The sequence below is a fragment of the Rhinoderma darwinii genome, chromosome 5 (assembly GCF_050947455.1).
Source record: "Rhinoderma darwinii isolate aRhiDar2 chromosome 5, aRhiDar2.hap1, whole genome shotgun sequence".
Classification (NCBI taxonomy): domain Eukaryota; kingdom Metazoa; phylum Chordata; class Amphibia; order Anura; family Rhinodermatidae; genus Rhinoderma; species Rhinoderma darwinii.
The window spans coordinates 24,452,747-24,596,925 of NC_134691.1; positions in this window are offsets into that span (position 1 = coordinate 24,452,747).

Consider the following 144,179-nt stretch of genomic DNA (forward strand, 5'->3'; position numbering starts at 1 on the left):
CTCGGCAAAGGCAGTCCTGTCAGTCTCGTCATAAATAAGTCCGAGAGCAGAAAAGAAACAATCAACGGAGGAAAGTTCAGGGGCGTCAGGAGCCAAGGAGAAGGCCCACTCTTGGGGCCCTTCCTGGAGCCGGGACATAATTATACCCACCCGCTGGCTCTCAGAACCTGAGGAATGAGGCTTTAAACGAAAGTAAAGCCTACAACTCTCCCGAAAGGAGAGAAAAGTCCTCCGGTCCCCTGAGAACCGGTCGGGCAACTTGAGGTGGGGTTCAAGAGGTGCGGTGAGGGGAACTACCAGGGTAGCATCAGGCTGGTTGACCCTCTGAGCCAGGGCCTGGACCTGTAGGGAGAGACCCTGCATTTGCTGAGCCAGGGTCTCACGGGGATCCATAGTGGTGTCAGGGACCAGGGGTAGACTAGGTATGGGCTTGTTATTATGTAATGGCAGGGGGTAGGGAGACGGACAAGTGAGCCCTAATCTACCCGCCACTCTGTCCCTGCCTACTTGCAACGACCCGCCCTAGGCGACGGGGTACAACTGGGCGGCGGTCCCTGCGCTCAGTAAGTGCACGACAAACACGACAAGCAAGGAAAAGGGGCCGTTGCCCACGGCAACACCGTGAGCAACCAGAGTGGTGAACGAGCCGAGTCAAGCCAGGAGTGTGCGAGGTACAAAACGAAAAGCAGAAGAGTAGTCGGTAAGCCAGGGTCGGTATGGAGCAGGATCAAAAATAGCAGGAGCTGTAGCTGGGCCAGGAACCACAAGGAAAAAAACAAAAGCAATAACAAGCACCGAGGGACAGGAAGTGCAGGCTTAAATAGACCGAGGGCGGGAGCTAGCTGAGTCTGGCCAGGTTACGATAGGCTCTCCCACTCCTAAGCCTGCCAGCCTGAATGGTGGAAGCAGGAGTCAGTCTCAGGGATGTATTCTCAGGTGCTGACTGATTAGTTCTGGGAGTTAACCCCGCTGTGCCTGGCAGATCCTTTACACTTCTATTGCCAATAAAAGTGGGATCCACGTATCCTTTTTATCCCGACACAGCGCTGGATCATTTCTCCTTTTTTCTTGCAACTTCCACCGTGGGCCGTCGCGGAGATCCGTGCGAGGTGTCAGGCTGGGACGCAGGATTTGGTGAGCTGGAGGTTTCTCCCCATTTTTAGTAATATTAGTAGTATTAGCAGTATAAGCAGGGCAATGATATCATAGTATTAGTAGTAATATTAGTAGTATTAGCAGTATAAGCATGGAAATGATATCATAGTATTAGTAGTAGTATTAGCAGTATAAGCATGGAAATGATATCATAGTATTAGTAGTAGTATTAGCAGTATAAGCATGGCAATTATATAGTATTAGTAGTAATGTTAGTAGTATTAGCAGTATAAGCAGGGCAATGATATAGTATTAGTAGTAATATTAGTAGTATTAGCAGCATAAGCACGGCAATGATATCATAGTATTAGTAGTAATGTTAGTAGTATTAGCAGTATAAGCAGGGCAATGATATCATAGTATTAGTAGTAATATTAGTATTATTAGCAATATAAGCAGGGCAATGATATCATAGTATTAGTAGTAATATTAGTAGTATTAGCAGTATAAGCAGGGCAATGATATCATAGTATTATTAGTAGTATTAGCAGTATAAGCAGGGCAATGATATCATAGTATTAGCAGTATAAGCAGGGAATGATATAGTATTAGTGGTAATATTAGTAGTATTAGCAGTATAAGCAGGGCAATGATATAGTATTAGTAGTAATATTAGTACTATTAGCAGTATAAGCAGGGCAATGATATCATAGTATTAGTAGTATTAGTAGTATTAGCAGTATAAGCAGGGAATGATATAGTATTAGTAGTAATATTAGTAGTATTAGCAGTTTTAGCAGGGCAATGATATCATAGTATTACTAGTAATATTAGTAGTATTAGCAGTATAAGCAGGGAATGATATAGTATTAGTAGTATTATTAGTAGTATTAGCAGTATAAGCAGGGCAATGATATAGTATTAGTAGTAATGTTAGTAGTATTAGCAGTATAAGCAGGGCAATGATATAGTATTAGTAGTAATGGTAGTAGTATTAGCAGTATAAGCAGGGCAATGATATAGTATTAGTAGTAATATTAGTAGTATTACCAGTATAAGCAGGGAAATGATATCATCATATTAGTAGTATTAGCAGTAAAAGCAGGGCTATGATATAGTATTAGTAGTAATATTAGTAGAATTAGCAGTATAAGCTGGGCAATGATATAGTATTAGTAGTACTATTAGTAGTATTAGCAGTATAAGCAGGGAATGATATAGTATTATTAGTAATATTAGTCGTATTAGCAGTATAAGCAGGGCAATGATATAGTATTAGTAGTAATGTTAGTAGTATTAGCAGTATAAGCAGGGCAATGATATCATAGTATTAGTAGTAATATTAGTAGTACTAGCAGTATAAGCAGGGCAATGATATTATAGTATTAGTAGTAATATTAGTACTATTAGCAGTATAAACAGGGCAATGATATCATAGTATTAGTAGTATTAGCAGTAAAAGCAGGGAATGATATAGTATTAGTAGTAATATTAGTAGTATTAGCAGTATAAGCAGGGCAATGATATAGTATTAGTAGTAATATTAGTAGTATTAGCAGTATAAGCAGGGCAATAATATCATAGTATTAGTAGTAATATTAGTAGTATTAGCAGTATAAGCAGGGCAATGATATCATAGTATTAGTAGTAATATTAGTAGTATTAGCAGTATAAGCAGGGAAATGATATCATAGTATTAGTAGTAGTATTAGCAGTATAAGCATGTCAATTATATAGTATTAGTAGTAATGTTAGTAGTATTAGCAGTATAAGCAGGGCAATGATATAGTATTAGTAGTAATATTAGTAGTATTAGCAGCATAAGCAGGGCAATGATATCATAGTATTAGTAGTAATATTAGTAGTATTAGCAGTATAAGCAGGGCAATGATATCATAGTATTAGTAGTAATATTAGTAGTATTAGCAGTATAAGCAGGGCAATGATATCATAATATTAGTAGTATTAGCAGTATAAGCAGGGCAATGATATCATAGTATTAGTAGTAATATTAGTAGTATTAGCAGTATAAACAGGGCAATGATATCATAGTATTAGCAGTATAAGCAGGGAATGATATAGTATTAGTAGTAATATTAGTAGTATTAGCAGTATAAGCAGGGCAATGATATAGTATTAGTAGTAATATTAGTACTATTAGCAGTATAAGCAGGGCAATGATATCATAGTATTAGTAGTATTAGCAGTATAAGCAGGGAATGATATAGTATTAGTAGTAATATTAGTAGTATTAGCAGTATAAGCAGGGCAATGATATCATAGTATTACTAGTAATATTAGTAGTATTAGCAGTATAAGCAGGGCAATGATATAGTATTAGTAGTAATATTAGTAGTATTAGCAGTATAAGCAGGGCAATGATATAGTATTAGTAGTAATATTAGTAGTATTACCAGTATAAGCAGGGCAATGATATCATAGTATTAGAAGTAATATTAGCAGTAAAAGCAGGGCTATGATATAGTATTATTAGTAATATTAGTAGAATTAGCAGTATAAGCAGGGCAATGATATAGTATTAGTAGTAATATTAGTAGTATTATCAGTATAAGCTGGGCAATGATATAGTATTAGTAGTAATATTAGTAGTATTAGCAGTATAAGTAGGGAATGATATAGTATTATTAGTAATATTAGTAGTATCAGCAGTATAAGCAGGGCAATGATATCATAGTATTAGTAGTAATATTAGTCGTATTAGCAGTATAAGCAGGGCAATGATATAGTATTAGTAGTAATGTTAGTAGTATTAGCAGTATAAGCAGGGCAATGATATCATAGTATTAGTAGTAATATTAGTAGTACTAGCAGTATAAGCAGGGCAATGATATTATAGTATTAGTAGTAATATTAGTACTATTAGCAGTATAAACAGGGCAATGATATCATAGTATTAGTAGTATTAGCAGTATAAGCAGGGAATGATATAGTATTAGTAGTAATATTAGTAGTATTAGCAGTATAAGCAGGGCAATGATATAGTATTAGTAGTAATAATAGTAGTATTAGCAGTATAAGCAGGGCAATAATATCATAGTATTAGTAGTAATATTAGTAGTATTAGCAGTATAAGCAGGGCAATGATATCATAGTATTAGTAGTAATATTAGTAGTATTAGCAGTATAAGCAGGGAAATGATATCATAGTATTAGTAGTAGTATTAGCAGTATAAGCATGGCAATTATATAGTATTAGTAGTAATGTTAGTAGTATTAGCAGTATAAGCAGGGCAATGATATAGTATTAGTAGTAATATTAGTAGTATTAGCAGCATAAGCAGGGCAATGATATCATAGTATTAGTAGTAATATTAGTAGTATTAGCAGTATAAGCAGGGCAATGATATCATAGTATTAGTAGTAATATTAGTAGTATTAGCAGTATAAGCAGGGCAATGATATCATAATATTAGTAGTATTAGCAGTATAAGCAGGGCAATGATATCATAGTATTAGTAGTAATATTAGTAGTATTAGCAGTATAAACAGGGCAATGATATCATAGTATTAGCAGTATAAGCAGGGAATGATATAGTATTAGTAGTAATATTAGTAGTATTAGCAGTATAAGCAGGGCAATGATATAGTATTAGTAGTAATATTAGTACTATTAGCAGTATAAGCAGGGCAATGATATCATAGTATTAGTAGTATTAGCAGTATAAGCAGGGAATGATATAGTATTAGTAGTAATATTAGTCGTATTAGCAGTATAAGCAGGGCAATGATATAGTATTAGTAGTAATGTTAGTAGTATTAGCAGTATAAGCAGGGCAATGATATCATAGTATTAGTAGTATTAGCAGTATAAGCAGGGAATGATATAGTATTAGTAGTAATATTAGTAGTATTAGCAGTATAAGCAGGGCAATGATATAGTATTAGTAGTAATATTAGTAGTATTAGCAGTATAAGCAGGGCAATGATATAGTATTAGTAGTAATATTAGTAGTATTACCAGTATAAGCAGGGCAATGATATCATAGTATTAGTAGTAATATTAGCAGTAAAAGCAGGGCTATGATATAGTATTATTAGTAATATTAGTAGAATTAGCAGTATAAGCAGGGCAATGATATAGTATTAGTAGTAATATTAGTAGTATTAGCAGTATAAGCTGGGCAATGATATAGTATTAGTAGTAATATTAGTAGTATTAGCAGTATAAGCAGGGAATGATATAGTATTATTAGTAATATTAGTAGTATTAGCAGTATAAGCAGGGCAATGATATCATAGTATTCGTAGTAATATTAGTACTATTAGCAGTATAAGCAGGGCAATGATATCATAGTATTAGTAGTAACATTAGTAGTATTAGCAGTATAAGCAGGGCAATGATATAGTATTAGTAGTAATATTAGTAGTATTAGCAGTATAAGCAGGGCAATGATATCATAGTATTAGTAGTAATGTTAGTAGTATTAGCAGTATAAGCAGGGCAATGATATCATAGTATTAGTAATATTAGTAGTATTAGCAGTATAAGCAGGGCAATGATATCACAGTATTAGTAGTAATATTAGTAGTATTAGCAGTATAAGCAGGGCAATGATATCATAGTATTAGTAGTAATATTAGTAGTATTAGCAGTATAAGCAGGGAATGATATAGTATTATTAGTAATATTAGTAGTATCAGCAGTATAAGCAGGGCAATGATATCATAGTATTAGTAGTAATATTAGTAGTATCAGCAGTATAAGCAGGGCAATGATATCATAGTATTAGTAGTAATATTAGTAGTATCAGCAGTATAAGCAGGGCAATGATATCATAGTATTAGTAGTAATATTAGTAGTATTAGCAGTATAAGCAGGGCAATGATATCATAGTATTAGTAGTAATATTAGTAGTATAAGCAGTATAAGCAGAGCAATAATATCATAGTACTAGTAGTAATAGTAGTATTAGCAGTATAAGCAGGGCAATGATATCATAGTATTAGTAGTAATATTAGTAGTATAAGCAGTATAAGCTGAGCAATGATATCATAGTATTAGTAGTAATATTAGTAGTATAAGCAGTATAAGCAGAGCAATGATATCATAGTACTAGTAGTAATAGTAGTATTAGCAGTATAAGCAGGGCAATGATATCATAGTATTAGTAGTAATATTAGTATTCGCAGTATAAGCAGGGCAATGACATCATAGTATTAGTAGTAATATTAGTAGTATAAGCAGGGCAATGATATAGTATTAGTAGTAATAATAGTAGTATTAGCAGTATAAGCAGGGCAATGATATCATAGTATTAGTAGTAATATTAGTAGTATTGGCAGTATAAGCAGGGCAATGATATCATAGTATTAGTAGTAATATTAGTAGTATTAGCAGTATAAGCAGGGAAATGATATCATAGTATTAGTAATAGTAGTATTAGCAGTATAAGCAGGGCAATGATATCACAGTATTAGTAGTAATATTAGTAGTATTAGCAGTATAAGCAGGGCAATGATATCATAGTATTAGTAGTAATATTAGTAGTATTAGCAGTATAAGCAGGGAATGATATAGTATTATTAGTAATATTAGTAGTATCAGCAGTATAAGCAGGGCAATGATATCATAGTATTAGTAGTAATATTAGTAGTATCAGCAGTATAAGCAGGGCAATGATATCATAGTATTAGTAGTAATATTAGTAGTATTAGCAGTATAAGCAGGGCAATGATATCATAGTATTAGTAGTAATATTAGTAGTATAAGCAGTATAAGCAGAGCAATAATATCATAGTACTAGTAGTAATAGTAGTATTAGCAGTATAAGCAGGGCAATGATATCATAGTATTAGTAGTAATATTAGTAGTATAAGCAGTATAAGCTGAGCAATGATATCATAGTATTAGTAGTAATATTAGTAGTATAAGCAGTATAAGCAGAGCAATGATATCATAGTACTAGTAGTAATAGTAGTATTAGCAGTATAAGCAGGGCAATGATATCATAGTATTAGTAGTAATATTAGTATTCGCAGTATAAGCAGGGCAATGACATCATAGTATTAGTAGTAATATTAGTAGTATAAGCAGGGCAATGATATAGTATTAGTAGTAATAATAGTAGTATTAGCAGTATAAGCAGGGCAATGATATCATAGTATTAGTAGTAATATTAGTAGTATTGGCAGTATAAGCAGGGCAATGATATCATAGTATTAGTAGTAATATTAGTAGTATTAGCAGTATAAGCAGGGAAATGATATCATAGTATTAGTAATAGTAGTATTAGCAGTATAAGCAGGGCAATGATATAGTATTAGTAGTATTAGTAAGGGCATGACCAGACCTGGCGGAATTGCTCTGGAATTCCGCTGTGGACAGTCCGCAGCGGAATTCTGCAGCGTACATTTTTCTCCATTGCCTTCCACAGCTCTTTAGTAGGGTTCGTTTACACGTTGCGTACAATTCCGCTGCGGAGCATAGGCTGCGGCGCAGAATTTGGTGTCCGCAGCATACACTGACTGTTGCGGATTTGTAGCGGACTTGTTGCGGACTCATTACGGAATTTCTCCATTGACTTCAATGGAGAGTCAAAATTTTGCAATGAAGTCCGCAGATGTAATGTAGATGTTATGTGTGCTGCGGAGCGTATTGGTTTTACTACCATGACATTTCTTCATTCTGGCTGGACCTATGTATTTCTAGGTCTACAGCCAGACTGAGGAAGTCAATGGGGCTCCCGTAATTACGGGTGACTACGTGTGTGCACCCGTAAATACGGGAGCGTTGCTCGGCGACATCAGTAAATAGTCACTGTCCAGGGTACTGAAAGAGTTATGCGATCGGCAGTAACTGTTTCAGCACCCTGGACAGTGACTACCGATCACAATATACATCAACCTGTAAAAAAAATAGAAGTTCCTACTTACCGAGAACTCCCTGCTTCTTCCTTCAGTCCGGCCTCCCGGGATGACGTTTCAGTCCAAGTGACGGCTGCAGCCAATCACAGGCCGATCACATGCTGCAGCGGTCACTTGGACTGCCGCGTCATCCAGGGAGGTCGGGCTGGATGGCGAAAGAGGGATGCGTCACCAAGACAACGGCTGGGTAGGTATGAATTTATTTTACTTTTACTAGGGAAAGGGCTGACTCTTCTCTCTATCCTGCACTGATAGAGAGAAGGGAAGCCCTCTTCCCCTCAATACGCAACGGCTAGTCCGCATCAATTTAATGCTCATTTTAGGCAAAGCCGCAACAGAATCTGCAACGCAGATTCTGTGCGCCATTGATGCGGACAGTGGCGGAAGAACTCCGCCACGTCTGGGCATACCCTAATAGTAGTATTAGTAGTATAAGCAGGGCAATGATATAGTATTAGTAGTATTAGTAGTATTAGGATATTAGTAATATTGGCAGTATTAGGCTCTGTTCATATCTGCATTGGGGTCCCGTTCTGACGTTGCGCCGGAGGTTTCCGTCAGAACGGGACCGTAAACAGACACAAACTGATTTCAATGGTGACGGAGCCGGTGCCCCAGGTTTCCGTTTGTCTCTTTTGTGCACCGGACCAGTAGTTTTGCCGGAATCAATAGATTAGTCGACTACACTATTGCTTCAGTCAGAACGGGACCCCAACGTAGATGTGAACAGAGCCTTAGCAGTATTAGCAGTATTAGGCTAATTTCACAGTAGCGTTACTATACATTTACCTTCTTCTGTCAGAGGAAGAGAGGATCGAAAGATTAAGCGGAATGCAACGGTTCCTTTAGATTTACCATTGATTTCAATGGTAATTCTTTGGTTTCAGTTGCTTTCCATTTATCTCCGTTCGCTAAGTTTCCGTTTTTTTCTACGTAAGCAAAAGTGCAGTCTGCAGAACTTTTATTTCCGGGAAAAAAAATAGGAAACCTATCGAACGGAGACAAACGGAGAGCAACTGAAACCAAAGAATTACCATTAAAATCAATGGTAATTCTAACAGAACCGTTGCTTTCCACTTAATCTTTCGATCCTCTCTTCCTTTGACGGAAGAGAGATAAACGTATATTAACGCAAGTGTGAACTTACCTTTAGTAGTATTGCCAGATGGTCAGTGTCTGTGTTGATCAGATGGTGGATGTCGGTGTTCTCATACCAGATGTATAATGGCCCGAGCTTATGATATATTCTATACATTGTATCCACTTGAATGTTATTACACTTCCGATGCTGTTATATACAATGTCAGCGTTATTTGAACGGCTATTTTCTGTTTTTATGCGCCAGATCAGCACAACTCAAAGTTTTGTTGTACTTGTAGTAATGTCACTTCTTGGGGCACTTGATTAGTAGGTTTGCAGGTGCTTATGTTGGTAGCGCGGCCAAGCTGGTACTTCTAGTGCGCTTTGCCTCACTGTCAGTGAATGGAAAGCAGTGATGGATGGGGAAGCTGCGGACGTTTGTAAATGTGCAGCCCCGGCACCTGTGGATAAGATGCTGCAGTCCCAGCAGTTCAGTTAGATTTATTTTAAAAACATTTGGCCACATTTTGCCCCAATACTAGATTTAGCAAATGCTTCTCATAAGTAGATGGCGTCTCATTAGAATCAGTCTCAGTCCTCACGCACACTATATTAGTAATGGACGCGTTTCACAGCGTGGCATCCACTTCAAAGTCCAAAGTGTACGTGTCTAAGCAGATCTCCAGCATTGTATATTAGAAAGGTAATATGAATTATTTGGTGCTGTATATGTCAGATTTTCTGCTAGATAATTATGTACTGTATATATAATAAAAGCCTGATATTTAAAGAGGCTCTGTCACCAGATTTTGCAACCCCTATCTGCTATTGCAGCAGATAGGCGCTGCAATGTAGATTACAGTAACGTTTTTATTTTTAAAAAACGAGCATTTTTGGCCAAGTTATGACCATTTTTGTAGTTATGCAAATGAGGCTTGCAAAAGTCCAAGTGGGTGTGTTTAAAAGTACAAGTCCAAGTGGGTGTGTATTATGTGCGTACATCGGGGCGTTTTTAATACTTGTACTAGCTGGGCGCTGTGAAGAGAAGTAACATCCTCTTCTCTTCAGAACGCCCAGCTTGTGACAGTGCAGACCTGTGACGTCACTCACAGGTCCTGCATCGTGACGGCCACATCGGCACCAGAGGCTACAGCTGATTCTGCAGCAGCATCAGCGTTTGCAGGTAAGATCGACTTACCTGCAAACGCTGATGCTGCTGCAGAATCAGCTGTAGCCTCTGGTGCCGATGTGGCCGTCACGATGCAGGACCTGTGAGTGACGTCACAGGTCTGCACTGTCACAAGCTGGGCGTTCTGAAGAGAAGAGGATGTTACTTCTCATCAGAGCGCCCAGCTAGTGAAAGTATTAAAAACGCCCCGATGTACGCACATAATACACACCCACTTGGACTTGTACTTTTAAACACACCCACTTGGACTTTTGCAAGCCTCATTTGCATAACTACAAAAATGGTCATAACTTGGCCAAAAATGCTCGTTTTTTTAAAATAAAAACGTTACTGTAATCTACATTGCAGCGCCTATCTGCTGCAATAGCAGATAGGGGTTGCAAAATCTGGTGACAGAGCCTCTTTAAAGTGACCATCCGGGAAAATGCCTGATTTACTATCTATTACATTACTTTGGTTAATTGATTAACTAAGTAAGAGCTACACAAATCTATTTCCATCATATTCAATGGACCGGCAAATCGTCAAAATGACAAAACATGCCCATCGAGTCATTTATCCCTTCTAATATATATTATAAGTGAGCAATGCTGGATTAGCATCTATAGTCCATGAGGCTTTCTTGAATAGCAATTTAAAGCCTCATTTTTATGATTTATCATTACTGTCATAGAAGGCATCAGTTTACAAGGCGCCGAAAATGGAGCAAATTGCACACGGCTGAAATTGGTAGGGATGTTAGGCGCTCTTCTCTTCTTTACTTCACCTCATGACTGCTGCACATGTCTACAGTACTTTTATATTTTTCAGAAATGTGGGCATCTTACAACTTCTGCTAGCCACAACCCTTTTTTTTTAGAAAGTTTGAAAAAGTTATGGCACATTTTGCTTGGTAAATATTGCCCATTATTTACAAATATTTTAATATGTTCAATATTTGTGTTACAGAACTGGTATATTCCGGTATAATCTGGTATAATCCGGTATAATCTGGTATAATCTAGTATAATCTGGTATAATCCAGTTTTTCCGTTCTATGGAGCTATGATGTCACAGGTGGTGTTGCTTGTGATGTCATAAACACCAGTGTGGTCACTTTCTCTGCTGCCTCCACATTGGCTCATTTCACTGAGGTGAAAGCGACTGAAGATGTGGTTGAAGCTTTATATTATTGCGATACTAATCTGCCCTGTGACTGGTTCACAGATGGTAAGTGGGGCTTTTCTATTACAATGAGCGTCACATGTTGTCCGGGGGCTTATTCAATGTGAATGGTTATTACATTTTATGAAAACACAATGTTGACAGTCTAGGCCCCGGCCACCACTGTGTTACATTATGACATTTGTACTTTGTATTGTCTTACAATTTACTATCTCACTTTTTATTCTAGACTAATGCCCCAGCAGTGCCCCCTGGAGCAGAGCCGTCCAAGTTATCGGACATATACAGATGGATGACAAAGTCCATATTTGGGGTGAGTAGGGGGATGATATCATTGCCCCGCTTATACTGTATCTTATATTGTACATCAGTTGTATCCTCTTCAGATACACACATTTTACAGTGAACCGCAGGAGACCAAATGTCGCTGTTGAGTCATAATCTAATATAAAGAGTGTGGTGGGAGTACTGGCTCTTATTGAAGAGAGCAAGCAGATGTATGGAGACTTATTTACAGCCAATGCTTCATGGGAAAAAAGTATGCAAATTAGCTCATATCAGTCAAACTATAGACTTCTCCAAACGGAAAAAAAAAGACCCATGGAGGCGTCTCCAGTTTGGCTGTTATGAGATAAATTACATACTAATATAAAGAGTAATGGCATAAGTAATGCACAGAGAATAAATCTCCTCCAGCGCATACGTGAGGTCTTATGTTATTTACTCACCCCCAATTATAAGTCATTTATTGTGGTCATGTCTGCTTTTCTCTATAATTTGTTACGTTTTTATTGTAGGTTGTTCCACCACCTGCTCTGCCCCCCAAGGAAGGCTATGCCCTATTTTGGGACTGCTGTGAGCATATCGGAGAGACGGTATTTGGGGTGAGTAAGAATTTACTATCAATATTGTCCATGTATGTTATATGTTGTATGCCCATTAATCACCCAGTTCACCCAGCAGTCTTGTTTTTTGTCTTGGCTCGCTCCAACAATGAAATGATATTATAAAACCCCTTTCCCTCACAGCCCATTTTAATTTTCTTACTGTAATTTCCCTCCTTCCATGAGCCATACATTTTTATTTTTTCATCGACATAAGCGTACGTATGAGGACTTGTTTTTGTACGTTTTTTTTTTTTTTTTACAGGAACCTTTCAATGTAGCCCTGGTGAGAAGTTTATTTTGTATTGTTTACATTATTTACATAAAAAATGGGGAAAGGTCCTTTGAAAAACTTTATTTTTTCTTTTATATTCTTGAAATACATATTTTATATATATATATTTATATATATATATATATATATATATATATATATATATATAAAATATTCAGTTTTTTTAGTTCCACTAGCGGGACTTAAACGTGTGTTGATTGGCTCATACAATTCACTGCACAGGGCTTAAATGGGGGGGTATACAACAGGATATGTGATAATTGTCTGATCACTGGGGGCCCCCACCGATTGCTTGAGTGTGGGTCTCGAACCCCCTGTTTTTTTCCTCACTGCTTGACCACAATGAGGAGGACATTGAATAGAGGGGTGCTTGAGAATGCGTTCGTCTGCTCCATTCAAAGTCCATGGGAATAACGGAAACAGCTGAGTACAGCGCCCATCTGTTTCCGTCAGTCCCATAGGCATTGAATAAAGCAGCGGTAAGGAGATACAGTTCGGGAACCCTATTTTCGCTGTTGGTGGCGGTCCTAGCAGGGGTGCGTCTAGTGATCAGCCATTTATCACCTATCCAGTAGATAAGTGATAATTGTCAATTCTAAAACAACCCCTTTAATAGCATACTATCCCCTTCATTTAGCCCTCCCCGGCTGCCCTGATAAACCACTGCCCCCTGCGTCTTGTCTTACAGATTACTATAGAAAAACCCATCCCACAAAAGGAGGAACCGTCTCGGATCAAGAAGGTCATTAGGTGGGTCGAGGAGAACATCTTCGGAGTAAGTCAAACATTTTTAAGTATTTTTATAGATGTCATACTAGACTGAAATTATTACATATACAGTAGTATCCCTCCCAAAAATATGAATCTAAAAGGAACAAAGAGACTTATAGTCAATTTAGTCATCGTGTAGTGACTACAAAATAACCAAAATGTATCATTAATAAACCAGATAAAACTTACATTTTAAGTCTTGGGCTATTGTCTTTCACCACGTATGTAACATAAGTAAACACACCATGGCCCATTGGATACTTGGGTAAATCCTCTCCCTAGAGAAGCCTATCACCTTATAACTATTGGCCATAACGACCACTGTGACGGTCCCATACAGAGGATTTGCCCATGACATGACAACACCACCAGACATTGACCTTCCCCTGACCTCTATGTTCACTCTGTTTATTGCAGGTTACTCCGCTACCACCCGATCCACCCAAGGCGTCACCTTGCATGACCTTCCTAGGCCTCCTGAAGACACAGATCTCTTGGGTGAGTCTGATATTCACAGAATAGTAATTCTTCTTATTGGGGAGTGTAATTTGCTTTACATCCATAATCCTAACAAGAATCAGTCTGAGAACTTAGCAGAGGACAATGGTGGTTGTGATGTTTGGTTACGGGATGATTTTCTTTTTTCTGTTTTGTGTGCTTTTCTGTATTGTTCTTGTTGCTGAAGTTGTACTTAGATCCAGATGACATATTACTTGGATTGATAACATTTCTTTATAAGTCAGATACTTAGCAGCAGGTGTGAGATCAATCCTCCTGCCGACTTACTGAGAATTAAAATGAAAAAATAACTATATTCCTACAGGTGACTCCAACTCCAGCTCCAGCTCCACCCAAAGAGAAAGAGGTGTCCTGGCTCCAGAGAAGCCTTAACTGGATTTATCAAGTAAGTGTCATTTTTCCTCAGTGTAGTATCATTTTTATTATCATATAGTAGTATTGCTATCAGGGGCGGACACACTGTACCATATATACTGCTGTATAGGAGATCTACAGGACATACTGTACCTTATATACTGCTGTATAGGAGATCTACAGGACACACTGTACCATATATACTGCTGCATAGGGGCTCTATAGGACATACTGTACCATATATACTGCTGTATAGGAGATCTACAGGACATGCGGTACCATATATAGTGCTGCATAGGGGCTCTATAGGGAATATTGTACCAAATATACTGCTGCATAGGAGATCTATAGGCCATATTGTACCATATATGCTGCTGCATAGGAGATCTACAGGACATACTGCACTATATATGCTACCTCACAGGGACTCTATAGGACATACTGTACCATATATGCTGCTGCATAGTGGCTCTATAGGGAATACTGTACTATATATGCTGCTGCATAGGGGCTCTATAGGGAATACTGTACTATATATGCTGCTGCATAGGGGCTCTATAGGGAATACTGTACTATATATGCTGCTGCATAGGGGCTCTATGGGGCATACTGTACCATATATGCTGCATAGGGGCTCTATAGGGAATACTGTACTAGATATGTTGCTGCTTAGGGGCTCTATGGGGCATACTGTATTACATGTACAGCTGTACAGGGCGCTGTAAACAGAGGGCCCACCAGCATCTTAAATAGAAAATAACAGTGCTTCCTACTGACTACTAGATAATAAATGTTCAATTACAATCCATCAGTAAGATATATAGGAGCCGGTGATAGTTCAATCCTCCAACTGACTTACTGAGAATGATAAAATAACTACAAAGAAATGTATAAAATAACTACAAAGAAATGTATAAAATAACTATAATGAAATGCATAAAATAACTATAATGAAATGTATAAAATAACTATAATGAAATGTATAAAATAACTACAAAGAAATGTATAAAATAACTATAATGAAATGCATAAAATAACTATAATGAAATGTATAAAATAACTATAATGAAATGTATAAAATAACTATATTACTACAGGTGACTCCAACACCAGCTCCACCTGTAGAGGAAGACGTGTCTTGGCTCCAGAAACGCCTCATATGGATTCATGAAGTGAGTGCGACTTTTATCCTCTATAGTATTATTATAATTACAGTATTGTTATCAGGAGTGAATATACTGAACCATAGGAGCTCTGTGGGACCATACTATACGGGACCATATATGCTGCATAGGAGCTCTATAGGACATACTGTAACATATATGTAGCTGCACTGGGGCACTATAGGGAATACTGTACCATATAGGCAGCTGCACAATGGACCAGTAAACAGAGGGCCTGACCAATGCTTCCCACTGCCTACTTTATGGCATATAAAGGATTGATAATGATTTCCATGGTTCATAATTATTGTTGTATTACAATCCACAAAATAAATTGGCGCACCATCCAAGAACATCAGAGCCTTAACTTGAAGCTCCTGGTACATAAAGCAAAACCTCTATCAGGGCCCTGACCCTCCCATGTGCCATTCTGGTGTCTATGTATGGGCCAGAGAGCCCTTTAGGGAACCAGGTTCCATGGTCCTTGGTGCCACTGCTACCTCCGCACCCCACTATAGCTGCGCCCCTGAAGATCTTTCTAGAAAGAGGCTTTATGTCCATCACCTCACTCTCAACAAACTAGCTGTTACATAAAAGCCTTGCTGTCTCTGTCCGCCCCTGATTGTTATTAGTGGGCACAATCTCCTATGTGCCCACTCACCCCTCCCCCCACCTCTGCTGCCTGGGAAATCTGTTGTCAATCAAGCACACAGTAATATAGAGGGAAGGGCTGAAGTCTCCTCCTATAACCTTTTTTAATACTTCTGGTTTCTTTTTGTAATATAAATATAAGATTCATTCACTTGTATAAGGTCAATAACACTTTAATAACCTTTTCCTTATTTGTTGCAGAATCTGGAGTCCTATAATTTTGGGCCTCCCTATGACGGCTTATGGACCAAGCTCTTTCTATTCCTTGGATATTGGATGGCTGTCTTTCTTCTTGACGCCAGCCTTATCGATCCTCTTAGTTACATCATGGAGTGGTTTCAAGGAGAGGATGAATTCCCTAATATGGAGGGAATTGATGAGATCACGGATCCACTTTAAAACACGTGGATGATGGAAAAATGGCGCAGTAGACAACAGGCAGCGGTAATATAACGGATTATATCCTGGAGACCTAACGTTATTGAATAGATTGATATATTGGGATTTTTTTTTTAAAATCTAATATCCATGTGATTTGTTTTTTCTTGCAGCCCGGCGTGATCTTCTATGCCTGTCATTTCCAAACTCTATGGGCTAGAGGGCGAGAAAATAACACCTGAAACATGATGATGACACAACTAGGTTTCCCTCTGTTTCTTGCACACCCTTATCTCGGCAGAGGAGCTCGCTCGTTGAGTTCACTCCAAAGCGCATCTCTTGCCTATTGCCAACACTGTGTCAAGGATTTACAACATCTTTGTATTAACATGCGGCGCACAGAGGACCCAGGTGAAGACTTTATTTTACTAGTAGATACAATTTTATGGTCTCTGTTATTTATCAATGTGGGGGAGGGGAGTTTATTTTTTGATTGTCTTCATCATTTTGTGCTGTCAACGTTTCATCATCACAGCAAATAGGAGGGAGATCCATAATTTTTAGAAGTTGAATTGCAGAGTGGGAAGGGGGTATAAATGACCTGACTGTTTCTATTGCTGTTGAAAAAAGTATTTTTTAAAAGAAGTTATCTGGTTTAGAAAACTCATTTTCATGTTCTGGAATTCTGGGTCCATTGAGTGGGATCCCCCATTTTGAATCCTCATTTTTTAGCTAGAGCGGAGAACAACTACAAAGAGTATTTTCACTCTGGAGGACCGGACACGTCCTTGTGCCGGGTTATATGGACGGACCATTGATTTCAATGGGCACTGTGTAATGCCTTATTTCTCCTGTGGTGGTGCTGCAGGGTGATTAAACACCTGCTGCCAGGTTACCTTAAAGATCACAACTGATTGCTGGGGATTCTAGCAGTCGAGCTCTCTGTAAGGGTATGTGCACACGATGAGAGGCTTTTACGTCTGAAAAGACAGACTGTTTTCAGGAGAAAACAGCTGCATCGTTTCAGACGTAAAAGCTCCTCCTCGCATTATGCGAGGCGTCTTTGACGTTCGTAAATCATGAGCTGCTTTTCATTGACTTCAATGAAGAACGGCTCAAATTACGTTGCAAAGAAGTGTCCAGCACTTCTTTGCCGAGGCAGTCAATTTACGCGTCGTCGTTTGACAGCTGACAAACGACGACGCGTAAATGACAGGTCGTCGGCACAGTACGTCGGCAAACCCATTCAAATGAATGGGCAGATGTTTGCCGATGTATTGTAGCCCTATTTTCAGACGTAAAACAAGGCATAATACGCCTCATTTATGTCTGAAAATAGGTCGTATGAACCCAGCCTAATAAGCTCATCGTCGACAAACCCTTCTAATGATAAAAGGATTGTCAAAAGAAAATGTGTAAAAAAAACTATTTTGGGAATTTTTTAAAATTTCGGACTGTTGTCTATGAACATAGATAAAGTCATTACTTTATTCTGTGATATTATCTTAGAACATCATTGCTGTTGTGTGCGCCAAAGAGAGTGATGGACCATATAGTCCTTTAGAGATATTACAAGTTCTGGATTAGGGATGAGCGAATGGATTCTACATGAATCGAACTCGGTCGAAATTTGGCAAGAGTACCGGATTGACCAAAATGTTAAACTTTTGGGGTTCACAGTGCACCAATTGTGTCAAATTGGCGGCCCCCGCATAGTGACGGCCGCCATTTTACAATTTAGAAAAAGGATCCCATGACCCTAGGAATGCTTCCCCATAATAACTTGCAGACAGCCATCCGAAAATGCACTGCGGTTACCCCTCCATCTAGCACAGCCAATTATATAAAATGCCAAACCAGAAAATGCTACAGGTTTGGAAACAGCCCTAGAAGACATCAAAGAGTCAAACACGAGTTTTCAGGGCAATCAGGGCACTTGCGGTTCTCGGCAAAATTTATTTAGACGGAATCAAACGGCCCTATTTGATCGAAACGGACCCGAAAATGAATTTTGGGAAATTTCTATTCTGGATATATTTCTATCATTTCTGATCAGTGTGATCGTCTGATATCAACCTCAATCCTCAATGTCCTTTATTTCAACTATACAAAGTTATACTATATTCACACCACGCTTTTTATATATATATATGCCAGGAAATGCTGCAGACGTATATGTCAAACGTGTCCATGGCCTATCACGGGTTCAATGTATTCCTTTCGTCATATATTCGGGGACTATGTATATGTTGTCATTCCTTTTAGTACAGTAGTGGAATACGTAGTTGGTCATGGTTTTTGATACAAAGGGATACTGCAAACATTTTATTTTTCTACAATGGGGGTCAGTGGGTTATATATGTAACTGCATGCTATAGGGATCTATATTATACATTCTGCCTGTAATGGCAGGGGGTAGGGAGACGGACAAGTGAGCCCTAATCTACCCGCCACTCTGTCCCTGCCTACTTGCAACGACCCGCCCTAGGCGACGGGGTACAACTGGGCGGCGGTCCCTGCGCTCAGTAAGTGCACGACAAACACGACAAACATACAAAGGAACATAAGCAAGGAAAAGGGGCCGTTGCCCACGGCAACACCGTGAGCAACCAGAGTGGTGAACGAGCCGAGTCAAGCCAGGAGTGTGCGAGGTACAAAACGAAAAGCAGAAGAGTAGTCGGTAAGCCAGGGTCTGTATGGAGCAGGATCAAAAATAGCAGGCACTGTAGCTGGGCCAGGAAACCACAAGGAAAGAATCACAAGCACCGAGGGACAGGAAGTGCAGGCTTAAATAGACCGAGGGCGGGAGCTAGCTGAGTCTGGCCAGGTTACGATAGGCTCTGCCACTCCTAAGCCTGCCAGCCTGAATGGTGGAAGCTGGAGTCAGTCTCAGGGATGTATTCTCAGGTGCTGACTGATTAGTTCTGGGAGTTAACCCCGAAGCTGTGCCTGGCAGATCCTTTACACTGCCACTTATTTATTCATCATAAATCAGAATCAAGGCTTTAGTTTTCCAAATGATCATAAAATCTTTAATTTTCATTGTTTTGTTCAGAATGACTTATATTTTCGTTTTCTCCAACAGATATTATCATCGATACCGGCCTATCAGGCTTTTACAGCATTTGCATTATTTCTGGTACCAAAAGTCAAGTTCGGTCCTGTGCGCTCAGAAAGATTAGGGAGAAGTTTCCTTATCCAGCTGGAACCGCTGTCATCACGTTACATCTAGTTTCATTAATAAATCATCATTCCGCACAAATATTTTGCATTAGTTTGTATACAGTTGATAAGGTTGAAAAAAGTCACAGGTCCATCAAGTCCAACCTATAATCCTACCGTGTTGATCCAGAGGAAGACAAAAAAAAACCATGAGGTTGATGCCAATTGCTTCATATGGGGGAAAATTCCTCCCTGACGCTAAATATGGCAATCAGAATAAATCCCGGGATCAACGTCCCATCTCCAGAATCTAGGACTCATACATAACCTGTAATATTATATTTTTTAACCTCTTCACGCTGCGCCGCAACTGTACGTCCTGCAGAGTGCTTGCTTCCCGCACCAGGACGTACAGTTGCGGAGCGGTTCCCGGCGCACAGTGTCCGTTATTTCCTTATTTCCTATAATAAGATTTTCATTATAGGAAAAAAATGAACACGTTAAAAAAAGTACACATATTTGGTATCGCCGCGTTCGTAACGCCCCTAATACGCCTACAAACATCTGCCCATTGCTTTCAATGGGATTTACAGTGTTCTGTTGTCACGAGCCTTAACTTTACGCGTCGCTGTCAAAATACGGCGTAAAATGACGGCTCGTCAAAAGAAGTGCAGGACACTTCTTGGGACGTTTTTGGAGGCGTTTTTCATTGACTCCATTAAAAACCGTTTCAAAAACTGCCGTAAAAAACGCAGCGAAAAACGTGACTTGCTACTAAAACATTTGAAAATCGGGAGCTGTTTTCGCCTGAAAACAGCTCCGTATTTTCAGATGTTTTTGGTCACTGCATGTGAACATACCCTTAGCGTGTGTTCACACGCTTAACAAAAAACGTCTGAAAATACGAAGCGGTTTTCAAGGGAAAACAGCTCCTGATTTACAGACGTTTTTTGAGCAGCCCGCATTTTTCGCAGCGTTTTCGCGGCGTTTATTACGGCCGTTTTTGGAGCTGTTTTCAATAGACTCTATGAAAAACGGCTCCAAAAACGTCCCAAGAAGCGTCCTGCACTTCTTTTGACGAGCCGTCATTTTACACGCTGTATTTTGACAGCGACGCGTAAAATTAAGGCTCGTGGGAACAGAACACCGTAAAACCCATTGAAAGCAATGGGCAGATGTTTGTAGGCGTATTAGGGGCGTTTTTTCTAGGCGTAATTCGAGGCGTACGGGTATGTTCACACGCTTTAGCCAATTACGTCTAAAATTACGGAGCTGTTTTCAGGTGAAAACAGCTCCTGAATTTCAGACGTTTTTGCAAGTATTCGTGTTTTTCGCTGCGTCAATTACGGACGTAATTGGAGCTGTTTTTCAATGGAGTCAATAAAAAACGGCTCCAAAAACATCCCAAGAAGTGACATGCACTTCTTTGACGCGGGCGTCTTTTTACGCGCCATCTTTTCACAGTGACGCGTAAAATTACACCTCGTCTGATCAGAACATAGTAAAACCCATTGCAAGCAATGGGGAGATGTTTGCAGGCGTAATGGAGCCGTCTTTTCAGGCGTAATTCAATGCGTAAAACGCCCGAATAACGTCTGAAAATAGGCCGTGTGAACATACCCTAAGATCGACTAACCTAATGAGCAAATTAGAGAAGGAAGCGACAGGAAGCCCCCTCAGGTTTATGTCCCTTCTATTAGAAGAGGAAAAATCAAATCTTGAAAAGAAATCACGAAAATTGCCTGAACTTAGAGAGCAAGCATTAAAACTTAAAACTGATCCCCAATTTGAAAAAAAAGGAGGTGCTCCTACAAAGTACAATACAGAGATTTCAATGGGAGACGGAGGTGTTTTTTCCCACGAGCGTAAAAAAACGCTTGCGGGAAAAAGAAGCAGCATGCTGTTTCTTCGGGCGTTGCTGTCTCTGTCCTCCCATTGACATCAGTGGGAGGCAGAGAAAGCGTTTGTTTGTGGAGTTTTTTGCCTGCAGCGCTCAATAGCCGCGGGCAAAAAACATTGTGAAAAATGCAGCAAACGGCATGCAGGAATGTCAAAATCTGCTTCAAAATTCCAGATCACAAAGAATCTGATATTGACGTATCGGCATCAGAAGCAGACCTTTCAGATTCAGTTAGGTTCAATCCTATCCAGGGAAGGGGGAATAGAAGACCCTACAGAACCAGGGAAACAGGGAATAGGAGAGGACCAGTGGCGTAGCTATAGGGTCGCAGCTGTCGCAATTGTGATCGGGCCCCCGAAGTCAGGGCCCGCCACACCACATCAATAAAAAGTTACTATAGTAACTCGGGTCGCGGGCCCCTGTTACTATAGTAACTGACAGTACTTACCTTCCTGGTTATGGAGCGCAGCGGAGATCCTGACGTCACAGCGCTGTGCGCCGTGCACAACATCGTGATCCTGGATAGAGTCAGGACAGAACTTCCGCCGCGGCTGAAGAGGAGGGTAAGATTAATATCCCTGTCTGCTGAAGCTGATTGGCGGGGTGCGACTCCCGGGAACCGGCCTATCAGCTGTTTTGAAGGGGCTGCAGTACTCGTACGAGAGCTGCTTCCCCTTCATTCCGGTCTCTTCATTCTGGTCACTTGCTCACACTGTGAATCCGTGTTGGTGATTCACAGTGTGAGCGAGTAGTGAAATGAAGGGGAAGCAGCTGTCGTACGAGTGCTGCGGCCCCTTCAAAACAGCTGATTGGCCGGCTCACGGGAGTCGGATCCCGACACATCAGCTATTGATGGCCTGTCCTGAGGATAGGCCATCAGTATTTAGGGACTGGACAACCCCTTTAAGCCTACGATGTAGCAGGCTTAGAGGGCCCATGAGACAGGATCACAGATTGTGTGATACTGTCTGCTGGGCCCTGTATCTAAGCCAATCACATGGTAGGCTTAGATACATGGCGCATGTGTGATCTTGTCTGATGGGCCCTGTATTTAAGCCTACCACACGGTAGGTTTAGATACAGGGCCCCAGCACACAGTAATCTTATACTGTATTAGATTACGGTCTGCTGGACCCTGTATCTAAGCCAATCACAGGGTCCCACAGACAGTATCACACATGGGCCCTGTATCTAAGCCTAACACGTGTTACTGATCGTTTTTTTTTGTGTTTGTGTTTTCTTACAGGTTCGGTCGTTGGACTACGTCAGATTCCAGGACTACTGCTTTTTTTTATTATCAATAAAATGGTTAATGAGGGTTGTATGTGTTTTTTTTATTTTATTTCAATAAAATATTTTTTCTATGTCTTTGTGTTTTTTTAAAAACTATATTACTACCGCCTTAGTAATGGCCGCCGGCTGATTGACAGCTTCCGTTGCTAAGGCGGGGCTTAGTGTTTGCCGATGCAGAGGCGAACACTAACCCCCTTTATTAGCCCAGTACCCACCGCCACCAGGGGTGCTGGGAAGAGTTGGGTACGATCCAGTACTTGACCATCTGTAGTGATGGTCGGGCAATGGGGCGGTCGCAGGCTGGTATGATCAGGCTGGGAAAGGCCAGAAACAGCGGCCCTTCCCATCCTGGTAATGCAGCCTGCTGCTGCTTTATTGTATCTAGCTGCTTATGAAAAATAAATTGGAAAGAACGATGTGGGGTCCCCCCCCAATTTTCATAACCAGCTAGATACAACACCAGGGGCGTAGCTAGGGGCGTAGCATGTGCCCCGGGCGCAAGGGAAGGGGGGGCGCCGAAGAGCAGCTGATCGCTGCTGACAGGCGCCCCGTATGTCGGACACCTGCAGCAGCTTAGGAAGAGGCAGGAAATATAGGGCGTTCAGACTGGGGTCTGTGACAGCCATGGAGTGGACCAGTCCAGTCACCTGACCTGTCACCTGACCTCACGTCAGTGACATGAGGTCAGATGAACTCAGGTCAGGGGACAGGTCCACTCCCGTGCTGCAGCTTCCCAGCATCTGCCTCTACTCTGTGCTCCGTGCTCTGCCGAGAAGCAGAGAGGAAGCTCCGCCCACAGCCCGTCCTCACCTGTCAGCAAGGAGACATGGTGAGTGTCTGTGTGTGTGTGTGTGTGTGTGTGTGTCTGTCTGTCTGTGTGTGTGTGTGTGTGTGTGTGTGTGTGTGTGTGTGTCTCTGTCTGTCTGTGTGTCTGCATGTGTTTGTCTCTTATATCTACTACATTATCTGTACTGTGTAGCAGAGCTGAGATTGTAATTTAGCACAATGTGTTATCTGTGGTGTTACATAGGACTGCAGGGGACACAACTAAATTATCAGTACTCAGAGAGTTATCAGTGTGCTATCCAGTGGCGTAACTACCGCCGTAGCAGCCGTAGCGGCTGCTACGGTGCCCGCGGCATTAGAGGGGGCCCGTGTCGCTATGGCTGCTGCAGCGCGACGCCACTGAACAGTACGGCAGAGCAGGGAGGTATCTCCCCGCTCTGCCATTAAACAAAAGACATGAATCCCCTATCCACAGGATATCCACAGGATAGGGGATACATGTGTGATCGCTGGCAGCGATAGGGAGAACGGGGGACTGAAAGTCCCCCCAAGTTCTCCATGACTAATCTCGGACTTCCGGGGTCTGTGTCGGCAGCTCTGTAGAAATGAATGGAGCGCCGGTCGCGCTTGTGCGCATGCGTGACCAGCGCTCCTTTCATTTTTATTGAGCTGCCGACACAGACGCCGGAAGTCAGAGGTTAGTCATGGAGAACAACAGGGGACTTTCGGTCCCCCGTTCTCCCTATCGCTGCCAGCGATCACACATGTATCTCCTATCCTGTGGAGCCCCCCTGTAGATAACGCCATACAGCCCCCTCTGTAGATAACGCCATACAGCCCCCTCTGTAGATAACGCCATACAGACCCCTGTAGATAACGCCATACAGCCCCCTCTGTAGATAACGCCATACAGCCCCCCTGTAGATTTTGCCATACAGCCCCCCTGTAGATAACGCCATACAGCCCCCTCTGTAGATAACGCCATACAGCCCCCTCTGTAGATAACGCCATACAGCCCCCCCTGCAGGGAACGCCATACTGCCCCCCCCTGTAGGGAACGCAATACAGCCCCCCCCTGTAGAGAACGTCATACAGCCCCCCTGTAGAGAACGCCATACAGACTCCCCCCTGCAGGGAACGCCATACAGCCCCCCCTGTAGGGAACGCCATACAGCCCCCCTGTAGATAACTCCATACAGCCCCCCCTGTAGATAACGCCATATAGCCCCTCCTGTAAATAACGCCATACAGCCCCCTCTGTAGATAACGCCATACAGCCCCCTGTAGATAACGCCATACAGCCCCCTCTGTAGATAACGCCATACAGCCCCCTGTAGATAGCGCCATACAGCCCCCTCTGTAGATAACACCATACAGCCCCCCCGTTGATAACGCCATATAGCCCCCCCTGTAGATAACGCCATACAGCCCCCTCTGTAGATAACGCTATACAGTCCCCTCTGTAGATAACGCCATACAGCCCCCCTGTAGATAACGCCATACAGCCCCCTCTGTAGATAACGCCATACAGCCCCCTCTGTAGATAACGCCATACAGCCCCCCCTGTAGATAGCGCCATACAGCCCCCCCCCTGTAGATAACGCCATACAACCCCCTCTGTAGATAACGCCATACAGCCCCCTCTGTAGATAACACCATACAGCCCCCTCTGTTGATAACGCCATACAGCCCCCCCTGTAGATAGCGCCATACAGCCCCCCCTGTAGATAACGCCATACAGCCCCCTCTGTAGATAACGCCATATAGCCCCCCCTGTAGATAGCGCCATACAGCCCCCTCTGTAGATAACGCCATACAGCCCCCTCTGTAGATAACGCCATAGAGCCCCCTTTGTAGATATCTACAGGGGGGGCTGTAAAAAAGGCACTATCTACAAGGGTTGTGTGACACCCAGGGGAGGGGGGGCCCCAGTCAAAAGTTTGCTATGGGGCCCAGTATTTCCTAGTTACGCCCCTGGTGTTATCTGTAGTGTTACATAGGACTGCAGGTAACATCGACTACATTATCTGTACTGTGTAGCAGAGCTGAATTTGGAATTTAGCACAATGTGTTATCTGTGGTGTTACATAGGACTGCAGGCAGGGCCGCCATCAGGAATTTCAGGGCCCCCTACAGCTACATTTTCTGGGCCCCCCTACCGTGGCACCGCCTGTTAACGGTACTCCGTCCAGTACTATATCATGGTACCCAGGGCCGCCATCAGGGGGGGTATTATGGGTACTGATGTGAGAGGCCCGGCCAAACCTAATTGAAAGGGGGGCCCGGCAAACTGCCGCGACTTGCCTTTGGTAGAAAAAAAACAGGCCCCTCCAATGGGGCCCGTTTTTTTCACCAAAAGAATGTCATGAGCTGCGGGCCCCCCTTTCAATTAGGTTTGGCCGGGCCTCTCACATCAGTACCCCTAATACCCCCCTGATGGCGGCCCTGGGTAGCATGGGGGCCGTCAAACACCGCCGCCTGTGCGACCGATCACGCGCACCCGCAAACTCCCGCGCATGCGCACTGGCGACCGCCTGGAACCGCGCACCGAATTTTGAGGCAGATTTTGACCTGCCCACACTATCTTGCCGCGTTTTTTGCCCACGGCGATTGAGGACAGCAGACAGAAAACGCAGCGAAAAATGCATTTTCTGCCTCCCATTGATTTCGATGGGAGGTCAGAGGCAGAACCGCGGCAAGAAAGGACGTGCTGCTTTTTCTTTTTTCCACGACTGGCTCCCATTGATTTCAGATTAAATCAATGGGAGGCGGTTTTGGAAGTTTTTTGGTGCTGATTCTGACGCAGTGTCCGAGTCAATATCAAAGCCCAAAAACTCTGAACTGGGCCTTATTGTTAGGGCTTATTCAGACGAACGTGTAATACGTCCGTGAAACGTGTGTGATTTTCACGCGCCTTGCACGGACCTATGTTACTCTATGGTGCCGTGCAGACTGTCAGTGATTTTCACGCAGCGCGAGTCCGCTGCGTAAAACTCACGACATGTCCGATATTTGTGCATTGTTCGCGCATCACGCACCCATTGAAGTCAATGGGTGCGTGAAAATCACACCCAGCGCTTCCGCAGCCGTATAAACTATGAATGAAAACAGAAATGCACCACGAGCTACAAACATACAAACAGAGTGTCATAATGATGGCGGCTGCGCGAAAATCACACAGCCACGCATCATACGCTGCTGACACACGGAGCTGTTATGGACCTTTTGCAAGCGCAAAACGCCACGTTTTTGCGCGCGCAAAAAGCACACGCTTGTGTAAATCCGGCCTTAGGGTAGGAACACACTAGGCATGAACACTGCGGATTTTATGCAACACATTTTATTGTGTAAAATCCGCAGCGTATTACAGTCGCAGCAGAGTGGATGAGATTTGAACAAATCTCATCCACACGCTGCAAAAATAATGGACCTGCAGTGTGACTGCAGTCGCATGTCAATGTATTCTGTGGGATTGCTGCTCCTCTGTTGCAGAAATGCTGCGGTTCTGCCGCAAAAATCACAAATGAGAAAAAAAAGGCACTTTTTTAAATTTATAAAAAAGTTTAGACTTACCCCGGCCGTAGTCCTGGTGACGCGATCCTCTATTCTTAGCGCAGCCCCGCCTCCTGTCATGACGTTTCATCCCATGTGACTGCTGCAGCGGTCACATGGTCTACAGCGTCATCCCAGGAGGCGGGGCTACGTTCAGAAGAGAGAGATGCGTCACTTAAACTACGGCCGGGGTAAGTCTAAACTTTTTTTTCCCTGCAGGATTCCCGCAGCGGACACGCCTCACGAAACCTGCGCCACTATTTGGTGCGGTTTTGCTGGCGGAATTCCCTGCGGCTCCCGGGATAAGCTGTGTCGTTTTACTCAGCATATCCGCCTAGTGTGTCCCTTATGATGTCGCTCCTGGAGCTGCTGCCGCTCTCTAAATAGGCAGTTGGTTCAGTAGAATTTGGAATTATTTTTTTTTGTGAACCAGCTTAAAAAAATACAAAACTTTTGTGTTAGGGCCTGTTCACATCACCGTTCGCTACCGCTCCGGGGTTCCGTCTGAGGTTTCTGTCGGGTGAACCCCGCAACGGAAAGTGAAAGTGATAGCACAGCTTCCGTTTCCATCACCATTAGCACAGTCGACTGCGCTATTAATTCCGTCCGAAAACCAGCCGGAATGGTGACGAACGGAAACCATTAGCGATGTTTCCGTCACCATTGAGATCAATGGTGACTGAAACGGAAGCTGTGCTGTCACTTTCACTTTCCGTTGCGGGGTTCACCCGACAGAAACCTCAGACGGAACCCCGGAGCGGTGGTTCGTCACCATTCCGGCTGGTTTTCGGACGGAATTAATAGCGCAGTCGACTGCGCTAATGGTGACTGAAACGGAAGCTGTGCTGTCACTTTCCGTTGCGGGGTTCACCCGACAGAAACCTCAGACGGAACCCCGGAGCGGAAGCGAACAGTGATGTGAACAGGCCCTAACACAAAAGTTTTGTATTTTTTTAAGCTGGTTCACAAAAAAAAATAATTCCAAATTCTACTGGACCAACTGCCTATTTAGAGACCGGCAGCAGCTCCAGGAGCGACATCATAAGGGACACACTAGGCGGATATGCTGAGTAAAACTACACAGCTTATCCGCCCCGGTAGCCGCAGGGAATTCCGCCAGCAAAACCGCACCAAATAGCGGCGCAGATTTCGTGAGGCGTGTCCGCTGCGGGAATCCTGCAGGGAAAAAAAAGTTTAGACTTGCCCTGGCCGTAGTCCTGGTGACGCATCTCTCTCTTCTGAACGTAGCCCCGCCTCCTGGGATGACGCTGTAGACCATGTGACCGCTGCATCAGTCACATGGGATGAAACGTCATGACAGGAGGCCGGGCTGCGCTAAGAATAGAGGATCGCGTCACCAGGACTACGGCCGTGGCAAGTCTAAACTTTATCAATTTAAAAAAGTACCTTTTTTTTCTTCTCATTTGTGATTTTTGCGGCAGAACCGCAGCATTTCCGCAACAGAGGAGCGGCGATTCCACAGAATAAATTGACATGCGACTTAAAAAGCCAAAAGCCACACTGCAGGTCCATTATTTTTGCAGCGTGTGAATGAGATTTGTTCATGTCTCATCCCCTCTGCTGCGACTGTAATACGCTGCGGATTTTCCACAATAAAATGTGTTGCATAAAATCCGCAGTGTTCATGCCTAGTGTGTTCCTACCCTAAGGCCGGATTTACACAAGCGTGTGCTTTTTGCACGCGCAAAAAACGTGGCGTTTTGCGCATGCAAAAGTTCCATAACAGCTCCGTGTGTCAGCAGCGTATGATGCGCGGCTGCGTGATTTTCGCGCAGCCGCCATCATTATGACACTGTTTGTATGTTTGTAGCACGTGGTGCTTTTCTGTTTTCATTCAGTTTATACGGCTGCGGAAGCGCTGGGCGTGATTTTCACGCACCCATTGACTTCAATGGGTGCGTGATGCGCGAACAATGCACCAATATAGGACATGTCGTGAGTTTTTCGCAGCGGACACACGGACACACGCTGCGTGAAAATCACTGACAGTCCGCACGGCACCATAGAGTAACATAGGTCCGTGCGAGGCGCGTGAAAATCACGCGCGTTGCACGGACGTATTACACGTTCGTCTGAATAAGCCCTATCAATAAGGCCCAGTTCACAGAGTTTTTGGGCCTTGATATTGACTCGGACACTGCGTCAGAATCAGCACCAAAGAACTTCCAAAACCGCCTCCCATTGATTTAATCTGAAATCAACGGCAGCCAGTCGCGGAAAAAAGAAAAAGCAGCACGTCCTTTCTTGCCGCGGTTCCGCCTCTGACCTCCCATCTAAATCAATGGGAGGCAGAAAATGCATTTTTCGCTGCGTTTTTCGTCTGCTGTCCTCAATCGCCGCGGGCAAAAAACGCAGCAAAAAAACGCGGCAAGATAGTGTGGGCAGGGCAAAATCTGCCTCAAAATTCTTTAAGGAATTTTGAGGCAGATTTTTTTTTGCCTGCAAAATACTGTGTGAACAGGGCCATACATAAACAACACTTTGAGATAATTTACTCACTGTCAGAAGAGCTGCTCCCACTCCAGTCCTCTTCCGGCGATGTCTTCCAGGGGAGGTCTTCGGTCCAGACGTCCAGTCCTTCACCTCCAGCCAGGCTCCAGGTAAGTTTTGTCCATGTGGGTCCGCGGCTTCGTTCGTGGGTGCGCGGGCGGCCGGTCGCGGGTGCGCGCGCGGTCGATCGCGGGTGCGCGCGCGGGCGGTCTCCAGTGCGGGCGTTCGTGGATGCGCGCTCGCGATTGCGCACGCGCGGGAGTTTCATTGTGCGCGCGATCGGGTGCGCGCGCGCGGGCGGACGGTTTGACGGCCCCCCATGACGAGGGGAGGGGGCCCGCAGCAGCAGCTCACGACACTCTTTTGGTGAAAAAAACGGGCCCCATTGCAGGGGCCCGTTTTTTCCTACCAAAAGAATGTCGAGGCAGTTGCCGGGCCCCCCTTTCAATTAGGTTTGGCCGGGCCCCTCTCACCACTACCCCTAATACCCCCCTGATGGCGGCCCTGCCTGCAGGGGACACAACTACATTATCAGTACTCAGAGAGTTATCACTGTGTTATCTGTGGTGTTACATAGGACTGCAGGTAACATCTACTACATTATCTGTGCTGTGTACATATGTGCCTGTGTGGGTATATATGGGTCTGTTTGTGAATGTGTCTTTGTGCTTGTATATTTGTGCCTTTTATGTATTTGTATATGTTCCTGTCTGTGTATTTATCTGTGTGTGTGTGTGTGTGTGTGTGTGTGTGTGTGTGTGTGTGTGTGTGTGTGTGTGTGTGTGTGTATATATGTGTTTGTACGTCTATATATTTACCTGTTTGTATATATTCCTGATGTCTGTATGTATATTTGCCTGTATGTCTAAATATCTATCTTTACGTATGTACAGTATACATGTTCCAGCGTGTCCATATATGTGGTTAATTTTTGGTTTGTGTAGGGGGCGGCAATAGATAGTCCCGCACAGGGCGCCATCCAAGCGAAGGCCGGCCCTGGCTGTCACCAACCCTAGTCAGAAGGAACTCCGCCGCTGCCTGCGCCGCATGACCTCCTCGGCTTCTCCGGTAAGTCACACCAGGCAGAGCGGAGAGTGGTAGCGGTAGGCTACCGCTCACTGGTCTGTTCACAGTGTGACGCTAAGTACAAGGGGTGGGAGTGTGCCGCTATCTAATAGGGGGGAAGCGGGCTGTGTGTGGCCTCTTTAATTTATTTTCTTTTAATTTATTTTTATGTTAATTACATTATATAACTATATCGCTTGTAAAATGTAGAAATGCTTTTATACTCGCGTTACATAAAAAAAATTGTGAAAAAAAAATTACACCTCATTGATTGGTAAGGAAAGAAAACATGGCGAGGGGGAAGGAGATGTCGGGAAATAAGTTGGGGGGGGCGCCAAACTGAATCTTTGCCCCGGGTGCAGGAGAACCTAGCTACGCCTCTGACAACACAGCAGCAGCAGGCAGCATTACCAGGGTGGGAAGGGCCACTGTCTTTGGCCTTCCCCAGCCTAATACTACCAGCCTGCGGCCGCCCCGGTCCCTGACCGTCAGTACAGATGGTCGGCTACTGGCTCGTACCTGGCTCTTCCCAGTATCCCTGGTGGCGGTGGGCATGGCCGGCCTAAGATACGTTCGACCAGTGCGGTCGCACAGGGCACCAGCTGCCACACTGCAAGAGGGGCGCCAGCGGGTGTGTGTATCCCCACTGCCTTGCAACTACCAGCAGGTCAGGTGCCACTCGCTAACTGCACCCAGGGCCAGCCTTAGGCAGTCGCCTTTCCGGCTCGGGCGCTTCTTCACATAGTGGCCGTCGCTACCGCTGTAGCAGCCATAGCGGCTGCTAGCGGCGACACCAGGCATGAGGGCAGTGGCGCCGCTAGCAGTCACTGCGGCTGCTATAGCGGTAGCAGTGGCGGATTAAGAAGACAATGGGCCCTGGGCTTTTACCCAAACTTGGGCCCCCCTTCTCCACCACCACCCTCCCAAGCCGTAACTATTGCTAACACTACCTTTTTACACAAGCATTAACAAATTGGTGTTACGATTCCCCTTTAACAGGGCTGTGTCCCTACATACACAGCACACGGTCCAGCGGAGTCAACGGCAAAATTAGTAAGCGTAACGTAATGTAGGCGCAGCCGTAATGAAGGGAGCGCATGACTAGGTGTTTGGGGTTTTAGGCTACCACGTTTGAGGCTATTTGTATAGGGATTAGAGGGTTAAATGAAAGGGGCATGGGGCAAATGTATCTATATGTGGTGGGTGGAGTGTAATGTATATAAGTCCATGCGGGGAAGAGGCAGCCCTCTTTACCGCTGGACAACAGGAGAAAATAATTGTCCTGTTACTATAACTGTTTTAAAAAAAAAAAAAAAAAACAGTTTTACACTTACCTGTTATGGATGGCCAGGATCCGGGATGCGGCGATGCAGCACGGTGCTGGCTGGCTTGATCAGCTGTTTGCCGGCGCTCTTCCTCCGGTTCCAGCGGCTGGAGTGGAGAGCGTAGAGGGACGCAGCAGCGGGCGTTCCAGGCTTCCGGAGAGGCCTTCCCCAGAGGTCCCTCCAGGGACCCTCCTCCTCCTGCTGGTCCGGAGCTGCATCCTGGCGACAGTCTGTGGAGGTCTGGGAGGAATCCCATTAGGCGGGCGAGACTGGAGGTGACAGGAGGGGGGGGCGCGGCGGCCATCTTCCCCCCTCCTGTCTTCAACGACAAGACCGGAAGTGGATGCGGGACCGGATGCGCGCGCAGGACCGGATGCGCGCACAGGACCGGATGTGCGCGCTGGACCGGATGCGCGCACAGGAACGGAAGTGACGGCTTTCTCCGGCGCCGATGTTCCAGGTGCCGGAGGGGCTCTGCAAAAGGACGTACGGACACCAGGCCTGACCCGCAGGAACAGGCGGGCGGGCTCCAGATTGGGAGCGAGATCGCCTCCTGCTGGAGCAGGGAGGCGTGCGGCGGAAGCGACTGAAAGTACCCGGGCAGCTTCTGGGAGTGACGCCGGGCCCCATCCGGACGGGGGGGGGCAGCGGTCAGCTGTCCATTCAGCACCAGGAAGGAGGTTCGTTTATGACAGCCCTGCAGAAGGACTGGGACGGCAGGGCTGTCATTCTGATTATGCCACGCCAGCAGCGGATGGCAGGACCGTGGACGGGCCGCGTTCCGCTGGGCCTAGGACGTCAGCTACCGGAAGGTCGGGGAGCTACGGGGAGCGTGGGGTGCAGGAGCACCACTCCCTAGGACCGTCAAGATCGATGCCGTGCTCATCCGGAGTGGTGGACGCGTCCGCTGGGAGGTCACCTCAGGGACGGCCGGGTGAGTCTACCACGGATGTGGTGCCGGGGATATGTGAGGGGGAAGTGGGGGGAATGTTGTCTATGTCACAAATGCATTTGTTGTTTAGAGGTATGCAGGAATATTTTGCGAGAGTTTTGCCAGGTGTAGAGCAGTCGCCAGCGAGGGTATGGGGCGCTGCTAGCGAGGCGAGTGCTAATGCGGCAGGGAGTGCGCTTGCTAGCGAGGCGAGTTCTAGTGCGGCTGCGGCAGGGATTGCGGTTGCTAGTGAAGTGGCGCCGGTTGTGGGTGCCGTAGTGGCGGTGGAAAAAGCGGTTGATGCGGCGGCTAGTACGGCTAAGAAAGAGGTGGAGGACGTGTGTTTGGCTGACGCTGCTAAAGGCGAGGTTTATGTGTGTTTTGAGGGCCCGCTGGGGGCGCATTTGAAGGTTGAGATTAGGGAAAAGATCTGGAAAGATGAATATGTGGAGATTTTTTCTTTATTGCCTTTGGAGAAGTTTAATTTGTATCGGTGGAAACCGGATGAAAGTAAAAAGGAGGAGGAGGAGCGGGGGCGTTATCGCTTGATTCCTCGGACTTTCGCGAATTAGCTGCAGGCCTTCGCTATTTTTGCTAGCGTGGTGGGTGAGAAGGCACCGGAGAAGTGTTCGGCGTTGTTTTGTTATATGGATTCTGTGGGGGAGGCGTATCGTGTATACGGTGGTAATGCGTGGTTGCGGTATGACGAACAGTTTCGTCAGCGGAAGTCAGTGCGCCCGTCGTTGCGATGGGATCACAAGGATATCAGTTTGTGGATGCGTCTGATGTCTGCTCCAAAACAGGGGCAGCAGCCCTTTCGGGATGCGGCCGGCGGGCAGGGGTCAGCAGCGGGTCGGTCAGGTTCCTCAGGAAAGGGGTGTTGCTGGCAGTATAATGAGGGGCATTGCAAGTTTGGCCCAGACTGCAGGTGCAAGCACGAGTGCTCCGGTTGCGGAGGCGCCCATGGTTTGTCCAGATGCTTCAAGAAGCATAAGGGCAGGCAGGGAGATGCTGAGCAGAAGAGGGGCGACGCCGGTGAGGGTGAAAAGGATGCTCCCGTGTTGTCTTTAGGTTTTTCAGATGGTTTTCGGATTCCTTGTACGTCGGCTGGACGTGATGGGGTGGTACGTAATTTGTCGTCTGCTTTGGCGCGGCATGATGTGGTTACGGATAAGCTGCTGAAGGAGGTGGCGTTGGGCTGCATGGCTGGTCCATTTTCCTCCCCGCCTGTTCCTAGTTTGCGGGTTTTCCCGTTAGGTTTGGTTCCTAAAAAGGAGGTGAATAAATTCCGCCTTATTCATCACTTGTCTTATCCGGAAGGTGAGTCGGTAAATGACGGCATTGATCCGGCCTTGTGCGCGGTCAGTTACACTTCCTTTGATGCGGCGGTTGTTTGGGTTCGCAAGTACGGGAAGGGCTCACTGTTAGCGAAAACTGACATTGAGGCCGCTTTTCGTTTATTGCCGGTGCATCCGGATAGTTTTTGTTTACTGGGATGTTATTGGCAGGAGGAATATTTTGTAGATTGTTGCCTCCCGATGGGCTGCTCCATTTCATGCGCTTATTTTGAGATGTTTAGCACGTTTTTGGATTGGGTGGTCCGTCGGGAGGCGCAGGTGCAATCTGCCCTGCATTATCTGGATGATTTCTTGTTTATCGGGCCGCCGGGTACCTATGTGTGTGCAGGATTGCTACATACTATGGAGCGAGTGGCAAAGGATTTTGGGGTACCTCTGGCGCCTGATAAAACTGAGGGACCCACGACGGTCATCAAGTTTTTGGGGATCATGATTGATTCAGATAACATGGAGTGTCGCTTGCCTGATGATAAGTTGCTGGAGTTGAGAGAGTACGTGGCGAGTGCTCTGCGCAGGAAGAAGATCCAGTTGCGGGACTTGCAAACCTTGTTGAGTCATTTGAATTTCGCTTGTAGGATTATGCCCATGGGGAGGGTGTTTTGCAGGCGATTGGCAAGTGCTACCGCAGGGGTGCATTCTCCACATCATTTTATTAGGTTGTCGGCGGAGTTGAAAGCTGATTTGTTGGTGTGAGGGGAGTTTTTGCAGAGCTATAATGGGCGGTCGGTGCTCATGTATCAGCCGGTGTCTAGTGTGGACTTGGAGCTGTATACTGATGCATCAGGTGCATGTGGATTTGGGGCTTATTTCCAGGGGCAGTGGTGTGCAGGAGTTTGGCCAAATGCATGGCATGAAGCCGGTTTCGTCAGAAACTTGGCTCTGCTGGAACTGTTCCCGATTGTGGTGGCTGCGGAGTTGTGGGGGGATTGTCTGCGGGACCGGAGAGTTCGTTTTGTATGTGACAATCTGGGTGTGGTTCAGGCCGTTAATGCGCAGACAGCTAATTCTGCGCCAGTCGTGCGACTATTTCGACATTTAGTTTTAAGGGGTTTGATGTTGAATGCGCATTTTGTGGCAGTGCATATTCCTGGGGTGCTTAATTCTGTGGCAGATTCCCTTTCTCGTCAATAGTGGGACAGGTTTCGTCTGCTGGCGCCGGGGGCGGAGTCTCATGGCCTGCCTTGTCCAGAGCATCTGTGGAAGGTGGTGTGACAATGGCGATGTCGCTCGTGGAAAGGTCTGTTAGTGCGGTTACGTGGCAGAGGTACAGTGCGGTATGGCAGGTATGGGAGGCTTTGTTGGAAAATGCGCAGGCAGGTATTTCAGATCGGTCGGCGTGTTTGTTGTATTATATAGGAAATGCGTACAGTGAAGGGGCGTCGGCAGCAGCAGTCGCTAGGAGTTTGTCGGCCTTGGCGTTTTGGTTCAAGAAAAAAGGTGAAGAGGACGTGACTAAGTCCTTTTTGGTTCGGCAAGCAATGAAGGGTTTCAGGAGGGGTTCCGCAGTTAGGGACCATGGGAAGCCGGTGTCATTTGAGATTTTGGTAACAATTTGTGATTTATTGCGGGATGTTTGTGTTTCGGCGTTTGAAGCGCGGTTATTTACACTGGCCTTTTCTTTGGCGTTCTTTGGGGCGTTCCGGATATCGGAGATGGTGTCGGCCAGTAAGCGTGTGGCAGGGGGTTTATTGTACGCGGATGTTGAATTGGATGACTCCTGCTTATCTTGTTTGCTTCGTAGATCAAAGACAGATCAGGAGGGGAGAGTTTTTGTGGTGCGCTTGTATGAATTACCGGGGTCGCGGGTGTGCCCGGTTCACTGTTTTAGGGAGTTTGTTGCAGGGAGGCCGGAGGGGCCGGCATCCTTTTTGGTTCATTCAGATGGTTTGTCTTTGTCAAAATTCCAGTTTTCACAGGTGTTCAAAAAATGTATCCTGTTGTCTGGCAGAGGTGGAGCAGGTTTTAGCTCTCACTCTTTTAGAATTGGCGCAGCTACGGAAGCAGCTCGGTGGGGTTTATCCCCGGCGGTGGTTAAGAAGATCGGTAGGTGGGAGTCAGACCGATATAGGTTGTATGTGCGGCCTCACTTGCTTTGAGGCGGTGGGGATAAGATGTGCTGGAGGTGGATATGGAGGTGTTACATTGCTGTCTTGTGTTGTTTTAGGTGCAGGTCCCTGCTTGATATGTATCATTGGGCACTCCTACGTGCACTGGGGAGGTGTGCGTGCTGATGTTCGTCCGGCTGGACGGCAGTTGGGCCTGGATCATTCAGAAGTTCAGGTCAGATGATTGGGTCTGTGGGGCATGCTGTGGTGTAGATTTTTTCCAGAGCTACAGTTTTATGCAGGTTTGGACAGGGCGCCGGATATTCTGGTAGTGCACCTTGGTGGCAACGATTTAGGCATACGGTCGTCCAGGGATTTGGTGCGGGACGTGAAGATAGATCCGTTGCGGTTGTGGTCGTCTTTTCCTGGATTGCTGATCGTCTGGTCGGATATTGTGGCTCGCATGGTGTGGCCTCAGGCCCGTTCAGTCCATAGTCTAAATAAAGCAAGAGCGAATTTGAACAAGGTGGTTGGCAGATTTGTGGCGCGCAATGGTGGTGTTGTGGTGCGGGGCATAAAGAGTTAGAGGGCAGAGAGGTTGGTTTCCTTAGGGCGGATGGTGTTCATTTGAACGAGGTGGGTCTGGATATGTGGACCCTGGATATCAAGGAAGGCATGGAGAAAGCCCTGCAGTTGTGGAGGGACAATCATCTATAAGGGGTCACACATTATTGTCGTGGCGGTAGGAGGAGGGGTCTTTGAAGGCACGTAATGGCAAGAAGGAGAATCAATAATGGAGATTGTTGAAAGAGAACTCGGGGCGTTTAACCCTGGATAGTATTGGAGGGGCTGGGGAGTGGTTACCCAGCTGATATTGCATATATTCCTGATGGGCAGGGTCCCCAGGAAGGGGGAGAGAGGTCTTGGAGATGGTTGGTGCCCTCGGGTCAGGTGCAGCACGGCTGTAGGGCAATAAGTCCAGACCTAACAAGGAAAGGATGGAGTTTTTTATTTAATGACTGAAGTGCCTTCAAGGATCCTTTATCTGGAGAATGTTGGAAATAGAGCAGGATGTTTATTATGGAGTGTTTTTATGATGTTTTTATGGTTATGCTATTTTATCGCATAAAAAGGTGTGTATTTAATAAATGGCTGCTGTGGCCTTTACACCAAAATTCATGTGTGGTCTCTTATTGGGATTTGGGGTGGAAGGTCATAGATAGCGAAAGTCATCAAACATACCTTAAGTCAAGTAAGCCCAACGTAATGTAGGCGCAGCCGTAATGAAGGGAGCGCATGACTAGGTGTTTGGAAGCAGGGCAATGATATCATAGTATTAGTAGTAATATTAGTAGTATTAGCAATATAAGCAGGGCAATGATATCATAGTATTAGTAGTAATATTAGTAATATTAGAAATATAAGCAGGGCAATGATATCATAGTATTAGTAGTAATGTTAGTAGTATTAGCAGTATAAGCAGGGCAATGATATCATAGTATTAGTAGTAATATTAGTAGTATTAGCAATATAAGCAGGGCAATGATATCATAGTATTAGTAGTAATATTAGTAGTATTAGCAGTATAAGCAGGGCAATGATATCATAGTATTAGTAGTAATATTAGTAGTATTAGCAGTATAAGCAGGGAATGATATAGTATTATTAGTAATATTAGTAGTATTATCAGTATAAGCAGGGCAATGATATCATAGTATTAGTAGTAATATTAGTAGTATTAGCAATATAAGCAGGGCAATGATATCATAGTATTAGTAGTAATATTAGTAGTATTAGCAGTATAAGCAGGGCAATGATATAGTATTAGTAATAATATTAGTAGTATTAGCAGTATAAGCAGGGCAATGATATCATAGTATTAGTAGTAATATTAGTAGTATTAGCAGTATAAGCAGTGCAATGATATCATAGTATTAGTAGTAATATTAGTAGTATTAGCAGTATAAGCAGGGCAATGATATCATAGTATTAGTAGTAATATTAGTAGTATTAGCAGTATAAGCAGGGCAATGATATAGTATTAGTAGTAATATTAGTAGTATTATCAGTATAAGCAGGGCAATGATATCATAGTATTAGTAGTAATGTTAGTAGTATTAGCAGTATAAGCAGGGCAATGATATCATAGTATTAGTAGTAATATTAGTAGTATTAGCAGTATAAGCAGGGCAATGATATCATAGTATTAGTAGTAATATTAGTAGTATTAGCAGTATAAGCAGGGCAATGATATAGTATTAGTAGTAATATTAGTAGTATTATCAGTATAAGCAGGGCAATGATATCATAGTATTAGTAGTAATGTTAGTAGTATTAGCAGTATAAGCAGGGCAATGATATCATAGTATTAGTAGTAATATTAGTTGTATTAGCAGTATAAGCAGGGCAATGATATCATAGTATTACTACTAATATTAGTAGTATTAGCAGTATAAGCAGGGAATGATATAGTATTAGTAGTAATATTAGTAGTATAAGCAGTATCAGCAGGGCAATGATATAGTATTAGTAGTAATATTAGTAGTACTAGCAGTATAAGCAGGGCAATAATATAGTATTAGTAGTAATGGTAGTAGTATTAGCAGTATAAGCAGGGCAATGATATAGTATTAGTAGTAATATTAGTAGTATTAGCAGTATAAGCAGGGCAATGATATCATAGTATTAGTAGTAATATTAGTAGTATTAGCAATATAAGCAGGGCAATGATATCATAGTATTAGTAGTAATATTAGTAGTATTAGCAGTATAAGCAGGGAATGATATAGTATTATTAGTAATATTAGTAGTATCAGCAGTATAAGCAGGGCAATGATATCATAGTATTAGTAGTAATATTAGTAGTATTAGCAGTATAAGCAGGGCAATGATATAGTATTAGTAGTAATGGTAGTAGTATTAGCAGTATAAGCAGGGCAATGATATAGTATTAGTAGTAATATTAGTAGTATTAGCAGTATAAGCAGGGCAATGATATAGTATTATTAGTAATATTAGTAGTATCAGCAGTATAAGCAGGGCAATGATATCATAGTATTAGTAGTAATATTAGTAGTATTAGCAGTATAAGCAGGGCAATGATATAGTATTAGTAGTAATATTAGTAGTATTAGCAATATAAGCAGGGCAATGATATAGTATTAGTAGTAATATTAGTAGTATTAGCAGTAGAAGCAGGGCAATGATATCATAGTATTAGTAGTAATATTAGTAGTATTAGCAGTATAAGCAGGGCAATGATATCATAGTATTAGTAGTAATATTAGTAGTATAAGCAGTATAAGCAAAGCAATGATATCATAGTACTAGTAGTAATAGTAGTATTAGCAGTATAAGCAAAGCAATGATATCATAGTATTAGTAGTAATATCAGTATTAGCATTATAAGCAGGGCAATGATATCATAGTATTAGTAGTAATGTTAGTAGTATTAGCAGTATAAGCAGGGCAATGATATCATAGTATTAGTAGTAATATTAGTAGTATTAGCACTATAAGCAGGGCAATGATATAGTATTAGTAGTAATATTAGTAGTATTAGCAGTATAAGCAGGGCAATGATATCATAGTATTAGTAATATTAGTAGTATTAGCAGTATAAGCAGGGCAATAATATCATAGTATTAGTAGTAATATTAGTAGTATTAGCAGTATAAGCAGGGCAATGATATCATAGTATTAGTAGTAATATTAGTAGTATTAGCACTATAAGCAGGGCAATGATATCATTGTATTAGTAGTATTATTAGTAGTATTAGCAGTATAAGCAGGGCAATTATATCATAGTATTAGTAGTAATGTTAGTAGTATTAGCAGTATAAGCAGGGCAATGATATAGTATTAGTAGTAATATTAGTAGTATTAGCAGTATAAGCAGGGCAATGATATCATAGTATTAGTAGTAATATTAGTAGTATTAGCAGTATAAGCAGGGCAATGATATAGTATTAGTAGTAATGTTAGTAGTATTAGCAGTATAAGCAGGGCAATGATATCATAGTATGAGTAGTAATGTTAGTAGTATTAGCAGTATAAGCAGGGCAATGATATCATAGTATTAGTAGTAATATTAGTAGTATTAGCAGTATAAGCAGGGCAATGATATCATAGTATTAGTAGTAATGTTAGTAGTATTAGCAGTATAAGCAGGGCAATGATATCATAGTATTAGTAGTAATAGTAGTATTAGTAGTATAAGCAGGGCAATGATATCATAGTATTAGTAGTATTATTAGTAGTATTAGCAGTATAAGCAGGGCAATGATATCATAGTATTAGTAGTAATATTAGTAGTATTAGCAGTATAAGCAGGGAAATTATATCATAGTATTAGTAATAGTAGTATTAGCAGTATAAGCAGGGCAATGATATAGTATTAGTAGTATTAGTAACGGCATGACCAGACCTGGCGGAATTGCTCTGGAATTCCGCTGCGGACAGTCGGCAGCGGAATTCAGCAGCGTACACGTTTCTCCATTGCCTTCCACAGCTTTTTAGTAGGGTTCGTTTACACGTTGCGTACAATTCCGCTGCGGAGCATAGGCTGCGGTGCAGAATTTGGTGTCCGCAGCACTTGTTGTGGACTCATTACGGAATTTCTCCATTGACTTCAATGGAGAGTCAAAATTCTGCAATGAAGTCCGCAGATGTAATGTAGATGTTATGTGTGCTGCGGAGCATATTGGTTTTACTACCTTGACATTTCTTCATTCTGGCTGGACCTATGTATTTCTAGGTCTACAGCCAGACTGAGGAAGTCAATGGGGCTTCCGTAATTACGGGAGCGTTGCTTGGCGACGTCAGTAAATAGTCACTGTCCAGGGTACTGAAAGAGTTAAGCGATCAGCAGTAACTGTTTCAGCACCCTGGACAGTGACTACCGATCACAATATACATCAACCTGTAAAAAAAATAGAAGTTCCTACTTACCGAGAACTCCCTGCTTCTTCCTCCAGTCCGGCCTCCCGGGATGACGTTTCAGTCCAAGTGACGGCTGCAGCCAATCACAGGCCGATCACATGCTGCAGCGGTCACATGGACTGCCGCGTCATCCAGGGAGGTCGGGCTGGATGGCGAAAGAGGGACGCGTCACCAAGACAACGGCTGGGTAAGTATAAATTTATTTTACTTTTACTAGGGAAAGGGCTGTCCCTTCTCTCTATCCTGCACAGATAGAGAGAAGGGAAGCCCTCTTCCCCTCAATACGCAACGGCTAGTCCGCATCAATTTAATGCTCGTTTTAGGCAAAGCCGCAACAGAATCTGCAACGCAGATTCTGTGCGGCATTGATGCGGACAGTGGCGGAAGAACTCTGCCACGTCTGGGCATACCCTAATAGTAGTATTAGTAGTATAAGCAGGGCAATGATATAGTATTAGTAGTATTAGTAGTATTAGGATATTAGTAATATTGGCAGTATTAGGCTCTGTTCATATCTGCGTTGGGGTCCCGTTCTGACGTTGCGCCGGAGGTTTCCGTCAGAACGGGACCATGAACAGACACAAACTGATTTCAATGGTGACGGAGCCGGTGCCCCTGGTTTCCGTTTGTCTCTTTTGTGCACCGGACCAGTCGTTTTGCCGGAATCAATAGATTAGTCGACTACACTATTGCTTCAGTCAGAACGGGACCCCAACGTAGATGTGAACAGAGCCTTAGCAGTATTAGCAGTATTAGGCTAATTTCACCGTAGCGTTACTATACATTTACCTTCTTCTGTCAGAGGAAGAGAGGATCGAAAGATTAAGCGGAATGCAACGGTTCCTTTAGATTTACCATTGATTTCAATGGTAATTCTTTGGTTTCAGTTGCTTTCCATTTATCTCCGTTCGCTAAGTTTCCGTTTTTTTCTACGTAAGCAAAAGTGCAGTCTGTAGAACTTTTATTTCCGGGAAAAAAAATAGGAAACCTATCGAACGGAGACAAAAGGAAAGCAACTGAAACCAAAGAATTACCATTAAAATCAATGGTAATTCTAACGGAACCGTTGCTTTCCACTTCATCTTTCGATCCTCTCTTCCTCTGACGGAAGAGAGATAAACGTATAGTAACGCCAGTGTGAACTTACCCTTAGTAGTATTGCCAGATGGTGAGTGTCTGTGTTGATCAGATGGTGGATGTCGGTGTTCTCATACCAGATGTATAATGGCCCGAGATTATGATATATTCTATACATTGTATCCACTTGAATGTTATTACACTTCCGATGCCGTTATATACAATGTCAGCGTTATTTGAACGGCTATTTTCTGTTTTTATGCGCCAGATCAGCACAACTCAAAGTTTTGTTGTACTTGTAGTAATGTCACTTCTTGGGGCACCTGATTAGTAGGTTTGCATGTTTATGTTGGTAGCGCGACCAAGCTGGTACTTCTAGTGCGCTTTGCCTCACTGTCAGTGAATGGAAAGCAGTGATGGATGGGGAAGCTGCGGCCGTTTGTACATGTGCAGCCCCGGCACCTGTGGATATGATGCTTCAGTCCCAGCAGTTCAGTTAGATTTCTTTTAAAAACATTTGCCCACATTTTGCCCCAATACTAGATTTAGCAAATGCTTCTCATAAGTAGATGGCGTCTCATTAAAATCAGTCTCAGTCCTCACGCACACTATATTAGTAATGGACGCGTTTCACAGCGTGGCATCCACTTCAAATCCAAAGTGTACGTGTCTAAGCAAATCTCCGGCATTGTATATTAGAAAGGTAATATGAATTATTTGGTGCTGTATATGTCAGATTTTCTGCTAGATGATTGTGTACTGTATATATAATAAAAGCCTGATATTTAAAGTGACCATCCGGGAAAATGCCTGATTTACTATCTATTAGGGCATGACCACACGTGGCGGATTTCCTCCGCAACTGTCCGCATCAATGCCGCACAGAATCTGCGTCGCAGATTCTGCTGCGGATCTGCACAAAATGTGCAGAAAATTGATGCGGACTAGCTGCTGCGGACTGCGGGAAAAGTGCTTCCCTTCTCCCTATCAGTGCAGGATAGAGAGAAGGGACAGCACTTTCCCTAGTGAAAGTAAAAGAAATTCATACTTACCGGCCGTTGTCTTGGTGACGCGTCCCTCCTTCGGCATCCAGCCCGACCTCCCTGGATGACGCTCCAGTCCATGTGACCGCTGCAGCCTGTGCTTGGCCTGTGATTGGCTGCAGCCGTCACTTACACTGAAACGTCATCCTGGGAGGCCGGACTGGAGACAGACGCAGGGAGTTCTCGGTAAGTATGAACTTATATGTTTTTTTACAGATACATGTATATTGAGATCGGTAGTCACTGTCCCGGGTGCAGAAACAGTTACTGCCGATCGCTTAACTCTTTCAGCACCCTGGACAGTGACTATTTACAGACGTCTCCTAGCAACGCTCCCGTCATTACGGGAGCCCCATTGACTTCCTCAGTCTGGCTGTAGACCTAGAAATACATAGGTCCAGCCAGAATGAAGAAATGTCATGGTAGTAAAACCAATACGCTCCGCAGCACACATAAGATCTGCGGACTTCATTGCGGAATTTTGACTCTCCATTGAAGTCAATGGAGAAATTCCGCCATGAGTCCGCCACTGCTCCGCAACAGACAGAGCATGCTGCGGACACCAAATTCCGCTCCGCAGCCTATGCTCCGCAGCGGAATTTTACGCCTCGTCTAAACGAACACTGCTAAATTAAAGTGTAAGTCAATGGACAAACGGCACCGCTGCGGATTAACGCTGCGGAGTGTCCGCAGCGGAATTTAAGTGAAATTCCGCCACGTGTGAACCCGCCCTTACATTACTTTGGTTAATTGATTAACTAAGTAAGAGCTACACAAATCGATTTCCATCATATTCAATGGACCGGAAAATCGTCAAAATGACAAAACATGCCCATCGAGTCATTTATCCCTTCTAATATATATTATAAGTGAGCAATGCTGGATTAGCATCTATAGTCCATGAGGCTTTCTTGAATAGCAATTTAAAGCCTCATTTTTATGATTTATCATTACTGTCATAGAAGGCATCAGTTTACAAGGCGCCGAAAATGGAGCAAATTGCACACGGCTGAAATTGGTAGGGATGTTAGGCGCTCTTCTCTTCTTTACTTCACCTCATGACTGCTGCACATGTCTACAGTACTTTTAGATTTTTCAGAAATGTGGGCATCTTACAACTTCTGCTAGCCACAACCCTTTTTTTTTAGAAAGTTTGAAAAAGTTATGGCACATTTTGCTTGGTAAATATTGCCCATTATTTACAAACATTTTAATGTGTTCAATATTTGTGTTACAGAACTGGTATATTCCGGTATAATCTGGTATAATCTGGTATAATCTGGTATAATCCAGTTTTTCCGTTCTATGGAGCTATGATGTCACAGCTGGTGTTGCTTGTGATGTCATAAACACCAGTGTGGTCACTTTCTCTGCTGCCTCCATATTGGCTCATTTCACTGAGGTGAAAGCGACTGACGATGTGGTTGAAGCTTTATATTATTGCGATACTAATCTGCCCTGTGACTGGTTCACAGATGGTAAGTGGGGCTTTTCTATTACAATGAGCGTCACATGTTGTCCGGGGGCTTATTCAATGTGAATGGTTATTACATTTTATGAAAACACAATGTTGACAGTCTAGGCCCCGGCTACCACTGTGTTACATTATGACATTTGTACTTTGTATTGTCTTACATTTTACTATCTCACTTTTTATTCTAGACTAATGCCCCAGCAGTGCCCCCTGGAGCAGAGCCGTCCAAGTTATCGGACATATACAGATGGATGACAAAGTCCATATTTGGGGTGAGTCGGGGGATGATATCATTGCCCCGCTTATACTGTATCTTATATTGTACATCAGTTGTATCCTCTTCAGATACACACATTTTACAGCGAACCGCAGGAGACCAAATGTCGCTGCTGAGTCATAATCTAATATAAAGAGTGTGGTGGGAGTACTGGCTCTTATTGAGGAGAGCAAGCAGATGTATGGAGACTTATTTACTGCCAATGCTTCATGGGAAAAAAGTATGCAAATGAGCTCATATCAGTCAAACTATAGACTTCTCCAAACGGAAAAAAAAAAACCCATGGAGGCGTCTCCGGTTTGGCTGTTATGAGATCAATTACATACTAATATAAAGAGTAATGGCATAAGTAATGCACAGAGAATAAATCTCCTCCAGCGCATACGTGAGGTCTTATGTTATTTACTGACCCCCAATTATAAGTCATTTATTGTGGTCATGTCTGCTTTTCTCTATAATTTGTTACGTTTTTATTGTAGGTTGTTCCACCACCTGCTCTGCCCCCCAAGGAAGGCTATGCCCTATTTTGGGACTGCTGTGAGCATATCGGAGAGACGGTATTTGGGGTGAGTAAGAATTTACTATCAATATTGTCCATGTATGTTATATGTTCTATGCCCATAAATCACCCAGTTCACCCAGCGGTCTTGTTTTTTGTCTTGGCTCGCTCCAACAATGAAATGATATTATAAAACCCCTTTCCCTCACAGCCCATTTTAATTTTCTTATTGTAATTGCTCTCCTTCCATGAGCCATACATTTTTATTTTTTCATCGACATAAGCGTACGTATGAGGACTTGTTTTTGTAAGTTTTTTGTTTTTATCTATAGGAAATATTGTACCATACATACTGCTGCATAGGGCTCTATAGGACATACTGTACCTTATATACTGCTGAATAGGGCTCTATAGGACATACTGTACCATATATGCTGCTGCATAGGGGCTCTATAGGGAATACTGTACTATATATGCTGCTGCATAGGGGCTCTATGGGGCATACTGTACCATATATGCTGCTGCATAGGGGCTCTATAGGGAATATTGTACTATATATGCTGCTGCATAGGGGCTCTATAGGGAATACTGTACTATATATGCTGCTGCATAGGGGCTCTATGGGGCATACTGTACCATATATGCTGCTGCATAGGGGCTCTATAGGGAATACTGTACTAGATATGCTGCTGCTTAGGGGCTCTATGGGGCATACTGTATTACATGTACAGCTGTACAGGGCGCTGTAAACAGGGGGCCCACCAGCATCTTAAATAGAAAATAACAGTGCTTCCTACTGACTACTAGATAATAATTGTTCAATTACAATCCATCAGTAAGATATATAGGAGCCAGTGACAGTTCAATTCTCCTACTGACTTACTGAGAGTGATAAAATAACTATAATGAAATGTATAAAATAACTACAAAGAAATGTATAAAATAACTATAATGAAATGTATCAACCTCTTCCCTAACTCAACCCTCCTTATTGTTTGTACCTTACTCCCTCCCCTTGTTCCCTCTAAAAATCTACAAATAAAGAATTTACAAAAAAAAACCTATAATGAAATGTATAAAATAATTATAATGAAATGTATAAAATAACTATAAAGAAATGTATAAAATAACTATAATGAAATGTATAAAATAACTATAATGAAATGTATAAAATAACTATAATGAAATGTATAAAATAACTATAATGAAATGTATAAAGTAACTATAATGAAATGTATAAAATAACTATAATGAAATGTATAAAATAACTATAATGAAATGTATAAAATAACTATAATGAAATGTATAAAATAACTATAATGAAATGTATAAAATAACTATAATGAAATGTATAAAATAACTATAATGAAATGTATAAAGTAACTATAAAGAAATGTATAAAATAACTATATTAATACAGGTGACTCCAACACCAGCTCCACCTGTAGAGGAAGAAGTGTCTTGGCTCCAGAAAAGCCTCATATGGATTCATGGAGTGAGTGCGACTTTTACCCTCTATAGTATCATTATTATTATTATTATTATTATAGTATTGTTATCAGGAGTGAATATACTGAACCATAGGAGCTCTGTAGGGACCATACTATACGGGACCATATATGCTGCATAGGAGCTCTATAGGACATACTGTAACATATATGTAGCTGCACTGGGGCTCTATAGGGAATACTGTACCATATAGGCAGCTGCACAATGGACCAGTAAACAGAGGGCCTGACCAGTGCTTCCCACTGCCTACTTTATGGCATATAAAGGATTGATAATGATTTCCATGGTTCATAATTATTGTTGTATTACAATCCACAAAATAAATTGGCGCACCATCCAAGAACATCAGAGCCTTAACTTGAAGCTCCTGGTACATAAAGCAAAACCTCTATCAGGGCCCTGACCCTCCCATGTGCCATTCTGGTGTCTATGTATGGGCCAGAGAGCCCTTTAGGGAACCAGGTTCCATGGTCCTTGGTGCCACTGCTATCTCCGCACCCCACTATAGCTGCGCCCCTGAAGATCTTTCTAGAAAGAGGCTTTATGTCCATCACCTCCTCTCAACAAACTAGCTGTTACATAAAAGCCTTGCTGTCTCTGTCCGCCCCTGATTGTTATTAGTGGGCACAATCTCCTATGTGCCCACTCACCCCTCCCCCCACCTCTGCTGCCTGGGAAATCTGTTGTCAATCCAGCACACAGTAATATAGCGGGAAGGGCTGAAGTCTCCTCCTATTCTTTTTGTAATATAAATATAAGATTCATTCACTTGTATGAGGTCAATAACACTTTAATAACCGTTTCCTTATTTGTTGCAGAATCTGGAGTCCTATAATTTTGGGCCTCCCTATGACGGTTTATGGACCAAGCTCTTTGTTTTCCTCGGATATTGGACGGCTGTCTTTCTTCTTGACGCCAGCCTTATCGATCCTCTTAGTTACATCATGGAGTGGTTTCAAGGAGCGGATGAATTCCCTGATATGGAGGGAATAGATCAGATCACGGATCCACTTTAAAACACGTGGATGATGGAAAAATGGTGCAGTAGACAACAGGCAGCGGTAATATAACGGATTATATCCTGGAGACATAACGTTATTGAATAGATTGATATATTGGGATTTTTTTTTTATAAATCTAATATCCATGTGATTTGTTTTTTCTTGCAGCCCGGCGTGATCTTCTATGCCTGTCATTTCCAAATCTATGGGCTAGTGGGCGAGAAAATAACACCTGAAACATGATGATGACACAACTAGGTCTCCCTCTGTTCCTTGCACACCCTTATCTCGGCAGAGGAGCTCGCTTGTTGAGTTCACCCCAAAGCGCATCTCTTGCCTATTGCCAACACTGTGTCAAGGATTTACAACATCTTTGTATTAACATGCGGCGCACAGAGGACCCAGGTGAAGACTTTATTTTACTAGTAGATACAATTTTCTGGTCTCTGTTATTTATCAATGTGGGGGAGGGGAGTTTATTTTTTGATTGTCTTCATCATTTTGTGCTGTCAACGTTTCATCATCACAGCAAATAGGAGGGAGATCCATAATTTTTAGAAGTTGAATTGCAGAGTGGGAAGGGGGTATAAATGACCTGACTGTTTCTATTGCTGTTGAAAAAAAGTATTTTTTAAAAGAAGTTATCTGGTTTAGAAAACTCATTTTCAAGTTCTGGAATTCTGGGTCCATTGAGTGGGATCCCCCATTTTTAATCCTCATTTTTTAGCTAGAGCGGAGAACAACTACAAAGAGTATTTTCACTCTGGAGGAACAGACATGTCCTTGTGCCAGGTTATATGGACGGACCATTGATTTCAATGGGCACTGTGTAATGCCTTATTTCTCCTGTGGTGATGCTGTAGGATGATTAAACACCTGCTGCCAGGTTACCTTAAAAATCACGACTGATTGCTGGGGATTCTAGCAGTCGAGCTCTCTCTCTGTAAGGGTATGTGCACACGGTAGCAGGCTTTTCCGTCTGAAAAGACAGACTGTTTTCAGGAGAAAACAGCTGCGTCGTTTCAGACGTAAAAGCTCCTCCTCGCATTATGCGAGGCGTCTTTGACGTTCGTATATCTTGAGCTGCTCTTCATTGACTTCAATGAAGAACGGCTCAAATTACGTTGCAAAGAAGTGTCCTGCACTTCTTTGCCGAGGCAGTCAATTTACGCGTCGTCGTTTGACAGCTGTCAAACGACGACGCGGAAATGACAGGTCGTCGGCACAGTACGTCGGCAAACCCATTCAAATGAATGGGCAGATGTTTGCCGACGTATTGTAGCCCTATTTTCAGACGTAAAACGAGGCATAATACGCCTCGTTTATGTCTGAAAATAGGTCGTGTGAACCCAGCCTAATAAGCTCATCATCGACAAACCCTTCTAATAATAAAAGGATTGTCAGAAGAAAATGTGTAAAAAAAACTATTTTGGGAATTTTTTAAAATTTCGGACTGTTGTCTATGAACATAGATAAAGTCATTACTTTATTCTGTGATATTATCTTAGAACATCATTGCTGTTGTGTGCGCCAAAGAGAGTGATGGACCATATAGTCCTTTAGAGATATTACAAGTTCTGGATTAGGGATGAGCGAATGGATTCTACATGAATCGAACTCGGTCGAAATGTGGCAAGAGTACTGGATTGACCAAAATGTTAAACTTTTGGGGTTCACAGTGCACCAATTGTGTCAAATTGGCGGCCCCCGCATAGTGACGGCCGCCATTTTACAATTTAGAAAAAGGATCCCATGACCCTAGGCATGCTTCCCCATAATAACTTGCAGACAGCCATCCGAAAATGCACTGCGGTTACCCCTCCATCTAGCACAGCCAATTATATAAAATGCCAAACCAGAAAATGCTACAGGTTTGGAAACAGCCCTAGAAGACATCAAAGAGTCAAACACGAGTTTTCAGGGCAATCAGGGCACTTGCGGTTCTCGGCAAAATTTATTTAGACGGAATCAAACGGCCCTATTTGATCAAAACGGACCCGAAAATTAATTTTGGGAAATTTCTATTCTGGATATATTTCTATCATTTCTGATCAGTGTGATCGTCTGATATCAACCTCAATCCTCAATGTCCTTTATTTCCACTATACAAAGTTATACTATATTCACACCACGCTTTTTATATATATGCCAGGAAATGCCACCAACGTATATGTCAAACGTGTCCATGGCCTATCACGGGTTCAATGTATTCCTTTCGTCATATATTCGGGGACTACGTATATGTTGTCATTCCTTTTAGTACAGTAGTGGAATACGTAGTTGGTCATGGTTTTTGATACAAAGGGATACTGCAAAAATTTTATTTTTCTACAATGGGGGTCAGTGGGTTATATATGTAACTGCATGCTATAGGGATCTATATTATACATTCTGCCTGTAATGGCAGGGGGTAGGGAGACGGACAAGTGAGCCCTAATCTACCCGCCACTCTGTCCCTGCCTACTTGCAACGACCCGTCCTAGGCGACGGGGTACAACTGGGCGGCGGTCCCTGCGCTCAGTAAGTGCACGACAATCACGACAAACATACAAAGGAACATAAGCAAGGAAAAGGGGCCGTTGCCCACGGCAACACCGTGAGCAACCAGAGTGGTGAACGAGCCGAGTCAAGCCAGGAGTGTGCGAGGTACAAAACGAAAAGCAGAAGAGTAGTCGGTAAGCCAGGGTCTGTATGGAGCAGGATCAAAAATAACAGGCGCTGTAGCTGGGCCAGGAAACCACAAGGAAAGAATCACAAGCACCGAGGGACAGGAAGGGCAGGCTTAAATAGACCGAGGGCGGGAGCTAGCTGAGTCTGGCCAGGTTACGATAGGCTCTCCCACTCCTAAGCCTGCCAGCCTGAATGGTGGAAGCAGGAGTCAGTCTCAGGGATGTATTCTCAGGTGCTGACTGATTAGTTCTGGGAGTTAACCCCGAAGCTGTGCCTGGCAGATCCTTTACACTGCCACTTATTTATTCATCATAAATCAGAATCAAGGCTTTAGTTGATCATAAAATCTTTAATTTTCATTGTTTTGTTCAGAATGACTTATATTTTCGTTTTCTCCAATAGATATTATCATCGATACCGGCCTATCAGGCTTTTACAGCATTTGCATTACTTCTGGTACCAAAAGTCAAGTTCGGTCCTGTGCGCTCAGAAAGATTAGGGAGAAGTTTCCTTATCCAGCTGGGACCGCTGTCATCACGTTACATCTAGTTTCATTAATAAATCATCATTCTGCCCAAATATTTCGCATTAGTTTGTATACATAGTTGATAAGGTTGAAAAAAGTCACAGGTCCATCAAGTTCAACCTATAACCCTACCGTGATGATCCAGAGGAAGATAAAAAAAAACCATGAGGTTGATGCCAATTGCTTCATATGGGGGAAAATTCCTCCTTGACGCTAAATATGGCAATCAGAATAAATCCCGGGATCAACGTCCCATCTCCAGAATCTAGGACTCATAACCTGTAATATTATATTTTTTAACCTCTTTACGCTGCGCCGCAACTGTACATCCTGCAGAGAGCTTGCTTCCCGCACCAGGACGTACAGTTGCGGAGCGGTTCCCGGCGCACTCTGTCCTAACGGACAGTGTCCGTTATTTCCTTATTTCCTATAATAAGATTTTCATTATAGGAAAAAAATGAACACGTTAAAAAAAGTACACATATTTGGTATCGCCGCGTTCGTAACGCCCATAATACGCCTACAAACATCTGCCCATTGCTTTCAATGGGATTTACAGTGTTCTGTTCTCACGAGCCTTAACTTTACGCGTCGCTGTCAAAATACGGCGTAAAATGACGGCTCGTCAAAAGAAGTGCAGGACACTTCTTGGGACGTTTTTGGAGGCGTTTTTCATTGACTCCATTAAAAACCGCTTCAAAAACTGCCGTAAAAAACGCAGCGAAAAACGTGACTTGCTACTAAAACATTTGAAAATCGGGAGCTGTTTTCGCCTGAAAACAGCTCCGTATTTTCAGATGTTTTTGGTCACTGCATGTGAACATACCCTTAGCGTGTGTTCACACGCTTAACAAAAAACGTCTGAAAATACGAAGCGGTTTTCAAGGGAAAACAGCTCCTGATTTACAGACGTTTTTTGAGCAGCCCGCATTTTTCGCAGCGTTTTCGCGGCTGTTTTCAATAGACTCTATGAAAAACGGCTCCAAAAACGTCCCAAGAAGCGTCCTGCACTTCTTTTGACGAGCCGTCATTTTACACGCTGTATTTTGACAGCGACGCGTAAAATTAAGGCTCGTGGGAACAGAACACCGTAAAACCCATTGAAAGCAATGGGCAGATGTTTGTAGGCGTATTAGGGGCGTTTTTTCCAGGCGTAATTCGAGGCGTACGGGTATGTTCACACGCTTTAGCCAATTACGTCTAAAATTACGGAGCTGTTTTCAGGTGAAAACAGCTCCTGAATTTCAGACGTTTTTGCAAGTATTCGTGTTTTTCGCGGCGTCAAGTACGGATGTAATTGGAGCTGTTTTTCAATGGAGTCAATAAAAAACGGCTCCAAAAACGTCCCAAGAAGTGACATGCACTTCTTTGACGCGGGCGTCTTTTTACGCGCCATCTTTTGACAGTGACGCGTAAAATTACACCTCGTCTGATCAGAACATAGTAAAACCCATTGCAAGCAATGGGCAGATGTTTGCAGGCGTAATGGAGCCGTCTTTTCAGGCGTAATTCAATGCGTAAAGCGCCCGAATAACGTCTGAAAATAGGCCGTGTGAACATACCCTAAGATCGACTAACCTAATGAGCAAATTAGAGAAGGAAGCGACAGGAAGCCCCCTCAGGTTTATGTCCCTTCTATTAGAAGAGGAAAAATCAAATCTTGAACAGAAATCACGAAAATTGCCTGAACTTAGAGAGCGAGCATTAAAACTTAAAACTGATCCCCAATTTGAAAAAAAAGGAGATGCTCCTACAAAGTACAATACAGAGATTTCAATGGGAGACGGAGGTGTTTTTTCCCACGAGCGTAAAAAAACGCTTGCGGGAAAAAGAAGCAGCATGCTGTTTCTTTGGGCGTTGCTGTCTCTGTCCTCCCATTGACATCAGTGGGAGGCAGAGAAAGCGTGTTTTTTTGTGGAGTTTTTTGCCTGCAGCGCTCAATAGCCGCGGGCAAAAAACATTGTGAAAAATGCGGCAAACGGCATGCAGGAAGGTCAAAATCTGCTTCAAAATTCCAGATCACAAAGAATCTGATATTGACGTATCGGCATCAGAAGCAGACCTTTCAGATTCAGTTAGGTTCAATCCTATCCAGGGAAGGGGGAATAGAAGACCCTCCAGAACCAGGGAAACAGGGAATAGGAGAGGACCAGTGGCGTAGCTATAGGGTCGCAGCTGTCGCAATTGTGATCGGGCCCCCGAAGTCAGGGCCCGCCACACCACATCAATAAAAAGTTATTATAGTAACTCGGGCCGCGGGCCCCTGTTACTATAGTAACTGACAGTACTTACCTTCCTGGTTATGGAGCGCAGCGGAGATCCTGACGTCACAGCGCTGTGCGCCGCGCACAACATCGTGATCCTGGATAGAGTCAGGACAGAACTACTTCCGCCGCGGCTGAAGAGGAGGGTAAGATTAATATCCCTGTCTGCTGAAGCTGATTGGCGGGGTGCGACTCCCGGGAACCGGCCAATCAGCTGTTTTGAAGGGGCTGCAGTACTCGTACGAGAGCTGCTTCCCCTTCATTCCGGTCTCTTCATTCTGGTCACTTGCTCACACTGTGAATCCGTGTTGGTGATTCACAGTGTGAGCGAGTAGTGAAATGAAGGGGAAGCAGCTGTCGTACGAGTGCTGCGGCCCCTTCAAAACAGCTGATTGGCCGGCTCACGGGAGTCGGACCCCAACACATCAGCTATTGATGGCCTGTCCTGAGGATAGGCCATCAGTATTTAGGGACTGGACAACCCCTTTAAGCCTACGATGTAGCAGGCTTAGAGGGCCCATGAGACAGGATCACAGATTGTGTGATGCTGTCTGCTGGGCCCTGTATCTAAGCCAATCACATGGTAGGCTTAGATACATGGCCCATGTGTGATCTTGTCTGATGGGCCCTGTATTTAAGCCTACCACACAGTAGGTTTAGATACAGGGCCCCAGCACACAGTAATCTTATACTGTATAAGATTACAGTCTGCTGGACCCTGTATCTAAGCCTACCTTGTGGTAGGCTTAGATACAGGGTCCCACAGACAGTATCACACATGGGCCCTGTATCTAAGCCTAACACATGTGTTACTGATCGTTTTTTTTTTGTTTTTGTGTTTTCTTACAGGTTCGGTCGTTGGACTACGTCAGATTCCAGGACTACTTCAATGACGGCTTTTTTTTATTATCAATAAAATGGTTAATGAGGGTTGTATGTGTTTTTTTTTTTTATTTCAATAAAATATTTTTTCTATGTCTTTGTGTTTTTTTTAAAACTATATTACTACCGCCTTAGTAATGGCCGCCGGCTGATTGACAGCGTCCGTTGCTAAGGCGGGGCTTAGTGTTATCCGGTGCAGAGGCGAACACTAACCCCCTTTATTAGCCCAGTACCCACCGCCACCAGGGGTGCTGGGAAGAGTCGGGTACGATCCAGTACTTGACCATCTGTAGTGATGGTCGGGCAATGGGGCGGTCGCAGGCTGGTATGATCAGGCTGGGAAAGGCCAGAAACAGCGGCCCTTCCCATCCTGGTAATGCTGCCTGCTGCTGCTTTATTGTATCTAGCTGCTTATGAAAAATGGGGGGGGACTCCAGATCATTAAAAAAAAAATAAAAAAAAAAAAATTGGAAAGAACGATGTGGGGTCCCCCCCCCCCCAATTTTCATAACCAGCTAGATACAACACCAGGGGCGTAGCTAGGGGGGGCAGGCGGGGCATGTGCCCCGGGCGCAAGGGAAGGGGGGCGCCGAAGAGCAGCTGATCGCTGCTGACAGGCGCTCCTGCAGCAGCTTAGGAAGAGGCAGGAAATATAGGGCGTTCTGAGTGGGGTCTGTGACAGCCATGGAGTGGACCAGTCCAGTCACCTGACCTGTCACCTGACCTCACATCAGTGACATGAGGTCAGATGAACTCAGGTCAAGGGACAGGTCCACTCCCGTGCTGCAGCCTCCCAGCATCTGCCTCTACTCTGTGCTCCGTGCTCTGTGCTCTGCCGAGAAGCAGAGAGGAAGCTCCGCCCACAGCCCGTCCTCACCTGTCAGCAAGGAGACATGGTGAGTGTCTGTGTGTGTGTCTGTGTGTGTGTGTGTGTGTGTGTGTGTGTGTGTGTGTGTGTGGGTGTCTCTGTCTGTATGTGTCTCTGCATGTGTTTGTCTCTTATATCTACTACATTATCTGTACTGTGTAGCAGAGCTGAGATTGTAATTTAGCACAATGTGTTATCTGTCATTTTACATAGGACTGCAGGGGACACAACTACATTATCAATACTCAGAGAGTTATCAGTGTGCTATCCAGTGGCGTAACTACCGCCGTAGCAGCCGTAGCTGCTGCTACGGTGCCCGCGGCATGAGGGGGCCTGTGTCGCCCGCCGGCACGGACCCCCACCATGGCCGGAGGCTCCGCTAGCAGCCGCTATGGCTGCTACAGCGCGACGCCACTGAACATTACGGCAGAGCAGGGAGATATCTCCCCGCTCTGCCATTAAACAAAAGACATGTATCCCCTATCCACAGGATATCCACAGGATAGGCGATACATGTGTGATCGCTGGCAGTGATAGGGAGAACGGGGGACTGATACAGCCCCCCTTGTAGAGAACACCATACAGCCCCCCTGTAGATAAAGCCATCCAGCCCCCCCCCTGCAGGGAACACCATACAGCCCCCCCCCTGTAGATAACGGCATACAGACCCCCTGTAGATAACGCCATACAGCCCCCCTGTAGAGAACGCGATACAGCCCCCCTGTAGAGAACACCATACAGCCCCCCTTGTAGATAACTTCATACAGCCCCCCTGTAGATAAAGCCATCCAGCCCCCCCCTGCAGGGAACACCATACAGCCCCCCTGTAGATAACGGCATACAGACCCCCTGTAGATAACGCCATACAGCCCCCCTGTAGAGAACGCGATACAGCCCCCCTGTAGAGAACGCCATACAGCCCCCCTGCAGGGAACGCCATACTGCCCCCTGTAGGGAACGCAATACAGCCCCCCCTGTAGAGAACGCCATACAGCCCCCTGTAAAGAACGCCATACAGCCTCCCCCCTGCAGGGAACGCCATACAGCCCCCCTGTAGATAACGCCATAAAGCCCCCTCTGTAGATAACGCCATACAGCCCCCCCTGTAGATAACGCCATACAGCCTCCCCCCTGTAGGGAACGCCATACAGCCCCCCTGTAGATAACGCCATACAGCCCCCTCTGTAGATAACGCCATACAGCCCCCCCCTGTAGATAACGCCATACAGCCCCCTCTGTAGATAACGCCATACAGCCCCCCCTGTAGATAACACCATACAGCCCCCTCTGTAGATAACGCCATACAGCCCCCCTGCAGGGAACGCCATACTGCCCCCCCCCCCTGTAGGGAACGCAATACAGCCCCCCACTGTAGGGAACGCCATACAGCCCCCCCTGTAGATAACGCCATACAGCCACCTCTGTAGATAACGCCATACAGCCCCCCCTGTAGATAACGCCATACAGCCCCCTCTGTAGATAACGCCATACAGCCCCCTCTGTAGATAACGCCATACAGCCCCCTCTGTAGATAACGCCATACAGCCCCCCCTGTAGATAATGTCATACAGCCCCCTCTGTAGATAACGCCATACAGCCCCCTCTGTAGATAACGCCATACAGCCCCCCCTGTAGATAGCGCCATACAGCCCCCCTGTAGATAACGCCATACAGCCCCCTCTGTAGATAACGCCATATAGCCCCCTCTGTAGATAACGCCATACAGCCCCCTCTGTAGATAACGCCATACAGCCCCCTCTGTAGATAACGCCATACAGCCCCCCCTGTAGATAGCGCCATACAGCCCCCCCCTGTAGATAACGCCATACAGCCCCCTCTGTAGATAACGCCATACAGCCCCCCTTTGTAGATATCTACAGGGGGGGCTGTAAAAAAGGCACTATCTACAAGGGGGGGTTGTGTGACACCCAGGGGAGGGGGGGCCCAGTCAAAAGTTTGCTATGGGGCCCAGTCTTTCCTAGTTACGCCCCTGGTGTTATCTGTAGTGTTACATAGGACCGCAGTTCACTGAAGTGATATATGAGTAAAACGTATAAATTTTATTTCATAACTCTCTAAAAACAGGGGTATAGTCACCACTGTGAAAAGCCCCACCGTGTGCATTAAAAACGTATTAAACACATACTCCAAGTCCTGGCTCGTTTGTGAACCCTCTCTGACTGGGTATACTTGAAAGATACAAATATGGGATCAACGTTTCAACATTGGTGTATCAGTGGATTAGACCCTAAAACACACCGGAGCCTGCAGTTACCGCTCCTAAATCTCCTGGTACTAAGGTACACAACAATGCCACTGTCCCCTACGCTATGATCCCTCACTAACCTGACCCTACGCGTTTCTATACATATCATCAGGGGTCTGTAACTTGGTCATTCTGGCTAGGATGCCAGCGATATTGATTCATTAGCAGATATTCTGCTGTACAACACGGAAGCGTGCGCGCATGGATGTCAGCGGCACGCTTCACTCGGGACTCAGAGTTGATATAACTAATACTCCTCCCCCTGGCCTCGGCAGCGCACTTCGAAACAGCCAATCACACTAGCCCACCTCATTCGTGACGCCTGACCATGTGACTCCCGGCCGTCAGCTGACGTACCCGGAAGTAACATCGACAACATCAAACGGGAGGCTGTAGGCGCATCTCCTTACTGCACATAAGCCCATTCTCATCGAGGATGGAGTGTCATAATAGCAAATAGGGTAGATATTGCGGATCAGCTCAAAACCGCAACTCGGCTGCCATAGATAAAGCACCTTCTCTGTAAATACACTTGGTATGGATAAATAAGCGATATTTATATTTGCCACACTTTAGAATTTGAAACACTTCTCTTGAAAGGAAAGACTATACCTGTTAGCAATAAATGGTGTACCGCAAGTAACTGTATTGTAACCAGGAATGACAGCCACACGCATACTTTAACAACCATAAATAGTAACATTGAAATGTGTATTTAAATAAAACAGGTATAGTTTGTTTGCTCATTTAGACCTTCAGGCTGTACACAAGCCAGTCTATAAATCCACTGGGCCTCTTTACGCAGAATACGATTGTCCCAGTCCCCTCCCCGTTTTGGAGGACGTACCAGTTCAATCGCCTGGAATTTTAAGCATTCTGCTCTGCCTTGATGTTTTGCATGTACATGTTTGGATATGGGAGTATCTCTTTCATTTGTAACATCTCCAACATGTTCTCTAATCCGGCGCCGAAACTGCCGCACCGTTTTGCCCACATAATTCAGTGGGCATGGACATGTTATCAAATAAACCACCCCTGCTGTTTTGCAATTTACAAAGTCTCGAATATCGTACTCGACCTTGGTGGTAGCACTTTTGAATTTTCTCCCATTCTGGATAAAGTCACAAGCCTTACAACTGCCACATCTATGTGTGCCTGGTATCTGCCTATCCAGCCAGGTTCCTTTTTGTGTTATAGGGTCAAAGCAGCTGTGCATCACCTGATATCTCTGATGTTTTTGCCTCTACGGAACGTGACTGAAGGCCATTGTGTAATCTGATCCACCAAGTCCACATCTGCACTTAGGATACGTCAGTATCTTTTTAATATTTGCATGATCTCAGATTGTTTGGAGTCATAAGTACCTATAAGTCTCGTAACCCTTTCCTCTTTACGTTGTCTAGGGACTAAAAGACTCTGCCTGTCTGCATCCCTCGCTCCCTCATAGGCCTTTCTAATTACCCCCTTCGGGAAACCTCTCTCCTTCAATCTATTTGTGAGATCCTGTGCCTGTATCTCAAAATCATCCATCGAGCTACAGTTCCGGCGTACTCTCATGAATTGGCATCTGGGGATACCTCGTTTGAGGGGATAAGGGTGACAACTATTCCATTGTAAAAAACTGTTAGTTGCTGTCTCCTTTCGGTGTACTTTAGTACGTATTGTGCCTTCCTTAGTTTTCATAATCTTTAGATCTAGAAAAGATAATTCCTGATCACTGATTTCACATGTAAACCTCAGCCCTAGATTATTATCATTAAGGGCTGCCACAAAGGCATTGAATTCCTCCACTGTGGAATTCCAAAGCAACAACACGTCATCAATGTATCTAATCCAGATGCCTATTGATGAAGTCCACTTTGCAAATTTATCCCCAAACACTACTGTCTCTTCCCACCAGCCAAGATATAAATTCGCATAGGTGGGAGCAGTAGGACTCCCCATTGCTGTGCCACGTTGCTGATGAAAAATGCGGTCCTCAAAGATGAATACATTCCTTTCTAACACAAAATGTAACAATTGCAACACAAGCTGGTTGTGAGCCACATATTGAGTGCCTCGAGATTTAAAAAAATATTCCACTGCCTCACAGCCAAGTCCATGTGGAATAGAGGAGTACAATGCCTCAACGTCCAGGCTAGCCAAAAATGTATTTTGTTCCAGCGTAATACCATCAATTTATTTTAAAACATCCATAGTGTCACGTACATATGATGTAAGACCTAGCACAAAGGGACGCAACACCTCGTCTATGTATGTACTCACATTCTGGGTTAGATTATTGATACCTGATACAATAGGTCTGCCACGTAAGGGAGGGTACCCTTTATGAATTTTGGGCAGGCTATAAAAACATGCCATGATGGGAAATTGTGGAAACAGAAAGTTAAATTCACTAGCACTAATCAGGGAACTACTCTTTGCATCACGTAGGATGCCTAAAAGCTCCTTTTTGAACAGTGCTATGGGGTTCTCCTTTAGAATGGTGTAACAGTCAGGATTGAGCAAGATGTCCTCACACATCTTCTTATAGTCTTCTCTACTCATCACCACAATATTCCCACCCTTATCGGATGCTTTCAGAATAATGTTTTGTCTTTTTTCCAAAGTGGTAAGAGCTAAACGTTCAGACCAAGACAGATTGTTGTCTATACAGCCCCCTCTGTAGATAACGCCATACAGCCCCCTCTGTAGATAACGCCATACAGCCCCCTCTGTAGATAACGCCATACAGCCGCCTTTGTAGATATCTACAGGGGGGCTGTAAAAATGGCACTATCTTCAAGGGGGGGGGGGTTGTGTGACACCCAGGGGAGGGGGGGCCCCAGTCAAAAGTTTGCTATGGGGCCCAGTCTTTCCTAGTTACGCCCCTGGTGTTATCTGTAGTGTTACATAGGACCGCAGGTAACATCTACTACATTATCTGTACTGTGTAGCAGAGCTGAGATTGGAATTTAGCACAATGTGTTATCTGTGGTGTTACATAGGACTGCAGGGGACACAACTACATTATCAGTACTCAGAGAGTTATCACTGTGTTATCTGTGGTGTTACATAGGACTGCATGTAACATCTACTACTTTATCTGTGCTGTGTACATATGTGGCTGTGTGGGTATATATGGGTCTGTTTGTGAATGTGTCTTTGTGCTTGTATATTTGTGCCTTTTATGTATTTGTATATGTTCCTGTCTGTGTATTTATCTGTGTGTGTGTGTGTGTGTGTGTGTGTGTGTGTGTATATATATGTGTTTGTACGTCTATATATTTACCTGTTTGTATATATTCCTGATGTGTGTATGTATATTTGCCTGTATGTCTAAATATCTATCTTTATGTATGTACAGTATACATGTTCCAGCGTGTCCATATATGTGGTTAATTTTTGGTTCGTGTAGGGGGCGGCAATAGATAGTCCCGCAGAGGGCGCCATCCAAGCGAAGGCCGGCCCTGGCTGTCACCAACCCTAGTCAGAAGGAACTCCGCCGCTGCCTGCGCCGCATGACCTCCTCGGCTTCTCCGGTAAGTCACACCAGGCAGAGCGGAGAGTGGTAGCGGTAGGCTACCGCTCACTGGTCTGTTCACAGTGTGGCGCTAAGTACAAGGGGTGGGAGTGTGCCGCTATCTACTAGGGGGGAAGCGGGCTGTGTGTGGCCTCTTTAATTTATTTTATTTTAATTTATTTTTATGTTAATTACATTATATAACTATATCGCTTGTAAAATGTAGAAATGCTTTTATACTCGCCTTACATTAAAAAAATTGTGAAAAAAAATTACACCTCATTGATTGGTAGGGAAAGAAAACATGGCGAGGGGGAATGAGATGTCGGGAAATAAGTTGAGGGGGGGGCGCCAAACTGAATCTTTGTCCCGGGTGCAGGAGAACCTAGCTACGCCTCTGACAACACAGCAGCAGCAGGCAGCATTACCAGGGTGGGAAGGGCCACTGTTTTTGGCCTTCCCCAGCCTAATACTACCAGCCTGCGGCCGCCCCGGTGCTTGACCGTCAGTACAGATGGTCGGCTACTGGCTCGTACCTGGCTCTTCCAAGTATCCCTGGTGGCGGTGGGCATGGCCGGCCTTAGATACGTTCAACCAGTGCGGTCGCACAGGGCGCCAGCCGCCACACTGCAAGAGGGGCGCCAGCGGGTGTGTGTATCCCCGCAGCGTTGCAACTACCAGCGGGTCAGGTGCCACTCGCTAACTGCACCCAGGGCCAGCCTTAGGCAGTCGCCTTTCCGGCTCGGGCGCTTCTTCACATAGTGGCCGTCGCTACCGCTGTAGCAGCCATAGCGGCTGCTAACGGCGACACCAGGCATGAGGGCAGAGGCGCCGCTAGCAGTCACTGCGGCTGCTATAGTGGTAGCAGTGGCGGATTAAGAAGACCATGGGCCCTGGGCTGTTACCCAAACTTGGGCCCCCCTTCTCCACCACCACCCTCCCAAGCCGTAACTATTGCTAACACTATCTTTTTACACAAGCATTAACAAATTGGTGTTACGATTCCCCTTTAACAGGGCTGTGTCCCTACATACACAGCACACGGTCTAGCGGAGTCAATGGCATAATTAGTAAGCCCAACGTAATGTAGGCGCAGCCGTAATGAAGGGAGCGCATGACTAGGTGTTTGGGGTTTTAGGCTACCACGTTTGAGGCTATTTGTATAGGGATTAGAGGGTTAAGTGAAAGGGGCATGGGGCAAATGTATCTATATGTGGTGGTCGGAGTGTAATGTATATAAATCCATGCGGGGAAGCGGCAGCCCTCTTTCCCGCTGGACAACAGGAGAAAATAATTGTCCTGTTACTATAACTGTTTTAAAGAAAAAACTAAAAAAACCGTTTTAGGCCTCATTTACACGAGCGTAATATACGCGCGTGCAAAGCGCGTGCTTTTCACGCGTGTCGTACTCACCTATATTACTCTATGGGGCAGTGCAGACGATGCGTGAATTTTGCGCAGTGCGAGTGCGTTGCGTAAAACTCACGACATGTTCTATAATCGTGCATTTTTTGCGCATCACGCACACATTGAAGTCAATGGGAGCGTGAAAACCACGAAGGTCGCACGGAAGCACTTCCGTGCAAACTGCGTGATTCGCGCAAGAGCTGTCAAACTCTGAATGTAAACAGAAAAGCACCACGTGCTTTTCTGTTTACAAACATCCAAAAGGAGTGTCTTAGAGATGAGCGAACCGAACTTCACCGGGTTCGACCGAACTAGTTTTGACCGAACCCGGCAAAAAATGTTGCGGTACGCGACGTCAGGAGACAGTCACTGTCCAGGGTGCTGAAATAGTTTAACTGGTTCAGCACCCTGCACAGTGACTTCCGATCCCAATATACGTGAACGTGTAAAAAAAAAAAAAAAGTTCTGACTTACCGATAAAACTCCCGGCTTCTTCCTCCAGTCTGACCTCCCGGGATGACAATTCAGTCCAAGTGATAGCTGCAGCCAATCACAAGCCAAGCACAGGCTGCAGCAATCACATGGACTGCCGCGTCATCCAGGGAGGTGGGGCCAGATGTCAAGAGAGGCGCATCACCAAGGACGCGTCACCAAGGACGCGTCACCAAGGCAACGGCCGGGAAGTTCTCGGTAAGTACGAACTTCTTTTTTTTTAAACAGGTTACTCCATATGGTGATCGGAATTCACTGTCGAGGGTGCTGAAAGAGTTACTGCTGATCAGTTAACTCTTTCAGCACCATGGACAGTGACTGACGTCGACTAGCCTCATCTCTCAGCGGTCAGCTGTCCATTCAGCACCAGGAAGAAGGTTCGTTTATGACAGCCCTGCAGAAGGACTGGGACGGCAGGGCTGTCATTCTGATTATGCCACGCCAGCAGCGGATGGCAGGACCGTGGACGGGCCGCGTTCCGCCTGGCCTAGGACGTCAGCTACCGGAAGGTCGGGGAGCTACGGGGAGCGTGGGGTGCAGGAGCACCACTCCCCAGGACCGTCAAGATCAATGCCGTGCTCATCCGGAGTGGTGGACGCGTCCACTGGGAGGTCACCTCAGGGACGGCCGTATGAGTCTACCACGGATGTGGTGCCGGGGATGTGTGGGGGGAATGTTGTCTATGTCACAAATGCATTTGTTGTTTATAGAGGGATGCAGGAATATTTTGCGAGAGTTTTGCCAGGTGTAGAGCAGTCGCCAGCGAGGGTATGGGGCGCTGCTAGCGAGGCGAGTGCTAGTGCGGCAGGGAGTGCGGTTGCTAGCGAGGCGAGTTCTAGTGCGGCTGCGGCAGGGATTGCGGTTGCTAGTGAAGTGGCGCTGGTTCTGGGTGCCGTAGTGGCGGTGGAAAAAGCGGTTGATGCGGTGGCTAGTACGGCTAAGAAAGAGGTGGAGGATGTGCGTTTGTCTGACGCTGCTAAAGGCGAGGTTTATGTGTGTTTTGAGGGCCCGCTGGGGGCACATTTGTAGGTTGAGATTAGGGATAAGATCTGGAAAGATGAATATGTGGATATTTTTTCTTTATTGCCTTTGGAGAAGTTTAATTTGGATCGGTGGAAACCGGATGAAAGTAAAAAGGAGGAGGAGGAGCGGCGGCGTTATCGCTTGATTCCTCTGACTTTCGCGAATTAGCTGCAGGCCTTCGCTATTTTGGCTAGCGTGGTGGGTGAGAAGGCGCCGGAGAACTGTTCGGCGTTGTTTTGTTATATGGATTCTGTGGGGGAGGCGTATCGTGTATACGGTGGTAATGCGTGGTTGCGGTATGACGAACAGTTTCGTCAGCGGAAGTCGGTGCGCCCGTCGTTGCGATGGTATCACAAGGATATCAGTTTGTGGATGCGTCTGATGTCTGCTCCAAAACAAGGGCAACAGCCCTTTCGGATTACGGCCGGCGGGCAGGGGTCAGCAGCGGGTCGGTCAGGTTCCTCAGGAAAGGGGTGTTGCTGGCAGTATAATGAGGGGCATTGCAAGTTTGGCACAGACTGCAGGTACAAGCACGAGTGCTCCGGTTGCGGAGGCGCCCATGGTTTGTCCAGATGCTTCAAGAAGCATAAGGGCAGGCAGGGAGATGCTGAGCAGAAGAGGGGCGACGTTGGTGAGGGTGAAAAGGATGCTCCCGTTTTTAAGGGAGTATCCAAATAAGAAAGTGGCAGAGTGGTTGTTTTTAGGTTTTTCAGATGGTTTTCGGATTCCTTGTACGTCGGCTGGACATGATGGGGTGGTCCGTAATTTGTCATCTGCTTTGGCGCGGCCTGATCTGGTTACGGATAAGCTGCTGAAGGAGGTGGCGTTGGGCCGCATGGCTGGTCCGTTTTCCTCCCCGCCTGTTCCTAGTTTGCGGGTTTCCCTGTTAGGTTTGGTTCCTAAAAAGGAGGTGAATAAATTCCGCCTTATTTATCACTTGTCTTATCCAGAAGGCGAGTCGGTAAATGACGGCATTGATCCGGCCTTGTGCGCGGTCAGTTACACTTCCTTTGATGCGGCGGTTGTTTGGGTTCGCAAGTACGGGAAGGGCTCACTGTTAGGGTATGTGCACACACACTAATTACGTCCGTAATTGACGGACGTATTTCGGCCGCAAGTCCCGGACCGAACACAGTGCAGGGAGCCGGGCTCCTAGCATCATACTTATGTACGATGCTAGGAGTCCCTGCCTCGCTGCAGGACAACTGTCCCATACTGAAAACATGATTACAGTACGGGACAGTTGTCCTGCAGCGAGGCAGGGACTCCTAGCATCGTACACAAGTATGATGCTAGGAGCCCGGCTCCCTGCACTGTGTTCGGTCCGGTACTTGCGGCCGAAATACGTCCGTCAATTACGGACGTAATTAGTGTGTGTGCACATACCCTTAGCGAAAACTGACATTGAGGCCGCTTTTTGTTTATTGCCGGTGCATCCGGATAGTTTTTGTTTACTGGGATGTTATTGGCAGGAGGAATATTTTGTAGATTGTTGCCTCCCAATGGGCTGCTCCATTTCATGCACTTATTTTGAGATGTTTAGAACGTTTTTGGAGTGGGTGGTCCGTCGGGAGGTGTATGTGCAATCTGCCCTGCATTATCTGGATGATTTCTTGTTTATCGGGCCGCCGGGTACCTATGTGTGTGCAGGATTGCTACATACTATGGAGCGAGTGGCAAAGGATTTTGGGGTACCTCTGGCGCCTGATAAAACTGAGGGACCCACGACGGTCATCAAGTTTTTGGAGATCATGATTGATTCAGATAACATGTAGTGTCGCTTGCCTGATGATAAGTTGCTGGAGATGAGAGAGTTGGTGGCGAGTGCTCTACGCAGGAAGAAGATCCAGTTGCGGGACTTGCAATCCTTGTTGAGTCATTTGAATTTCGCTTGTAGGATTATGCCCATGGGGAGGGTGTTTTGCAGGCGATTGTTAAGTGCTACCGCAGGGGTGCATTCTACCCATCATTTTATTAGGTTGTCGGCGGAGTTGAAAGCTGATTTGTTGGTGTGGGGGGAGTTTTTGCAGAGCTATAATGGGCGGTCGGTGCTCATGTATCAGCCGGTGTCTAGTGTGGACTTGGAGCTGTATACAGATGCATCAGGTGCATGTGGATTTGGGGCTTATTTCCAGTGGCAGTGGTGTGCAGGAGTTTGGCCAAATGCATGGCATGAAGCCGGTTTCCTCAGAAACTTGGCTCTGCTGGAACTGTTCCCGATTGTGGTGGCTGCGGAGTTGTGGGGGGATTGTCTGCGGGACCGGAGAGTTTGTTTTGTATGTGACAATCTGAGTGTGGTTCAGGCCGTTAATGCGCAGACAGCTAATTCTCCGCCAGTCGTGCGACTATTGCGACATTTAGTTTTAAGAGGTTTGATGTTGAATGCGCATTTTGTGGCAGTGCATATTCCTGGGGTGCTTAATTCTGTGGCTGATTCCCTTTCTCGTCAACAGTGGGACAGGTTTCGTCTGCTGGCGCCAGGGGCGGAGTCTCATGGCCTGCCTTGTCCAGAGCATCTGTGGAAGGTGGTGTGACAATGGCGATGTCGTTCGTGGAAAGGTCTGTTAGTGCGGTTACGTGGCAGAGGTACAGTGCGGTTTGGCAGGTATGGGAGGCTTTGTTGGAAAATGCGCAGGCAGGTATTTCAGATCGGTCGGCGTGTTTGTTGTATTATATAGGAAATGCGTACAGTGAAGGGGCGTCGGCAGCAGCAGTCGCTAGGAGTTTGTCGGCCTTGGCGTTTTGGTTCAAGAAAAAAGGTGAAGAGGACGTGACTAAGTCCTCTTTGGTTCGGCAAGCAATGAAGGGTTTCAGGAGGGGTTCCGCAGTCAGGGACCATAGGAAGCCGGTGTCATTTGAGATTTTGGTAACAATTTGTGATTTATTGCGGGATGTTTGTGTTTCGGCGTTTGAAGCGCGGTTATTTACACTGGCCTTTTCTTTGGCGTTCTTTGGGGCATTCCGGATATCGGAGTTGATGTCGGCCAGTAAGCGTGTGGCAGGGGGTTTATTGTACGCGGATGTTGAATTGGATGGCTCCTGCTTATCTTGTTTGCTTCTTAGATCAAAGACAGATCAGGAGGGGAGAGGTTTTGTGGTGCGCTTGTATGAATTACCGGGGTCGCGGGTGTGCCCGGTTCACTGTTTTCGGGAGTTTGTTGCAGTGAGGCCGGAGGGGCCGGCATCCTTGTTGGTTCATTCAGATGGTTTGTCTTTGTCAAAATTCCAGTTTTCACAGGTGTTCAAAAAATGTATCCTGTTGTCTGGCAGAGGTGGAGCAGGTTTTAGCTCTCACTCTTTTAGAATTGGCGCAGCTACGGAAGCAGCTCGGTGGGGTTTATCCCCGGCGATGGTTAAGAAGATCGGTAGGTGGGAGTCAGACCGATATAGGTTGTATGTGCGGCCTCACTTGCTTTGAGGCGGTGGGGATAAGATGTGCTGGAGGTGGATATGGAGTTGTTACATTGCTGTCTTGTGTTGTTTTAGGTGCAGGTCCCTGCTTGATATGTATCATTGGGCACTCCTACGTGCACTGGGGAGGTGTGCGTGCTGATGTTCGTCCAGCTGGACGGCAGTTGGGCCTGGATCATTCAGAAGTTCGGGTCAGATGGTTGGGTCTGCGGGGCATGCTGTGGTGTAGATTTTTGCCAGAGCTACAGTTTTATGCAGGTTTGGACAGGGCGCCGGATATTCTGGTAGTGCACCTTGCTGGCAACGATTTAGGCATACGGTCATCCAGGGATTTGGTGCGGGACGTGAAGATAGATCTGTTGCGGTTGTGGTCGTCTTTTTCTGGATTGCTGATCGTCTGGTCGGATATTGTGGCTCGCAAGGTGTGGCGTCAGGCCCGTTCAGTCCATAGTCTAAATAAAGCAAGAGCGAAGGTGAACAAGGTGGTTGGCAGATTTGTGGCACGCAATGGTGGTGTTGTGGTGCGGCATAAAGAGTTAGAGGGCAGAGAGGTTGGTTTCCTTAGGGCGGATGGTGTTCATTTGAACGAGGTGGGTCTGGATATGTGGACCCTGGATATCAAGGAAGGCATGGAGAAAGCCCTGCAGTTGTGGAGGGACAATCATGTGTAAGGGGTCACACATGATTGTCGTGGCGGTAGGAGGAGGGGTCTTTGAAGGCACGTAATGGCAAGAGGGAGAATCAACAATGGAGATTGTTGAAAGAGAACTCGGGGCGTTTAACCCTGGATAGTATTGGAGGGGCTGGGGAGTGGTTACCCAGCTGATATTGCATATATTCCTGATGGGCAGGGTCCCCAGAAAGGGAGAGAGAGGTCTTGGAGATGGTTGGTGCCCTCGGGTCAGGTGCAGCACGGCTGTAGGGCAATAAGTCCAGACCTAACAAGGAAAGGATGGAGTTTTTTATTTAATGACTGAAGTGCCTTCAAGGATCCTTTATCTGGAGAATGTTGGAAATAGAGCAGGATATTTATTATGGAGTGTTTTTATGATGTTTTTATGGTTATGCTATTTTATCGCATAAAAAGGTTTGTATTTAATAAATGGCTGCTGTGGCCTTTACACCAAAATTCATGTGTGGTCTCTTATTGGGATTTGGGGTGGAAGGTCATAGATAGCGAAAGTCATCAAATATACCTTAAGTCAAGTAAGCCCAACGTAATGTAGGTGCAGCCGTAATGAAGGAAGCGCATGACTAGGTGCTTGGAAGCAGGGCAATGATATCATAGTATTAGTAGTAATATTAGTAGTATTAGCAGTATAAGCAGGGCAATGATATAGTATTAGTAGTAATGGTAGTAGTATTAGCAGTATAAGCAGGGCAATGATATCATAGTATTAGTAGTAATATTAGTAGTATCAGTAGTATGAGCAGGGCAATGATTTCATAGTATTAGTAGTAATATTAGTAGTATAAGCAGGGCAATGATATCATAGTATTAGTAATATAAGCAGGGCAATGATATCATAGTATTAGTAGTAATATTAGTAGTATTAGCAGTATAAGCAGGGCAATGATATCATAGTATTAGTAGTGATATTAGTAGTAATAGCTGTATAAGCAGGGCAATGATATCATAGTATTAGTAGTAACATTAGTAGTATTAGCAGTATAAGCAGGGCAATGATATAGTATTAGTAGTAATGGTAGTAGTATTAGCAGTATAAGCAGGGCAATGATATCATAGTATTAGTAGTAATATTAGTAGTATTAGCAGTATAAGCAGGGCAATGATTTCATAGTATTAGTAGTAATATTAGTACTATTAGCAGTATAAGCAGGGCAATGATATCATAGTATTAGTAGTAATATTAGTAGTATTAGCAGTATAAGCAGGGCAATGATATCATAGTATTAGTAGTAATATTAGTAGTATTAGCAGTATAAGCAGGGCAATGATATCATAGTATTAGTAGTAATATTAGTAGTATTAGCAGTATAAGCAGGGCAATGATATAGTATTAGAAGTAATGGTAGTAGTATTAGCAGTATAAGCAGGGCAATGATATAGTATTAGTAGTAATATTAGTATTATTAGCAGTATAAGCAGGGCAATGATATAGTATTAGTAGTAATGTTAGTAGTATTAGCAGTATAAGCAGGGCAATGATATAGTATAAGTAGTAATGTTAGTAGTATTAGCAGTATAAGCAGTGCAATGATATCATAGTATTAGTAGTAATATTAGTAGTATTAGCAGTATAAGCAGGGCAATGATATAGTATTAGTAGTAATAATAGTAGTATTAGCAGTATAAGCATGGCAATGATATAGTATTAGTAGTATTAGCAGTATGAGCAGGGCAATGATATCATAGTATTAGTAGTAATATTAGTAGCATTAGCAGTATAAGCAGGGCAATGATATAGTATTAGTAGTAATATTAGTAGTATTAGCAGTATAAGCAGGGAATGATATAGTATTATTAGTAATATTAGTAGTATCAGTAGTATAAGCAGGGCAATGATATCATAGTATTAGTAGTAATATTAGTAGTATTAGCAGTATAAGCAGGGAAATGATATAGTATTAGTAGTAATAATAGTAGTATTAGCAGTATAAGCAGGGCAATTATATAGTATTAGTAGTAATATTAGTAGTATTAGCAATATAAGCAGGGCAATGATATCATAGTATTAGTAGTAATATTAGTAGTATTAGCAGTATAAGCAGGGCAATGATATAGTATTAGTAGTAATATTAGTAGTATTAGCAGTATAAGCAGGGCAATGATATAGTATTAGTAGTAATATTAGTATTAGCAGTATAAGCAGGGCAATGACATCATAGTATTAGTAGTAATGTTAGTAGTATTAGCAGTATAAGCAGGGCAATGATATAGTATTAGTAGTAATATTAGTAGTATTAGCAGTACAAGCAGGGCAATGATATAATAGTATTAGTAGTAATATTAGTAGTATTAGCAGTATAAGCAGGGCAATGATATCATAGTATTAGTAGTAATGTTAGTAGTATTAGCAGTATAAGCAGGGCAATGATATAGTATTAGTAGTAATATTACTACTATTAGCAGTATAAGCAGGGCAATGATATCATAGTACTAGTAGTAATAGTAGTATTAGGAGTATAAGCAGGGCAATGATATCATAGTATTAGTAGTAATATTAGTATTAGCAGTATAAGCAGGGCAATGATATAGTATTAGTAGTAATATTAGTACTATTAGCAGTATAAGCAGGGCAATGATATCATAGTATTAGTAGTAATATTAGTAGTATTAGCAGTATAAGCAGGGCAATGATATCATAGTATTACTAGTAATGTTAGTAGTATTAGCAGTATAAGCAGGGAATGATATAGTATTAGTAGTAATATTAGTAGTATTATCAGTATAAGCAGAGCAATGATATAGTATTAGTAGTAATGTTAGTAGTATTAGCAGTATAAGCAGGGCAATGATATAGTATTAGTAGTAATGTTAGTAATATTAGCAGTATAAGCAGTGCAATGATATCATAGTATTAGTAGTAATATTAGTAGTATTAGCAGTATAAGCAGGGCAATGATATAGTATTAGTAGTAATATTAGTAGTATTAGCAGTATAAGCAGGGCAATGATATAGTATTAGTAGTATTAGCAGTATAAGCAGGGCAATGATATCATAGTATTAGTAGAAATATTAGAAGCATTAGCAGTATAAGCAGGGCAATGATATAGTATTAGTAGTAATATTAGTATTATTAGCAATATAAGCAGGGAATGATATAGTATTATTAGTAATATTAGTAGTATTAGCAGTATAATCAGGGCAATGATATCATAGTATTAGTAGTAATATTAGTAGTATTAGCAGTATAAGCAGGGCAATGATATAGTATTAGTAGTAATATTAGTAGTATTAGCAGTATAAGCAGGGCAATGATATCATAGTATTAGTAGTAATGTTAGTAGTATTAGCAGTATAAGCAGAGCAATGATATCATAGTATTAGTAGTAATATTAGTAGTATTAGCAGTATAAGCAGGGCAATGATATAGTATTAGTAGTAATATTAGTACTATTAGCAGTATAAGCAGGGCAATGATATCATAGTACTAGTAGTAATAGTAGTATTAGGAGTATAAACAGGGCAATGATATCATAGTATTAGTAGTAATATTAGTATTAGCAGTATAAGCAGGGCAATGATATCATAGTATTAGTAGTAATGTTAGTAGTATTAGCAGTATAAGCAGGGCAATGATATAGTAATATTAGTACTATTAGCAGTATAAGCAGGGCAATTATATCATAGTATTATTAGTAATATTAGTAGTATTAGCAGTATAAGCAGGGCAATGATATCATAGTATTAGTAGTAATATTAGTAGTATTAGCAGTATAAGCAGGGCAATGATATAGTATTAGTAGTAATATTAGTACTATTAGCAGTATAAGCAGGGCAATGATATCATAGTATTAGTAGTAATATTAGTAGTATTAGCAGTATAAACAGAGCAATGATATAGTATTAGTAGTAATATTAGTAGTATTAGCAGTATAAGCAGGGCAATGATATCATAGTATTAGTAGTAATATTAGTAGTATTAGCAGTATAAGCAGGGCAATGATATCATAGTATTAGTAGTAATATTAGTAGTATTAGCAGTATAAGCAGAGCAATGATATCATAGTATTAGTAGTAATATTAGTAGTATTAGCAGTATAAGCAGGGCAATGATATAGTATTAGTAGTAATATTAGTAGTATTAGCAGTATAAGCAGGGCAATGATATCATAGTATTAGTAGTAATATTAGTAGTATTAGCAGTATAAGCAGGGCAATGATATAGTATTAGTAGTAATATTAGTACTATTAGCAGTATAAGCAGGGCAATGATATAGTATTAGTAGTAATAATAGTAGTATTAGCAGTATAAGCATGGCAATGATATAGTATTAGTAGTATTAGCAGTATGAGCAGGGCAATGATATCATAGTATTAGTAGTAATATTAGTAGCATTAGCAGTATAAGCAGGGCAATGATATAGTATTAGTAGTAATATTAGTAGTATTAGCAGTATAAGCAGGGAATGATATAGTATTATTAGTAATATTAGTAGTATCAGTAGTATAAGCAGGGTAATGATATCATAGTATTAGTAGTAATATTAGTAGTATTAGCAGTATAAGCAGGGAAATGATATAGTATTAGTAGTAATAATAGTAGTATTAGCAGTATAAGCAGGGCAATTATATAGTATTAGTAGTAATATTAGTAGTATTAGCAATATAAGCAGGGCAATGATATCATAGTATTAGTAGTAATATTAGTAGTATTAGCAGTATAAGCAGGGCAATGATATAGTATTAGTAGTAATATTAGTAGTATTAGCAGTATAAGCAGGGCAATGATATAGTATTAGTAGTAATATTAGTATTAGCAGTATAAGCAGGGCAATGACATCATAGTATTAGTAGTAATGTTAGTAGTATTAGCAGTATAAGCAGGGCAATGATATAGTATTAGTAGTAATATTAGTAGTATTAGCAGTACAAGCAGGGCAATGATATAATAGTATTAGTAGTAATATTAGTAGTATTAGCAGTATAAGCAGGGCAATGATATCATAGTATTAGTAGTAATGTTAGTAGTATTAGCAGTATAAGCAGGGCAATGATATAGTATTAGTAGTAATATTACTACTATTAGCAGTATAAGCAGGGCAATGATATCATAGTACTAGTAGTAATAGTAGTATTAGGAGTATAAGCAGGGCAATGATATCATAGTATTAGTAGTAATATTAGTATTAGCAGTATAAGCAGGGCAATGATATAGTATTAGTAGTAATATTAGTACTATTAGCAGTATAAGGGCGGGTTCACACATGGCGGAATTGCACTTAAATTCCGCTGCGGACACTCCGCAGCGTTAATCCGCAGCGGAGCCGTTTCTACATTGACTTTCACTTTAATTTAGCAGTGTTCGTTTACACGATGCGTACAATTCCGCTGCGGAGCATAGGCTGCGGAGCGGAATTTGGTGTCCGCAGCATGCTCTGTCTGTTGCGGAGCAGTGGCGGACTCATGGCGGAATTTCTCCATTGACTTCAATGGAGATTCAAAGTTCCGCAATGAAGTCCGCAGCTGTCATGCACATGTCATGTGTGCTGCGGATGCGTCTTGCTTTTTTTACTTGACATTTCTTCATTCTGGCTGGACCTATGTATTTCTAGGTCTACAGCCAGACTGAGGAAGTCAATGGGGCTCCCGTAATGACGGGAGCGTTGCTAGGAGACGTCTGTAAATAGTCACTGTCCAGGGTGCTGAAAGAGTTAAGCGATCGGCAGTAACTGTTTCTGCACCCGGGACAGTGACTACCGATCCCAATATACATGTATCTGTAAAAAAACATATAAGTTCATACTTACCGAGAACTCCCTGTTTCTGTCTCCAGTCCGGCCTCCCAGGATGACGTTTCAGTGGAAGTGACGGCTGCAGCCAATCACAGGCCAAGCACAGGCTGCAGCGGTCACATGGACTGGCGCGTCATCCAGGGAGGTCGGGCTGGATGCCGAAGGAGGGACGCGTCATCAAGACAACGGGCGGTAAGTATGAATTTCTTTTACTTTCACTAGGGAAAGTGCTGTCCCTTCTCTCTATCCTGCACTGAATAGGGAGAAGGGAAGCACTTTTCCTGCAGTCCGCAGCGGCCAGTCCGCATCAATTTTCTGCACATTTTGTGCAGATCCGCAGCCGTAATCCGCAACCCGGATTAGGTGCGGCATTGATGCGGACAGTTGCGGAGGAATTCCGCCATGTGTGGTCATGCCCTAAGCAGGGCAATGATATCATAGTATTAGTAGTAATATTAGTAGTATTAGCAGTATAAGCAGGGCAATGATATCATAGTATTACTAGTAATGTTAGTAGTATTAGCAGTATAAGCAGGGAATGATATAGTATTAGTAGTAATATTAGTAGTATTATCAGTATAAGCAGAGCAATGATATAGTATTAGTAGTAATGTTAGTAGTATTAGCAGTATAAGCAGGGCAATGATATAGTATTAGTAGTAATGTTAGTAATATTAGCAGTATAAGCAGTGCAATGATATCATAGTATTAGTAGTAATATTAGTAGTATTAGCAGTATAAGCAGGGCAATGATATAGTATTAGTAGTAATATTAGTAGTATTAGCAGTATAAGCAGGGCAATGATATAGTATTAGTAGTATTAGCAGTATAAGCAGGGCAATGATATCATAGTATTAGTAGAAATATTAGAAGCATTAGCAGTATAAGCAGGGCAATGATATAGTATTAGTAGTAATATTAGTATTATTAGCAATATAAGCAGGGAATGATATAGTATTATTAGTAATATTAGTAGTATTAGCAGTATAATCAGGGCAATGATATCATAGTATTAGTAGTAATATTAGTAGTATTAGCAGTATAAGCAGGGCAATGATATAGTATTAGTAGTAATATTAGTAGTATTAGCAGTATAAGCAGGGCAATGATATCATAGTATTAGTAGTAATGTTAGTAGTATTAGCAGTATAAGCAGAGCAATGATATCATAGTATTAGTAGTAATATTAGTAGTATTAGCAGTATAAGCAGGGCAATGATATAGTATTAGTAGTAATATTAGTACTATTAGCAGTATAAGCAGGGCAATGATATCATAGTACTAGTAGTAATAGTAGTATTAGGAGTATAAACAGGGCAATGATATCATAGTATTAGTAGTAATATTAGTATTAGCAGTATAAGCAGGGCAATGATATCATAGTATTAGTAGTAATGTTAGTAGTATTAGCAGTATAAGCAGGGCAATGATATAGTAATATTAGTACTATTAGCAGTATAAGCAGGGCAATTATATCATAGTATTATTAGTAATATTAGTAGTATTAGCAGTATAAGCAGGGCAATGATATCATAGTATTAGTAGTAATATTAGTAGTATTAGCAGTATAAGCAGGGCAATGATATAGTATTAGTAGTAATATTAGTACTATTAGCAGTATAAGCAGGGCAATGATATCATAGTATTAGTAGTAATATTAGTAGTATTAGCAGTATAAACAGAGCAATGATATAGTATTAGTAGTAATATTAGTAGTATTAGCAGTATAAGCAGGGCAATGATATCATAGTATTAGTAGTAATATTAGTAGTATTAGCAGTATAAGCAGGGCAATGATATCATAGTATTAGTAGTAATATTAGTAGTATTAGCAGTATAAGCAGAGCAATGATATCATAGTATTAGTAGTAATATTAGTAGTATTAGCAGTATAAGCAGGGCAATGATATAGTATTAGTAGTAATATTAGTAGTATTAGCAGTATAAGCAGGGCAATGATATCATAGTATTAGTAGTAATATTAGTAGTATTAGCAGTATAAGCAGGGCAATGATATAGTATTAGTAGTAATATTAGTACTATTAGCAGTATAAGCAGGGCAATGATATCATAGTACTACCGTGTTTCCCCGAAAGTAAGACAGTGTCTTACTTTCTTTTTATCCCCAAAAGCCCCACTATGTCTTACTTTCGGGGTATGTCTTATATTGGAAAAAAATTGTCGAATTATTATTTTATTTTTTTTCACAAACTTTATTTAACTGTTTTACATTTTTTTTTTTAGTCCCACCAGGGGACTTCACTATGCGATGTGCCGATCGCATATATAATGCTTTGGTATACTTAGTATACCGAAGCATTATTGCCTGTCAGTGTAAAACTGACAGGCAACCTATTAGGTCATGCCTCCGGCATCGCCTAACAGGCAGATGCTGAAGGCAGACCTGGGGGTCTTTGTTAGACCCCCGGCTGTCATGGAAACCCGACGGCGACCCGCGATTTGTTTGCGGGGGCGCCGATCGGGTAACAGAGGGAGCTCCCCCCTCTGTCAAACACATTAAATGCCGCTGTCACTATTGACAGCGGCATTTAATGGGTTAAACTGCCGGAATCGGCGCGCGCTTCGATTCTGGCAGTTGCAGCAGGAGCCAGGCTGTGTATAACAGCCGTGCTCCTGCCGCTGATCGCGTGGGTACAGTCTCAGTACCCGCGCCATCACAGGACGGCGCGGTGACGTATGGAGAGGGGGGCGGCGCGGAAGTGGGCAGGAGGCGGCAATACCCCCGTGTTTCCCCGAAAGTAAGACATATGTCTTACTTTCGGGGTACGGCTTATATTAGCCGACCCCCCTGAAACCCCCGATACGTCTTACAATCGGGGGTGTCTTACTATCGGGGAAACACGGTAGTAGTAATAGTAGTATTATGAGTATAAGCAGGGCAATGATATCATAGTATTAGTAGTAATATTAGTATTAGCAGTATAAGCAGGGCAATGATATAGTATTAGTAGTAATATTAGTAGTATTAGCAGTATAAGCAGGGCAATGATATAGTATTAGTAGTAATATTAGTAGTATTAGCAGTATAAGCAGGGCAATGATATAGTATTAGTAGTAATATTATTAGTATAAGCAGTATAAGCAGGGCAATGATATCATAGTATTAGTAGTAATATTAGTAGTATTGGCAGTATAAGCAGGGCAATGATATCATAGTATTAGTAGTAATATTATTAGTATAAGCAGTATAAGCAGGGAAATGATATCATAGTATTAGTAGTAATATTATTAGTATTAGCAGTATAAGCAGGGCAATGATATCATAGTATTAGTAGTAATATTAGCAGTATAAGCAGGGCAATGATATCATAGTATTAGTAGTAATATTATTAGTATTTGCAGTATAAGCAGGGAAATGATATCATAGTATTAGTAATAGTAGTATTAGCAGTATAAGCAGGTCAATGATATCATAGTATTAGTAGTAATATTATTAGTATAAGCAGTATAAGCAGGGCAATGATATAGTATTAGTAGTAATATTATTAGTATAAGCAGTATAAGCAGGGCAATGATATCATAGTATTAGTAGTAATATTAGTAGTATTGGCAGTATAAGCAGGGCAATGATATCATAGTATTAGTAGTAATATTAGTAGTATTAGCAGTATAAGCAGGGCAATGATATAGTATTAGTAGTAATATTATTAGTATAAGCAGTATAAGCAGGGCAATGATATCATAGTATCAGTAGTAATATTAGTAGTATTGGCAGTATAAGCAGGGCAATGATATCATAGTATTAGTAGTAATATTAGTAGTATTAGCAGTATAAGCAGGGCAATGATATCATAGTATTAGTAGTAATATTAGCAGTATAAGCAGGGCAATGATATCATAGTATTAGTAGTAATATTATTAGTATTAGCAGTATAAGCAGGGAAATGATATCATAGTATTAGTAATAGTAGTATTAGCAGTATAAGCAGGGCAATGATATCATAGTATTAGTAGTAATATTAGTAGTATTAGCAGTATAAGCAGGGCAATGATATCATAGTATTAGTAGTAATATTAGTAGTATTGGCAGTATAAGCAGGGCAATGATATCATAGTATTAGTAGTAATATTATTAGTATTAGCAGTATAAGCAGGGAAATGATATCATAGTATTAGTAATAGTAGTATTAGCAGTATAAGCAGGGCAATGATTTAGTATTAGTAGTATTAGTAAGGGCATAACCAGACCTGGCGGAATTCTGCAGCGTACACGTTTCTCCATTGCCTTCCACAGCTTTTTAGTAGGGTTCGTTTACACGTTGCGTACAATTCCGCTGCCGAGCATAGGCTGTAGCGCAGAATTTGGTGTCCGCAGCATACACTGACTGTTGCGGATGTGTAGCGGACTTGTTGCGGACTCATGTGTGCTGCGGAGCGTATTGGTTTTACTACCATGACATTTCTTCATTCTGGCTGGACCTATGTATTTCTAGGTCTACAGCCAGACTGAGGAAGTCAATGGGGCTCCCGTAGTTACGGGTGACTACGTGTGTGCACCCATAATTACGGGTGACTACGTGTGTGCACCCGTAATTACGGGAGCGTTGCTAGGCGACGTCAGTAAATAGTCACTGTCCAGGGTGCTGAAAGAGTTAAGCGATCGGCAGTAACTGTTTCAGCACCCTGGGCAGTGACTATATACAATATACATCAACCTGTAAAAAAAATAGAAGTTCCTACTTACCGAGAACTCCCTGCTTCTTCCTCCAGTCCGGCCTCCCGGGATGACGTTTCAGTCCAAGTGACGGCTGCAGCCAATCACAGGCCGATCACATGCTGCAGCGGTCACATGGACTGCCGCGTCATCCAGGGAGGTCGGGCTGGATGGCGAAAGAGGGACGCGTCACCAAGACAACGGCTGGGTAAGTATGAATTTCTTTTACTTTTACTAGGGAAAGGGCTGTCCCTTCTCTCTATCCTGCACTGATAGAGAGAAGGGAAGCCCTCTTCCCCTCAATACGCAATGGCTAGTCCGCATCAATTTAATGCTCATTTTAGGCAAAGCCGCAACAGAATCTGCAACGCAGATTATGTGCGGCATTGATGCGGACAGTGGCGGAAGAACTCCTCCACGTCTGGGCATACCCTAATAGTAGTATTAGTAGTATAAGCAGGGCAATGATATAGTATTAGTAGTATTAGGATATTAGTAATATTGGCAGTATTAGGCTCTGTTCATATCTGCGTTGGGGTCCCGTTCTGACGTTGCGCCGGAGGTTTCCGTCAGAACGGGACCGTGAACAGACACAAACTGATTTCAATGGTGACGGAGCCGGTGCCCCTGGTTTCCGTTTGTCTCTTTTGTGCACCGGACCAGTCGTTTTGCCGGAATCAATAGATTAGTCGACTACACTATTGCTTCAGTCAGAACGGGACCCCAACGTAGATGTGAACAGAGCCTTAGCAGTATTAGCAGTATTAGGCTAATTTCACAGTAGCGTTACTATACATTTACCTTCTTCTGTCAGAGGAAGAGAGGATCGAAAGATTAAGCGGAATGCAACGGTTCCTTTACATTTACCATTGATTTCAATGGTAATTCTTTGGTTTCAGTTGCTTTCCATTTATCTCCGTTCGCTAAGTTTCTGTTTTTTTCTACGTAAGCAAAAGTGCAGTCTGCAGAACTTTTATTTCCGTGAAAAAAATAGGAAACCTATCGAACGGAGACAAACGGAAAGCAACTGAAACCAAAGAATTACCATTAAAATCAATGGTAATTCTAACGGAACCGTTGCTTTCCGCTTAATCTTTCGATCCTCTCTTCCTCTGACGGAAGAGAGATAAACGTATAGTAACGCCAGTGTGAACTTACCCTTAGTAGTATTGCCAGATGGTGAGTGTCTGTGTTGATCAGATGGTGGATGTCGGTGTTCTCAGACCAGATGTATAATGGCCCGAGCTTATGATATATTCTATACATTGTATCCACTTGAATGTTATTACACTTCCGATGCCGTTATATACAATGTCAGCGTTATTTGAACGGCTATTTTCTGTTTTTATGCGCCAGATCAGCACAACTCAAAGTTTTGTTGTACTTGTAGTAATGTCACTTCTTGGGGCACCTGATTAGTAGGTTTGCAGGTGCTTATAAGTTGGTAGCGCGGCCAAACTGGTACTTCTAGTGCGCTTTGCCTCACTGTCAGTGAATGGAAAGCAGTGATGGATGGGGAAGCTGCGGACGTTTGTAAATGTGCAGCCCCGGCACCTGTGGGTAAGATGCTGCAGTCCCAGCAGTTCAGTTAGATTTCTTTTAAAAACATTTGCCCACATTTTGCCCCAATACTAGATTTAGCAAATGCTTCTCATAAGTAGATGGCGTCTCATTAAAATCAGTCTCAGTCCTCACGCACACTATATTAGTAATGGACGCGTTTCACCGCGTGGCATCCACTTCAAAGTCCAAAGTGTACGTGTCTAAGCAAATCTCCGGCATTGTATATTAGAAAGGTAATATGAATTATTTGGTGCTGTATATGTCAGATTTTCTGCTAAATGATTGTGTACTGTATATATAATAAAAGCCTGATATTTAAAGTGACCATCCGGGAAAATGCCTCATTTACTATCTATTACATTACTTTGGTTAATTAATCAACTAAGTAAGAGTTACACAAATCTATTTCCATCATATTCAATGGACCGGCAAATCGTCAAAATGACAAAACATGCCCATTGAGTCATTTATCCCTTCTAATATATATTATAAGTGAGCAATGCTGGATTAGCATCTATAGTCCATGAGGCTTTCTTGAATAACAATTTAAAGCCTCATTTTTATTATTTATCATTACTGTCATAGAAGGCATCAGTTTACAAGGCGCCGAAAATGGAGCAAATTGCACACGGCTGAAATTGGTAGGGATGTTAGGCGCTCTTCTCTTCTTTACTTCACCTCATGACTGCTGCACATGTCTACAGTACTTTTATATTTTTCAGAAATGTGGGCATCTTACAACTTCTGCTAGCCACAACCCTTTTATTTTAGAAAGTTTGAAAAAGTTATGGCACATTTTGCTTGGTAAATATTGCCCATTATTTACAAACATTTTAATATGTTCAATATTTGTGTTACAGAACTGGTATATTCCGGTATAATCTGGTATAATCTGGTATAATCTGGTGTGATCTGGTATAATCTGGTATAATCCAGTTTTTCCGTTCTATGCAGCTATGATGTCACAGGTGGTGTTGCTTGTGATGTCATAAACACCAGTGTGGTCACTTTCTCTGCTGCCTCCACATTGGCTCATTTCACTGAGGTGAAAGCGACTGACGATGTGGTTGAAGCTTTATATTATTGCGATACTAATCTGCCCTGTGACTGGTTCACAGATGGTAAGTGGGGCTTTTCTATTACAATGAGCGTCACATGTTGTCCGGGGGCTTATTCAATGTGAATGGTTATTACATTTTATGAAAACACAATGTTGACAGTCTAGGCCCCGGCTACCACTGTGTTACATTATGACATTTGTACTTTGTATTTTCTTACAATTTACTATCTCACTTTTTATTCTAGACTAATGCCCCAGCAGTGCCCCCTGGAGCAGAGCCGTCCAAGTTATCGGACATATACAGATGGATGACAAAGTCCATATTTGGGGTGAGTAGGGGGATGATATCATTGCCCCACTTATACTGTATCTTATATTGTACATCAGTTGTATCCTCTTCAGATACACACATTTTACAGTGAACCGCAGGAGACCACATGTCGCTGCTGAGTCATAATCTAATATAAAGAGTGTGGTGGGAGTACTGGCTCTTATTGAGGAGAGCAAGCAGATGTATGGAGACTTATTTACAGCCAATGCTTCATGGGAAAAAAGTATGCAAATTAGCTCATATCAGTCAAACTATAGACTTCTCCAAACGGAAAAAGAAAGACCCATGGAGGCGTCTCCGGATTGGCTGTTATGAGATAAGTTACATACTAATATAAAGAGTAATGGCATAAGTAATGCACAGAGAATACATCTCTTCCAGCGCATACGTGAGGTCTTATGTTATTTACTGACCCCCAATTATAAGTCATTTATTGTGGTCATGTCTGCTTTTCTCTATAATTTGTTACGTTTTTATTGTAGGTTATTCCACCAGCTGCTCTGCCCCCCAAGGACGGCTATGCCCTATTTTGGGACTGCTGTGAGCATATCGGAGAGACGGTATTTGGGGTGAGTAAGAATTTACTATCAATATTGTCCATGTATGTTATATGTTGTAAGCCCATAAATCACCCAGTTCACCCAGCGGTCTTGTCTTTTGTCTTGGCTCGCTCCAACAATGAAATGATATTATAAAACCCCTTTCCCTCACAGCCCATTTTAATTTTCTTACTGTAATTGCTCTCCTTCCATGAGCCATACATTTTGATTTTTTCATCAACATAAGCGTACGTATGAGGACTTGTTTTTGTAAGGTTTTTTTGTTTTTTACTGGAACCTTTCAATGTAACGCTGGTGAGAAGTTTATTTTGTATTGTTTACATTATTTACATAAAAAATGGGGAAAGGTCCTTTGAAAAACTTTTATTTATTTTTTCTTATATATTCTTGAAATACATATTTTATATATATATATATATATATATATATATATATATATAATATTCAGTTTCTTTAGTTCCACTAGGGGGACTTAAACGTGTGTTGATTGGCTCATACAATTCACTGCACAGGGCTTAAATGGGGTATACAACAGGATATGTGATAATTGTCTGATCACTGGGGGCCCCCACCGATTGCTTGAGTGTGGGTCTCGAACCCCCTGTTTTTTTCCTCACTGCTTGACCACAATGAGGAGGACATTGAATAGAGGGGTGGTTGAGAATGCGTTCGTCTGCTCCATTCAAAGTCCATGAGAATAACGGAAACAGCTGAGTACAGCGCCCATCTGTTTCCGTCAGTCCCATAGACATTGAATAAAGCAGCGGTAAGGAGATACAGTTCGGGAACCCTATTCTCGCTATTGGTGGCGGTCCCAGCAGGGGCGGGTCTAGTGGTCAGCCATTTATCACCTATCCAGTAGATAAGTGATAATTGTTAATTCTAAAACAACCCCTTTAATAGGATACTATCCCCTTCATTTAGCCCTCCCCGGCTTCCCTGATAAACCACTGCCCCCTGCGTCACAGGGGGTGATGGGGGGACAGAGAAGACTATTGACCATGGCATCTTAGTGGTTAAATGGCCAGGATTGGAATTATCTCTGATCCCAGACCTTATGTAATATACAGCTGACACAGGTTGTACATGTCGTGGGCTCAGTTCCGGACCCATACTTACATACATGTACAGTGGATGTCGGGAAGGGGTTAAGAAATTATTGTTTAGAAGTGGAGCTATATACATTATTTTACTCATGTGTAGTACTTGTCGTTGAGTTGTTTACTCAGGATCTACAAAGGCAAATCCTCTGCCTTTTTACCTGGTGTCCTTGTATGAAAACAATCAGTCCATGCTTTACAGGCTGAACATTGGCGTTGAGCAGACAATTAATGTACAGTGACAATCTTGCCTTACAGATTACTATAGAAAAACCCATCCCACAAAAGGAGGAACCGTCTCGGATCAAGAAGGTCATTAGGTGGGTCGAGGAGAACATCTTCGGAGTAAGTCAAACATTTTTAAGTATTTTTATAGATGTCATACTAGACTGAAATTATTACATATACAGTAGTATCCCTCCCAAAAATATGAATCTAAAAGGAACAAAGAGACTTATGGTCAATGTAGTCATCGTGTAGTGACTACAAAATAACCAAAATGTATCATTAATAAACCAGATAAAACTTACATTTTAAGCCTTGGGCTATTGTCTTCCACCACGTATGTAACATAAGTAAACACACCATGGCCCATTGGATACTTGGGTAAATCCTCTCCCTAGAGAAGCCTATCACCTTATAACTATTGGCCATAACGACCACTGTGACGGTCCCATACAGAGGATTTGCCCATGACATGACAACACCACCAGACATTGACCTTCCCCTGACCTCTATGTTCACTCTGTTTATTGCAGGTTACTCCGCTACCACCCGATCCACCCAAGGCGTCACCTTGCATGACCTTCCTAGGCCTCCTGAAGACACAGATCTCTTGGGTGAGTCTGATATTCACAGAATAGTAATTCTTCTTATTGGGGAGTGTAATTTGCTTTACATCCATAATCCTAACAAGAATCAGTCTGAGAACTTAGCAGAGGACAATGGTGGTTGTGATGATTGGTTACGGGATGATTTTCTTTTTTCTGTTTTGTGTTCTTTTCTGTATTGTTCTTGTTGCTGAAGTTGGACTTAGATCCAGATGACATATTACGTGGATTGATAACATTTCTTTATAAGTCAGATACTTAGCAGCAGGTGTGAGATCAATCCTCCTACCGACTTACTGAGAATGAAAATGAAAAAATAACTATATTCCTACAGGTGACTCCAACTCCAGCTCCAGCTCCACCCAAAGAGAAAGAGATGTCCTGGCTCCAGAGAAGCCTTAACTGGATTTATCAAGTAAGTGTCCTTTTTCCTCAGTGTAGTATCATTTTTATTATTATATAGTAGTATTGCTATCAGGGGCGGACACACTGTACCATATATACTGCTGTATAGGAGATCTACAGGACATACTGTACCTTATATACTGCTGTATAGGAGATCTACAGGACATGCTGTACCATATATACTGCTGCATAGGGGCTCTATAGGACATACTGTACCATATATACTGCTGTATAGGAGATCTACAGGACATACTGTACCTTATATACTGCTGTATAGGAGATCTACAGGACATGCTGTACCATATATACTGCTGCATAGGGGCTCTATAGGGAATATTGTACCAAATATACTGCTGCATAGGAGATCTATAGGCCATATTGTACCATATATGCTGCTGCATAGGAGATCTACAGGACATACTGCACTATATATGCTACCTCACAGGGACTCTATAGGACATACTGTACCATATATGCTGCTGCATAGTGGCTCTATAGGAAATACTGCACCATATATACAGCTGCATAAGGGCTCTATATGGCATACAGTACCATATATGCTGCTGCATAGGTGCTCTATAGGGAATACTGTACTATATATGCTGCTGCATAGGGGCTCTATAGGGAATACTGTACTATATATGCTGCTGCATAGGGGCTCTATGGGGCATACTGTACCATATATGCTGCTGCATAGGGGCTCTATAGGGAATACTGTACTATATATGCTGCTGCATAGGGGCTCTATGGGGCATACTGTATTACATGTACAGCTGTACAGGGCGCTGTAAACAGAGGGCCCACCAGCATCTTAAATAGAAAATAACAGTGCTTCCTACTGACTACTAGATAATAATTGTTCAATTACAATCCATCAGTGAGATATATAGGAGCCGGTGATAGTTCAATCCTCCTACTGACTTACTGAGAGTGATAAAATAACTATAATGAAATGTATAAAATAACTACAAAGAAATGTATAAAATAACTACAAAGAAATGTATAAAATAACTACGAAGAAATGTGTAAAATAACTACAAAGAAATGTATAAAATAACTACGAAGAAATGTGTAAAATAACTATAATGAAATGTATAAAATAACTATAAAGAAATGTATAAAATAACTATAATGAAATGTATAAAATAACTACGAAGAAATGTGTAAAATAACTATAATGAAATGTATAAAATAACTATAAAGAAATGTATAAAATAACTATAATGAAATGTATAAAATAACTACAAAGAAATGTATAAAATAACTATAATGAAATGTATAAAATAACTATAATGAAATGTATAAAATAACTATAATGAAATGTATAAAATAACTATAATGAAATGTATAAAATAACTATATTACTACAGGTGACTCCAACACCAGCTCCACCTGTAGAGGAAGACGTGTCTTGGCTCCAGAAAAGCCTCATATGGATTCATGGAGTGAGTGCGACTTTTACACTCTATAGTATCATTATTATTATAGTATTGTTATCAGGAGTGAATATACTGAACCATAGGAGCTCTGTAGGGACCATACTATACGGGACCATATATGCTGCATAGGAGCTCTATAGGACATACTGTAACATATATGTAGCTGCACTGGGGCTCTATAGGGAATACTGTACCATATAGGCAGCTGCACAATGGACCAGTAAACAGAGGGCCTGACCAGTGCTTCCCACTGCCTACTTTATGGCATATAAAGGATTGATAATGATTTCCATGGTTCATAATTATTGTTGTATTACAATCCACAAAATAAATTGGCGCACCATCCAAGAACTTCAGAGCCTTAACTTGAAGCTCCTGGTACATAAAGCAAAACCTCTATCAGGGCCCTGACCCTCCCATGTGCCATTCTGGTGTCTATGTATGGGCCAGAGAGCACTTTAGGGAACCAGGTTCCATGGTCCTTGGTGCAACTGCTACCTCCACACCCCACTATAGCTGCGCCCCTGAAGATCTTTCTAGAAAGAGGCTTTATGTCCATCACCTCACTCTCAACAAACTAGCTGTTATGTAAAAGCCTTGCTGTCTCTGGCCGCCGCTGATTGTTATTAGTGGGCACAATCTCCTATGTGCCCACTCACCCCTCCCCCCACCTCTGCTGCCTGGGAAATCTGTTGTCAATCAAGCACACAGTAATATAGAGGGAAGGGCTGAAGTCTCCTCCTATAACCTTTTTTAATACTTCTGGTTTCTTTTTGTAATATAAATATAAGATTCATTCACTTGTATAAGGTCAATAACACTTTAATAACCGTTTCCTTATTTGTTGCAGAATCTGGAGTCCTATAATTTTGGGCCTCCCTATGACGGCTTATGGACCAAGCTCTTTCTATTCCTCGGATATTGGATGGCTGTCTTTCTTCTTGACGCCAGCCTTATCGATCCTCTTAGTTACATCATGGAGTGGTTTCAAGGAGAGGATGAATTCCCTGATATGGAGGGAATTGATGAGATCACGGATCCACTTTAAAACACGTGGATGATGGAAAAATGGCGCAGTAGACAACAGGCAGCGGTAATATAACGGATTACATCCTGGAAACCTAACGTTATTGAATAGATTGATATATTGGGATTTTTTTTTTATAAATCTAATATCCATGTGATTTTTCTTGCAGCCCGGCGCCATCTTCTATGCCTGTCATTTCCAAACTCTATGGGCTAGTGGGCGAGAAAATAACACCTGAAACATGAAGATGACACATCTAGGTCTCCTTCTGTTCCTTGTACACCCTTATCTCGGCAGAGAAGCTCGCTTGTTGAGTTCACTCCAAAGCTCATCTCTTGCCTATTGCCAACACTGTGTCAAGGATTTACAACATCTTTGTATTAACATGCGGCGCACAGAGGACCCAGGTGAAGACTTTATTTTACTTTTAGATAAAATTTTCTGTTCTCTATTATTTATCAATGTGGGGGAGGGGAGTTTATTATTTGATTGTCTTCATCATTTCGTGCTATCAACGTTTCATCATCACAGCAAATAGGAGGGAGATCCATAATTTTTAGAAGTTGAATTGCAGAGTGGGAAGGGGGTATAAATGACCTGACGGTTTCTATTGCTGTTGAAAAAAGTATTTTTTAAAAGAAGTTATCTGGTTTAGAAAACTCATTTTCAAGTTCTGGAATTCTGGGTCCATTGAGTGGGATCCCCCATTTTGAATCCTCTTTTTTTAGCTAGAGCGGAGAACAACTACAAAGAGTATTTTCACTCTGGAGGACCGGACACGTCCTTGTGCCGGGTTATATGGACGGACCATTGATTTCAATGGGCACTGTGTAATGCCTTATTTCTCCTGTGGTGGTGCTGCAGGGTGATTAAACACCTGCTGCCAGGTTACCTTAAAGATCACGACTGATTGCTGGGGATTCTAGCAGTCAAGCTCTCTGTAAGGGTATGTGCACACGATGAGAGGCTTTTACGTCTGAAAAGACAGACTGGTTTCAGGAGAAAACAGCTGTGTCGTTTCAGACGTAAAAGCTCCTCCTCGCATTATGCGAGGCGTCTTTGACGTTCGTAAATCTTGAGCTGCTCTTCATTGACTTCAATGAAGAACGGCTCAAATTACGTTGCAAAGAAGTGTCCTGCACTTCTTTGCCGAGGCAGTCAATTTACGCGTCGTCGTTTGACAGCTGTCAAACGACGACGCGTAAATGACAGGTCGTCGGCACAGTACGTCGGCAAACCCATTCAAATGAATGGGCAGATGTTTGCCGACGTACTGTAGCCCTATTTTCAGACGTAAAACGAGGCATAATACGCCTCGTTTATGTCTGAAAATAGGTTGTGTGAACCCAGCCTAATAAGCTCATCATCGACAAACCCTTCTAATGATAAAAGGATTGTCAAAAGAAAATGTGTAAAAAAACCTATTTTGGGAATTTTTTAAAATTTCGGACTGTTGTCTATGAACATAGATAAAGTCATTACTTTATTCTGTGATATTATCTTAGAACATCATTGCTGTTGTGTGCGCCAAAGAGAGTGATGGACCATATAGTCCTTTAGAGATATTACAAGTTCTGGATTAGGGATGAGCGAATGGATTCTACATGAATCGAACTCGGTCGAAATGTGGCAAGAGTACCGGATTGACCAAAATGTTAAACTTTTGGGGTTCACAGTGCACCAATTGTGTCAAATTGGCGGCCCCCGCATAGTGACGGCCGCCATTTTACAATTTAGAAAAAGGATCCCATGACCCTAGGCATGCTTCCCCATAATAACTTGCAGACAGCCATCCCAAAATGCACTGTGGTTACCCCTCCATCTAGCACAGCCAATTATATAAAATGCCAAACCAGAAAATGCTACAGGTTTGGAAACAGCCCTAGAAGACATCAAAGAGTCAAACACGAGTTTTCAGGGCAATCAGGGTACTTGCGGTTCTCGGCAAAATTTATTTAGACGGAATCAAACGGCCCTATTTGATCGAAACGGACCCGAAAATGAATTTTGGGAAATTTCTATTCTGGATATATTTCTGATCAGTGTGATGGTCTGATATCAACTTCAACCTCAATCCTCAATGTCCTTTATCTCTACTATACATAGTTATACTATATTCACACCACGCTTTTTATATATATATATGCCAGGAAATGTCACCGACGTATATGTCAAACGTGTCCATGGCCTATCACGGGTTCAATGTATGCCTTTCGTCATATATTCGGGGACTACGTATATGTTGTCATTCCTTTTAGTACATTAGTGGAATACGTAGTTGATCATGGTTTTTGATACAAAGGGATACTGCAAACATTTTATTTTTCTACAATGGGGGTCAGTGGGTGATATATGTAACTGCATGCTATAGGGATCTATATTATACATTCTGCCACTTATTTATTCATCATAAATCAGAATCAAGGCTTTAGTTTTCCAAATGATCATAAAATCTTTAATTTTCATTGTTTTGTTCAGAATGACTTATATTTTCGTTTTCTCCAACAGATATTATCATCGATACCGGCCTATCAGGCTTTTACAGAGTTTGCATAATTTCTGGTACCAAAAGTCAAGTTCGGTCCTGTGCCCTCAGAAAGATTAGGGAGAAGTTTCCTTATCCAGCTGGAACCGCTGTCATCACGTTACATCTAGTTTCATTAATAAATCATCATTCTGCCCAAATATTTCGCATTAGTTTGTATACATAGTTCATAAGATTGAAAAAAGTCACAGGTCCATCAAGTCCAACCTATAATCCTACCGTGTTGATCCAGAGGAAGATAAAAAAAAAAAACATGAGGTTGATGCCAATTGCTTCATTTGGGGGAAAATTCCTCCCTGACTCTAAATATGGCAATCAGAATAAATCCCGGGATCAACGTCCCATCTCCAGAATCTAGGACTCATACTGTAATATTATATTTTTTAACCTCTTCACGCTGCGCCGCAACTGTACGTCCTGCAGAGTGCTTGCTTCCCGCACCAGGACGTACAGTTGCGGAGCGGTTCCCGGCGCACTCTGTCCTAACGGACAGTGTCCGTTATTTCCTTATTTCCTATAATAAGATTTTCATTATAGGAAAAAAATGAACACGTTAAAAAAAAGTACACATATTTGGTATCGCCGCGTTCGTAACGCCCCTAATACGCCTACAAACATCTGCCCATTGCTTTCAATGGGATTTACAGTGTTCTGTTGTCACGAGCCTTAACTTTACGCGTTGCAGTCAAAATACGGCGTAAAATGACGGCTCGTCAAAAGAAGTGCAGGACACTTCTTGGGACGTTTTTGGAGGCGTTTTTGATTGACTCCATTAAAAACCGCTCCAAAAACTGCCGTAAAAAACGCAGCGAAAAACGTGACTTGCTACAAAAACATTTCAAAATCGGGAGCTGTTTTCGCCTGAAAACAGCTCCGTATTTTCAGATGTTTTTGGTCACTGCATGTGAACATACCCTTAGCGTGTGTTCACACGCTTAACAAAAAACGTCTGAAAATACGAAGCGGTTTTCAAGGGAAAACAGCTCCTGATTTACAGACGTTTTTTGAGCAGCCCGCATTTTTCGCAGCGTTTTCGCGGCGTTTATTACGGCCGTTTTTGGAGCTGTTTTCAATAGACTCTATGAAAAACGGCTCCAAAAACGTCCCAAGAAGTGTCCTGCACTTCTTTTGACGAGCCGTCATTTTACACGCTGTATTTTGACAGCGACGCGTAAAATTAAGGCTCGTGGGAACAGAACACCGTAAAACCCATTGAAAGCAATGGGCAGATGTTTGCAGGCGTATTAGGGGCGTTTTTTCCAGGCGTAATTCGAGGCGTACGGGTATGTTCACACGCTTTAGCCAATTACGTCTAAAATTACGGAGCTGTTTTCAGGCGAAAACAGCTCCTGAATTTCAGACGTTTTTGCAAGTATTCGTGTTTTTCGGGGCGTCAATTACGGACTTAATTGGAGCTGTTTTTCAATGGAGTCAATAAAAAATGGCTCCAAAAACGTCCCAAGAAGTGACATGCACTTCTTTGACGCGGGCATCTTTTTACGCGCCATCTTTTGACAGCGACGCGTAAAATTACACCTCGTCTGATCAGAACATAGTAAAACCCATTGCAAGCAATGGGCAGATGTTTGCAGGCGTAATGGAGCCGTCTTTTCAGGCGTAATTCAATGCGTAAAACGCCCGAATAACGTCTGAAAATAGGCAGTGTGAACATAACCTAAGATCGAATAACCTAATGAGCAAATTAGAGAAGGAAGCGACAGGAAGCCCCCTCAGGTTTATGTCCCTTCTATTAGAAGAGGAAAAATCAAATCCTGAACAAAAATCACGAAAATTGCCTGAACTTAGAGAGCAAGCATTAAAACTTAAAACTGATCCCCAATTTGAAAAAAAAGGAGGCGCTCCTACAAAGTACAATTACAAGATTTCAATGGGAGACGGAGGTGTTTTTTCCCACGAGCGTAAAATAACGCTTGCGGGAAAAAGAAGCAGCATGCTGTTTCTTCGGGCGTTGCTGTCTCTGTCCTCCCATTGACATCAGTGAGAGGCAGAGAAAGTGTTTTTTTGTGGAGTTTTTTGCCTGCAGCGCTCAATAGCTGCGGGCAAAAAACATTGTGAAAAATGCGGCAAACGGCATGCAGGAAGGTCAAAATCTGCTTCAAAATTCCAGATCACAAAGAATCTGATATTGACGTATCGGCATCAGAAGCAGACCTTTCAGATTCAGTTAGGTTCAATCCTATCCAGGGAAGGGGGAATAGAAGACCCCCCAGAACCCGGGAAACGGGGAATAGGAGAGGACCAGTGGCGTAGCTATAGGGTCGCAGCTGTCGCAATTGTGATCGGGCCCCCGAAGTAAGGGCCCGCCACACCACATAGATAAAAAGTTATTATAGTAACTCGGGCAGCGGGCCCCTGTTACTATAGTAACTGACAGTACTTACCTTCCTGGTTATGGAGCGCAGCGGAGATCCTGACGTCACAGCGCTGTGCGCCGCGCACAACATCGTGATCCTGGATAGAGTCAGGACAGAACTTCCGCCGCGGCTGAAGAGGAGGGTAAGATTAATATCCCTGTCTGCTGAAGCTGATTGGCGGGGTGCGACTCCCGGGAACCGGCCAATCAGCTGTTTTGAAGGGGCTGCAGTACTCGTACGAGAGCTGCTTCGCCTTCATTCCGGTCTCTTCATTCTGGTCACTTGCTCAGACTGTGAATCCGTGTTGGTGATTCACAGTGTGAGCGAGTAGTGAAATGAAGGGGAAGCAGCTGTCGTACGAGTGCTGCGGCCCCTTTAAAACAGCTGATTGGCCGGCTTACGGGAGTCGGATCCCGACACATCAGCTATTGATGGCCTGTCCTGAAGATAGGCCATCAGTATTTAGGGACTGGACAACCCCTTTAAGCCTACGATGTAGCAGGCTTAGAGGGCCCATGAGACAGGATCACAGATTGTGTGATGCTGTCTGCTGGGCCCTGTATCTAAGCCAATCACATGATAGGCTTAGATACATGGCCCATGTGTGATCTTGTCTGATGGGCCCTGTATTTAAGCCTACCACACGGTAGGTTTAGATACAGGGCCCCAGCACACAGTAATCTTATACTGTATAAGATTACAGTCTGCTGGACCCTGTATCTAAGCCTACCTTGTGGTAGGCTTAGATACAGGGTCCCACAGACAGTATCACACATGGGCCCTGTATCTAAGCCTAACACATGTGTTACTGATAGTTTTTTTTTGTTTTTGTGTTTTCTTACAGGTTCGGTCGTTGGACTACGTCAGATTCCAGGACTACTTCAATGACGGCTTTTTTTTATTATCAATAAAATCGTTAATGAGGGTTGTATGTGTTTTTTTATTTTATTTCAATAAAATATTTTTTCTATGTCTTTGTGTTTTTTTAAAAACTATATTACTACCGCCTTAGTAATGGCCGCCGGCTGATTGACAGCTTCCGTTGCTAAGGCGGGGCTTAGTGTTTGCCGGTGCAGAGGCGAACACTAACCCCCTTTATTAGCCCAGTACCCACCGCCACCAGGGGTGCTGGGAAGAGTCGGGTACGATCCAGTACTTGACCATCTGTAGTGATGGTCGGGCAATGGGGCGGTCGCAGGCTGGTATGATCAGGCTGGGAAAGGCCAGAAACAGCGGCCCTTCCCATCCTGGTAATGCTGCCTGCTGCTGCTTTATTGTATCTAGCTGCTTATGAAAAATGGGGGTGACTCCAGATCATTCAAAAAAAATAAAAAAATAAAAATTGGAAAGAACGATGTGGGTCCCCCCCCCCCCCTCCCAATTTTCATAACCAGCTAGATCCAACACCAGGGGTGTAGCTGGGAGGGGCAGGCGGGGCATGTGCCCTGGGCGCAAGGGAAGGGGGGGCGCCGAAGAGCAGCTGATCGCTGTCGGACACCTGCAGCAGCTTAGGAAGAGGCAGGAAATATAGGGCGTTCTGACTGGGGTCTGTGACAGCCATGGAGTGGACCAGTCCAGTCACCTGACCTGTCACCTGACCTCACGTCAGTGAGATGAGGTCAGATGAACTCAGGTCAGGGGACAGGTCCACTCCCGTGCTGCAGCCTCCCTGCATCTGCCTCCACTCTGTGATCTGTGCTCTGTGCTCTGCCGAGAAGCAGAGAGGAAGCTCTGCCCACAGCCCGTCCTCACCTGTCAGCAAGGAGACATGGTGTCTGTCTGTGTGTGTGTGTGTGTGTGTGTGTGTGTGTCTCTGTCTGTCTGTGTCTCTGCATGTGTTTGTCTCTTATATCTACTACATTATCTGTACTGTGTAGCAGAGCTGAGATCGTAATTTAGCACAATGTGTTATCTGTGGTTTTACATAGGACTGCAGGGGACACAACTACATTATCAGTACTCAGAGAGTTATCAGTGTGCTATCCAGTGGCGTAACTACCGCCGTAGCAGCCGTAGCGGCCGCTACGGTGCCCGCGGCATGAGGGGGCCCGTGTCGCCCGCCGGCACGGACCCCCACCATGGCCGGAGGCTCCGCTAGCAGCCGCTATGGCTGCTACAGCGCGACGCCACTGAACAGTACGGCAGAGCAGGGAGGTATCTCCCCGCTCTGCCATTAAACAAAAGTCATGTATCCCCTATCCACAGGATATCCACAGGATAGGCGATACATGTGTGATCGCTGGCAGCGATAGGGAGAACGGGGGACTGAAAGTCCCCCCAAGTTCTCCATGACTAACCTCGGACTTCCGGGGTCTGTGTCGGCAGCTCCGTAGAAATTAATGGAGCGCCGGTCGCGCTTGTGCGCATGCGTGACCAGCGCTTCTTTCATTTTTATTGAGCTGCCGACACAGACGCCGGAAGTCAGAGGTTAGTCATGGAGAACTTCAGGGGACTTTCGGTCCCCCGTTCTCCCTATCGCTGCCAGCGATCACACATGTATCCCCTATCCTGTGGAGAGGGGATACATGTCTTCTGTAGGACACACTGTAGGTCAGATTTTTTTGGGAGGGGGGACGCTGTATGGCGTTCCCTACAGGGGGGGCTGTATGGCGTTCTCTACAGGGGGGCTGTATGGCGTTCTCTACAAGGGGGGTTGTATGGCGTTAGCGCCATACAGCCCCCTCTGTAGATGACGCCATACAGCCCCCCTGCAGATAACGCCATACAGCCCCCCCTGCAGGGAACACCATACAGCCCCCCCTGTAGATAACACCATACAGACCCCCCTGTAGATAACGCCATACAGCCCCCCTGTAGAGAACGCCATACAGCCCCCCCTGCAGGGAACGCCATACTGCCCCCCCTGTAGGGAACGCAATACAGCCCCCCCTGTAGAGAACGCCATACAGCCCCCCTGTAGAGAACGCCATACAGCCTCCCCCCTGCAGGGAACGCCATACAGCCCCCCTGTAGATAAAGCCATACAGCCCCCCCTGTAGATAACGCCATACAGCCCCCCCTGTAGATAACGCCATACAGCCCCCTCTGTAGATAACGCCATACAGCCCCCCCTGTAGATAATGCCATACAGCCTCCCCCCTGTAGGGAACGCCATACAGCCCCCCTGTAGATAACGCCATACAGCGCCCTCTGTAGATAACGCCATACAGCCCCCCCTGTAGATAACGCCATACAGCCCCCTCTGTAGATAACGCCATACAGCCCCCTCTGTAGATAACGCCATACAGCCCCCTCTGTAGATAACGCCATACAGCCCCCTCTGTAGATAACACCATAAAGCACCCCCGTAGATAACGCCATACAGCCCCCCCCTGTAGATAACGCCATACAGCCCCCACTGTAGATAACGCCATGCAGGCCCCTCTGTAGATAACGTCATACAGCCCCCTCTGTAGATAACGCCATACAGCCCCCCTGTAGATAACGCCATACAGCCCCCTCTGTAGATAACGCCATACAGCCCCCTCTGTAGATAACGCCATACAGCCCCCTCTGTAGATAACACCATACAGCACCCCCATAGATAACGCCATACAGCCCCCTCTGTAGATAACACCATACAGCACCCCCGTAGATAACGCCATACAGCCCTCTCTGTAGATAACGCCATACAGCCCCCTCTGTAGATAACGCCATACAGCCCCCTCTGTAGATAACGCCATACAGCCCCCCTGTAGATAACACCATACAGCCCCCTCTGTAGATAACACCATACAGCCCCCTCTGTAGATAACACCATACAGCCCCCTCTGTAGATAACACCATACAGCCCCCTCTGTAGATAACACCAAACAGCACCCCCGTAGATAACGCCATACAGCCCCCTCTGTAGATAACGCCATACAGCCCCCTCTGTAGAACAACGCCATACAGCCCCCCTGTAGATAACACCATACAGCCCCCTCTGTAGATAACACCATACAGCCCCCTCTGTAGATAACGCCATACAGCCCCCTCTGTAGATAACACCATACTGCACCCCATAGATAACGCCATACAGCCCCCTCTGTAGATAACGCCATACAGCCCCCTCTGTAGATAACGCCATACAGCCCCCTCTGTAGATAACGCCATACAGCCCCCTCTGTAGATAACACCATACAGCCCCCTCTGTAGATAACACCATACAGCACCCCCGTAGATAACGCAATACAGCCACCTCTGTAGATAACGCCATACAGCCCCCTCTGTAGATAACACCATACAGCACTCCCGTAGATAACGCCATACAGCCCCCTCTGTAGATAACGCCATACAGCCCCCTTTGTAGATAACGCCATACAGCCCCCCTGTAGATAACGCCATACAGCCCCCTCTGTAGATAACGCCATACAGCCCCCTCTGTAGATAACGCCATACAGCCCCCTCTTTAGATAACGCCATACAGCCCCCCCTGTAGATAGCGCCATACACCCCCCCTGTAGATAACGCCATACAGCCCCCTCTGTAGATAACGCCATACAGCCCCCTCTGTAGATAACGCCATACAGCCCCCTCTGTAGATAACGCCATACAGCCCCCTCTGTAGATAACGCCATACAGCCCCTCTGTAGATAACACCATACAGCACCCCCGTAGATAACGCCATACAGCCCCCTCTGTAGATAGCGCCATATAGCCCCCTATGTAGATAACACCATACAGCACCCCCGTAGATAACGCCATACAGCCCCCCCTGTAGATAACGCCATACAGCCCCCTCTGTAGAAAACGCCATACAGCCCCCCCTGTAGATAGCGCCATACAGCCCCCCCTGTAGATAACGCCATACAGCCCCCTCTGTAGATAACGCCATACAGCCCCCCTGTAGACAGCGCCATACAGTCCCCTCTGTAGATAACGCCATACAGCCCCCTCTGTAGATAACGCCATACAGCCCCCTCTGTAGATAACGCCATACAGCCGCCTTTGTAGATATCTACAGGGGGGCTGTAAAAATGGCACTATCTACAAGGGGGGGGGGGTTGTGTGACACCCAGGGGAGGGGGGGCCCCAGTCAAAAGTTTGCTATGGGGCCCAGTCTTTCCTAGTTACGCCCCTGGTGTTATCTGTAGTGTTACATAGGACCGCAGGTAACATCTACTACATTATCTGTACTGTGTAGCAGAGCTGAGATTGGAATTTAGCACAATGTGTTATCTGTGGTGTTACATAGGACTGCAGGGGACACAACTACATTATCAGTACTCAGAGAGTTATCACTGTGTTATCTGTGGTGTTACATAGGACTGCAGGTAACATCTACTACTTTATCTGTGCTGTGTACATATGTGCCTGTGTGGGTATATATGGGTCTGTTTGTGAATGTGTCTTTGTGCTTGTATATTTGTGCCTTTTATGTATTTGTATATGTTCCTGTCTGTGTATTTATCTGTGTGTGTGTGTGTGTGTGTGTGTGTGTGTGTGTGTGTGTGTGTGTGTGTGTGTGTGTGTGTGTGTATATATGTGTTTGTACGTCTATATATTTACCTGTTTGTATATATTCCTGATGTGTGTATGTATATTTGCCTGTATGTCTAAATATCTATCTTTATGTATGTACAGTATATATGTTCCAGCGTGTCCATATATGTGGTTAATTTTTGGTTTGTGTAGGGGGCGGCAATAGATAGTCCCGCACAGGGCGCCATCCAAGCGAAGGCCGGCCCTGGCTGTCACCAACCCTAGTCAGAAGGAACTCCGCCGCTGCCTGCGCCGCATGACCTCCTCGGCTTCTCCGGTAAGTCAAACCAGGCAGAGCGGAGAGTGGTAGCGGTAGGCTACCGCTCACTGGTCTGTTCACAGTGTGGCGCTAAGTACAAGGGTCGGAGTGTGCCGCTATCTACTAGGGGGGAAGCGGGCTGTGTGTGGCCTCTTTAATTTATTTTCTTTTAATTTATTTTTAAGTTAATTACATTATATAACTATATCGCTTGTAAAACGTAGAAATGCTTTTATACTCGCGTTACATTAAAAAAATTGTGAAAAAAAATGACACCTCATTGATTGGTAGGGAAAGAAAACATGGCGAGGGGGAAGGAGATGTCAGGAAATAAGTTGGGGGGGGCGCCAAACTGAATCTTACCCCGGGTGCGGGAGAACCTAGCTACGCCTCTGACAACACAGCAGCAGCAGGCAGCATTACCAGGGTGGGAAGGGCCACTGTTTTTGGCCTTCCCCAGCCTAATACTAGCAGCCTGCGGCCGCCCCGGTCCCTGACCGTCAGTACAGATGGTCGGCTACTGGCTCATACCTGGCTCTTCCCAGTATCCCTGGTGGCAGTGGGCATGGCCTGCCTTAGATACGTTCGACCAGTGCGGTCTCACAGGGCACCAGCCGCCACACTGCAAGAGGGGCGCCAGCGGGTGTGTGTATCCCCGCAGCGTTGCAACTACCAGCGGGTCAGGTGCCACTCGCTAACTGCACCCAGGGCCAGCCTTAGGCAGTCGCCTTTCCGGCTCGGGCGCTTCTTCACATAGTGGCCATCGCTACCGCTGTAGCAGCCATAGCGGCTGCTAACGGCGACACCAGGCATGAGGGCAGTGGCGCGGCTAGCAGTCACTGCGGCTGCTATAGTGGTAGCAGTGGCGGATTAAGACCATGGGCCCTGGGCTGTTACCCAAACTTGGGCCCCCCTTCTCCACCACCACCCTCCCAAGCCGTAACTATTGCTAACACTACCTTTTTACACAAGCATTAACAAATTGGTGTTACGATTCCCCTTTAACAGGGCTGTGTCCCTACATACACAGCACATGGTCCAGCGGAGTCAACGGCATAATTAGTAAGCCCAACGTAATGTAGGCGCAGCCGTAATGAAGGGAGCGCATGACTAGGTGTTTGGGGTTTTAGGCTACCACGTTTGAGGCTATTTGTATAGGGATTAGAGGGTTAAGTGAAAGGGGCATGGGGCAAATGTATCTATATGTGGTGGGTGGAGTGTAATGTATATAAGTCCATGCGGGGAAGAGGCAGCTCTCTTTCCTGCTGGACAACAGGAGAAAATAATTGTCCTGTTACTATAACTGTTTTAAAAAAAAAACAAAAAAACAGTTTTACACTTACCTGTTATGGATGCGGCGATGGAGCTCACGATGGCCAGGATCCGGGATGCGGCGATGCAGCACGGTGCTGGCTGGCTTGATCAGCTGTTTGCCGGCGCTCTTCCTCCGGTTCCAGCGGCTGGAGTGGAGAGCGTAGAGGGACGCAGCAGCAGGCGTTCCAGGCCTCCGGAGAGGCCTTCCCCAGAGGTAATGCCTCAGTCTCGTCGGCGCCGAGGGAGCCCCTCCAGGGACCCTCCTCCTCCTGCTGGTCCGGAGCTGCATCCTGGCGACAGTCTGCGGAGGTCTGGGAGGAATCCCATTAGGCGGGCGAGACTGGAGGTGACAGGAGGCGGGGGCCGCGGTGGCCATCTTCCCCCCTCCTGTCTTCAACGACAAGACCGGAAGTGGATGCGGGACCTGATGCGCGCGCAGGACCGGATGCGCGCACAGGACCGGATGTGCGCACTGGACTGGATGCGCGCGCAGGACCGGAAGTGACGGCTTTCTCCGTCGCCGATGTTCCAGGTGCCGGAGGGGCTCTGCAAAAGGACGTACGGACACCAGGCCTGACCCGCAAGAAGAGGCGGGCGGGCTCCAGATGGGGAGCGAGATCGCCTCCTGCTGGAGCAGGGAGACATGCGGCGGCAGCGATCGGAAGTACCCGGGCAGCTTCTGGGAGTGATGCCGGGCCCCATCCGGACGGGGGGGGGCAGCGGTCAGCTGTCCATTCAGCACCAGGAAGGAGGTTCGTTTATGACAGCCCTGCAGAAGGACTGGGACGGCAGGGCTGTCATTCTGATTATGCCACGGCAGCAGCGGATGGCAGGACCGTAAATGGGCCGCGTTCCGCTGGGCCTAGGACGTCAGCTACCGGAAGGTCGGGGAGCTACGGGGAGCGTGGGGTGCAGGAGCACCACTCCCCAGGACCGTCAAGATCGATGCCGTGCTCATCCGGAGTGGTGGACGCGTCCGCTGGGAGGTCACCTCAGGGACGGCCGGGTGAGTCTACCACGGATGTGGTGCCGGGGATGTGTGGGGGGGATGTGGGGGGAATGTTGTCTATGTCACAAATGCATTTGTTGTTTAGAGGGATGCAGGAATATTTTGCGAGAGTTTTGCCAGGTGTAGAGCAGTCGCCAGCGAGGGTATGGGGCGCTGCTAGCGAGGCGAGTGCTAGTGTGGCAGGGAGTGCGGTTGCTAGCGAGGCGAGTTCTAGTGCGGCTGCGGCAGGGATTGCGGTTGCTAGTGAAGTGGCGCCGGTTCTGGGTGCCGTAGTGGCGGTGGAAAAAGCGGTTGATGCGGCGGCTAGTACGGCTAAGAAAGAGGTGGAGGACGTGCGTTTGGCTGACGCTGCTAAAGGCGAGGTTTATGTGTGTTTTGAGGGCCCGCTGGGGGCGCATTTGAAGGTTGAGATTAGGGAAAAGATCTGGAAAGATGAATATGTGGAGATTTTTTCTTTATTGCCTTTGGAGAAGTTTAATTTGGATCGGTGGAAACCGGATGAAAGTAAAAAGGAGGAGGAGGAGCGGCGGCGTTATCGCTTGATTCCTCAGACTTTCGCGAATTGGCTGCAGGCCTTAGCTATTTTGGCTAGCGTGGTGGGTGAGAAGGCGCCGGAGAAGTGTTCGCCGTTGTTTTGTTATATGGATTCTGTGGGGGAGGCGTATCGTGTATACGGTGGTAATGCGTGGTTGCAGTATGACGAACAGTTTCGTCAGCGGAAGTCGGTGCGCCCGTCGTTGCGATGGGATCACAAGGATATCAGTTTGTGGATGCATCTGATGTCTGCTCCAAAACAGGGGCAGCAGCCCTTTCGGGATGCGGCCGGCGGGCAGGGGTCAGCAGCGGGTCGGTCAGGTTCCTCAGGAAAGGGGTGTTGCTGGCAGTATAATGAGGGGCATTGCAAGTTTGGCCCAGACTGCAGGTACAAGCACGAGTGCTCCGGTTGCGGAGGCGCCCATGGTTTGTCCAGATGCTTCAAGAAGCATAAGGGCAGGCAGGGAGATGCTGAGCAGAAGAGGGGCGACGCCGGTGAGGGTGAAAAGGATGCTCCCGTTTTTAAGGGAGTATCCAAATAAGAAAGTGGCAGAGTTGTTGTTTTTAGGTTTTTCAGATGGTTTTCGGATTCCTTGTACGTCGGCTGAACGTGATGGGGTGGTCCGTAATTTGTCGTCTGCTTTGGCGCGGCCTGATCTGGTTACGGATAAGCTGCTGACGGAGGTGGCGTTGGGCCGCATGGCTGATCCGTTTTCCTCCCCGCCTGTTCCTAGTTTGCGGGTTTCCCCGTTAGGTTTGGTTCCTAAAATGGAGGTGAATAAATTCCGCCTTATTCATCACTTGTCTTATCCGGACGGCGAGTCGGTAAATGACGGCATTGATCCGGCCTTGTGCGCGGTCAGTTACACTTCCTTTGTTGCGGCGGTTGTTTGGGTTCGCAAGTACGGGAAGAGCTCACTGTTAGCGAAAACTGACATTGAGGCCGCTTTTCGTTTATTGCCGGTGCATCCGGATAGTTTTTGTTTACTGGGATGTTATTGGCAGGAGGAGTATTTTGTAGATTGTTGCCTCCCGATGGGCTGCTCCATTTCATGCGCTTATTTTGAGATGTTTAGCACGTTTTTGGAGTGGGTGGTCCGTCGGGAGGCGCAGGTGCAATCTGCCCTGCATTATCTGGATGATTTCTTGTTTATCGGGCCGCCGGGTACCTATGTGTGTGCAGGATTGCTACACACTATGGAGAGAGTGGCAACGGATTTTGGGGTACCTCTGGCGCCTGATAAAACTGAGGGACTCACGACGGTCATCAAGTTTTTGGGGATCATGATTGATTCAGATAACATGGAGTGTCGCTTGCCTGATGATAAGTTGCTGGAGATGAGAGGGTTGGTGGCGAGAGCGCTGCGCAGGAAGAAGATCCAGTTGCGGGACTTGCAATCCTTGTTGAGTCATTTGAATTTCGCTTGTAGGATTATGCCCATGGGGAGGGTGTTTTGCAGGCGATTGGCAAGTGCTACCGCAGGGGTGCATTCTCCCCATCATTTTATTAGGTTGTCGGCGGAGTTGAAAGCTGATTTGTTGGTGTGGGGGGAGTTTTTGCAGAACTATAATGGGCAGTCGGTGCTCATGTATCAGCTGGTGTCTAGTGTGGACTTGGAGCTGTATACAGATGCATCAGGTGCATGTGGATTTGGGGCTTATTTCCAGGGGCAGTGGTGTGCAGGAGTTTGGCCAAATGCATGGCATGAAGCCGGTTTCCTCAGAAACTTGGCTCTGCTGGAACTGTTCCCGATTGTGGTGGCTGCGGAGTTGTGGGGGGATTGTCTGCGGGACCGGAGAGTTCGATTTGTATGTGACAATCTGGGTGTGGTTCAGGCCGTTAATGCGCAGACAGCTTATTCTCCGCCAGTCGTGCGACTATTGCGACATTTAGTTTTAAGAGGTTTGATGTTGAATGCGCATTTTGTGGCAGTGCATATTCCTGGGGTGCTTAATTCTGTGGCTGATTCCCTTTCTCGTCAACAGTGGGACAGGTTTCGTCTGATGGCGCCGGGGACGGAGTCTCATGGCCTGCCTTGTCCAGAGCATCTGTGGAAGGTGGTGTGACAATGGCGATGTCGCTCGTGGAAAGGTCTGTTAGTGCGGTTACGTGGCAGAGGTACAGTGCGGTATGGGAGGTATGGCAGGCTTTGTTGGAAAATGCGCTGGCAGGTATTTCAGATCGGTCGGCGTGTTTGTTGTATTATATAGGAAATGCGTACAGTGAAGGGGCGTCGGCAGCAGCAGTCGCTAGGAGTTTGTCGGCCTTGGCGTTTTGGTTCAAGAAAAAAGGTGAAGAGGACGTGACTAAGTCCTTTTTGGTTCGACAACCAATGAAGGGTTTCAGGAGGGGTTCCGCAGTTAGGGACCATGGGAAGCCGGAGTCATTTGAGATTTTGGTAACAATTTGTGATTTATTGCGGGATGTTTGTGTTTCGGCTTTTGAAGCGCGGTTATTTACACTGGCCTTTTCTTTGGCGTTCTTTGGGGCGTTCCGTATATCGGAGTTGGTGTCGGCCAGTAAGCGTGTGGCAGGGGGTTTATTGTACGTGGATGTTGAATTGGATGGCTCCTGCTTAAATTGATTGCTTCGTAGATCAAAGACAGATCAGGAGGGGAGAGTTTTTGTGGTGCGCTTGTATGAATTACCGGGGTCGCGGGTGTGCCCGGTTCACTGTTTTCGGGAGTTTGTTGCAGTGAGGCCGGAGGGGCCGGCATCCTTTTTGGTTCATTCAGATGGTTTGTCTTTGTCAAAATTCCAGTTTTCACAGGTGTTCAAAAAATGTATCCTGTTGTCTGGCAGAGGTGGAGCAGGTTTTAGCTCTCACTCTTTTAGAATTGGCGCAGCTACGGAAGCAGCTCGGTGGGGTTTATCCCCGGCGATGGTTAAGAAGATCGGTAGGTGGGAGTCAGACCGATATAGGTTGTATGTGCGGCCTCACTTGCTTTGAGGCGGTGGGGATAAGATGTGCTGGAGGTGGATATGGAGTTGTTAAATTGCTGTCTTGTGTTGTTTAGGTGCAGATCCCAGCTTAATATGGATCATTGGGCACTCCTACGTGCACTGGGGAGGTGTGCGTGCTGATGTTCGTCTGGCTGGACGGCAGTTGGGCCTGGATCATTCAGAAGTTCAGGTCAGATGGTTGGGTCTGCGGGGCATGCTGTGGTGTAGATTTTTGCCAGAGCTACAGTTTTATGCAGGTTTGGACAGGGCGCCGGATATTCTGGTAGTGCACCTTGGTGGCAAAGATTTAGGCATACGGTCGTCCAGGGATTTGGTGCGGGACGTGAAGATAGATCTGTTGCGGTTGTGGTCGTCTTTTCCTGGATTGCTGATCGTCTGGTCGGATATTGTGGCTCGCAAGGTCAGGCCCGTTCAGTCCATAGTCTAAATAAAGCAAGAGCGAAGGTGAACAAGGTGGTTGGCAGATTTGTGGCACGCAATGGTGGTGTTGTGGTGCGGCATAAAGAGTTAGAGGGCAGAGAGGTTGGTTTCCTTAGGGCGGATGGTGTTCATTTGAACGAGGTGGGTCTGGATATGTGGACCCTGGATATCAAGGAAGGCATGGAGAAAGCCCTGCAGTTGTGGAGGGACAATCATGTGTAAGGGGTCACACATGATTGTCGTGGCGGTAGGAGGAGGGGTCTTTGAAGGCATGTAATGGCAAGAAGGAGAATCAACAATGGAGATTGTTGAAAGAGAACTCGGGGCGTTTAACCCTGGATAGTATTTGAGGGGCTGGGGAGTGGTTACCCAGCTGATATTGCATATATTCCTGATGGGCAGGTTCCCCAGGAAGGGAGAGAAAGGTCTTGGAGATGGTTGTTGCCCTCGGGTCAGGTGCAGCTTGGCTGTAGGGCAATAAGTCCAGACCTAACAAGGAAAATATGGAGTTTTTTATTTAATGACTGAAGTGCTTTCAAGGATCCTTTATCTGGAGAATGTTGGAAATAGAGCAGGATGTTTATTATGGAGTGTTTTTATGATGTTTTTATGGTTATGCTATTTTATCGCATAAAAAGGTTTGTATTTAATAAATGGCTGCTGTGGCCTTTACACCAAAATTCATGTGTGGTCTCTTATTGGGATTTGGGGTGGAAGGTCATAGATAGCGAAAGTCATCAAACATACCTTAAGTCAAGTAAGCCCAACGTAATGTAGGCACAGCCGTAATGAAGGGAGCGCATGACTAGGTGTTTGGAAGCAGGGCAATGATATAGTATTAGTAGTAATATTATTAGTATTAGCAGTACAAGCAGGGCAATGATATCATAGTATTAGTAGTAATATTAGTACTATTAGCAGTATAAACAGGGCAATGATATAGTATTAGTAGTAATGTTAGTAGTATTAGCAGTATAAGCAGGGCAATGATATAGTATTAGTAGTAATATTAGTACTATTAGCAGTATAAGCAGGGCAATGATATAGTATTAGTAGTAATATTAGTAGTATTAGCAGTAAAAGCAGGGCAATGATATAGTATTAGTAGTAATATTAGTAGTATTAGCAGTATAAGCAGGGCAATGATATCATAGTATTAGTAGTAATGTTAGTAGTATTAGCAGTATAAGCAGGGCAATGATATCATAGTATTAGTAGTAATATTAGTAGTATTAGCAGTATAAGCAGGGCAATGATATAGTATTAGTAGTAATGGTAGTAGTATTAGCAGTATAAGCAGAGAATGATATAGTATTAGTAGTAATATTAGTAGTATTAGCAGTATAAGCAGGGCAATGATATAGTATTAGTAGTAATGTTAGTAGTATTAGCAGTATAAGCAGGGCAATGATATAGTATTAGTAGTAATGGTAGTAGTATTAGCAGTATAAGCAGGGCAATGATATAGTATTAGTAGTAATATTAGTAGTATTAGGGCATGACCACACATGGCGGAATTCCTCCGCAACTGTCCGCATCAATGCCGCACAGAATCTGCGTTGCAGATTCTGCAGCGGATCTGCACAAAATGTGCAGAAAATTGATGCGGACTGGCCGCTGCGGACTGCAGGAAAAGTGCTTCTCTTCTCCCTATTCAGTGCAGGATAGAGAGAAGGGACAGCACTTTCCCTAGTGAAAGGAAACGATTTTCATACTTACCGGCCGTTGTCTTGGTGACGCGTCCCTCTTTCGGCATCCAGCCCGACCTCCCTGGATGACGCGCCAGTCCATGTGACCGCTGCAGCCTGTGCTTTGCCTGTGATTGGCTGCAGCCGTCACTTACACTGAAACGTCATCCTGGGAGGCCGGACTGGAGACAGACGCAGGGAGTTCTCGGTAAGTACGAACTTCATTTTTTTTTACAGATACATGTATATTGGGATCGGTAGTCACTGTCCCGGGTGCAGAAACAGTTACTGCCGATCGCTTAACTCTTTCAGCACCCTGGACAGTGACTATTTACAGACGTCTCCTAGCAACGCTCCCGTCATTACGGGAGCCCCATTGACTTCCTCAGTCTGGCTGTAGACCTAGAAATACATAGGTCCAGCCAGAATGAAGAAATGTCAAGTAAAAAAAGCAAGACGTATCCGCAGCACACATGACATGTGCATGACAGCTGCGGACTTCATTGCGGAACTTTGAATCTCCATTGAAGTCAATGGAGAAATTCCGCCATGAGTCCGCCACTGCTCCGCAACAGACAGAGCATGCTGCGGACACCAAATTCCGCTCCGCAGCCTATGCTCCGCAGCGGAATTGTACGCATCGTGTAAACGAACACTGCTAATTTAAAGTGAAAGTCAATGGAGAAACGGCTCCGCTGCGGATTAACGCTGCGGAGTGTCCGCAGCGGAATTTAAGTGAAATTCCGCTATGTGTGAACCCGCCCTTAGCAGTATAAGCAGGGCAATGATATAGTATTAGTAGCAATATTAGTAGTATTAGCAGTATAAGCAGGGTAATGATATAGTATTAGTAGTAATATTAGTAGTATTAGCAGTATAAGCAGGGCAATGATATAATATTAGTAGTAATAATAGTAGTATTAGCAGTATAAGCAGGGCAATGCTATCATAGTATTAGTAGTAATATTAGTAGTATAAGCAGTATAAGCAGGGCAATGATATCATAGTATTAGTAATATTAGTAGTATTAGCAGTATAAGCAGGGCAATGATATCATAGTATTAGTAGTAATATTAGTAGTATTAGCAGTATAAGCAGGGCAATGATATAGTATTAGTAGTAATATTAGTAGTATTAGCAGTATAAGCAGGGTAATGATATTATAGTATTAGTAATATTAGTACTATTAGCAGTATAAGCAGGGCAATGATATAGTATTAGTAGTAATATTAGTAGTATTAGCAATATAAGCAGGGCAATGATATAGTATTAGTAGTAATATTAGTAGTACTAGCAGTATAAGCAGGGCAATGATATCATAGTATTAGTAGTAATATTAGTATTAGCAGTATAAGCAGGGCAATGATATCATAGTATTAGTAGTAATAGTAGTATTAGCAGTATAAGCAGGGCAATGATATCATAGTATTAGTAGTAATGTTAGTAGTATTAGCAGTATAAGCAGGGCAATGATATCATAGTATTAGTAGTAATTTTAGTAGTATTAGCAGTATAAGCAGGGCAATGATATCATAGTATTAGTAGTAATGGTAGTAGTATTAGCAATATAAGCAGGGCAATGATATCATAGTATTAGTAGTAATATTAGTAGTATTAGCAATATAAGCAGGGCAATGATATCATAGTATTAGTAGTAATATTATTAGTATTAGCAGTATAAGCAGGGCAATGATATCATAGAATTAGTAGTAATATTAGTAGTATTAGCAGTATAAGCAGGGCAATGATATCATAGTATTAGTAGTAATGTTAGTAGTATTAGCAGTATAAGCAGGGCAATGATATCATAGTATTAGTAGTAATAGTAGTAGTATTAGCAGTATAAGCAGGGCAATGATATCATAGTATTAGTAGTAATATTAGTAGTATTAGCAGTATAAGCAGTATAAGCAGGGCAATGATATCATAGTATTAGTAGTAATATTAGTAGTATTAGCAATATAAGCAGGGCAATGATATCATAGTATTAGTAGTAATATTAGTAGTATTAGCAGTATAAGCAGGGCAATGATATCATAGTATTAGTAGTAATATTAGTAGTATTAGCAGTATAAGCAGGGCAATGATATCATAGTATTAGTAGTAATATTAGTAGTATTAGCAGTATAAGCAGTGCAATGATATCATAGTATTAGTAGTAATATTAGTAGTATTAGCAGTATAAGCAGGGCAATGATATCATAGTATTAGTAGTAATATTAGTAGTATTAGCAGTATAAGCAGGGCAATGATATCATAGTATTAGTAGTAATATTAGTAGTATTAGCAGTATAAGCAGGGCAATGATATCATAGTATTAGTAGTAATTTTAGTAGTATTAGCAGTATAAGCAGGGCAATGATATCATAGTATTAGTAGTAATATTAGTAGTATTAGCAGTATAAGCAGGGCAATGATATCATAGTATTAGTAGTAATATTAGACGTATTAGCAGTATAAGCAGGGCAATGATATCATAGTATTAGTAGTAATATTAGTAGTATTAGCAGTATAAGCAGGGCAATGATATCATAGTATTAGTAGTAATGGTAGTAGTATTAGCAGTATAAGCAGGGCAATGATATCATAGTATTAGTAGTAATATTAGTATTAGCAGTATAAGCAGGGCAATGATATCATAGTATTAGTAGTAATATTAGTAGTATTAGCAGTATAAGCAGGGCAATGATATCATAGTATTAGTAGTAATATTAGCAGTATAAGCAGGGCAATGATATCATAGTATTAGTAGTAATATTAGTAGTATTAGCAGTATAAGCAGGGCAATGATATCATAGTATTAGTAGTAACATTAGTAGTATTAGCAGTATAAGCAGGGCAATGATATAGTATTAGTAGTAATGGTAGTAGTATTAGCAGTATAAGCAGGGCAATGATATCATAGTATTAGTAGTAATATTAGTAGTATTAGTAGTATAAGCAGGGCAATGATATCGTTGTATTAGTAGTAATATTAGTACTATTAGCAGTATAAGCAGGGCAATGATATCATAGTATTAGTAGTAATATTAGTAGTATTAGCAGTATAAGCAGGGCAATGATATCATAGTATTAGTAGTAATATTAGTAGTATTAGCAGTATAAGCAGGGAAATGATATCATAGTATTAGTAATAGTAGTAGTATTAGCAGTATAAGCAGGGCAATGATATAGTATTAGCAGTATAAGCAGGGAAATGATATCATAGTATTAGTAATATTAGTAATATTAGCAGTATCAGCAGGGCAATGATATCATAGTATTAGTAGTAATATTAGTAGTATTAGCAATATAAGCAGGGCAATGATATCATAGTATTAGTAGTAATATTAGTAGTATTAGCAGTATAAGCAGGGAATGATATAGTATTAGTATTAATGTTAGTAATATTAGCAGTATAAGCAGGGCAATGATATAGTATTAGTAGTAATGGTAGTAGTATTAGCAGTATAAGCAGGGCAATGATACAGTATTAGTAGTAATATTAGTAGTATTAGCAGTATAAGCAGGGCAATGATATCATAGTATTAGTAGTAATATTAGTAGTATTAGCAGTATAAGCAGGGCAATGATATCATAGTATTAGTAGTAATATTAGTAGTACTAACAGTATAAGCAGGGCAATGATATCATAGTATTAGTAGTAATATTAGTAGTATTAGCAGTATAAGCAGGGCAATGATATAGTATTAGTAGTAATAATAGTAGTATTAGCAGTATAAGCAGGGCAATGCAATCATAGTATTAGTAGTAATATTAGTATTAGCAGTATAAGCAGGGCAATGATATAGTATTAGTAGTAATATTAGCACTATTAGCAGTATAGGCAGGGCAATGATATCATAGTATTAGTAGTAATATTAGTAGTATTAGCAGTATAAGCAGGGCAATGATATAATAGTATTAGTAGTAATATTAGTAGTATTAGCAGTATAAGCAGGGTAATGATATCATAGTATTAGTAGTAATGTTAGTAGTATTAGCAGTATAAGCAGGGCAATGATATAGTATTAGTAGTAATGGTAGTAGTATTAGCAGTATAAGCAGGGCAATGATATCATCGTATTAGTAGTAATATTAGTAGTATTAGCAGTATAAGCAGGGCAATGATATCATAGTATTAGTAGTAATATTAGTAGTATTAGTAGTATAAGCAGGGCAATGATATCGTAGTATTAGTAGTAATATTAGTACTATTAGCAGTATAAGCAGGGCAATGATATCATAGTATTAGTAGTAATATTAGTACTATTAGCAGTATAAGCAGGGCAATGATATCATAGTATTAGTAGTAATATTAGTAGTATTAGTAGTATAAGCAGGGCAATGATATTATAGTATTAGTAGTAATATATGTAGTATTAGCTGTATAAGCAGGGCAATGATATCATAGTATTAGTAGTAATATTAGTAGTATTAGCAGTATAAGCAGGGCAATGATATAGTATTAGTAGTAATGGTAGTAGTATTAGCAGTATAAGCAGGGCTATGATATCATAGTATTAGTAGTAAGATTAGTACTATTAGCAGTATAAGCAGGGCAATGATATCATAGTATTAGTAGTAATATTAGAAGTATTAGCAGTATAAGCAGGGCAATGATATCATAGTATTAGTAGTAATATTAGTAGTATTAGCAGTATAAGCAGGGCAATGATATCATAGTATTAGTAGTAATATTAGTAGTATTAGCAGTATAAGCAGGGCAATGATATCGTAGTATTAGTAATAGTAGTAGTATTAGCAGTATAAGCAGGGCAATGATATAGTATTAGTAGTAATGGTAGTAGTATTAGCAGTATAAGCAGGGCAATGATATCATCGTATTAGTAGTAATATTAGTAGTATTAGCAGTATAAGCAGGGCAATGATATCATAGTATTAGTAGTAATATTAGTAGTATTAGCAGTATAAGCAGGGCAATGATATAGTATTAGTAGTATTAGCAGTATAAGCAGTATAAGCAGGGCAATGATATCATAGTATTAGTAGTAATATTAGTAGTATTAGCAGTATAAGCAGGGCAATGATATAGTATTAGTAGTAATGGTAGTAGTATTAGCAGTATAAGCAGGGCAATGATATCATCGTATTAGTAGTAATATTAGTAGTATTAGGGCGGGTTCACACATGGCGGAATTTCACTTAAATTCCGCTGCGGACACTCCGCAGCGTTAATCCGCAGCGGAGCCGTTTCTCCATTGACTTTCACTTTAATTTAGCAGTGTTCGTTTACACGATGCGTACAATTCCGCTGCGGAGCATAGGCTGCGGAGCGGAATTTGGTGTCCGCAGCATGCTCTGTCTGTTGTGGAGCAGTGGCGGACTCATGGCGGAATTTCTCCATTGACTTCAATGGAGATTCAAAGTTCCGCAATGAAGTCCGCAGCTGTCATGCACATGTCATGTGTGCTGCGGATGCGTCTTGCTTTTTTAACTTGACATTTCTTTATTCTGGCTGGACCTATGTATTTCTAGGTCTACAGCCAGACTGAGGAAGTCAATGGGGCTCCCGTAATGACGGGAGCGTTGCTAGGAGACGTCAGTAAATAGTCACTGTCCAGGGTGCTGAAAGAGTTAAGCGATCGGCAGTAACTGTTTCTGCACCCGGGACAGTGACTACCGATCCCAATATACATGTATCTGTAAAAAAAAATGAAGTTCGTACTTACCGAGAACTCCCTGTTTCTGTCTCCAGTCCGGCCTCCCAGGATGACGTTTCAGTGTAAGTGACGGCTGCAGCCAATCACAGGCCAAGCACAGGCTGCAGCGGTCACATGGACTGGCGCGTCATCCAGGGAGGTCGGGCTGGATGCCGAAGGAGGGACGCGTCATAAAGACAACGGGCGGTAAGTATGAATTTCTTTTACTTTCACTAGGGAAAGTGCTGTCCCTTCTCTCTATCCTGCACTGATAGGGAGAAGGGAAGCACTTTTCCCGCAGTCCGCAGCAGCTAGTCCGCATCAATTTTCTGCACATTTTGTGCAGATCCGCAGCCGTAATCCGCAACCCGGATTAGGTGCGGCATTGATGCGGACAGTTGCGGAGGAATTCCGCCATGTGTGGTCATGCCCTTAGCAGTATAAGCAGGGCAATGATATCATAGTATTAGTAGTAATATTAGTAGTATTAGTAGTATAAGCAGGGCAATGATATCGTAGTATTAGTAGTAATATTAGTACTATTAGCAGTATAAGCAGGGCAATGATATCATAGTATTAGTAGTAATATTAGTAGTATTAGCAGTATAAGCAGGGCAATGATATCATAGTATTAGTAGTAATATTAGTAGTATTAGCAGTATAAGCAGGGCAATGATATCATAGTATTAGTAATATTAGTAGTATTAGCAGTATAAGCAGGGCAATAATATCATAGTATTAGTAGTAATATTAGTAGTATTAGCAGTATAAGCAGGGCAATGATATAGTATTAGTAGTAATATTAGTAGTATTAGCAGTATAAGCAGGGCAATGATATAGTATTAGTAGTAATATTAGTAGTATTAGCAGTATAAGCAGAGCAATGATAACATAGTACTAGTAGTAATAGTAGTATTAGCAGTATAAGCAGGGCAATGATATCATAGTATTAGTAGTAATATTAGTAGTATTAGCAGTATAAGCAAAGCAATGATATCATAGTATTAGTAGTAATAATAGTATTAGCAGTATAAGCAGGGCAATGATATCATAGTATTAGTAGTAATATTAGTAGTATTAGCAGTATAAGCAGGGCAATGATATCATAGTATTAGTAGTAATATTAGTAGTATTAGCAGTATAAGCAGGGCAATGATATCATAGTATTAGTAGTAATATTAGTAGTATTAGCTGTATAAGCAGGGCAATGATATCATAGTATTAGTAGTAACATTAGTAGTATTAGCAGTATAAGCAGGGCAATGATATAGTATTAGTAGTAATGGTAGTAGTATTAGCAGTATAAGCAGGGCAATGATATCATAGTATTAGTAGTAATATTAGTAGTATTAGTAGTATAAGCAGGGCAATGATATCGTAGTATTAGTAGTAATATTAGTACTATTAGCAGTATAAGCAGGGCAATGATATCATAGTATTAGTAGTAATATTAGTAGTATTAGCAGTATAAGCAGGGCAATGATATCATAGTATTAGTAGTAATATTAGTAGTATTAGCAGTATAAGCAGGGAAATGATATCATAGTATTAGTAATAGTAGTAGTATTAGCAGTATAAGCAGGGCAATGATATAGTATTAGCAGTATAAGCAGGGAAATGATATCATAGTATTAGTAATATTAGTAATATTAGCAGTATAAGCAGGGCAATGATATCATAGTATTAGTAGTAATATTAGTAGTATTAGCAATATAAGCAGGGCAATGATATCATAGTATTAGTAGTAATATTAGTACTATTAGCAGTATAAGCAGGGCAATGATATCATAGTATTAGTATTAATGTTAGTAATATTAGCAGTATAAGCAGGGCAATGATATAGTATTAGTAGTAATGGTAGTAGTATTAGCAGTATAAGCAGGGCAATGATACAGTATTAGTAGTAATATTAGTAGTATTAGCAGTATAAGCAGGGCAATGATATCATAGTATTAGTAGTAATATTAGTAGTATTAGCAGTATAAGCAGGGCAATGATATCATAGTATTAGTAGTAATATTAGTAGTACTAACAGAATAAGCAGGGCAATGATATCATAGTATTAGTAGTAATATTAGTAGTATTAGCAGTATAAGCAGGGCAATGATATAGTATTAGTAGTAATAATAGTAGTATTAGCAGTATAAGCAGGGCAATGCTATCATAGTATTAGTAGTAATATTAGTAGTATAAGCAGTATAAGCAGGGCAATGATATCATAGTATTAGTAATATTAGTAGTATTAGCAGTATAAGCAGGGCAATGATATAGTATTAGTAGTAATATTAGTAGTATTAGTAGTATAAGCAGGGCAATGATATAGTATTAGTAGTAATATTAGTAGTATTAGCAGTATAAGCAGGGCAATGATATAGTATTAGCAGTATAAGCAGGGAAATGATATCATAGTATTAGTAGTAATGTTAGTAGTATTAGCAGTATAAGCAGGGCAATGATATAGTATTAGTAGTAATATTAGTAGTATTAGCAGTATAAGCAGAGCAATGATAACATAGTACTAGTAGTAATAGTAGTATTAGCAGTATAAGCAGGGCAATGATATAGTATTAGTAGTAATATTAGTAGTATTAGCAGTATAAGCAAAGCAATGATATCATAGTATTAGTAGTAATATTAGTATTAGCAGTATAAGCAGGGCAATGATATAATAGTATTAGTAGTAATGTTAGTAGTATTAGCAGTATAAGCAGGGCAATGATATAGTATTAGTAGTAATATTAGCACTATTAGCAGTATAAGCAGGGCAATGATATCATAGTATTAGTAGTAATATTAGTAGTATTAGCAGTATAAGCAGGGCAATGATATAATAGTATTAGTAGTAATATTAGTAGTATTAGCAGTATAAGCAGTATAAGCAGGGTAATGATATCATAGTATTAGTAGTAATGTTAGTAGTATTAGCAGTATAAGCAGGGCAATGATATCATAGTATTAGTAGTATAAGCAGGGCAATGATATCATAGTATTAGTAGTAATATTAGTAGTATTAGCAGTATAAGCAGGGCAATGATATAGTATTAGTAGTAATGGTAGTAGTATTAGCAGTATAAGCAGGGCAATGATATCATAGTATTAGTAGTAATATTAGTACTATTAGCAGTATAAGCAGGGCAATGATATCATAGTATTAGTAGTAATATTAGTAGTATTAGCAGTATAAGCAGGGCAATGATATCGTAGTATTAGTAATAGTAGTAGTATTAGCAGTATAAGCAGGGCAATGATATAGTATTAGCAGTATAAGCAGGGAAATGATATCATAGTATTAGTAGTAATGTTAGTAGTATTAGCAGTATAAGCAGGGCAATGATATAGTATTAGTAGTAATATTAGTAGTATTAGCAGTATAAGCAGAGCAATGATAACATAGTACTAGTAGTAATAGTAGTATTAGCAGTATAAGCAGGGCAATGATATAGTATTAGTAGTAATATTAGTAGTATTAGCAGTATAAGCAAAGCAATGATATCATAGTATTAGTAGTAATATTAGTATTAGCAGTATAAGCAGGGCAATGATATAATAGTATTAGTAGTAATGTTAGTAGTATTAGCAGTATAAGCAGGGCAATGATATAGTATTAGTAGTAATATTAGCACTATTAGCAGTATAAGCAGGGCAATGATATCATAGTATTAGTAGTAATATTAGTAGTATTAGCAGTATAAGCAGGGCAATGATATAATAGTATTAGTAGTAATATTAGTAGTATTAGCAGTATAAGCAGTATAAGCAGGGTAATGATATCATAGTATTAGTAGTAATGTTAGTAGTATTAGCAGTATAAGCAGGGCAATGATATAGTATTAGTAGTAATGGTAGTAGTATTAGCAGTATAAGCAGGGCAATGATATCATCGTATTAGTAGTAATATTAGTAGTATTAGCAGTATAAGCAGGGCAATGATATCATAGTATTAGTAGTAATATTAGTAGTATTAGTAGTATAAGCAGGGCAATGATATCGTAGTATTAGTAGTAATATTAGTACTATTAGCAGTATAAGCAGGGCAATGATATCATAGTATTAGTAGTAATATTAGTACTATTAGCAGTATAAGCAGGGCAATGATATCATAGTATTAGTAGTAATATTAGTAGTATTAGTAGTATAAGCAGGGCAATGATATTATAGTATTAGTAGTAATATATGTAGTATTAGCTGTATAAGCAGGGCAATGATATCATAGTATTAGTAGTAATATTAGTAGTATTAGCAGTATAAGCAGGGCAATGATATAGTATTAGTAGTAATGGTAGTAGTATTAGCAGTATAAGCAGGGCAATGATATCATAGTATTAGTAGTAATATTAGTACTATTAGCAGTATAAGCAGGGCAATGATATCATAGTATTAGTAGTAATATTAGTAGTATTAGCAGTATAAGCAGGGCAATGATATCGTAGTATTAGTAATAGTAGTAGTATTAGCAGTATAAGCGGGGCAATGATATAGTATTAGCAGTATAAGCAGGGAAATGATATCATAGTATTAGTAATAGTAGTATTAGCAGTATAAGCAGGGCAATGATATAGTATTAGTAGTATTAGTAAGGGCATGACCAGACCTGGTGGAATTGCTTTGGAATTCCGCTGCGGACAGTCCGCTGTGGAATTCTGCAGCGTACACGTTTCTCCATTGCCTTCCACAGCTTTTTAGTAGGGTTCGTTTACACGTTGCGTACAATTCCGCTGCGGAGCAAAGGCTGCGGCGCAGAATTTGGTGTCCGCAGCATACACTGACTGTTGCGGATGTGTAGCGGACTTGTTGCGGACTCATTACGGAATTTCTCCATTGACTTCAATGGAGAGTCAAAATTCTGCAATGAAGTCCGCAGATGTAATGTAGATGTTATGTGTGCTGCGGAGCGTATTGGTTTTACTACAATGACATTTCTTCATTCTGGCTGGACCTATGTATTTCTAGGTCTACAGCCAGACTGAGGAAGTCAATGGGGCTTCCGTAATTACGGGTGACTATGTGTGTGCACCCATAATTACGGGTGACTACGTGTGTGCACCCGTAATTACGGGAGCGTTGCTCGGCGACGTCAGTAAATAGTCACTGTCCAGGGTGCTGAAAGAGTTAAGCGATCGGCAGTAACTGTTTCAGCACCCTGGACAGTGACTACCGATCACAATATACATCAACCTGTAAAAAAAATAGAAGTTCCTACTTACCGAGAACTCCCTGCTTCTTCCTCCAGTCCGGCCTCCCGGGATGACGTTTCAGTCCAAGTGACGGCTGCAGCCAATCACAGGCCGATCACATGCTGCAGCGGTCACATGGACTGCCGCGTCATCCAGGGAGGTCGGGCTGGATGGCGAAAGAGGGACGCGTCACCAAGACAACGGCTGGGTAGGTATGAATTTCTTTTACTTTTACTAGGGAAAGTGCTGTCCCTTCTCTCTATCCTGCACTGATAGAGAGAAGGGAAGCCCTCTTCCCCTCAATACGCAACGGCTAGTCCGCATCAATTTAATGCTCATTTTAGGCAAAGCCGCAACAGAATCTGCAACGCAGATTATGTGCGGCATTGATGCGGACAGTGGCGGAAGAACTCCGCCACGTCTGGGCATACCCTAATAGTAGTATTAGTAGTATAAGCAGGGCAATGATATAGTATTAGTAGTATTAGTAGTATTAGGATATTAGTAATATTGGCAGTATTAGGCTCTGTTCATATCTGCGGTTTCCGTCAGAACGGGACCGTGAACAGACACAAACTGATTTCAATGGTGACGGAGCCGGTGCCCCTGGTTTCCGTTTGTCTCTTTTGTGCACCGGACCAGTAGTTTTGCCGGAATCAATAGATTAGTCGACTACACTATTGCTTCAGTCAGAATGGGACCCCAACGTAGATGTGAACAGAGCCTTAGCAGTATTAGCAGTATTAGGCTAATTTCACAGTAGCGTTACTATACATTTACCTTCTTCTGTCAGAGGAAGAGAGGATCGAAAGATTAAGCGGAATGCAACGGTTCCTTTAGATTTACCATTGATTTCAATGGTAATTCTTTGGTTTCAGTTGCTTTCCATTTATCTCCGTTCGCTAAGTTTCAGTTTTTTTCTACGTAAGCAAAAGTGCAGTCTGCAGAACTTTTATTTCCGTGAAAAAAATAGGAAACCTATCGAACGGAGACAAACGGAAAGCAACTGAAACCAAAGAATTACCATTAAAATCAATGGTAATTCTAACGGAACCGTTGCTTTCCGCTTAATCTTTCGATCCTCTCTTCCTCTGACGGAAGAGAGATAAACGTATAGTAACGCCAGTGTGAACTTACCCTTAGTAGTATTGCCAGATGGTGAGTGTCTGTGTTGATCAGATGGTGGATGTCGGTGTTCTCATACCAGATGTATAATGGCCCGAGCTTATGATATATTCTATACATTGTACCCACTTGAATGTTATTACACTTCCGATGCCGTTATATACAATGTCAGCGTTATTTGAACGGCTATTTTCTGTTTTTACGCGCCAGATCAGCACAACTCAAAGTTTTGTTGTACTTGTAGTAATGTCACTTCTTGGGGCACCTGATTAGTAGGTTTGCAGGTGCTTTTGCTGGTAGCGCGGCCAAGCTGGTACTTCTAGTGCGCTTTGCCTCACTGTCAGTGAATGGAAAGCAGTGATGGATGGGGAAGCTGCGGCCGTTTGTAAATGTGCAGCCCCGGCACCTGTGGATATGATGCTGCAGTCCCAGCAGTTCAGTTAGATTTCTTTTAAAAACATTTGCCCACATTTTGCCCCAATACTAGATTTAGCAAATGCTTCTCATAAGTAGATGGCGTCTCATTAAAATAAGTCTCAGTCCTCACGCACACTATATTAGTAATGGACGCGTTTCACAGCGTGGCATCCACTTCAAAGTCCAAAGTGTACGTGTCTAAGCAAATCTCCGGCATTGTATATTAGAAAGGTAATATGAATTATTTGGTGCTGTATATGTCAGATTTTCTGCTAGATGATTGTGTACTGTATATATAATAAAAGCCTGATATTTCGGGCGGGTTCACACATAGCGGAATTTCACTTAAATTCCGCTGCGGACACTCCGCAGCGTTAATCCGCAGCGGAGCCGTTTCTCCATTGACTTTCACTTTAATTTAGCAGTGTTCGTTTACACGATGCGTACAATTCCGCTGCGGAGCATAGGCTGCGGAGCGGAATTTGGTGTCCGCAGCATGCTCTGTCTGTTGCGGAGCAGTGGCGGACTGGTTGCGGACTCATGGCGGAATTTCTCCATTGACTTCAATGGAGAGTCAAAATTCCGCAATGAAGTCCGCAGATCTTATGTGTGCTGCGGAGCGTATTGTTTTTACTACCATGACATTTCTTCATTCTGGCTGGACCTATGTATTTCTAGGTCTACAGCCAGACTGAGGAAGTCAATGGGGCTCCCGTAATGACGGGAGCGTTGCTAGGAGACGTCTGTAAATAGTCACTGTCCAGGGTGCTGAAAGAGTTACGCGATCGGCAGTAACTGTTTCTGCACCCGGGACAGTGACTACCGATCTCAATATACATGTATCTGTAAAAAAAAATATAAGTTCATACTTACCGAGAACTCCCTGCGTCTGTCTCCAGTCCGGCCTCCCAGGATGACGTTTCAGTGTAAGTGACGGCTGCAGCCAATCACAGGCCAAGCACAGGCTGCAGCGGTCACATGGACTGGAGCGTCATCCAGGGAGGTCGGGCCGGATGCCGAAAGAGGGACGCGTCACCAAGACAACGGGCGGTAAGTATGAATTTCTTTGACTTTCACTAGGGAAAGTGCTGTCCCTTCTCTCTATCCTGCACTGAATAGGGAGAAGAGAAGCACTTTTCCTGCAGTCCGCAGCGGCCAGTCCGCATCAATTTTCTGCACATTTTGTGCAGATCCGCTGCAGAATCTGCAACGCAGATTCTGTGCGGCATTGATGCGGACAGTTGCGGAGGAATTCCGCCATGTGTGGTCATGCCCTTCAAGTGACCACCCGGGAAAATGCCTGATTTACTATCTATTACATTACTTTGGTTAATTGATTAACTAAGTAAGAGCTACACAAATCGATTTCCATCATATTCAATGGACCGGCAAATCGTCAAAATGACAAAACATGCCCATCGAGTCATTTATCCCTTCTAATATATATTATAAGTGAGCAATGCTGGATTAGCATCTATAGTCCATGAGGCTTTCTTGAATAGCAATTTAAAGCCTCATTTTTATGATTTATCATTACTGTCATAGAAGGCATCAGTTTACAAGGCGCCGAAAATGGAGCAAATTGCACACGGCTGAAATTGGTAGGGATGTTAGGCGCTCTTGTCTTCTTTACTTCACCTCATGACTGCTGCACATGTCTACAGTACTTTTATATTTTTCAGAAATGTGGGCATCTTACAACTTCTGCTAGCCACAACCCTTTTTTTTTAGAAATTTTGAAAAAGTTATGGCACATTTTGCTTGGTAAATATTGCCCATTATTTACAAACATTTTAATATGTTCAATATTTGTGTTACAGAACTGGTATATTCCGGTATAATCTGGTATAATCCGGTATAATCCGGTATAATCTGGTATAATCTGGTATAATCCAGTTTTTCCGTTCTATGGAGCTATGATGTCACAGGTGGTGTTGCTTGTGATGTCATAAACACCAGTGTGGTAACTTACTCTGCTGCCTCCATATTGGATCATTTCACTGAGGTGAAAGCGACTGACGATGTGGTTGAAGCTTTATATTATTGCGATACTAATCTGCCCTGTGACTGGTTCACAGATGGTAAGTGGGGCTTTTCTATTACAATGAGCGTCACATGTTGTCCGGGGGCTTATTCAATGTGAATGGTTATTACATTTTATGAAAACACAATGTTGACAGTCTAGGCCCCGGCTACCACTGTGTTACATTATGACATTTGTACTTTGTATTGTTTTACAATTTACTATCTCACTTTTTATTCTAGACTAATGCCCCAGCAGTGCCCCCTGGAGCAGAGCCGTCCAAGTTATCGGACATATACAGATGGATGACAAAGTCCATATTTGGGGTGAGTAGGTGGATGATATCATTGCCCCGCTTATACTGTATCTTATATTGTACATCAGTTGTATCCTCTTCAGATACACACATTTTACAGCGAACCGCAGGAGACCAAATGTCGCTGCTGAGTCATAATCTAATATAAAGAGTGTGGTGGGAGTACTGGCTCTTATTGAGGAGAGCAAGCAGATGTATGGAGACTTATTTACAGCCAATGCTTCATGGGAAAAAAGTATGCAAATTAGCTCATATCAGTCAAACTATAGACTTCTCCAAACGGAAAAAAAAATACCCATGGAGGCGTCTTCGGTTTGGCTGTTATGAGATAAGTTACATACTAATATAAAGAGTAATGGCATAAGTAATGCACAGAGAATACATCTCCTCCAGCGCATACGTGAGGTCTTATGTTATTTACTGACCCCCAATTATAAGTCATTTATTGTGGTCATGTCTGCTTTTCTCTATAATTTGTTTTGTTTTTATTGTAGGTTGTTCCACCAGCTGCTCTGCCCCCCAAGGAAGGCTATGCCCTATTTTGGGACTGCTGTGAGCATATCGGAGAGACGGTATTTGGGGTGAGTAAGAATTTACTATCAATATTGTCCATGTATGTTATATGTTCTATGCCCATAAATCACCCAGTTCACCCAGCGGTCTTGTCTTTTGTCTTGGCTCGCTCCAACAATGAAATGATATTATAAAACCCCTTTCCCTCACAGCCCATTTTAATTTTCTTACTGTAATTGCTCTCCTTCCATGAGCCATACATTTAGATTTTTTCATCAACATAAGCGTACGTATGAGGACTTGTTTTTGTAAGTTTTTTGTTTTTTACTGGAACCTTTCAATGTAGCCCTGGTGAGAAGTTTATTTTGCATTGTTTACATTATTCACGTAAAAAATGGGGAAAGGTCCTTTGAAAAACTTTTATTTATTTTTTCTTATATATTCTTGAAATACATATTTTATATATATATATATATATATATATATATATATATATATATATATATATATATATATATATATATATATATATAATATTCAGTTTCTTTAGTTCCACTAGGGGGACTTAAACGTGTGTTGATTGGCTCATACAATTCACTGCACAGGGCTTAAATGGGGTATACAACAGGATATGTGATAATTGTCTGATCACTGGGGGCCCCCACCGACTGCTTGAGTGTGGGTCTCGAACCCCCTGTTTTTTTCCTCACTGCTTGACCACAATGAGGAGGACATTGAATAGAGGGGTGGTTGAGAATGCGTTCGTCTGCTCCATTCAAAGTCCATGGGAATAACGGAAACAGCTGAGTACAGCGCCCATCTGTTTCCGTCAGTCCCATAGACATTGAATAAAGCAGCGGTAAGGAGATACAGTTCGGGAACCCTATTCTCGCTATTGGTGGTGGTCCCAGCAGGGGCGGGTCTAGTGGTCAGCCATTTATCACCTATCCAGTAGATAAGTGATAATTGTCAATTCTAAAACAACCCCTTTAATAGGATACTATCCCCTTTATTTAGCCCTCCCCGGCTTCCCTGATAAACCACTGCGTCACAGGGGGTGATGGGGGGACAGAGAAGACTATTGACCATGGCATCTTAGTGGTTAAATGGCCAGGATTGGAATTATCTCTGATCCCAGACCTTAGAGCAGGGTGTCAAATGTAATATACAGCTGACACAGGCTGTACATGTCGTGGGCTCAGTTCCGGACCCATACTTACATACATGTACAGTGGATGTCGGGAAGGGGTTAAGAAATTATTGTTTAGAAGTGGAGCTCTATACAATATTTTACTCATGTGTAGTACTTGTCGTTGAGTTGTTTACTCAGGATCTACAAAGGCAAATCCTCTGCTTTTTACCTGGTGTCCTTGTATGAAAACAATCAGTCCATGCTTTACAGGCTGAACATTGGCGTTGAGCAGACAATTAATGTACAGTGACAATCTTGTCTTACAGATTACTATAGAAAAACCCATCCCACAAAAGGAGGAACCGTCTCGGATCAAGAAGGTCATTAGGTGGGTCGAGGAGAACATCTTCGGAGTAAGTCAAACATTTTTAAATATTTTTATAGATGTCATACTAGACTGAAATTATTACATATACAGTAGTATCCCTCCCAAAAATATGAATCTAAAAGGAACAAAGAGACTTATGGTCAATGTAGTCATCGTGTAGTGACTACAAAATAACCAAAATGTATCATTAATAAACCAGATAAAACTTACATTTTAAGCCTTGGGCTATTGTCTTCCACCACGTATGTAACATAAGTAAACACACCATGGCCCATTGGATACTTGGGTAAATCCTCTCCCTAGAGAAGCCTATCACCTTATAACTATTGGCCATAACGACCACTGTGACGGTCCCATACAGAGGATTTGCCCATGACATGACAACACCACCAGACATTGACCTTCCCCTGACCTCTATGTTCACTCTGTTTATTGCAGGTTACTCCGCTACCACCCGATCCACCCAAGGCGTCACCTTGCATGACCTTCCTAGGCCTCCTGAAGACACAGATCTCTTGGGTGAGTCTGATATTCACAGAATAGTAATTCTTCTTATTGGGGGAGTGTAATTTGCTTTACATCCATAATCCTAACAAGAATCAGTCTGAGAACTTTGCAGAGGACAATGGTGATTGTGATGTTTGGTTACGGGATGATTTTCTTTTTTCTGTTTTGTGTTCTTTTCTGTATTGTTCTTGTTGCTGAAGTTGGACTTAGATCCAGATGACATATTACTTGGATTGATAACATTTCTTTATAAGTCAGATACTTAGCAGCAGGTGTGAGATCAATCCTCCTACCGACTTACTGAGAATTAAAATGAAAAAATAACTATATTCCTACAGGTGACTCCAACTCCAGCTCCAGCTCCACCCAAAGAGAAAGAGATGTCCTGGCTCCAGAGAAGCCTTAACTGGATTTATCAAGTAAGTGTCCTTTTTCCTCAGTGTAGTATCATTTTTATTATTATATAGTAGTATTGCTATCAGGGGCGGACACACTGTACCATATATACTGCTGTATAGGAGATCTACAGGACATACTGTACCTTATATACTGCTGTATAGGAGATCTACAGGACATGCTGTAGCATATATACTGCTGCATAGGGGCTCTATAGGGAATATTGTACCAAATATACTGCTGCATAGGAGATCTATAGGCCATATTGTACCATATATGCTGCTGCATAGGAGATCTACAGGACATACTGCACTATATATGCTACCTCACAGGGACTCTATAGGACATACTGCACCATATATACAGCTGCATAGGGGCTCTATATGGCATACAGTACCATATATGCTGCTGCATAGGTGCTCTATAGGGAATACTGTACTATATATGCTGCTGCATAGGGGCTCTACAGGGAATACTGTACTATATATGCTGCTGCATAGGGGCTCTATGGGGCATACTGTACCATATATGCTGCTGCATAGGGGCTCTATAGGGAATACTGTACTATATATTCTGCTGCATAGGGGCTCTATGGGGCATACTGTATTACATGTACAGCTGTACAGGGCTTTAAACAGAGGGCCCACCAGCATCTTAAATAGAAAATAACAGTGCTTCCTACTGACTACTAGATAAAAATTGTTCAATTACAATCCATCAGTAAGATATATAGGAGCCGGTGATAGTTCAATCCCCCTACTGACTTACTGAGAGTGATAAAATAACTATAATGAAATGTATAAAATAACTACAAAGAAATGTATAAAATAACTATAATGAAATGTATAAAATAACTATAATGAAATGTATAAAATAACTATAATGAAATGTATAAAATAACTACAAAGAAATGTATAAAATAACTATAATGAAATGTATAAAATAACTACAAAGAAATGTATAAAATAACTATAATGAAATGTATCAAATAACTATAATGAAATGTATAAAATAACTATAATGAAATGTATCAAATAACTATAATGAAATGTATAAAATAACTATAATGAAATGTATAAAATAACTATATTACTACAGGTGACTCCAACACCAGCTCCACCTGTAGAGGAAGAAGTGTCTTGGCTCCAGAAAAGCCTCATATGGATTCATGAAGTGAGTGCGACTTTTACCCTCTATAGTATCATTATTATTATAGTATTGTTATCAGGAGTGAATATACTGAACCATAGGAGCTCTGTAGGGACCATACTATACGGGACCATATATGCTGCATGGGAGCTCTATAGGACATACTGTAACATATATGTAGCTGCACTGGGGCTCTATAGGGAATACTGTACCATACAGGCAGCTGCACAATGGACCAGTAAACAGAGGGCCTGACCAGTGCTTCCCACTGCCTACTTTATGGCATATAAAGGATTGATAATGATTTCCATGGTTCATAATTATTGTTGTATTACAATCCACAAAATAAATTGGCGCACCATCCAAGAACTTCAGAGCCTTAACTTGAAGCTCCTGGTACATAAAGCAAAACCTCTATCAGGGCCCTGACCCTCCCATGTGCCATTCTGGTGTCTATGTATGGGCCAGAGAGCCCTTTAGGGAACCAGGTTCCATGGTCCTTGGTGCCACTGCTACCTCCGCACCCCACTATAGCTGCGCCCCTGAAGATCTTTCTAGAAAGAGGCTTTATGTCCATCACCTCACTCTCAACAAACTAGCTGTTACATAAAAGCCTTGCTGTCTCTGTCCGCCCCTGATTGTTATTAGTGGGCACAATCTCCTATGTGCCCACTCACCCCTCCCCCCACCTCTGCTGCCTGGGAAATCTGTTGTCAATCAAGCACACAGTAATATTGAGGGAAGGGCTGAAGTCTCCTCCTATAACCTTTTTTAATACTTCTGGTTTCTTTTTGTAATATAAATATAAGATTCATTCACTTGTATAAGGTCAATAACACTTTAATAACCGTTTCCTTATTTGTTGCAGAATCTGGAGTCCTATAATTTTGGGCCTCCCTATGACGGCTTATGGACCAAGCTCTTTCTATTCCTCGGATATTGGATGGCTGTCTTTCTTCTTGACGCCAGCCTTATCGATCCTCTTAGTTACATCATGGAGTGGTTTCAAGGAGAGGATGAATTCCCTGATATGGAGGGAATAGATCAGATCACGGATCCACTTTAAACACGTGGATGATGGAAAAATGGCGCAGTAGACAACAGGCAGCGGTAATATAACGGATTACATCCTGGAGACCTAACGTTGTTGAATAGATTGATATATTGGGATTTTTTTTTTATAAATCTAATATCCATGTAATTTTGTTTTTTCTTGCAGCCCGGCGTGATCTTCTATGCCTGTCATTTCCAAATCTATGGGCTAGTGGGCGAGAAAATAACACCTGAAACATGATGATGACACAACTAGGTCTCCCTCTGTTCCTTGCACACCCTTATCTCGGCAGAGAAGCTCGCTTGTTGAGTTCACTCCAAAGCTCATCTCTTGCCTATTGCCAACACTGTGTCAAGGATTTACAACATCTTTGTATTAACATGCGGCGCACAGAGGACCCAGGTGAAGACTTTATTTTACTTTTAGATAAAATTTTCTGTTCTCTATTATTTATCAATGTGGGGGAGGGGAGTTTATTTTTTGATTGTCTTCATCATTTCGTGCTATCAACGTTTCATCATCACAGCAAATAGGACGGAGATCCATAATTTTTAGAAGTTGAATTGCAGAGTGGGAAGGGGGTATAAATGACCTGACTGTTTCTATTGCTGTTGAAAAAAGTATTTTTTAAAAGAAGTTATCTGGTTTAGAAAACTAATTTTCATGTTCTGGAATTCTGGGTCCATTGAGTGGGATCCCCCATTTTGAATCCTCATTTTTTAGCTAGAGCGGAGAACAACTACAAAGAGTATTTTCACTCTGGAGGGCCGGACACGTCCTTGTGCCGGGTTATATGGACGGACCATTGATTTCAATGGGCACTGTGTAATGCCTTATTTCTCCTGTGGTGGTGCTGCAGGGTGATTAAACACCTGCTGCCAGGTTACCTTAAAGATCATGACTGATTGCTGGGGATTCTAGCAGTCGAGCTCTCTGTAAGGGTATGTGCACACGATGAGAGGCTTTTACGTCTGAAAAGACAGACTGTTTTCAGGAGAAAACAGCTGCGTCGTTTCAGACGTAAAAGCTCCTCCTCGCATTATGCGAGGCGTCTTTGACGTTCGTAAATCTTGAGCTGCTCTTCATTGACTTCAATGAAGAACGGCTCAAATTACGTTGCAAAGAAGTGTCCTGCACTTCTTTGCCGAGGCAGTCAATTTACGCGTCGTCGTTTGACAGCTGTCAAACGACGACGCGCAAATGACAGGTCGTCGGCACAGTACGTCGGCAAACCCATTCAAATGAATGGGCAGATGTTTGCCGATGTATTGTAGCCCTATTTTCAGACGTAAAACGAGGCATAATACGCCTCGTTTATGTCTGAAAATAGGTTGTGTGAACCCAGCCTAATAAGCTCATCATCGACAAACCCTTCTAATGATAAAAGGATTGTCAAAAGAAAATGTGTAAAAAAAACTATTTTGGGAATTTTTTAAAATTTCGGACTGTTGTCTATGAACATAGATAAAGTCATTACTTTATTCTGTGATATTATCTTAGAACATCATTGCTGTTGTGTGCGCCAAAGAGAGTGATGGACCATATAGTCCTTTAGAGATATTACAAGTTCTGGATTAGGGATGAGCGAATGGATTCTACATGAATCGAACTCGGTCGAAATGTGGCAAGAGTACCGGATTGACCAAAATGTTAAACTTTTGGGGTTCACAGTGCACCAATTGTGTCAAATTGGCGGCCCCCGCATAGTGACGGCTGCCATTTTACAATTTAGAAAAAGGATCCCATGACCCTAGGCATGCTTCCCCATAATAACTTGCAGACAGCCATCCGAAAATGCACTGTGGTTACCCCACCATCTAGCACAGCCAATTATATAAAATGCCAAACCAGAAAATGCTACAGGTTTGGAAACAGTCCTAGAAGACATCAAAGAGTCAAATACGAGTTTTCAGGGCAATCAGGGCACTTGCGGTTCTCGGCAAAATTTATTTAGACGGAATCAAACGGCCCTATTTGATCGAAACGGACCCGAAAATGAATTTTGGGAAATTTCTATTCTGGATATATTTCTATCATTTCTGATCAGTGTGATCGTCTGATATCAACCTCAACCTCAATCCTCAATGTCCTTTATTTCCACTATACAAAGTTATACTATATTCACACCACGCTTTTTATATATATATATGCCAGGAAATGCTCCAGACGTATATGTCAAACGTGTCCATGGCCTATCACGGGTTCAATGTATTCCTTTCGTCATATATTCGGGGACTACGTATATGTTGTCATTCCTTTTAGTACAGTAGTGGAATACGTAGTTGGTCATGGTTTTTGATACAAAGGGATACTGCAAACATTTTATTTTTCTACAATGGGGGTCAGTGGGTGATATATGTAACTGCATGCTATAGGGATCTATATTATACATTCTGCCTGTAATGGCAGGGGGTAGGGAGACGGACAAGTGAGCCCTAATCTACCCGCCACTCTGTCCCTGCCTACTTGCAACGACCCGTCCTAGGCGACGGGGTACAACTGGGCGGCGGTCCCTGCGCTCAGTAAGTGCACGACAAACACGACAAACATACAAAGGAACACAAGCAAGGAAAAGGGGCCGTTGCCCACGGCAACACCGTGAGCAACCAGAGTGGTGAACGAGCCGAATCAAGCCAGGAGTGTGCGAGGTACAAAACGAAAAGCAGAAGAGTAGTCGGTAAGCCAGGGTCTGTATGGAGCAGGATCAAAAATAGCAGGAGCTGTAGCTGGGCCAGGAAACCACAAGGAAAGAGTCACAAGCACCGAGGGACAGGAAGTGCAGGCTTAAATGGACCGATGGCGGGAGCTAGCTGAGTCTGGCCAGGTTACGATAGGCTCTCCCACTCCTAAGCCTGCCAGCCTGAATGGTGGAAGCAGGAGTCAGTCTCAGGGATGTATTCTCAGGTGCTGACTGATTAGTTCTGGGAGTTAACCCCGAAGCTGTGCCTGGCAGATCCTTTACACTGCCACTTATTTATTCACCATAAATCAGAATCAAGGCTTTAGTTTTCCAAATGATCATAAAATCTTTAATTTTCATTGTTTTGTTCAGAATGACTTATATTTTCGTTTTCTCCAACAGATATTATCATCGATACCGGCCTATCAGGCTTTTACAGAGTTTGCATAATTTCTGGTACCAAAAGTCAAGTTCGGTCCTGTGCGCTCAGAAAGATTAGGGAGAAGTTTCCTTATCCAGCTGGAACCGCTGTCATCACGTTACATCTAGTTTCATTAATAAATCATCATTCTGCCCAAATATTTCTCATTAGTTTGTATACATAGTTGATAAGGTTGAAAAAAGTCACAGGTCCATCAAGTCCAACCTATAATCCTACCGTGTTGATCCAGAGGAAGATAAAAAACCCCATGAGGTTGATGCCAATTGCTTCATTTGGGGGAAAATTCCTCCCTGACTCTAAATATGGCAATCAGAATAAATCCCGGGATCAACGTCCCATCTCCAGAATCTAGGACTCATAACCTGTAATATTATATTTTTTAACCTCTTCACGCTGCGCCGCAACTGTACGTCCTGCAGAGTGCTTGCTTCCCGCACCAGGACGTACAGTTGCGGAGCGGTTCCCGGCGCACAGTGTCCGTTATTTCCAATAATAAGATTTTCATTATAGGAAAAAAATGAACACGTTAAAAAAAGTACACATATTTGGTATCGCCGCGTTCGTAACGCCCCTAATACGCCTACAAACATCTGCCCATTGCTTTCAATGGGATTTACAGTGTTCTGTTCTCACGAGCCTTAACTTTACGCGTCGCTGTCAAAATACGGCGTAAAATGACGGCTCGTCAAAAGAAGTGCAGGACACTTCTTGGGACGTTTTTGGAGGCGTTTTTGATTGACTCCATTAAAAACCGCTCCAAAAACTGCCGTAAAAAACGCAGCGAAAAACGTGACTTGCTACAAAAACATTTGAAAATCGGCAGCTGTTTTCGCCTGAAAACAGCTCCGTATTTTCAGATGTTTTTGGTCACTGCATGTGAACATACCCTTAGCGTGTGTTCACACGCTTAACAAAAAACGTCTGAAAATACGAAGCGGTTTTCAAGGGAAAACAGCTCCTGATTTACAGATGTTTTTTGAGCAGCCCGCATTTTCCGCAGCGTTTTCGCGGCGTTTATTACGGCCGTTTTTGGAGCTGTTTTCAATAGACTCTATGAAAAACGGCTCCAAAAACGTCCCAAGAAGTGTCCTGCACTTCTTTTGACGAGCCGTCATTTTACACGCTGTATTTTGACAGCGACGCGTAAAATTAAGGCTCGTGGGAACAGAACATCGTAAAACCCATTGAAAGCAATGGGCAGATGTTTGCAGGCGTATTAGGGGCGTTTTTTCAGGCGTAAATCGAGGCGTACGGGTATGTTCACACGCTTTAGCCAATTACGTCTAAAATTACGGAGCTGTTTTCAGGCGAAAACAGCTCCTGAATTTCAGACGTTTTTGCAAGTATTCGTGTTTTTCGGGGCGTCAATTACGGACTTAATTGGAGCTGTTTTTCAATGGAGTCAATAAAAAACGACTCCAAAAACGGCCCAAGAAGTGACATGCACTTCTTTGATGCGGGCGTCTTTTTACGCGCCATCTTTTGACAGCGACGCGTAAAATTACACCTCGTCTGATCAGAACATAGTAAAACCCATTGCAAGCAATGGGGAGATGTTTGCAGGCGTAATGGAGCCGTCTTTTCAGGCGTAATTCAATGCGTAAAACGCCCGAATAACGTCTGAAAATAGGCCGTGTGAACATACCCTAAGATCGACTAACCTAATGAGCAAATTAGAGAAGGAAGCGACAGGAAGCCCCCTCAGGTTTATGTCCCTTCTATTAGAAGAGGAAAAATCAAATCTTGAACCAGAAATCACGAAAATTGCCTGAACTTAGAGAGCAAGCATTAAAACTTAAAACTGATCCCCAATTTGAAAAAAAAGGAGGTGCTCCTACAAAGTACAATTACAAGATTTCAATGGGAGACGGAGGTGTTTTTTCCCACGAGCGTAAAAAAACGTTTGCGGGAAAAAGAAGCAGCATGCTGTTTCTTTGGGCGTTGCTGTCTCTGTCCTCCCATTGACATCAGTGGGAGGCAGAGAGAGCGGTTTTTTGTGGAGTTTTTTGCCTGCAGCGCTCAATAGCCGCGGGCAAAAAACATTGTGAAAAATGCGGCAAACGGCATGCAGGAAGGTCAAAATCTGCTTCAAAATTCCAGATCACGAAGAATCTGATATTGACGTATCGGCATCAGAAACAGACCTTTCAGATTCAGTTAGGTTCAATCCTACCCAGACTGTGTGCATCCCACCATCCCGTAAAGGCCAGGGGGGGGGGGTTACCTATGACCCCTAAATAATTAGACCGACACCAATTTCCTCTTAAACGTGGGTTGACGCGAGGGTCGGCCACAGCTTTATTTATTATTTATTTATTATCCAATTTCCACATAACTTATTAACCGTTTTATACCCGTATGCCAGCCTGCCCTGGGCAGGGCATGTAGGTCACTTCTTTTATAACAAAATACCGCCACGAGGAGGATGCGCATTTTCAACTGCGTAGCCCTCCTCCCCCACGACCCCCGGTCAACCTGAACAAAGCCTCCTCCATACCATCCTTAATTCCGGACAAAAAGATGTCCAGCCCAATATCCGTGAGGTGCACCCCATCCGGCAAAAGTAAACACCTATTATCCCCTTCCAACTGCCTATGCCGAATAACCACCCCCCCCCCCCCCCACCGGCTCTGACGTACCTCGAGACCCTGGTGTTCAACAGGCGCCTCCCCCTTTCAATGGCATTAAGATCACGTGCCCCTGCCCATTCCGCCCGAGGAATCGCCTCAGACCATACTAAAAACCAACTGTTAGAAGAACGACGTAAACCTTTCGAAATCGGATTGAATCAACGCTATCAGCTCCCCTAACCGCACCGAACACATGTCGTTCCCTCCAACATGTATCACCAACACGGTAGGAGCCACCCGCTGCCTACTAATCGCTACCACTTCAGGCAAGACGTCCAGCCATCTCAGCCTACGAACTCCTCTCCAGTGTACATCAGATCCCAGGATACCCAATGAAAGACCTCCTGGTCATATAGAAGCCCGCCGTTCAGCCCAAAAGACATAGGAGTGGCCAAGAATCCAAATAACGGGACGAGGACCTGTAATGAACACAATATTAATGTAAAATCAAATCCGAGCGAATATAACCAGCAAAACATTCCGAACGCCAGCGCCCTATGCGCCGAACCTCCCCGTCGGGTAATCCCAGTTCGCTGGCCGTAGTGGCAGCTCCTATCCTGAATGAGTGAGTGCCAAACTCCTTGGGGGGGAAACCAGCCCAGGACAAGGCGGACCTGAACACCGCCGTAAACTGGAACCTGGTAAGAGGTTTGCCATCTACATGGGATAGGAACTGGGTACCGGACAACCGGGCCCGCACATATTGTGTAATAGCTTGCACGGGGCAAGCCGGCCCGGGTACCGGCCGCAGGGAAATCCAACAACCCTTCCCAAATGTATCTGTATTAGACCTGTGTATACGAAAACGAACGCCGACGTTAGACAATACCACGTCATCAGCAAGCAGGCCCCCCGGGCGGGTGGCCGCCATGGTCACAAATTCGGAAATGCGCAGGGCACCGAAAAAGGACAGCACAAACGCCGCAGTGAGCAACTTAACCTCAAAAGGAGAACAAACGACAGGCAACTCCTGTAACAGTTTTATGAGAATTGGGTAAGAGACTGGGCGCCTAGATTCGCGCCTAACCGAGGACTTCTTCCAGCCCTCTAACGCCTGTGTTATGAAAAAGGATTTAGTCACGTCCGGCCACGAGCGCAACTTAAAAAAGAAGGCCAAACCTGAAAGTCGCCGCTGCGCCACCGCACCCGAAACCCCCTGCTGCAATAATTTAGACAAGTATGACAACACGTAGGAGCTAAGATCAGCAGCATACGGCCCCAAGGGGCGCTCACCAACCACATCCAGCCACTTATTCCACGCCTTACCATATGCCGCCCAAGTGGATGGTGCAAGCGATGATCTCACGAGGGGGACCAACTGGAGTCCAGCATCCTCCACAACGTGTCCGGGCAGCTGGCCCCCACCAAGTCCGCCTGCGGGCAAAGTGAACGGAACGCCTGCCAATTAAAACGCGACAAAGCATCAGCAACCTTATTACAAATACCGTGAATATGTCTGGACCTAAAATGGATGTTGTGTTGAAGGCATCTTAAAACAAGACGCCTGAGCAACGCAACCACCGGGGGGGGAAGAAGAAGTTAAGTGATTCACAGCATAAACAACACTAGCATTGTCAGACCAGAATACCACTGAGGAATTAGCCAGTCTATCACCCCAATGGCAACTACGATAGGAAACATTTCAAGGAGCGTCAAATTTCTGCACCAGCCCCGGTCACGCCACACTGGAGGCCAGGGAGAAGCACACCAAGATGAACCGAGTATGGCGCCAAAACCTGCGCAGCCGGCGGCGTCGGTAAACAACTGAATCTCGTGGCTGGATGCCCGGGGGCTCCGCCAGCAAGTTCGCCCGTTGTATTCAGCTATGAAATTGACCCACACCTGTAAGTCTCTCCTCAGCACTGAAGTGATGCGCACGTAGTGCGTGGGGGACCGTGCCCCAACCGTGGCTAACGACAAACTACGCGAAAAAAATGCGGCCCATGGGCATGATTCTACTCGCAAACACCAACAAACCCAATAATGACTGAACCTGTCGTAGCTGCAACTTTTTGGCCGCCATGGCCGCGGACAGGTGAGACCTCAATTTTGAGACCTTGTCCGCCGGCAAACGGAACACCATTTGTACCGAATCAATCTCGATTCCGAGGAAAGACAAAACTGTAGTCGGTCCCTCGGTCTTCTCTTCAGTAAGGGGGACGCCAAACCGGGCAGATATACTGCGAAACGAATCAAGAAACGATTGGCAACGTGTCGAACTAGCAGGGCCTACAAAAAGGAAATCGTCTAAGTAGTGTGTAGTGTCCGCACAACCCGTAACGTCTCTCAAAACCCACTCTAGGAAAGAACTAAAAACTTCGAAATAATAACAGGAAATGGAGCATCCCATGGGTAGGCACATATCGTAAAACACTTGCCCTTGCAACTGGCAGCCGAGTAAGTGATAACAATCAGGGTGGACGGGTAGCAATCTGAACGCGGACTCCACATCGGATTTTGCCATTAGAGCTCCCTGCCCCGCCCGACATACTAAGTCAACCGCTCTATCAAAAGATACGTAGGAAACAGCCGCTAGGTCCTTATCTATACCGTCGTTAACCGACCGCCCCTTCGGGTACGACAGATGGTGTATTAAACGGAATTTGCCGGGTTCCTTCTTGGGAACTACACCTAAAGGGGAAATATGTAAGTTAGGGAATGGTAAACCCGAGAAGGGGCCGGCCATCCGGCCCAACTCCAACTCCTTGTCCAATTTGGCCCTGACAACATCTGGGAATTCGGACGCCTATTTTAAATTTCCCGAAAAAGAGGGCGCCGGGTCGGAAACAAAAGCGATAAAGAAACCAAATGAAAAACCCGTCCTAAGCAGGACGGCCTCCCCCATCTTAGGGTACCGGTCTAGCCATGGCAACATCTCTAACACGCGGATTGGGGCCCTGGATCCTACCCGTACTATTGGGACGGGGGGCTTGGGCGCTACGCCTATTGCAACGAACGGCTGGGTGGGCGGCACCGCAGGAAGAGCACTCGTGCTTAAATTTGCAGGAAGCGTAAAATTTACAGTGTCCCTCATTGAAAAGCCAGCAGGACCCGTTACGTTTAATGTTGAGGGCCCCGGCCCCCGCGGCTGGACCAAATGCTGATGGGGGAGGGGCCCCGGGCTGAAAGGGGCGCTGGGACATCATAAGTCTGAGCCATAGATCAGTTGCCTTAGTGTCCCACCCTACCTCCGGTTTTTGTGACATGCGCCTGCGAAACTCCTCATCATAACGCCACCAGGCCGTACCCCCGTGGGACTTGTAAGCACTAAAAACCGTATCTAAATACACGAAAAGCTGGAAAGATTTATCCGGGTTATTCTGAGAAGCTACGCATCCTAATACTTCAAACGCCTGTAACCAATTGTTAAACATTCTTGCTACTTTGGGCTTGGCCGGGACCCCTCTTTCAAAGCGACGTTCCCTGTCGACGGTAGCCGAGTCCACCGACACCAGGGACAAAACATCCACGTATTCATTACGTGCTATTTTTTACCGGGTATCGTCGGATAAATGAGCTCCAAGAGGGGGGATACCACAAAAATACGTATCCCTGAAAGCGGGTAAGGAAGGGCCGGTCATAGACGTAGACGCTTCAACTAGCGTTTTTGGTAGCTCCAGTGGGACCGGGGTGGGGAGGGCGTTTGCCCCACCCGCCAACAGGGATCGCAACACATTCACTATTTCAACATCAGATGTAATCCCCGAACCCCAGGCCCGAAGGCAGTCATACTCACTGCGTCCAGAAGCCGGCACTGGGACCAGGGCCGTCGGAGGCGGCAGTGGGGGAGGGGCAGGTGCAGGAGATGCTACTGGCACCTCTCCCGTCCTTGAGCTCGCAGACCTTCGGCGACCGGACGCCCGTGTGCTATGGCGACGCCCGTCATGGCTGCGGCAACTGCCTTGATGGGACGACCCAGTGCAAGAGCTCGACGATCCGGAACTTGAGGATGAAGGAGTTCGTCTATGTCGCGATCGCCGACTGCTGCGCCTGGATGAACGGCGTCTGGAAGACCACTGTGAGCGGGATCGCCTAGTCCTGTTGGTGCCCCTTGAGCTGACTGACGGCGCCCGCTCAATATCGTCCGTATCCGCAAGACTAGGACCCCCGACAGCAGGAACAACCAGTGCAGTCACAGCTGTCGTAGGAAGGGGCGCCGGTAGTGGTGCCGGTTGCGTCACTCCTCCAGTAGCAGCGCTTGGTGGAATGTGCTGCGGGACTGACCCTCTGGTGCTGTTTCTAGTTCCCATCCCGCGACCTCTTGGAAGGAGAGCCGCTGCCGGATTAGGCTGTGTACACCCCCGCGGCGGCGGTGCTGCTGCCCAAGGCCGAGCCCTTCCCAGTCCAGTGGAAGTAGTCGGGCCTGGAGACGGGGGAATCACGTCCTCCTGCCGGTCTTGCGATAGCTGCGGCCCGGGACCTGACTGCGCATGCGCCACCAGACTAGGGGCCTTTGCTCGAACTCGCTGGGTACCGGAGGGGGACAACCGCACTGGCGGCCTAGAGCGACGCCCAGAACGCCTTGCGGGGAGCTGACTGTTCCCAGGAGGTTCGGGTGCCACCGTCTCGTCTAACAGAGACTGCAGCCATACCGAACCCTCACTATGGAGGCGAAGGCGGATAATTTCCTCTAACTCTTGCCGGTTCATGATCCCGAGGTAAGTGTACTCACCACCGTGGACAAGCAAACGGCCAGAAGAGGAAGATGGCCGCCCGCCGCCGACTTATGAACCCTGGCAATGAAGGGAGTGGTACCCGCCCGCGGCCCGCCTACGGATCGCCCAGAGGGATGGATACCTGCGTCCCCATCCTGATTCCTTAAGCACGCTGTTCGCCTGACTCTACCCACCCAGGCCCTCATGTTACTCCTTTAACCCCCACTGTGCCGCACAGTCATGAGCCCAACGGCTAATACGCCTGAGGGCTTCCAGGGGAAGGGGGAATAGAAGACCCTACAGAACCAGGGAAACAGGGAATAGGAGAGGACCAGTGGCGTAGCTATAGGGTCGCAGCGGTCGCAATTGTGACCGGGCCCCCGAAGTCAGGGCCCGCCACACCACATCAAAAAAAAGTTATTATAGTAACTCGGGCCGCGGGCCCCTGTTACTATAGTAACTGACAGTACTTACCTTCCTGGTTATGGAGCGCAGCGGAGATCCTGACGTCACAGCGCTGTGCGCCGCGCACAACATCGTGATCCTGGATAGAGTCAGGACAGAACTTCCGCCGCGGCTGAAGAGGAGGGTAAGATTAATCTCCCTGTCTGCTGAAGCTGATTGGCGGGGTGCGACTCCCGGGAACTGGCCAATCAGCTGTTTTGAAGGGGCTGCAGTACTCGTACGAGAGCTGCTTCCCCTTCATTATGGTCTCTTCATTCTGGTCACTTGCTCACACTGTGAATCCGTGTTGGTGATTCACAGTGTGAGCGAGTAGTGAAATGAAGGGGAAGCAGCTGTCGTACGAGTGCTGCGGCCCCTTCAAAACAGCTGATTGGCCGGCTCACGGGAGTCGGACCCCGACACATCAGCTATTGATGGCCTGTCCTGAGGATAGGCCATCAGTATTTAGGGACTGGACAACCCCTTTAAGTCTACGATGTAGCAGGCTTAGAGGGCCCTTGAGACAGGATCACAGATTGTGTGATGCTGTCTGCTAGGCCCTGTATCTAAGCCAATCACATGGTAGGCTTAGATACATGGCCCATGTGTGATCTTGTCTGATGGGCCCTGTATTTAAGCCTACCACACAGTAGGTTTAGATACAGGGCCCCAGCACACAGTAATCTTATACTGTATAAGATTACAGTCTGCTGGACCCTGTATCTAAGCCTACCTTGTGGTAGGCTTAGATACAGGGTCCCACAGACAGTATCACACCTGGGCCCTGTATCTAAGCCTAACACATGTGTTACTGATAGGTTTTTTTTGTTTTTGTGTTTTCTTACAGGTTCGGTCGTTGGACTACGTCAGATTCCAGGACTACTTCAATGACGGCTTTTTTTTATTATCAATAAAATAGTTAATGAGGGTTGTATGTGTTTTTTTTTTTTATTTCAATAAAATATTTTTTCTATGTCTTTGTGTTTTTTTAAAAACTATATTACTACCGCCTTAGTAATGGCCGCCGGCTGATTGACAGCGTCCGTTGCTAAGGCGGGGCTTAGTGTTAGCCGGTGCAGAGGCGAACACTAACCCCCTTTATTAGCCCAGTACCCACCGCCACCAGGGGTGCTGGGAAGAGTCGGGTACGATCCAGTACTTGACCATCTGTAGTGATGGTCGGGCAATGGGACGGTCGCAGGCTGGTATGATCAGGCTGGGAAAGGCCAGAAACAGCGGCCCTTCCCATCCTGGTAATGCTGCCTGCTGCTGCTTTATTGTATCTAGCTGCTTATGAAAAATGGGGGGACTCCAGATAATTCAAAAAAATAAATAAATAAATAAATTGGAAAGAACGATGTGGGGTCCCCCCCCTCCCAATTTTCATAACCAGCTAGATACAACACCAGGGGCGTAGCTAGGGGGGCAGGCGGGGCATGTGCCCCGGGCGCAAGGGAAGGGGGGCGCCGAAGAGCAGCTGATCGCTGCTGACAGGCGCCCTGTATGTCGGACACCTGCAGCAGCTTAGGAAGAGGCGGGAAATATAGGGCGCTCTGACTGGGGTCTGTGACAGCCATGGAGTGGACCAGTCCAGTCACCTGACCTGTCACCTGACCTCACGTCAGTGACATGAGGTCAGATGAACTCAGGTCAGGGGACAGGTCCACTCCCGTGCTGCAGCCTCCCAGCATCTGCCTCTACTCTGTGCTCCGTGCTCTGTGCTCTGCCGAGAAGCAGAGAGGAAGCTCCGCCCACAGCCTGTCCTCACCTGTCAGCAAGGAGACATGGTGAGTGTCTGTGTGTGTGTCTGTCTGTCTGTGTGTGTGTGTGTGTGTGTGTGTGTGTGTGTGTGTGTGTGTCTCTGTCTGTATGTGTCTCTGCATGTGTTTGTCTCTTATATCTACTACATTATCTGTACTGTGTAGCAGAGCTGAGATTGTAATTTAGCACAATGTGTTATCTGTGGTTTTACATAGGACTGCAGGGGACACAACTACATTATCAGTACTAAGAGAGTTATCAGTGTGCTATCCAGTGGCGTAACTACCGCCGTAGCAGCCGTAGCGGCTGCTACGGTGCCCGCGGCATGAGGGGGCCCGTGTCGCCCGCCGGCACGGACCCCCACCATGGCCGGAGGCTCCGCTAGCAGCCGCTATGGCTGCTACAGCACGACGCCACTGAACAGTACGGCAGAGCAGGGAGATATCTCCCCGCTCTGCCATTAAACAAAAGACATGTATCCCCTATCCACAGGATATCCACAGGATAGGCGATACATGTGTGATCGCTGGCAGTGATAGGGAGAACGGGGGACTGAAAGTCCCCCCAAGTTCTCCATAACTAACCTCGGACTTCCGGGGTCTGTGTCGGCAGCTCCGTAGAAATGAATGGAGCGCCGGTCGCGCTTGTGCGCATGCGTGACCAGCGCTCCTTTCATTTTTATTGAGCTGCCGACACAGACGCCGGAAGTCAGAGGTTAGTCATGGAGAACTTCAGGGGACTTTCGGTCCCCCGTTCTCCCTATCGCTGCCAGCGATCACACATGTCTTTTGTAGGACACACTGTAGGTCGGATTTTTTGGGGAGGGGGGACGCTGTATGGCGTTCCCTACAGGGGGGGTTGTATGGCGTTCTCTACAGGGGGGCTGTATGGCGTTCTCTACAAGGGGGGCTGTATGGCGTTAGCGCCATACAGCCCCCTCTGTAGATAACTTCATACAGCCCCCCTGTAGATAAAGCCATCCAGCCCCCCCCCTGCAGGGAACACCATACAGCCCCCCCTGTAGATAACGCCATACAGCCCCCCTGTAGAGAACGCGATACAGCCCCCCTGTAGAGAACGCCATACAGCCCCCCCTGCAGGGAACGCCATACTGCCCCCTGTAGGGAATGCAATACAGCCCCCCCCTGTAGAGAACGCCATACAGCCCCCTGTAAAGAACGCCATACAGCCTCCCCACTGCAGGGAACGCCATACAGCCCCCCTGTAGATAACGCCATACAGCCCCCTCTGTAGATAACGCCATATAGCCCCCCCTGTAGATAACGCCATACAGCCTCCCCCCTGTAGGGAACGCCATACAGCCCCCCTGTAGATAACGCCATACAGCCCCCTCTGTAGATAACGCCATACAGCCCCCCCTGTAGATAACGCCATACAGCCCCCTCTGTAGATAACGCCATACAGCCCCCCCTGTAGATAACGCCATACAGCCCCCTCTGTAGATAACGCCATACAGCCCCCTCTGTAGATAACGCCATACAGCCCCCCCTGCAGGGAACGCCATACTGCCCCCCCTGTAGGGGACGCAATACAGCCCCCCACTGTAGGGAACGCCATACAGCCCCCCCTGTAGATAACGCCATACAGCCCCCTCTGTAGATAACGCCATACAGCCCCCTCTGTAGATAACGCCATACAGCCCCCTCTGTAGATAACGCCATACAGCCCCCTCTGTAGATAACGCCATACAGCCCCCCCTGTAGATAACGCCATACAGCCCCCCTGTAGATAACGCCATACAGCCCCCTGTAAAGAACGCCATACAGCCTCCCCCCTGCAGGGAACGCCATACAGCCCCCCTGTAGATAACGCCATACAGCCCCCTCTGTAGATAACGCCATATAGCCCCCCCTGTAGATAACGCCATACAGCCTCCCCCCTGTAGGGAACGCCATACAGCCCCCCTGTAGATAACGCCATACAGCCCCCTCTGTAGATAACGCCATACAGCCCCCCCTGTAGATAACGCCATACAGCCCCCTCTTTAGATAACTCCATACAGCCCCCCCTGTAGATAACACCATACAGCCCCCTCTGTACATAACGCCATACAGCCCCCCCTGCAGGGAACGCCATACTGCCCCCCCTGTAGGGGACGCAATACAGCCCCCCACTGTAGGGAACGCCATACAGCCCCCCCTGTAGATAACGCCATACAGCCCCCTCTGTAGATAACGCCATACAGCCCCCCTGTAGATAACGCCATACAGCCCCCTCTGTAGATAACGCCATACAGCCCCCTCTGTAGATAACGCCATACAGCCCCCTCTGTAGATAACGCCATACAGCCCCCCCTGTAGATAATGTCATACAGCCCCCTCTGTAGATAACGCCATACAGCCCCCTCTGTAGATAACGCCATACAGCCCCCCCTGTAGATAGCGCCATACAGCCCCCCTGTAGATAACGCCATACAGCCCCCTCTGTAGATAACGCCATATAGCCCCCTCTGTAGATAACGCCATACAGCCCCCTCTGTAGATAACGCCATACAGCCCCCTCTGTAGATAACGCCATACAGCCCCCCTGTAGATAGCGCCATACAGCCCCCCCCTGTAGATAACGCCATACAGCCCCCTCTGTAGATAACGCCATACAGCCCCCCTTTGTAGATATCTACAGGGGGGGCTGTAAAAAAGGCACTATCTACAAGGGGGGGTTGTGTGACACCCAGGGGAGGGGGGGCCCAGTCAAAAGTTTGCTATGGGGCCCAGTCTTTCCTAGTTACGCCCCTGGTGTTATCTGTAGTGTTACATAGGACCGCAGTTCACTGAAGTGATATATGAGTAAAACGTATAAATTTTATTTCATAACTCTCTAAAAACAGGGGTATAGTCACCACTGTGAAAAGCCCCACCGTGTGTATTAAAAACGTATTAAACACATACTCCAAGTCCTGGCTCGTTTGTGAACCCTCTCTGACTGGGTATACTTGAAAGATACAAATATGGGATCAACGTTTCAACATTGGTGTATCAGTGGATTAGACCCTAAAACACACCGGAGCCTGCAGTTACCGCTCCTAAATCTCCTGGTACTAAGGTACACAACAATGCCACTGTCCCCTACGCTATGATCCCTCACTAACCTGACACTACGCGTTTCTATACATATCATCAGGGGTCTGTAACTTGGTCATTCTGGCTAGGATGCCAGCGATATTGATTCATTAGCAGATATTCTGCTGTACAACACGGAAGCGTGCACGCATGGATGTCAGCGGCACGCTTCACTCGGGACTCAGAGTTGATATAACTAATACTCCTCCCCCTGGCCTCGGCAGCGCACTTCAAAACAGCCAATCACACTAGCCCACCTCATTCGTGACGCCTGACCATGTGACTCCCGGCCGTCAGCTGACGTACCCGGAAGTAACATCGACAACTTCAAACGGGAGGCTGTAGGCGCATCTCCTTACTGCACATAAGCCCATTCTCATCGAGGATGGAGTGTCATAATAGCAAATAGGGTAGATATTGCGGATCAGCTCAAAACCGCAACTCGGCTGCCATAGATAAAGCACCTTCTCTGTAAATACACTTGGTATGGATAAATAAGCGATATTTATATTTGCCACACTTTAGAATTTGAAACACTTCTCTTGAAAGGAAAGACTATACCTGTTAGCAATAAATGGTGTACCGCAAGTAACTGTATTGTAACCAGGAATGACAGCCACACACATACTTTAACAACCATAAATAGTAACATTGAAATGTGTATTTAAATGAAACAGGTATAGTTTGTTTGCTCATTTAGACCTTCAGGCTGTACACAAGCCAGTCTATAAATCCACTGGGCCTCTTTACGCAGAATGAGATTGTCCCAGTCCCCTCCCCGTTTTGGAGGACGCACCAGTTCAATCGCCTGGAATTTTAAGCATTCTGCTCTGCCTTGATGTTTTGCATGTACATGTTTGGATATGGGAGTATCTCTTTCATTTGTAACATCTCCAACATGTTCTCTAATCCGGCGCCGAAACTGCCGCACCGTTTTGCCCACATAATTCAGTGGGCATGGACATGTTATCAAATAAACCACCCCTGCTGTTTTGCAATTTACAAAGTCTCGAATATCATACTCGACCTTGGTGGTAGCACTTTTGAATTTTCTCCCATTCTGGATAAAGTCACAAGCCTTACAACTGCCACATCTATGTGTGCCTGGTATCTGCCTATCCAGCCAGGTTCCTTTTTGTGTTATAGGGTCAAAGCAGCTGTGCATCACCCTATCTCTGATGTTTTTGCCTCTACGGAACGTGACTGAAGGCCATTGTGTAATCTGATCCACCAAGTCCACATCTGCACTTAGGATACGTCAGTATCTTTTTAATATTTGCATGATCTCAGATTGTTTGGAGTCATAAGTACCTATAAGTCTCGTAACCCTTTCCTCTTTACGTTGTCTAGGGACTAAAAGACTCTGCCTGTCTGCATCCTTCGCTCCCTCATAGGCCTTTCTAATTACCCCCTTCGGGAAACCTCTCTCCTTCAATCTATTTGTGAGATCCTGTGCCTGTATCTCAAAATCATCCATCGAGCTACAGTTCCGGCGTACTCTCATGAATTGGCATCTGGGGATACCTCGTTTGAGGGGATAAGGGTGACAACTATTCCATTGTAAAAAACTGTTAGTTGCTGTCTCCTTTCGGTGTACTTTAGTACGTATTGTGCCTTCCTTAGTTTTCATAATCTTTAGATCTAGAAAAGATAATTCCTGATCACTGATTTCACATGTAAACCTCAGCCCTAGATTATTATCATTAAGGGCTGCCACAAAGGCATTGAATTCCTCCACTGTGGAATTCCAAAGCAACAACACGTCATCAATGTATCTAATCCAGATGCCTATTGATGAAGTCCACTTTGCAAATTTATCCCCAAACACTACTGTCTCTTCCCACCAGCCAAGATATAAATTCGCATAGGTGGGAGCAGTAGGACTCCCCATTGCTGTGCCACGTTGCTGATGAAAAATGCGGTCCTCAAAGATGAATACATTCCTTTCTAACACAAAATGTAACAATTGCAACACAAGCTGGTTGTGAGCCACATATTGAGTGCCTCGAGATTTAAAAAAATATTCCACTGCCTCACAGCCAAGTCCATGTGGAATAGAGGAGTACAATGCCTCAACGTCCAGGCTAGCCAAAAATGTATTTTGTTCCAGCGTAATACCATCAATTTATTTTAAAACATCCATAGTGTCACGTACATATGATGTAAGACCTAGCACAAAGGGACGCAACACCTCGTCTATGTATGTACTCACATTCTGGGTTAGATTATTGATACCTGATACAATAGGTCTGCCACGTAAGGGAGGGTACCCTTTATGAATTTTGGGCAGGCTATAAAAACATGCCATGATGGGAAATTGTGGAAACAGAAAGTTAAATTCACTAGCACTAATCAGGGAACTACTCTTTGCATCACGTAGGATGCCTAAAAGCTCCTTTTTGAACAGTGCTATGGGGTTCTCCTTTAGAATGGTGTAACAGTCAGGATTGAGCAAGATGTCCTCACACATCTTCTTATAGTCTTCTCTACTCATCACCACAATATTCCCACCCTTATCGGATGCTTTCAGAATAATGTTTTGTCTTTTTTCCAAAGTGGTAAGAGCTAAACGTTCAGACCAAGACAGATTGTTGTCTATACAGCCCCCTCTGTAGATAACGCCATACAGCCCCCTCTGTAGATAACGCCGTACAGCCCCCTTTGTAGATATCTACAGGGGGGGAGCTGTAAAAAAGGCACTATCTACAAGGGGGGGTTGTGTGACACCCAGGGGAGGGGGGCCCCAGTCAAAAGTTTGCTATGGGGCCCACTCTTTCCTAGTTACGCCCCTGGTGTTATCTGTAGTGTTACATAGGACGGCAGGTAACATCTACTACATTATCTGTACTGTGTAGCAGAGCTGAGATTGGAATTTAGCACAATGTGTTATCTGTGGTGTTACATAGGACTGCAGGGGACACAACTACATTATCAGTACTCAGAGAGTTATCACTGTGTTATCTGTGGTGTTACATAGGACTGCATGTAACATCTACTACTTTATCTGTGCTGTGTACATATGTGCCTGTGTGGGTATATATGGGTCTGTTTGTGAATGTGTCTTTGTGCTTGTATATTTGTGCCTTTTATGTATTTGTATATGTTCCTGTCTGTGTATTTATCTGTGTGTGTGTGTGTGTGTGTGTGTGTGTGTGTGTGTGTGTGTGTGTGTGTGTGTG